Raw genomic sequence first — 144,179 nt, 5'->3', positions numbered from 1 at the left:
TCTTTAAAGATATGGAAAAACTAATCATTAACTTTATATGGAAATGGAAGAGGCCCTGGATAGGTAAAGTAGGAGGACTCACTATCTGACTTCAGAACCTACTATACAGCTACAGCAGTAAAAACAGCCTGGTACTGGTACAACAACAGACACATTGACCAATGGAAAAGAATTGAAAACCCGGATGTAAATCTATCCACCTACAGTCACCTGATCTTTGACAAGGGCCCGCAATCCATCAAATGGGGAAAAGACGGTCTTTTTAACAAATGGTGCTGGTAGAACTGGATGTCCATCTGCAAAAAATGAAACAGGACTCATACCTCACACCATACACAAAAACTAATTCAAAATGGTTCAAAGACATAAATATAAAATCAAAATTATAAAGTTCATACAAGAAAAAATAGGATCAATGCTAGAGGCCCCAATACACGGCATTACCAGTATAAAAGCAGTAACTAACAATACACAAACTCCAGAAGATAAGCTAGATAGTTTGGGATCTTCTAAAAATTAAACACTGATGCTCATCGAAAGACTTCACCAAAGCAGTAAAAAGAGAAGCTACAGACTGGGAAAAAGCTTTTGGCTATTGCAAGTCTGACAAAGGTCTTATCTCTAAAATCTACAGGGAAATCCAACACCTCTACAACAAAAAGACAAATAATCAAGTAAAAAAAATGGGCAAAGGATGTGAGTAGACACTTCTCCAAAGAAGACATTCAAGCGGCTAACAGACATATGAGGAAGTGCTTGTGATCAGAAATGCAAATCAAAACCACAATGAGATACCATTTCACCCCAGCATTACTGGCACAAATCAAAAAAACAGAAAATAAACAAATTTTGGAAAAACTGCACAGAGACTGGAACTCTTACGCACTACCGGTGGGAATGCAAAATGGTACAACCACTTTAGAAAACGATATGGCCCTTCCTTAGAAAGCTAGAAATAGAAATACCATATGATCCAGTAATCCCATTCCTAGGAATATATCATAGAGAACTGAGATCTGTCACATGAATAGACATATTCAACCCACGTTCATTGCAGCATTGTTCACAATAGCAAAAAGATGGAAACAACCTAGATGCCCATCAACAGATGAATGGATAAACAAACTATGGCACATACACACAAGGGAATACTACACAACGATAAAGAACAATGATCAATCTGTGACGCATCTCTCAACATGGATGAATCTGGAGGGCATTATGCTGAGTGAAATAAGTCAATAACAAAAGGACAAATATTGTATGAGATCACTACTAAAAAACTCATGAAAGGTTTACACACAAAAAAGAAACAATCTTTGATGGTTACGAGGGGTGGGGGGTTGGAAGGGAAAAACACTAAATAGACAATAGATGAGTGGCAACTTTGGTGAAGGGTAAGACAGTACAAATACTGGGGAAGCCACCACAACTTGTACAAGGCAAAGTCATGGAAGCTCCATAGACACATCCAAACTACCTAAGGGACCGAATTACTGGGCTAAGGGCTGTGGGGACCATGGTCTCAGGGAGCATCTAGCCATAAAGACAATTCCAATTCATAGTGACCCCATAGGACAGAGTAGAACTGCCCCACAGGGTTTCCAAGGAGCAGCTGGTGGATTTGAACCGATGATCTTTTGGTTAGCAACCAGATGCTTAACCACTGGCAGGTACCTGTAATTTTCAAAGAAAGAAAAAAAATAATAATAAAACCTTTAATATAATGATATAGCAGCTTAGCTAAAAATGTTAAGCAGAAATGGGAATAGAAGAGTAAACAAAGAAATTCATCAGTAAGAATAATGAAAGATATCTGATGAAGCAAGACTGAGTTCAGAGAGGACAGGTAGAACAGCCCAATAATGCATCTGTCTTTGGTTAAAAAAAAAAAAAAAAATTCAATAACTGAAATCAATTTTCCTTCTTTACTAATAAATGATTATATATGTAATAACTATAGTCAGTTGACTATAAATTTTAAAAATACATCGAACAAAACAGCTTAAGCTTGAGTAGCTTCAATGACTACACCCTGGACCAATTTCATTCTGAAATCCCATGACTCACACAATGATCATCTTTTTAGGAACACAGAAATCTGTATCTTGTCACCAAAGAAAAGGCTGTTTTCTTGAAATCTCTAAATCAAACAAGACCTAGAACTCAGTGAAGAAGTGGGGTTCTTTGTAGCTCTCCTCTTCCTATTTCCTGTTTGTGATCTGGAAAATAGTGGTGGATTAAAAAAAAAAGAAAGAAAAACAACAATATAAAATTATATAAAGTCAGGATGGCAAACATAAGCCTTCAGAAGACACATGGGTAACATAAATACATGAAGTCCTTAAGTATAAGACAATAGAATGTAGTTGCTGATAGCAGAACTTTTCTAAAAATGTCAGCTGTCTCTAAATCTGATATTGTTTTATTTCTAAACCTTCAATCAAAATTATCTGTTAAGGGCAAAGCTATAAAAACATAATTATAGTTTTAAAATTCAAACCCAGGACATTAAGTCCACTAAGAGATGAATCAAAAAATTTTTTAGAAATGAAGAATGATGACTGGCAGTTAGAAACCAGATAAATATTAAATTATTTTGAAATAATTGTGTTAAATATTATAAAATGTAAGTGCATTTTTAAAAATAACTGTTAAAAAGAGGCTTGCATATATAAAAATAAAGAATAATCAATGAGATCCAACATCCATGTTACACTATATAATCCGGAACTGAGTGAAGTATTTACACTAACTGTTTCAAATTCCGCCAGCATTTCGTTTCAATCGCTCACTCTTCCAAGTTTTAGTGGAGCTCTGCTAAGATCACTTTAATTATTTTCCAGGCAAGCTCACTGTTTTTTTTATATTTTATGACTCAGATCAGGCTTTAATTAAGTTCCATTTGCATGTATCTTGAATAAAAATCATTAACAATTCTGGCATTTGAATGTCATCCTTCTTCAGTTTCTACTGCATATATTCCTATGAAGTGTTTATTGCAAACATTTTTTAAATAGAAGAAAATTAAAAATCCATGTAAGGAATAAGACCCAAGAGAAGACTGTTGCTTTGAATGAAAGCAAGTACTTATGCAGAGAGGAAATCTGAAATGTGAAAAGGGAGCATGCAAGTGGAAAGCAAAATTACTAAGCTAAGAACTTCAAAGAAAATATTGAACAGAAGTCTGTATACTGCAAATAGTCAAATCAGAGAAACAATTGCAACCTTGAGAAGAGAGTTAAGAGGCCTAACGACACATCAAGAAGAATACAGCATAAGAAAGAAAGAAATATTGCAAATACAAATGAAAATGTTTATGAGGTAAAAAACAAAACAAGAGCTTATGCTTACTTTATGCTTATGCTCTGCCTAACATGGCCACATTGCTCTTAAAATCTAATATTTGGATTCTAGATGATGCACTATGAGTGTGCTTATGGAAGAAAAGAATGTACAATTGTATTTAGTCAACACATTTCATGACTGTTCCTTGGCCCTTCATCAAAGTGTGGCCAAATCAGTGAACATTTATAACTGAAGCTGATTTGAAATAATATATATTTTTAATATTTTGTTGAAGGTTTACACAGCAGATTAGGCTTCCATTTAACAATTTCTACATGTATTGTTCAGTGACATCGGCTACATTTTCCACATTGTGTCAACATTCTCATCATTTCCGTTCTGGTTGTTTCGTTTCCACTAATCTAGCTTCCCTGCCCCCCTTGACCTTCTCATCTTTGCTTTAGGTAAATGCTGACTGTTTGGTCTCATATAGATGATTTTTTTCTTTAAAGGAGCACAGCGATCACGGGTGATTTGTTTATTTTGTGAGCCAATCTGTTATTTAGCTGAAAGGCAACTTCCAGGAGTAGTTTCAGTTCAAAGTTTAAAGGGAACCTGGTGATACAGAGGTTTAGAGCATGGCTGGTAACCAAAAGATCAGCAGTTCGAATCTACCAGCCGTTCCCCAGAAAACCCTATGGGGCGGTTTTACTCCGTAATTTTTTTTTTTTTTTATAGGGCTGCTATGAGTCAGAATCAACCCAACTCCAGTGGGTTTGGTTTTAAGGGTGATAATCTCAGGGGTTCCTCTAGTCTTAACCAGTCCAGGAAGTCTGGCCTTTTCTTAAGAATTTGAGTTCTGTTTTACAATTTTCTCCCATCACATCCAGGACCATCGATTTTGCCCCTGATCAGTACAGTCAGTAGTGGTAGCCAGGCACCCTCTAGTTCTGGTCCCCAAACAGATGAAGCTGTGGTTCCTGTAGGCAATTAGCCCTATACACTAGTTTCTTCTTTGAGTCTTTGGTTTCCTTCCTTCTGTTTTGTTCCTGACGAATAGATATCAATAGTTGCATCTTGGATGGCTACTCGCACACTTTTAAGACCCCACAATACTGACCAAACTAGGATATGGAACATAAATTTTATAGACTATGTTGTGCCAATTGACCAAGTTGTCCCACGAGAGTATGGTCCTAAGCCTTCAAAGTCAGTAAATCATTCCTATGATGTTGTTCAGTTAAGCCTGGGAAGTATCTGTGACTGTGCCCGCTATGTGCTTTATCGCATATATGAGTATATGTGCGGCACGCACAAACATCTATACACATATGTCTACAGGTACACCTATACGTATATAAATATATGCACTCGTACCTTCCTATACACATTCATGCAGAAATAACAGTTTTATAATTCCTTGAATAAACCAACTTTTTCAAATTTACCTATTTAAAATAGGCTTCAATCCTACAAAACAAAAGACTCTCTGTCATCTTAATAGACAGACACATAAAAATATTATAAAAACAAATGTTAACAATGATTAGAAATATTAAATGTGTTTTTCTGTTTGTTAATATTGTTTTCTATTTTCTAAACAGATATGTATTATTAAATAACAGTTAAAAAAACATAGCTTTGTGTAAATCTCCAAATAAAACTCCCTTCTCTGTCTATGATAGGTCAAACCAAAAAAAAAAAACCAAACCCACTGCTATCAAGTCAATTCCAACTCAAAGCGACCCTAGAGGACAGAGTACAACTGCCCCATAGAGTTTCCAAGGAGCGCCTGGCAGATTTGAACTGCCAACCCTTTGATTAGCAGCCGTAGCACTTAACCACTATGCCACCAGGGTTTCCATGATAGGTCAATTCATTTATAAATTTAAGAACATTTTCTGGTTATTAAAATTATCTTTTTGTATTAACATAATCAGTCTGAAAATGATACCTAGAATCTCGGGAAAAAATAGTTTATAAGGCCCACAGATGGTGAAAATGAAGGAGAAAAAAATCCATAAATTATGCAATATTTTACATATTTTATGCATTTTCCAGGTCTAACAACTATGAGAAAAATTATCTTCTCAAATTTTGCCAATCTTGATTAACAACCACAGAATATTTAGTTATTTTATTTCGTATGTACCTGGAAAAGAGTTTGCTAACTCTTTAATTACAGCATCTGTAGTATTTAATGGAAGCCTTGGTGGCGTAGTGGTTAAGTGCTACAGCTGCTAACCAAGAGGTTGGCAGTTTGAATCCGCCAGGCGCTCCTTGAAAACTCTGTGGGGCAGTTCTACTCTGTCCTATAGGGTTGCTATAAGTCCGAATCGATTCGACAGCAATGGGTTATGGTATTTAATGTTTGAAATAATACAACGAGAAAACCACTAATAAATAGAATGGAAAAGAAAGTTAACACTCACTAAAATAAAAAAGATTTAATACAGAATATTGGAATTTCTGTAACTATAGAGAAAAAAAAAAAAGAGGGAAATAATATTTAGGGTAATCTATCAGTTTTCAGAGACTGTGTTAAGTGTTTTTACATATGCTAATATTTAAAACTCATAACAGCCATCTGTTACAGGTTATTATCTCCTTTTCACAAATGAGAAACTGAAGTTCAAATAGATTTGTTATCAAATAGACTATTTCACTCAACCAATAAGGGATGGAATCAGGTTTTTAACCTACCATCGTCTGCCTCCAAAGTGGCTCCTCCTTCAGTGGTTCACAAAGTGTGGCCTCTGGACTGGCAGCATTGAGATCATTTGGAAACTTTTTTGGCAATACAAACACTTCACCCAACTCCAGACCTTCTGAGCCGGAAGCTCTAGCGACGGGGCTCGGCAACCTGTGTTTTAAGGTAGCTGTTCAGGTGATTTGGATGCACACTCAAGTTTGAAAACCATTTCCTGGGTACTATATTGATTGGAAAAGAACTCAGCAGACATTTTCAGGGTCATTTAAAATGTGCAAATCTGTTTCCTTTGTTAGCTTAACTCTTTTTGCTTAAAATTCACAGATTCTGGAGAACTCTATAAAAAACTTTGAGAGTAATATGTAAAGAATAATAATGAAATGAACAAAAAACACTAGAAACCAATACAACAAACAACTCACCAAAGGAGACCATGCTGCTCAACCAGAACGTGTGTTTCCCTTTGAAACAGATTGAATGGAACAAACAAGAGAGGCCATGAAACAAACGGCAAAAAAAAATCCCTAGTGAATAATCTCTATGGAGCCCAGAAAGATAAGGAAAAGACAGAGTAATATTAGCTCCCATGGTTAAAAGCTCAGCTGCCAACCAAAAGGCCGGCACTTCCAATCCACCAGGGCTCCTTGGGAACCCCATGGGGCAGTTCTACTCTGTCCTACAGGGTCGCTGTAAGTCAGAATTGACTTGATGGCAACAGGTTTTTTAATATCCAATTTTATTAATACTCTTTACATCTGTTGAACTATTTTCCAATCATTGTAGTGCCCAGGAAATGATGTGAGTACAATAGTCTCAAACTTGAGTGTCCAGGCAAATCACCCAGAGAGCTGGTTTAAAGCACAGATTGCTGAGCGCCATTCTTAGAGTTTCAAATCAGGTCTGCTGTTGGGCCAAGAATTTTCATTTCCAAAAAGTCCCCAGGTGATCTTGACCCTACCAGTAAGTCTATACCTTGCTTTTGGGTTCATCTTGTTCTGTGGAAAAGAAAGGTCTTCAAATTTTTAAATATCTAAAATAACAGTTTTTACCCCTGTAAGCTGTTTTTTAAAAAAGTAAAACAAGTAACCAAGGAGTTGGAAAAAAATATATAAAGAATGTATACGGACCTAACATTACCCTGTCTTTTCCATATCTTCCTGGGCTCCACAGAGATTATTCATTAGAGATATTGTTTGGCTGTTTAATTATGTCCGCTCTTGTTTGTTGTATTCAATCTGTTCCAACGGGAGGCATCTGTTCTGGTTGATAAGCGTGTTCTCCTTTCTCTTGGTTGGTGAGTTGTTTATTGCTATATTGATTTGTTTTTAATGTCTGCTTATTCTTCTGTGTACAACTCCAGGCCTACAGTGATAACGTTAAATTCTATGTGAACCCTGTGATCCTGGAAAACAGCATAGTCAAAGAAATCTCCCCACCTTTTGGGTTCAGGAAAATGGCTCACTGCAAGTAACCACCTTTCCCATATGCCTTAGGTAAGACTCACAGAGCCCCCTCGTTTACCTATGACAAGACCAGATACAGACCCTCCAAATTCTCATTCCCTGCCTCATAAATGAGTAACTGAATTGCTTGTCACCATTGATAAATCAGAAACAAAATGCTTCTTAAATTTGGTTAAGCTTCTCACCATCTCGCAAGTCTCTAAATATTGGCCCACCCTCACCTTAAGCCAATCTACTTCTCCTCTTTAAGGGTGCCTCTTGGAGAATAGGCTGGCCTCAGCATAAAAATTCTGATTTACCATCTAATGACATCACTCTTTCTTTCCATTTCCCCACAACTGGGTGTTTTCTAGCCTTGTTTATTTTCAGTCTCTGTTAAACGACTAGAAACTGAAAATAAACAGGCTAGAAAACACCCAGTTGTGGGTGTTTCTTTGAGCAGGGTACTGCTGTTTGTTTCCTAAACCAAAAAACCATTGCTCTCGAGTCAATTCCAATTCATAGCGACCTTATAGGACAGGGTAGAACTACCCCACTGGGGTTCCAAGGCTGTGATCCTTACTGAAGCAGCCCTCCACATCTTTCTCCTGCAGAACGGCTGTTGAGTATGAACCACCAACCTTTTGGTTGCTTAACCATTGTGCCACCAGGGCTCCTTTTGTTTCCTACTTGGGTCAAAACGCGACAGCCAACAGATTTGGTTGCTATGCATTGCATAAGCTGCCCTCATTTACATCGGCAATCACTGAAACAGTTCAAAGTCCTGATTTGCGCCAGCTTCAAGTATTGAATTATTCTTCTTTCCCTCTCTTTTCAAACACTTCTCTTACCATACACAAAAATCACTGCAGGCCAAGGTCTGGTTCTGAGTTATCTACTCTGTTATTAAACCTTAAAATAACTTTAATGTTTATGTTTGTATAATTTATCTGCCTACTTCTAAAAATGTGCTTGGTTAATCTCCCCCATTTCCCCCCCCAATTGACTTTAAGAAACACCAGTGTTTTGAGTTGAATCAAGCCAATATATTAAGGTAAGAAAGAAAAACGTGTCTGTCTCCCCCTCCAGAAGCAGGTGTTCTACAATTATTTAAGTTTTATATTTCTGTTTGTAATGGAATAACTATATTTACTGAGACCTCAAATTTTATTTATTAAATTTATGCTCTAGTACTTTATGATTGATGTGGTTTTTGAAAATTTATGAAAGAGATTGCTTTTCAATTATATTTCAAAGTTCCTAATCATTTATACATAGAAGTATGTGTATATTTATTTCATGAATGACACTTTGCTAAACTGTATTATTTGTCAATAATCATACTGTTTTTCCTTCTTGACATTTTACATATATAGCACACAATTTAGCAAAATATCTAGTATCCTTAAGAGATGTGCTATCCAATATAAAAAAATTTCTCAGGAATTTGAGGTTCTTTGTCATCCTATAATTTATTTGAAAGAACTGCAGTTCTAGAACATAATGTTCCTCTTTGAACCAAAAAACCTGTTGCCATCAACTCGATTCCTGACTCATAGCAACCTTATAGGACAGATTAGAACTATCCAATAGGGTTTCCAAGGAGTGGCTAGTGGATTTGAACTGCCAGCCTTTTGGTTAGCAGCCAAGCTCTTAACCACTGTGCCACAGGAATTTTTCCTCTTCAAGAGTCAGATATAAATCAGAATTAGTGGAAGGGAAGTAGTTTTTACAGGCTGGGTTAAACCAAGTGTCTGTAAATTAAGGATCTAATTGTGCAAAATCATACGTCCAGGGAATCCCTTTAAAGATCCAGACAGCCACTTTAGTTGGGTACAAAAAAAAAAAAAAACAAATGCAGAGGAATATATCTCAAACCAATTTAGATGGGATTATTTCCTAAATTTCCTCCATTTACTTTTTATGGAATTGGTAAATAAACTAGAAATTATTTAATACTAGCATCCGACTCTCAACTCACATTTTAGTAAGCAGCAGAACCATTTTCTGTGGAAATGGGCTAATTCAGTGTCTTAAGCTAAGAATTCTTTTCCTTTTTCTCTGACCCTGTAGCCTTTGTAGTTGAAGTATCTGTCATTTGCTCTGCTGCTATGGAAACAACAGTGGAACTGTCTAATTAAAATAAAACTTTCCCTTTTATTATAATGTGGACAAAGCCCAGATTTTGAAATAATATATTGATGAGCTGGCTTCTTCACCTGTAAAATGGGGTAATAATAATAGAAAATGTACTGGAAAATATCAGTGTCCCATAAATTCTGTAATAATATACAAATGTTAACTATTTTTATTACTCATTTTATTTATTTTATGTAAAAATATTAACGCTACCACTTACTGAGTTATGTATTATTCATTTTCTCCTTATTTCCAGCATGAAATCACCAAACAATATTTAATAAATGTCCCAATAAGCCTGGAGCTATACTAACAGGCAATTTACAGTCTTCTTTTTTTTTTTCTGCCACCTATTTGTAAGGCTTAAATTTAATGAGAAATCATAATCCAGTACTTTGTTGGGGTTTTTAAAGACATGCAGGAATAAATTGGGAAATGTTTCCTAGGTCAGCATATTTGTAGACATGAAATTCAGCTTGTTTTTAAGGATTTTAAGCCATACCTGGATTTAAAAAATTAATTATGAGAACTTACTAATAAGTAATACAGAAACCACCACTGCCCCTACTATTCATTTATTCTGGGTTATAAAATGTTCTATCCTTTGAAGAAGTCATTTATCTTTAATTACTTTATCACATGACACTCATAGAAAGCAACATAGGAACACAACATTAAAGCCGACCCGGTGACTCAGTGGTTACGAAGTCAGCTGCTAAACAAATGGTCGGCAGTTTGAAGCCACCAGCCGCTCCTTGGAAACCCAGCGGGGCAGTTCTACTCTGGCCTATAGTGCTGCTATGAGTTGGAATCGACTTGGCAGCAAGTTTCCTTTTTTTAAAAAAGAAGGATAAGGAAAGGAAAGTTTGATCCATAAATTTAGAGGCTGTTTCTACATGATAGGAAGACATTCCAGCAATTAAGCCGATTCATTAAAAATCATACAATTAAATGTTGGTTCACTGAATTGCTGCATTGAATTCACTTTAGTTGCTTCACTGAACTGACACTTTTTCTGTATGGTTGACAGTAAAATGGTAAAACCCCAACCCAGTGCCGTCGAGTCGATTCCGACTCAGTTATTTAAAAAAAAGGTGTGCATTTAGTAAAAACCATGACACGGGATATTTGAATTCTATAACATTTATAAATCTGAGTATGTAAGATATATTGTCAGAAAAGATCTAGAGCATAAAATAAAACCTTCAAGTTAAATGCTAGTCTTTTATGATGGAACATAGGTGCACACACCCTTTGGTGATTCCGCATTATGAAGAACCAGACTAAACCAAACCAAACACATTGCCATCGAGTCAATTTCAACTCATGGCAGTATTAATTCTACGTGTAATCTTTGCATTAGGCAACTATGACTCGTGATATAATCAGAAAGCAAATTTATTTTGTTTTTCTCTGCCCTTCAAATTTATTTCTGAGTACTGCTAATGTTCTGCTTTTTGATCTAAGTGCTGGCTGCATGGGTGTGTTCAGACTGTGAAAATTCAACAAGCTGTACACTTACAGTATGGGAATTTTTCTTGTATGTACATCATACTTTAATAAAACATTTGTAAAAAATACCCAGGCCCATATATTAATCAAAACTGATTTAAAGTTAAATCTTCATCTACATTGTTGTTAGGTGCCACTGAGTCAATTCTGACTCGTAGTGACTCAATGTGATGGGATACGACTATGTCATAGGGTTTCCTGGGCTGTAACCTTTATGGGAGCAGATCGCCGGGTATTTTCTCCCAAGGAGCCTCTAGATGGGTTAGCACTGCTAACCTTTCAGTTATCAGCCAACCGCTTAACCAATGAGCCACCAATGTTCCTTTTCCATCATATGGGCCCTTTAATAACTGAGAAGCTGGGAAAAGTGAAGATCGTTCTTCTTCCCTTTCTAATTCTTCCATTCCTTCCTCTCATCTTGCTAACCCAAATTTCTGACCCCTCTAGGGTCAGGTGAGGGAAGGAGTATAGATCAGGGCACTTCAAAATTCTTACTCTGTTCATTGAAGTTGGTTATATACCAGGGCTGCAAACCAGTTCCTTCTGGTTCAAACCCCTGCTAAGAATTTGCATTTCTACTAAGTTCCCAGATGCTAATACTGCTGGTTAGGGAGCAGTTCTGAGAACTACTAGTATAGCAGTGGTTCTCAAAATTTATTACACATAATAATCACCTGGGGATCTTGTTAAAAATGTAGATTCTGATTCAGTATATCTGGGGTGGAAAGGCAAATTCTAAGCAGGGGTTCGAACTGGAACCAACCAGTTCGAAGGCCTGTTATGTACCTCCTAGGCAGAGCAGATGTTTAAAGCTTCTCCCTTAGATGCTTTCACAGATTCTCAAATGCCCCCACTGTGTATAATTTGACTGCACTTCCCACCAACTAGGCAATGCATTTCCTTTTTCTGACCAACCCACTCAACCCTTTTTGTTGTTGCTGTTGTAATTGTTTCTTTTAAGTGCACAGGTTCTCTATTTGGGTATCTACCCCTCCCACAGGTCATTGCAGGCAAGATTTTAAGTGGTTCTAGTCTGGCTCTCTCTCCTGTTTGGTCATATTCCATCCATATGGAATAAAGGCCCCACAGGGAGTAAACATTGATTCCAACACAGCTACCTCTACTTCTGCTTATCAGGCTACAGAGTTAACCTATTGATTATTACCCAGATATCCTGATGGGCGTCATTTACCAGTCCACTGACCCCTAACTACAGAAGATACATATTACACCTTTTGAATACATCTATCAAACACCTATCACAAGGCTTGGGATAAGAGCTGGGGATACCCCTCAATCTTAGCTTAAAGGGATTAAGACTGACAGCACAACTGTCTATAGGAAAATGCTCTGTTAGTCTCCCACAATCCAAAATTTAGAAAGTAGAGGTAGATAAGGGGTTTATAGGTCATTTAACTATTTTTTTAATAATTACATTCTTTTAGCTTGACCATCTCACAAATAATTTCCAATTTTATGATTATTACAATTTTTTGTATCTTAGCCAAATCTTCACCTAGTATCCCATTGAGTAAATTTGTAAATCGAATATTTGACTCGTGATATCAAATCTAGTTCTCCTCAATATCTTCCTGAAGAAATGTGATTTCTCCCACATATACACACATCATCAAGTCCGTAAATGATGAGGCAGAAAAAAGCCTAACATGTTCTGTTAAGATCGGTCTTGGATGTTATGCCATAGCTCTCTTCCATTAGCACAGAGAATTGACAATTAGCTACAGGGTTTTTTTCTTTGACAGGTGCACTATCAGAATATCAGGAAGAATTGTATGGAGGAAAGGAGCATTTTATGTCATAATTTAATGATAAGGAAGACTTGAAAGAGTCAGTGGCAGACAAAGAGGCAGCAGTAAGAGGGGCAAGGACAGAGAACAATCATACCGGTGCAGCTGAGTAGGGCATGCATAGAAGATATAAAGTCAACTGAAGTCAACTGAGTCCAGAAGGATGGGCTTATATCCAAAGAGTAGCAAAAAAAAATTGATTGGGTGTGTTGTGATGACTGGAAAAGGAGGGCCAAGGTAATGAAAATTTCAGGAGATAATATTAAGAGATACAGGAAGACAGAAGTCAGATACTAACTGTAAGGCCTCAAATTGGCTAGTGAGGCCTCAAGCACGGGTTGGAATTTTCAGAGGCAGAACTTCATCCAGTAGGAATGGTTTATAAATGGGGAAAAAATAAAATAAAAAAAAAACAGAATCCAGATAGTTAACTCCAGGAATATTAGAGTCATGTGCTATATCTCAAGAAAGATTTTACAGCATCTTATCTATAAGGTAGGTATTTGACTACAATTACCAAGAACTTGTTTTATTTACTTGCCTTGCAAACTAACAAATGCCTAGGGAGTAAAACCAGTGCATAAGTTCCAAGCTAGTCTACCAGCAAAAGGTGGCCTGTTTAATTAGCTTATTATTAGGCTGGAGATTCAAATTCCCATGATAACGTTCGTTATTTTCCCAGATCTTCATCATACTAGTTGACGTTCCTTTTATTGCAAGTGACAGAAATACACAGACCAACTGAGAAAAGTAAAGTAAACCAAACAAAGTAGGTTTTGCCTGGATTCAGGGCCTAAAATTTATTGCCAGGCCTTTCTACTTCTCTTCTCTCTGTGCTCTATTTCTTTTTATGAGTTATCCTCAGTCTTTCTGCAGTTGACCTCATCCCAAAAAATAAACGAAAAAATATAACTACCAACTCCCATGAAAACATCAATAGTAAAAGGAAAGACATTATTTCTAATACACAATTGTATGCTAATACTGGGCATTTTGTCAGCAAGCATATTGAGTAGATTAAGCCTATGGAGCCTATCAAGTATATTGAGCATATAGAGATACCCCTGCTATCAATTATTTTATCTGCCAGGATTCTCTCAGAAAACAGGTATCACATTCAAAAGTTTAATTAAAGAGAATATAATGAAGAAAATTTACAGATTTGTGGAGAGGACTAAGGGAATGAGTAAGGAATGTCAAATGTCCGGGGACTATCACTACCACTAAGCCTGAATGGGCAAGGGAAGGAAACAGTTACTCAGAGTCTGAAGAGAGTGGGTGCTGCCACAAAGGACTAAGCCTGTAGGTAGATGGATACAGCTGCCGATAAAACTGATGTATGGCAGAGAGGGAGAGCGGAAAATAAACGCACAACTTCTTATACCACCTCCTAATTTTCTGTCAATGCATGTCACTGGCCCAAAAAACAAACAGAAGCCAGAGTGAAGCCTGGCCACTGTCTCTTAAATAATTAGTTCTCTTAGGACACTGAGCAGAGTGGAAAGAAATGGAAAAAGAACAAAGATTGTCACATGGACAAATGTGACATTGTCATTAACTTAGGCCTCTCCTAAGTTAAAAGTTAATCAGTGACGTCTCCAACTGAAAGTTGAAAATGGTTGTGATGGTGTAGAGCAGAAATGTCATATCGCATAAGTCAATATCACACTGGGTCCCCAGGGAACCCTGATGAAGTTTCTATTTTATTAAGTATCAAAATACTTCATTTTCGATGCCTCTACCTCACTGAAACTCTCGAACGCAAAAGAAAAACAAAATGAGTATGAATAAAACTGTAATTACCTGTTTATTTGGCCACTGACTACACATTTAACAAGTTTTTCCTATGGAAAGGACATAATAAAAGGCTTTCAAAAATTACATTTTGCAACTGTTTGATGGGATATAGCTGGTATTCCTCTTAGCACGGTGTTAAAGATGAAGAAACTTGGGAAGGAGCTGGGAAGGCTGTTATCCCTAAATCAATCAACATTTTCAAAATTGCATAAGGGGAAAGTTCTATTTGTTTTCAGCATGACAAATCTATGCTGCTTCATTAATGGCTATAAAAGTCAGACGCTCGCTTTGCTCTAACAGGGAAACATATCCATCATGAGGCTTAATATGCTCATGTGTACTTTCCTGAAAGCTTTGCTAATGCCTGCTGGTTTACCTGTGATACATTTTACAGACACTGTTGAGTAAAATGACAACATATATATTTGGTTTCACACTTCAATCTGTCCAATTAGCAATGTATGCAGTACCAGCTGTGAGCCCAGGAGAGGATTTAATTTTAAGTACAGCAGTCTAGTTAACAAAAAAAAAAGCCAAGCTATGAATTTGCAGAGTGTTCATTTCTGAGAAATAGCTTTTCATTGCTTTTACTGAAAATTGCTCGAAGAACTAGCTCCTGAAATTATGTAAAGGAGTGCCTTGAGCCAAGCTGCAGTAGGGGGCACCTTAACAGGTTTAGAGCACTGATGCGAGAATTGCCAGGGTACGTGGAGCAAATTCCCTAATCTTACTGAAACTTAGTTCATGCACCTGAACAACACAAGCCCTTGTTGGCATAGTCTCAGTGATTATGAAATGAGATTAAAAAGCTTTGAAAACAGTAAAGTCATATACAAAACTAGAACTTGAAAAGAGGAAGAATAATACAGATTGGTTTTTATATAAAGGGGACCAGCCTGGTAGATTTTCTCTTTTTCACTTAATATTCAGGCAATAAATAAATACCAGCTGCTATTCTGGGCATACGATGGTACCTTAAAGAGTGATTTTAAATGGTATGTATTATTTTAGAGATTATCGAAGAGGTTTATGAAGTCTTCAAAATCTTTAAGAAGTGAAAAAAAAAAAATTAATCCTGAAGAATATTTACCAAGAATGGAAACTTCTCCTAAGAATTTTTATTATCCATGGTGGAGGCATAATAAGAAGAATCATTTAAGTATAAGTAAATTTTTTTTTAATTGTCTCTATAAGAAAAAAAATCACAGATATTAATACACGAATTATCCCCTTAAAAATTAAACTCATGTTCCAACTGGGGAAAAGGGAAAGTAAAACCACAAACAGAAACTATTTGAAAGAAAATAAATTTCAAAGTATCAAAACCTTTCCTGAATACAACCAAATACATCGAGGGACAGAGTAGCAGGGGTGGGGATCTGGGGACCATAGTTTCAGGGGACATTGAGGTCAACTGGCATAACAAAGTTTATTAAGAAAATGTTCTGCATCCCACTTTGGTGAGTGGTGTCTTGGGTCTTAAAAGCTAGGAAGTGGCCATCTAAGATGCATCAATTGGTCCCAGCCACCTGGAGCAAAGAAGAATGAAGAACACCAAAGACAAAGGAAAATAGGAGCCCAAGAGACAAAAAGGGCTGCATAAACTAGAGACTCCATTAGCCTGAGACCAGAAGAACTAGATGGTGCCCAGCTACCACCAACAGCTGCCTTGACAGGGAACACAACAGAGAGTCCCTGATGGAGCAGGAGAAAAGTGAGGTGATTAACTCATATTCTAGTAGAAAGGCCAGACTTAACGGTCTGACTGAGACTGGAGGGACCCCAGAAGACATGGCCCCCAGACTCTCTGTTAACCCAAAACTAAAATCATTCCCAAAGCCAACTCTTCAGACAAAGATTAGACTGAATTACAAGACACAAAATGATACTTGTGAAGAGTGTGCTTCTTAGCTCAAGTAGAGACTAAATGGACATCTCCTGTTCGGAGGTGAGATGAGAAGGCAGAAAGGAATGGGAGCTGGTTGAATGGACATGGGAAATATAGAGTGTAAAGTAGGAGTAGGAGTGTGCTGTCACATTGTAGGGAGAAGAACTAGGGTCACATTATAATGTATGTATACATTTTTGTATGAGAAATTAACTTGAACTATAAACTTTCACTTAAAGCACAATAAAATTTTTTTATAAAAGTTTCAAAATCTAATTAAAATAACATATATTCAACAAAATATAAATATTTGTTGAATCAGTTATGATAGGAAACATTTTTGTTAATGATTGAGAAAAAAAAAATTTTAAATGAATTAAGCCTGAAAATAAAGAGCAAACAAAACAACAAATGGAAAAAAAAAAGAGAGAGAAAGTGGCATAGCTTCCACTATCACAGCAACGGACCAGGGGTCCTCTTCCAAACTCACGTGGTTATTGGCAGAATTCATTCCCTAATGACTGTAAGATTCACAGCAAATTGCTTCTCCAAAGCCAGTATCAGAGAAGGAATCTTATGTTTCAAGCCTCTATCTCTAGACCCTCTTCTGAAGGGCTCATCTTATGAGGTCTGGCCCAACCATTATTATTTCCCTTTTGATTAACTTAAAACCAACTGATTAGGAATATTACGCACATCTGGGCATCACATTTTGCCATGTAACAAAACCCAATCATGGAAGTGACATATCATATTCACAGACCCTGCCCATACTCAAGAAGAGCGATTATACAGAATGTGGACACCAGAGGTGTCAGGAATACTAAGGTCATCTTAGAAGTCTGCGTGCCACAGCTGGGGAACGGCAATGTTAGGCGTGTGAAGGAAATGATGGGTGATGATCTTTCAGGACAGAAATGAATCATTTTGTTTGTTTGATTGATTGGTTATTTGGTAGCTATTGCTGTGTCTACTGGAGTAATTTGGCTTGGATTCTTTGAAGGTGCAAAAGGTTCTAACAGGATTCAGGTTTTCATTGATTGGTCATATGAACCCCCCCAATATTGGAAGCAATATTCTTATAACCCTTGTAATAGTAAGAACAGAGACTGAAAACCAAGCCAGTGAGTAGCAGGATTGGAACATTTTTAAAGCCTTGCCAAAGTTTGAACTCTTGTCATTCATAACTTAAAGTATCAGGAATTTGCTTCTTAGCAAACAATAATCCGATATTTGAGCTGAGACTGAAGGGCATTATTAGAATTATGAGAATAATTCAAAAGAATCAAAGGAGGCTCTACAATTTAGGTAGGACTTAAACTCAAAGAGGTTTATGCTCAAAGACAGCTGGTGGGAATGAGGAACTCTATATTCACGTAAAGGTCCAAATATGCGATTGACTCTTCAGGAACTATTGCACATGCACGTTAGAAACTCCTGTCCTGCTGTGGACAGCAATTACATAGCATGGCCAAAAGAGAGCAGGGTTAATGGAACTGACCTTAAAAATGACAAAGTTCCAATAGCACAGAAGGCTGAATGTAGTCTTACAGGAAAACTGTTAATCATGATGAATATTTTCCTGTGCTAAACAATTTCTTTCCAACTTCACTGTCCCCTTTACAACATTCGTAGCTTCCATTTCAACATTTCTAATTAACATTCAAATATAAATTTGCTTCAGAACCACTTTTTTTATTTTTATTTTTTAATTTTTGTTGTGCTTTAAGTGAAAGTTTATAAATTAAGTCAGTCTCTTACACAACAACTTATATACACCTTGCTACCTACTCCCAGTTGATCTCCCCCTAATGAGACAACCTGCTTCCTCCCTCCACTCTCTCTCTCTGTGTCCATTTCGCCAGCTTCTAACCCCCTCTGCCCTCTCATCTCCCCTCCAGACAGGAGATGCCAACATAGTCTCAAGTGTCCACCTGATCCAAGAAGCTCACTCCTCACCAGCATCCCTCTCCAACCCATTGTCCAGTCCAATTCCTATCAGAAGAGTTGGCTTTGGGAATGGTTCTAGTCCTGGGCCAACAGAGGGTCTGGGGGTCATGACCACCGGGGTCCTTTCAGTCTCAGTCAAACCAGTAAGTCTGGTCTTTTTATGAGAATTTGGGGTCTGCATCCCACTGCTCTCCTGGTCCCTCAGGGGTTCTCTCTTGTGTTCTCTGTCAGGGCAGTCATCGGTTGCAGTTGGGCACAGTCTAGTTCTTCTGGTCTCTCTGGTTTACGTGGCACTTTCTGTATCTTGGGCTCTTAACTACTTTGTGTCCTTGGTGTTCTTCAAACTCCTTTGGTCCAGGTGGGTTGAAACCAATTGATGCACCTTAGATGGCCGCTTGCTAGCCTTTAAGACCCCAGACGCCACTCTCCAAAGTGGGATGCAGAATTTTTTCTTGATAGAGTTTATTATGCCTATTGACTTATTTATTTATTTTTTTTTTATTGACTTAGATGTTCCCTGAAACCATGGTCCCCAAACCCTTGCCCCTGCTGTGTTGGCCTTCGAAGCATTCAGTTTATTTAGGAAAATTCTTTGCTTTTGGTTTAGTCCAGTTGTGCTGACCTCGCCTGTATTGCGTGTTGTCTTTCCCATCACCTAAAGTAGTTCTTATCTACTATCTAATTAGTGACTATCCCTCTCCCACTCACCCTACCTTCCTCCTCTCGTAACCATCAAAGAATGTTTTCTTCTCTGTTTAAACTATTTCTTGGGTTCTTAAAATAGTGGTCTTATAAAATATTTGTCCTTTTGCAACTGACTAACTTCACTCAGCATAATGCTTTCCAGATTCCTCCATCTTATGAAATGTTTCACAGATTCATCATTGTTCTTTATCGATGCGTAGTATTCCATTGTGTGACTATACCGTAATTTATTTATCCATTCATCTGTTGATGGGCACCTTGGTTGCTTCCATCTCTTGGCTATTGTGAACAGTGCTGCAATGAACATGGATGAGCGTATATCTGTTCTTGTAAAGGCTCTTATTTCTCTAGGATATATTCTAAGCAATGGGATTGCTAGATCGTATGGTAGTTCTATTTCTAGCTTTCTAAGGAAGTGCCAAATCAATTTCCAAAGTGGTTGTGTCATTTTACGTTCCCACCAGCAGTGTATAAGTGCTCCAGTCTCTCCACAACCTCTCCAACATTTATTATTTTGTGTTTTTTGGGGTTAATGCCAACCTTGTTGGAATGAGATGGAATCTCATTGTAGTTTTGATAGGCATTTATCTAATGGCGAAGGATTGTGAGCATTTCCTCATGTATCTATTAGCTGCTCGAATGTCTTCTTTAGTGAAGTGTCTGTTCATATCTTTTGCCGATTTTTTAATTGGGTTATTTGTCTTTTTGTGCTTGAGTTCTTGTAGTATCATGTAGATTTCAGAGATAAAGTGCTGATCACAAATGTCATAGCTAAAAACTTTTTCCCAGTCTGTAAGTAATCTTTTTACTCTTTTGGGGAAGTCTTTGGATGAGCATAGGTGTTTGATCTTTAAGAGCTCCCAGTTATCTAGTTTTTCTTCTACATTGTAAATAATGTTTTGTATACTGTTTATGCCATGTATTAGGGCTCCTAACGTTGTCCTTATTTTTTCTTCCATGATCTTTATTGTTTTACATTTTATATTTAGGTCTTTAATCCATTTGAGTTAGCTTTTGTGCATGGTGTGAGGTATGGGTCTTGTTTCATTTTTTTGCAGATGGATATCCAGTTATGCCAGCACCATTTGCTAAAAAGATTGTCTTTTCCCCCATCTAACTGCTTTGGGGCGTTTGGATCAATGTCTGGATTCTCAATTCTGTTCCATTGGTCTATGTATCTTTTGTTGATCCAGTAACAGGCTGTTTTGACTACCGTGGCGGTGTAATAAGTTCTAAAATCAGGTAGAATGAGGCCTCCCACTTTGTTGTTTTTCTGTAATGCTTTACTTATCCAGGGCCTCTGTCCCTTCGGTATGTAGTTGGTGATTTGTTTCTCCATCTCAATAAAAAATGTCATTGGAATTTGGATCTGAATTGCATTAAATCTATAGATCGCTTTTGGTAGAATAGATATTTTTACAATGTTAAGTCTTCCTATCCATGAGCAAGGTATGTTTTTCCGCTTATGTAAGTCTCTTGGTTTCTTGCAGTAGTTTCTTATAGTTTTCTTTGTATAGGTCTTTTACATCTCTGGTAAGATTATTCCTAAGTATTTCATCTTTTGGGGGGCTACCGTAAATGGTATTTATTTGGTGATTTCCTCTTTGATGTTCTTTTTGTTGGTGTAGAGGAACACAGCTGATTTTTGTATGTCTATCTTATGGGTTTTTTTAATCTTATACCCTGACACTCTGCTGAACTCTTCTATTAGTTTCAGTAGTTTTCTTGAGGATTCTTTAGGGTTTTGTGTGTATAAGATCATGTCATCTGCAAATAGAGATACTTTTACTTCTTCCTTACCAATCTGGATGCCTTTTATTTCTTTATCTAGCCTAATTGCTCTGGCTAGGAGCTCCAGCACAATGTTGAATAAGAGTGGAGATAAACGGCATCTTTGTCTGGTTCCTGATCTCAGTGGGAATGCTTTCAGACTCTCTCTGTTTAGGATGATGTTGGCTATTGGCTTTGTATAAATGCCCTTTATTATGTTGAGGAATTTTCCTTCTATTCCTATTTTGCTGAGGGTTTTTATCATGAATGAGTGATTTTGTCAAATGCCTTTTGTTCATCAACTGATAAAATCATGTGATTCTTGTCTTTATATATATATGGATTACATTAATTGTTTTTCTAATGTTGAACCATCCCTGCATACCTGGTGTGAATCCCACTTGGTCATGGTGAATTATTTTTTTGATATGTTGTTGAATTCTATTGGCTATAATTTTGTTGAGAATTTTTGCATCTAACTTCATGAGCGATATAGGTCTGTAATTTTCTTTTTTTGTGGTGTCTTTACCTGGTTTTGGTATCAGGGATATGGTGGCTTCATAGAATGAGTTTGGGAGTTTTCCATCCTTTTCTATGCTCCAAAATACCTTTAGTAGTAGTGGTGTTAACTCTTCTCTGAAAGTTTGGTAGAACTCTGCAGTGAAGCTGTCCAGGCCAGGGCTTTTTTTTTTTTGTTGGGACTTTTTTTGATTACCTTTTCAATCTGTTTTTTTGTTATGGGCCTACTTAGTTGTTCTACCTCCGTTTGTGTTAGTTTAGGTGGATGGTGTGTTTCTAGGAATTCATCCATTCCTTCTAGGTTTTCAAATCTGTTAGAGTACAATTTTTCATAGTAATCCAATATGATTCTTTTAATCTCAGTTGGGTCTGCTGTAGTATCACCTATCTCATTTCTTATTCAGGTTATTTCCTTCCTCTCCTGTTTTTCGTTTGTCAGTTTGGCCAATGGTTTATCAATTTTGTTGATTTTTTTCAAAGAACCAGCTTTTGGTCTTGTTACTTCTTTCAATCGTTTTTGTTTTCTATTTCATTTAGTTCTGCTCTAATTTTTATTATTTGTTTTCTTCTGGTGCCTGAGGGTTTCTTTTGTTGTTCTCTATTTGTTCAAGTTGGAGGGATAATTCTTTGATTTTGGCCCTTTTTTCTGTTTGGATGTGTGCATTTATTGTTATAAGTTGACCTCTGAGCACTGCTTTCTCTGTGTCCAAAGTTTCTAATAGGAAGTGTTTTCATTCTCATTGGATTCTATGAATTTCTTAATTCCATCCTTAATGTCTTCTATAATCCAGTCTTTTTTGAGCAGGATATTGCTCAGTTTCCAAGTGTTTGATTTCTTTTCCCTGGTTTTTCTGTTATTGATTTCTACTTTTATGGCCTTATGGTCAGAGAAGATGCTTTGTAATATTCCAATGTTTTGAATTCAGCTAAGGCCTCCTTTATGACCTAATATGAGGCCTAGTCTAAAGAATGTTCCATGTGCACTAGAAAAGAAAGTATACTTGGTTGCCGTTGGGTCGAATGTTCTGTATATGTCTATGAGGTCAAGTTGGTTGATTGTGGTATTTAGATCTTCTGTGTCTTTATTGAGCTTCTTTCTGGATGTCCTATCCTTCACCGAAACCAGTGTGTTGAAGTCTCCTAATATTGTTGTGGAGCTGTCTATCTCACTTTTCAATGCTGTTACAGTATGTTTTATGTATCTTGCAGCCCTGTCATTGGCTGCATAAATATTTAATATGGTTATATCTTCTTGGTGTATTGTCCCTTTAATCATTATAGCGTCCTTCCTTATCCTTTATGATGGATTTATCTTTAAAGTCTATTTTCTCAGAAATTAATATTGTCACTCCAGTTCTTTTTTGATGTTTTTTTGCTTGATATATGTATTTTTAGATCTTTTGAGTTTCGGTTTGTTTGTGTCTCTAAGGTGTGTTTCTTGTAGGCAGCATATAGACAGATCATGTGTTTTCATCCATTCTGTCACTCTCTGTCCTTTATTGGTGCATTTAGTCCATTTACATTCAGCGTAATTATGGATAGGTATGGATTTTTTTTTTTTATGGATTTGGTGGTATCATTTTGATGTCTTTTTTGTGTGTTGTTGACAGTTTCTTTTTCCCACTTAATTTTAAGTGCTGAGTAGATTATCTTTATATAGTGTCCTTTCCTCATATTTGTTTTTGTTGATTTTGTTTCTGCTGAGTCTCTATTTTTTTCTTGTGTTTTATTTTAATGTGTAGGATAGCTTGTCTCCTTTGTGGTTACCTTATTATTTACCACTATTTTTCTAAATTTAAACTTAACTTTTATTTCTTTGTATTGATTTGCCTTCCTCTCCACATGGAAGATCTATGACCACATTAATTAGTCCCTCTTTATTGTTTTAATGTTGTCTTCTTTTACATAATAACATTCCTGTTTCCCTGTTTTGAACATTTTTAATTTTGATTGATTTTTTTGATTTCCCTGCCTGGGTTGACTTCTGATTACTCTGCCCAGTGTTCTAGACTTGGGTTGATACCTGATATTATTGATTTTCTAACCAAAGAACTCTCTTTAGTATTTCTTGTAGTTTTGGTTTGGTTTTTACCAATTCCCTAAACTTCTGTTCATCTGGAAATGTCCTAATTTCACCTTCATATTTGAGAGACAGTTTTGCTGGATATGTGATTCTTGGCTGGCAATTTTTTCCCTCAAGTTTTTATATAAGTCATCCCATTGCCTTCTTGCCTGCATGGTTTCTGCTGAGTAGTCCAAGCTTATTCTTATTGACTCTCCTTTGTAGGTAGCTTTTCGTTTATCTCTAGCTGCTCTTAAAATTTGCTCTTTATCTTTGGTTTTGGCAAGTTTCATTATAATATGTGTTAGTGATTTTCTTTTTAAGATATACCTTATGTGGAGTTCAATGAGCATCTTGGATAGATATCTTCTTACTTTCACGATATCAGGGAAGTTCTCTGCCAACAAATCTTCAACAATTCTCTCTGAATTTTCTGTTATCTCTTTCTGTTCTGGTACTCCAATCACTCGTAGGTTATTTCTCTTGATAGAGTGTCACATGATTCTTAAGTTTTCTTCATTTTTTTTTTAATTCTTTTATCTGATTTTTCTTCAAAAATATTGGTGCCATCACATGTTTATTGCAGCACTGATTACAATAGCAAAAAGCTGGAAGCAACCAAGGTGTCCATCAATAGATGAATGGTTAAATAAATTATGATACATTCACACACAATGGAATACTACGCATCGATAAAGAACAGTGACTAATCTGTGAAACATTTCATAACATGAAGGAAACTGGAAGGCATTATGCTGAGTGAAATTAGTCAGATGCAAAAGGACAAATACTGTATAAGATCACTATTATAAGTTCTTGAGAAATAGTATAAACTGAGAAGAACACATTCTTTTGTGTTTACGAGAGAGGGGAGGGAGGGTGGGAGAGGGTTATTTATGGATTAGTTAGTAGATAAGAACTACTTTAGGTGAAGAGAAGGACAATACTCAATACATGGAAGGTCAGCTCAACTGGACTGGACCAAAAGCAAAGAAGTTTCCGGGATAAACTGAATGCTTCAAAGGTCAGCGGAGCAAGGGTGGGGGTTTGGGGACTATGGCTTAAGGGGACTTCTAAGTCAATTGGCAAAATAATTCTATTAGGAAAACATTCTGCATCCCTCTTTGAACTGCAGTGTCTGGGGTCTTAAATGCTAACAAGCGGCCATCTAAGATGCATCAATTGGTCTCACCCCACCTGGATCAAAGGAGAATGAAGATCACTAAGGTCACATGATAACTATGAGCCCAAGAGACAGAAAGGGCCCCATGAGCCAGAGACTTACATCATCCTGAGACCCGAAGAACTAGTTGGTGCCCGGCCACAACCGATGACTGCCCTGACAGGGAGCACAACAGAGAACCCCTGAGGGAGCAGGAGATCAGTGGGATGCAGACCCCAAATTCTCATAAAAAGACCAGACTTAATGGTGTGACTGAGACTAGAAGAATCCCGGTGGTCATGGTCCCCAAACCTGTTGGCCCAGGACAGGAACCATTCCCGAAGACAACTCATCAGACATGGAAGGGACTGGACAATGGGTTGGAGAGAGATGCTGATGAAGAGTGAGCTACTTGTATCAGGTGGACACTTGAGACTGTATTGGCATCTCCTGTCTGGAGGGGAGATGGAAGGGTAGAGAGGGTTAGAAACTGGCAAAATTGTCACGAAAGGAGAGACTGGAAGAAGGGAGCAGGCTGACTCATTAGGAGGAGAGTAAATGGGAGTATGGAGTAAGGTGTATATAAGCTTATATGTGTATATAAGGTGTATATAAGCTTATATGTGAAAGACTGACTTGATTTGTAGACTTTCACTTAAAGCACAATAAAAATTATTAAAAAAAAAATATTTGTGCCAACTGCTTTATCTTCAAGTTCAGAAATTCTGCCTTCCATTTGCTTAATTCTGCTCCTCTGACTTTCTATTGAGTTGTCTATTCTGTAATTTTATTATTAATCTTCTGAATTTCTGACTGCTGTCTGCCTATGGATTTTTCCAGCTTATTAAATTTTTCATTATGTTCCTGAATAATCTTTTTCATTTCTTCAACTGTTTTATTTGTGTGTTCCTTGGCTTGTTCTGCCTATTGCCTCATTTCCTTCCTGACGTCTTGAAGGGTTCTGTATATTATCTTTTGTATTCTGCCTCTGGTAATTCCAGGAACGCACTTTCATCTAGAAAATCCCTTGATTCTTTATTTTGAGAGCTTGTTGAGGTTATCATGTCTATTTCTTTACGTGACTTGGTATTGACTGTTGTCTCTGAGCCATCTATGAGTTATTGTATTAGTTTGTTTTATGTTTGCTTACTGTGTCTTGCTTTGTTTTGTTTTGATATGCCCAGATGGGTTGCTTGAGTGAGCTGGCTTGATTATTTTCACCTTTGGAGCTCTGACATCCTGTCCCCAGATGGCTAGAGCTGTTATCAGGTATTTCAGTCTAGGAGTCCATTCACATTTCTTGTGTGAATTCAGCTCAGGTGTCCAGGTAGCTGGCCATCAAGTGTGTGGTAAGAGCTCTGTCCTATAGTCTTAGAGGGGCAGGGGTGATTGGTATAGGTACCAGTATCTGGTTGCAGAAGGAGGTCACAATGCAGGGGGCTGTGGATTTTCCCCCAAGTGTCTCTGAGGCAAGCATGTCCCTGTTCCCTAGAGCATACAGGTGGGTGAGCTCTGCAGGCAGACCATGAACACCCGATGTTTTTGGTTGTAAGGACTGGCATGTACCAGTTATCCCTGGACCCCTGTCATGGGTGGCTGGGTGACCTGAGTGGAGCTACCAGTCCTTAGGTCCCTGATGTGGGTAGGTGAGTACCCTGTTTAATGGGCAAAGCAATGTCAAACACCAAACACCCACCTCTCCACCGCACAGTTGAAATAGTTGTAGTGTGCTAACAAGAGCTTATTCTCCTGAAATAGGCCCACACAGGTCCATGCAGAGGGGAAAGGTATTCGAAATCCATGGCCTATTTATGTCTGGACAGGAGCTGCTTCTGTCCTGAGCTCCCCTGGTTAGTGGAGCTGGCAAATTTTCTTTTTCCCCAGTTGCAAATTTATTCCTTCTCCAAGGCCAGGAGGATGGCTCTAGGCACTCAACAGAGCCTATCTCAGGCCCAGGGAAATCAGCCTCTGAAGCCAGGCGGAAGCCGGAGGCGGGGTGGGGGAGTATAACATACACAAGTACTTTCCTTTTGCTGAGTGTGCCGTTCTTCTGTGGTTCCGGAGGTGTGAATAGGCTGTGTAGCTGGCTGCTTCTCCTTGAGGAAATGGTGGCCAAATGCTAGTACCATCCCGCCACAGCCACTCCCTGGAATGGTGTCTGAGGGCTCCCAGAAATTCAGGTCCAGTAACTCCTCTCCACTTCTGAACTGTCTCTTCCTCCTCCTGTCCCTCAGTTTCTTTTCTAACCTTGCCTTTGATGTTCAAAGCTCCTAGCTTGTCATAAACATACTTGTCTCATTTGTTTTTTCAGGTCTTTGTCATAAGAGGGCTCACGGGAATTGTCTATTTCGCCATCTTGGCCCTGCCCCCAGAACCACTTTTTTTTAATGGTATGCTTACTCCTGTAAAATACTAAATTATGTATTTTATGCATATGTATTACATTACACAAAGCCACTCCCATACTTTAGGAATTTGCTGTAATGTCAAAACTTTGAAAATTCTCTGGCCTTCCCTTTTCTACAAGTCTTGATGGTCTAATTCCAGGATACTGTTCAAGCACAGAGTAAGGATGGGACATGACATAAGCCTCTCTAACCCCCAATTCATACATTTTTATTAGAGAGGAATAAGTCCTGTGTCAAATACAGTATTTTCACAAAGGCTGACCACAGAAATGTGGCTTAACAGACAAGGTGTGGGTCCCCATCAGCTCAGCAAATGGTTGTACCTAGTACAGAGCCAACGACAAAACCAAGAAATAACACAGAGTAATGGAAATCTAACTAAATAGCACTCTAATTAAAAAAAATAGTTATTGCAATTTCTGACACTGGGAATAATGACATCAACCATAGTCTTTGGTGTTCAGGGATTTGGCAGGATTCTACTCCCAGAGTAAGACTGCTCAGAGCAAAGCCAACTTCCAATTATAAAGAGATATGGGAAAACCAAATAATTTACCCTAATGAGGATTCAAAGTAGAGATCAAAGCAGAAATTATATTTTGAGAACTAAGAACACTAATCATTATAAAAATCATCCTCTATGTTAAGTATTTCCATTATTTCATTTAATACTTTCAAGTATCTTTTGAAATGGTCCCAATGATCCCCATTTCCTAGTATTTATTCCTTTGTGTAATCCCCTCCCTAATGTGTGAGCTGGATATGGTAACTCATTTCTAACAAATAGAAAATGCAAAAGAATGGGATGTGAATTCCCAAATTAGGCTATAAAAGACCATGACTTTCGTCTTGCTTGCACTGTCTCTGGCTCGTCTTATGTGCTTGCTGTAATGAAGCAAGCCACCATGAGCTGCCCTATGAAGAGGCCCATGTGGCCAGGAACTAAGAGGGTCCACCAGCCAGCAGCCATTAAAGAACTGAGGCCCTTAGTCCAACAACCCTTGAGAAAATAACTCCTGTCAAGAACAACCTTCTGGAGCTTGCGGATGGATCCTTACATAGTAGAGTCTTAAAATGAGACCATGGCCTTGACTCTGACCTTGATTACAGGCTTGTGAGAGACCCTGAAGCAGAGGACTCAGATAATTCATGCCCAGATTTTTAACCCACAGGACTGTGAGATAATTAATGTGTGTTGTTTTAAGAGCTAAAAAATAGTTGCAGCAAGAGATAATGAACACAGTATTAGCTGCACTCTACATTCTTATTTTAGCTTTTAGTTTACTTTTTTGTCTGTGGACTTGGGCTAATTTGCACAATTCATTGCAACCAACCCAGATTTCCACAGATAAAAGCTATTAATGTCCTTTAGGCCAGTTATCAATGTACTTCCTCTCAGCTCCGAATCTATTCTTTGTTTCCCTGCTTTGATACTGGAGCTGGGTCCTGTAAACATCCGTACTTTGCCCACTGGCATGATGTTAAACTTTGTGTGTAGAGGGCAGGTAGCTGAAGTGACACTACACGAGGAAGTGGCTTCTCTTTTTGGTTCCTATGCGCTCTTCTCTTCTTGGTACTGCAGTATCAGCAGTGTGTAGGGCACGCAATTATGCTCACCTCACAGTGAGTTTTAGTAGCACCCCTGAGGTCTGTCAGTGCACCACCTTGCCTCCTATGGGGTTCACTGCAATCCCAGCAGGCAGCTTCTCAGAAAGTTCTGTCAGCACTACAGGCAGCTTCCTGGGAAGTTCAGTGCAATCCCCACAAGTAAGTGGATTCCCAGCAAACTCCAAGAGCACTCCAGGTGAACCCCAACCAGTTCTGCAGGTGCCCTAGTGGGAAACTTGCCAGCCTATTTTAACAGCCCCATGAGAAGGCATCTTCCTGGCAAGTTTTGTCAGCATTCCAGTGAAGTTTCTCACTGCCAGTCTCACTCTGTAGCACTCACCTCAATGTATCTTTCAACTGTTCAATAGCGTTTCACTGCCCCTTATCCAATGAGATCTGGATCTCAGTCTTGGGGACAGTAAGGGGGTTGACCTCTTATAAATTTGTTCTTTCTCATGTATTCTGCATTAGCCCTAAAGTCATGTCTGCTCCCTGTATCTGTTATGCCTGTATTTTCATAATTATCTTTACCCCCTAGTAGTTAATCCTCTATTAATTGGTTAATATTTCTTTATACAAGATTTCCCACTCAAATTGGACTCCAACTAATAAAGTCTTCAATTTAAAAATATATACAAATACTTTTATCAACAACATGGTGTGTTTCACCCATGTTAAGAGAAAAAAAAAAAAGTCCAGAAAGAGAAGTTTTTAGAATATTTCCTGACAAATTTGCTGAAGGCTTGCAAACTTGTTATGCTAAAATTCTGCTTCAAGCATTTATGTAAATTTAAGGGAAAAAAAGGATTTGGAAAAATTCAATCTTGTAAAAAGAGGAAAATCAGGTAAAATTTTTATTTTCACTTTGAGAACAGTACACAAGAAGTACATAAGAAGAGGATGTGGGATGAGGGATATCATTGCTGATGTCAGATGGATCTTGGCTGAAAACAGAGAATACCAGAAAGATGTTTACCATGTTTTACTGACTATGCAAAGGCATTCGACTATATGGATCATGACAAATTATGGATAATATTGCAAAGGATGGAAATTTCAGAACACTTAATTGTGCTCATAAAGAACCTATACCTAGATCAATAGTTAGTCCTTCGAACAGAAAAAGGCAACACTTCATGGTTTGACGTCAAGAAAGATGTGTGTCATGGTTGTATCCTTTCACCATACTTATTAAATTTGTATACGGAGTAAATAATGGAAACCCTGGTAGCATAGTGGTTAAGCGCTACAGCTGCTAACCAAGAGGTCAGCAGTTCAAATCCGCCAGGCGCTCCTTGGAAACTCTATGGGGCAGTTCTCAGAGTAAATAACCTGAGACACTGGACTATATGAAGAAAAATGTGGCATCAAGATTGGAGGAAAACTGATTAACAACCTGGGATATGCAGATGACACAACCTTGCCTGCTGAAAGTAAGGAGGACTTGAGGCCTTTGCTGATGAAGACCAAAGACTACAGCCTTCAGTATGGATTACGCCTCAACATAAAGAAAACAAAAATCCTCACAACTGGACCAATAAACAACATCATGATAAATGGAGAAAAGATTGAAGTTGTCAAGAATTTCATTTTACTTGGATCCACAATCAACAGCCATGGAAGCAGCAGTCAAGAAATCAAATGACTCATTTCATTGGGCAAATCTTCTGCGAAAAATCTCCTTAAAGTGTTAAAAACCAAATATGTCACTTTGAGGAGTAAGGCACACCTGGCCCAAGCCGTGGTGTTTTCAGTTGCCTCATATGCATGCAAAAGCTGGACAATGAATAAGGAAGACCAAAGAAGAATTGATACCTTTGAATTGTGGTGTTGGTGAAGAATATTGAATATACCATGGACTCCCAGAAGAATGAACAAATCCGCCTTGGAAGAAGTACAGCCAAAGTGCTCGTTGGAATCAAGGATCTCACATACTTTCAATATGTTATCGGGAGGGACCAGTCAAGAGAAGAACATCATGCTTGGTAAAGTAGACGGTCTGCGAAAAAGGAAGACCCTCAATGAGATGGACTGGCACAGTGGCTGCAGCAATGGTCTCAAACATAGCAATAATTGTGAGGATGGCACAGGACTGGGCAGTGTTTAATTCTGTTGTACACAGGGTCACTACGAGTTGGAACTGACTCAATGATAACTAATGACAACAGATTATGACCACATGTTATAATTTTTATTTTATATGAATGGGTATTCAAAGATAATTCCATTGATCAAGTAATTTTTGGACCTCTTATTTGGACAACACTAAAAAAATTATTATTTTTCATTTCTCCTCTTTTTTACTACTAAATACTTTGTCACCCTGCTGGATAACATGTATTGTTGGCCAAGTTATATTCTAATTGTCTGAAGGTTAAATACACGTTCAATGGTGAACGTTAAAAAAAAAAAGTTGTAAACTCCAAGATACTTCCAAAAGGGGATTTTCTAAATAATTTTTAAGCATGACAGCATCACTGGAATAAATATAACCTCCAAGAAAGACTGCTTAAAAGATGACAGAACTCATCTTTTTATTACACATCTACCAAGAAAATATGTTTTATTGTCTTAGTGTTCTTTTTTTTTTTTTTTTGGCATTCCCCAAATGTTTAAAGAGCTGTCATATATATGTTTTTCATTTAACTCTCCCATCAGTCTTGTAAGGTGGGCAGGAAATTATTAATACCTATATTTTATTGAAGATTCTGTGACACTCGAAGCTATTGTGGCCAGATCAACACCAAAAGGACAGTAAACAGTGAAATAGTCTAGTACCCGGGTCTCTTGATTCCTAGTCTAGTATGCCTCTTATTCCTTATACTGTCTTCAAGCTGTTAGGATGCTTTATCATTTGCAAGTGTTTCCTGAGTTGTGAACTGACTAACATGACATAGTTGGAGACTTTGTAAATCTCTGTACTTTATAATAAGTGTTTTCATGCCTTTAGAGAAATATAATAAAGAAATATAGTATGCTTCATCTTCTCACACCTTTGTGTGTTTTTCCACTAAGCTTTATATTATCTTGATAATGAACTCACATGTTTTATTGCATGTACCAAAATCTCAGTAAACTTACTGTACTCTGGGGTTTCAAGTACCTTGCATAGTCTTCTGACTAATTAATTATTGAGCTAACTGCTTGTAGTCCAACGAAGACATAATATCTTTCCAAGTCTGAAAATAATTTTTTTACCTAAGGATAAATATAAAAGTTTAAATAGCAAATCCCTTGTTGCTTCATGATTTTTAAAGCACTTCAGACATTCAGAAGGCATTATACCTAAAAATGAGTTAGGACAATTGATTTATTAAGTTCTTTTTCATTTTTTATGTATGTAACATATTGAGTATCTTCAAATAAGAGACTCCAGGGAAACTCCTAGTTAGGATGTGCATGAAACTTTGAAATCTCTAAGGCCACTTTAGAAAGTTCCATGCCGTGCCAGATGGTTTTCCAGAGTTCTAAGATTATTATAAGATTCCCAGGAGCTTGTGAGGCAGATCAGAAGTCTTAGTAGAGTCTGGGTAATTCTGCCACTCAGTGTGTACTTTTGACTTTCAGAAACTTGAGTCAGTTCAAGTCAGCAAACATTTACTTGATACTTAGTATGTACCAGACACTTGGTAGGGCTGGAAACATAAAGATGAATAATGTAAGGTCCCTGCCTTTAAGTATCTCACTGTCTAACAAGATAAATGGGCAGGTAAACAAATGAACTAAGTCTGATAAGTATAACAAAAGAAATGTGTGCAATATAGATGCATAATAGAAAAAGAGACAACGGCAAAACTATGCAAGAAACAGCTTCTGCACCCATCCCAATTTTACTCTGTCAGTGAGTAAAAATGTGTACTCTGTTAAAAATAAAGGCAAAGAGATTTACTGAAGGTTCAAGACAGTTCAAACTGGGGACACATCTGATTTCAAAGAGTGAAACCAAACACTCCAAAATGGTAGAGTTACAGAGGCATTTTTATGAGGTAAAATACAACATTCTGATTTGAAGTTGCAAGATTAGGTAAGCAGAAGGTGGGACAAATTTGAAGCGGGGCGGGTAGGGGGTTGTTTACAGTGACTGGCTAGAAACATGAATGTTGGCTATTTGGATTGTTTAGTTTAAATATATGATTAAGGGGGTTTTACAGAGTGTTCATAAGATAATTATCTTAAAACGTTTCCTGAGGGCTGCTAAAGGAATTTCTGATAAGGGTCTTGTGTCAAGGCCCTCCCTTAGGAACATTTTTTCCATATCTTTGGTTTAAACACAGAGCCTTTGTTATGCACTTCAGCCCATCTAAGGGCTTGACAGTTGCAGGAAAAATCCTTTGTTAAGTATTTAAGTCTAAGGTGGTTGCAGGGGAAACAAGCAAAAGCTAAGATGGAGTCTGGGCTCAAACATGAGCTGATCATTCTGACATATGTCAGGCACCTCAATTTGGAACTCACACAACTCCTTTTCTTTACCTGGAGCAATCTGGGGATATGAATCACATGTACTCTACAGAGTGCTCCACTGATTTACAAAACACTAAATATACATACTAGTATCATATGGTTTCCTTGGGATGTAACATATTATCCTGGTGTTCAGATCTTGGAGATAATTGGTGGACCCCATCTGTCTTAGGCTCCCAGGGCTGACATAACAAAATTTCACAAAGTGGGTGGCTTTCAAGAACAGAATATATTTTTCTCACAGTTTTGGAGGCTAGAAGTCCAAATTCACAGTGTTGGCAGAGCTATGCTCTATTTCTCCATAGACTTTGGGGGAAAATCCTTCTTTATCTCTTTTCACTTCTGGTAGCTCCAGGCATCTCTTGGCATTTCTTAGCTTGGAAATGTATCTTCACATGGCATCGCCTCTCTGTGTGTAACTCTATTTCCATGTCTGTCTTATTCTTTATAAAACACCATTTAGAAGGGATTAGGATTAGGATTCACCCTACTCTAAAAACCAAAACTTAAACCCATTGTCATCAACTCAATTCTGACTCATAGCAACTCTATAGATCAGACCAGAACTGCCCCATAGAGTTTCCAAGGGGTGCCTGGTGGATTTGAACTGCTGACCTTTTGGTTAGCAGCCATAGCACTTAACCACTATGCTAACAGGGTTTCCCACCCTACTGTAGTATGGTCTTATTAACATAATGGATAAGATCTTCAAGGAAAGACTCTATTTCCCCAAACACGGTCACATTCACAGTTACAGGGGTTAAAACTTCAACATATCTCCTTTTGGGGGCACAGTGCAATCTATAACACCACCTATAAGATGCTGTTAAACATTTGACTTTAGAATTGGCCACCTGGACAATTTTTCATATTGTTAATAAAATTATTTAAAGTCAAACCATTAGAGTCTATCTGTATTAAAAAAAAAATCAAACTCATTGCCTTTGTGTCTATTCCAACTCATAGCAACCCTATACAACAGAGAAGAACTGCCCCATAGGGTTTTCAAGTCAATAGTTCAAATCCAGCCGGTGGATTTGAACTATTGACTATTTGGTTGGCAGCTATGGCTTGCCGTAGCTCTTAACCACTGTGCCACCAGGGCTCTGTATAGTTCTATCAACTGTTGCCTTTTAATGATAAAACAAAGTGTTAAATAAGACATAAGTAATTGATACAAAAATGAATCATGCAGGGTTTAGTTAGGAATACAGAAGCTATGCTAAGTATTTTGAGTAGAGAGAAATATTTAAAGCAGTGAATTAGAGGCCTGTACAACTTTTGAAAGGGCTTCAGAATCAGAGATCAGGAAAGCTACCACTGAAAATAACAACTGCTTGCTGCACAAAATCGGAGGATGCTTAGAAAAATCGCCGGAAATCTAGCGAACCTCCAGTTACGTTGCAAGTGCCACCTGAGAATAATGGCTTGCCCCTCCCCTTTTATCCTTCTGAGCCGTCTGAAAATGCTTTTCATTGAAAGAATCTCAATGACAACCATAAAGGAAATGGGATTACAATAGATTGGGTTTTACTTTTTTTTTTGCCTTGTACTAGATGTTGTGTAGGGATGATGTTGAATGGACAACAGACTCTATAATGCACCTGTCCAAATTACCCCAAACATATATTCATAAATTGGGTTACCCATTTGCTTTTTTGTCACATCTAATTGTTTCCATACTTATATTGCAATTTTAAGCAGAATATATATGGAAGGATGAGCAAGAATTACCATATAAATGACAAAGAGCTTAAGACCTGCCACTTTAGTTTGGCGTGGGGAAAAAAAATGATTGTATATAAAATAGTTAGGAGCACAAACTAAAATGGAATGAGGCCTAGGCTTCAGTTCCACCTTTACCATTTATTAACTATGTAATTTTGATCAAATTATTTAAACTTGTTAACTCTTGTTTCCTCATCCAAAAAAAAAGGGAGGGGGATGATATGCTTAGATTTGCTTGGCATATTGAAATTAATAACACATATAGAACACTTAATTGAGACTCATATATAGTAAGGCAGTGAACTAAGGCAGTGATTGTGGGAATTGAGAGGAAAAGATAAATCAACTACACTTTAGAGAAATTGGGGATGGAGGTGGCAGCAGTAGTACAGAAAGGGAGGAAAGGTAACACTCATGATTTTGTCTTAAGTTAGTTGTACAAAGCACCATTTGGAGAGCAGGAATACAGGGTAATGAGCAGGATGAAGGGAAGGGGGAAGCTCAGATTAGAACAAGGCTAGTCTGCAGTATCCATGAGACATCACGATGGAGATGCCTGGTAGAAACACAGACATTACAGCTCAAAAGGTAGCGATAGGCTGGAGATTAGAATTGGAAGTCATCCAATCATAGGATTGTCATGGAGTGGATAAGCACTTTCTTGAAAATATGTAGAATAATACAATTTTTTTTTTTTTAATACAATGAATGGGCCATAGTTGGGGAAAAAAAAGGAAGAGAGGCGAAGGGGAAAAGATAGAAGACAGAAGAGGGAGAGTGGCAAGGTGTGAGCCGTGGCTTTAAAGAATATTTGTTTAGGGGAGAATAATTTTTTTTTACCGTAAGCGTTCCTAGTTCCCATCTGAGACAAGAATAGAAACCAGAGTCCAAAGATTCTAAATGATTGACTTTACACAAATCTGAGATTTGTCACTTCCTCATTTTTTATTTGTTTGATGTTTCTGGCCCATTTCACCACTGTGATCATTCATAACGCCCTAAAATGAACACAACTCCACAACTGGGTCAGTAAGAAAGAAGCTACTGGGAGACAGCATTTCAATCTTAAGGCAGTTTTAGTGGAAACAGGAACCCAAAGGATAAAATAGGAAGGGGCAACTGAAGACAGACGAGCATGCTGAGTTTGTGTTCCAAAGGAGGAAGAACATTGACCTTGAGCTCAGTACTTTCCTAAGAGGCTGGCTTTAAGTCTAAGAGAATGCATTTTAAAAAATCCTGTAGATATTTTTCCAGTCATCACGGAAAGAAAAGAGCCAGGTGAATGGATCAACTTTAGCTTATGTAAACAGAAGCGGCATTTGGCTGAGACGTCTCTGGTTTCACATTTTTAGAAGCCTGATTGTGATGAAATAGGTACAGCAGGATGAGGAAACCAATCTTCCGCCTTCTGGTTTATCCATCCCTAGTGGAGGAGCAGAGGCTTCTGGGAACTGAGTTGAAGAGGTAAAGATTCAGGTAGCCCCACCTGGCAGTTGATTTCTGACATTTGTTACTGAAACCACCTTCCTTCCTATTTTATGAATATCTCTCCATCAGATAGGAAACCATATGACTCTTGGTCATGGAAACCAGCCTTTCAGTTAACCTGATAGCCTTTGCCCAAAATAAACTTGTATTGACTTCAGTTTAGAGATTAGAGGCTGTTGTGATATCTATGATCGCCCTTAAAAACAACACACAAAGTATCAGGTGGCTTATTTTCATAATATATATATATATATATTTTTTTTTACTCTTAGTCCAGAATGAGCCTTTTTTCACTCACAGTGCCAAAGTCGTTTTCCTGGTATTTCAGCATGACAGTCTTTTTGTCTTTTGAAGTAACCTCACTGAAATTGCTAACCTGAGTACAGAGCTATTTTTCATGAGTTCGTTCTTAGGCTGAGTGAACTTTTGTTTTATCTCCGTTTGAATACTTGATAAGTGAAAAATTCAGCTTTGACGAACATGCTACTCTCGATTATTTTTGGTAAAAAATATAAACTTTGTCTCTTCCTATTAGGAAAACAACTGCTTCCCAATCTTCCAGCTTTTTTTTTTCCCCCTCTTCCGTCCACAAATTTTCATTTTAACTGAATGCATTTGGAGAAAGCTTTTAACTCTTTCTTCTCCCTCGCCCTTGGCACTGGATTATATCTCTATCTCCCAACTTTATAGAGAGCAGTCTGATTCATTGGGAATGACTCTCAAGGGTTCAGTAACAAGCTGGATTCCCTTTTCCATAATCTAGTCCCTTGCTCTAACCATTTCCACAAATTATAAGTATTGCCCCTTCTCTGAAACTGAGCTTGGACTTCTCTTAACAGTCTGCTCTGGTTCCATCCTGACTGTCCAAGCCATTATTCTGCCTCATCTGGACCACCTTTCTTTCCACCAGTTGGTTTTATACCAAAGTTCTATGATGACTTCTGTTTATCTAAGACTCTCTCAGTACCGCCATAAGTATAATCAAGGTAGGAGCAGGCGAGTCTGGATTAAAGAGATTTGGGGAAGTTCCCAGTAAATCGATATTTTCCTTCATTTTCATTGGTGGACATATCAGAATGTCTAAATGTGTAGTAATTCTAGATCAGCAATAAGAATTAAAAGGCTTGCACACATCCCAGGAACAATGGTAACTAATATTGAATTTTGAGAACATGAGTGATTCTACTTAAAAATGGATTCTAAATTAAAAAAGAGGGAGCAATATGCTTGACACAGAAATACTATCCTTTCTGATAGTTAAAGGCCTATGTAGAAGAGGGCATGCATTTAAAACCTATAGGTGATAACCTGTTATCTGTTAATAAGAAGACATATTATAAATCCAGATACATAAGAAACCCAAAAGACCAAACCCATTGCCATTTAGTCAGTTTCAGCTCATGGTGACCCCATGTGTTTAACAGAGTAGAACTGCTCCGTAGGATTTTTTCGGGGGGAGTAATCTTTTATGGAAGCCCTGGTGGTGCAGTGGTTAAGAGCTACAGCTGCAAACCAAAAGGTCGCAGTTCAAATGCACCAGCTGCTCCTTGGAAACCCTGTGGGGCAGTTCTACTCCTATAGGGTTGCTATGAGTCAGAATCGACTCAAAGGCAATAATCTTTTATGGAAGCGGTTCACCAGGCCTTTCTTCTGCAGTGGCATTGAGTAGGTTCAGACTGTCAACCTTTAGATATAACTGTTTGTGCCACTTAAGGACCTTTTAGCTACATAAGAACTTCTTTATAATTTTAAGGTTATAAAAGGTGAACTTGTAAAATAATGATCTTCCTCTTCATCCCTAAAATGTTCAACCAGAAGCTACCAGTCAGGAATTTTGTAAATGGTATGTCTTTATTAGGTGAGTGGTTGGATTGGATGAACTTAAACAAAGAAACAAAAAACCTTTTAGGATTCCATTTCCTACGGTTCAAATAGAATCAATGCACTATAAGGAAAAAGAGTATTATATTTTGTGTCAGAAGAACAGTTGTCAATTCCTAGCTCCGTCATTAATTAAGAGTGTGGCCTTGAGCAATAATATTAACTCATTTAGCCTCATTTCTTTTATCTGTAAAATGGCCATAATAATCTCCACCCACAGGGAGATGAGAATAAAATTAGAAAGCATGTGAAGCACCTAGGACATAGGAGGTAGTCAAAAGATCTTCCCATTTATCCTATAGGTATGAACACTGGGACAGTTACTGCCCAAGCAGCACCCTAAACCAGGGGAAGAGAGAGTGGGAGCAATGTGGGAATCACAGATTTCCATACAAAATTGGCAGTGAATACCTCTCCACACTAGCATGTGGCTGTTCGGTTTCTGATCTTATCCATGCCAGGATAAAATTGTTAAAAATCATGACATGCAGATTCCATGTGTCAATCATTCAACTAGCCAACAGACAGTAGAATTGTATCAGGCATATAGTTCAGAAAGATTTGCTGAGTGCCTAATAGGAACCAGGCAGTGTATCCCACCCCTAATAAATCTAGGAAAAACAGCTATAATCCAGAGGTAGCACATAGAATAATGAATCAAGATTTTAAAGCATGCCTCAAAACTGTCTGTCTTTTTTAAAATTAAATTTTACCTTTGCTTTCAACAACATTGTGGTAAAGACCTTTGCAGCAAGAGAGCATCATGCCTAATTACATTAAAATTGTCTTTTCATAGGAAGTACATTAAAATATATTATACCACTACTGCTATCAAAAGGTGCCCTGGCGGTGCAGCGATGAAGACAATCAGCTGCTAACCAAAAAGGTCAGCAGTTCGAACCCACCAGCCGCTCCACAGGAGAAAGATGTGGCATTCTGCTTCCTTAAAGCTTACAGCCTTGGAAACCCCATGGGGCAGTTCTATTCTGTCCTACAGGGTTGCTATGAGTCAGAATCGACTTGACAGCAATGGGTAAGGTACATAGGTATGTCGTTGTTGTCATTAGCTGCCATCGAGCCAACACAGAATGAAACAATGCCTCTTCCTGCGCCATTCTCACAATTATTGCTATGTTTGAGCCCATTATTGCAGCCACTGTGTCAATCCATCTCACTGAGTGTCATTGTTATGTTTTGCTGACCCTCTACCTTGCCAAGCATGGTGTCTTTTTTCAAGAACTGGCCCCTCTTGATAACATGTCCAAAGTAAGTGAGATGAAGCCTCCCTATCCTTGCTTGTAAGACAGATTTCTGTACTTCTTCCAAGACATATTTGTTTGTTCAAGAGAGTATAATATAGATATGGAATGGTGAACAGTTGGTTTGGTTGGAAACCAGAGCATATGGGAGGCGTAGGGAAATGAAAAAAATTAAGGCTTGAAAGATAGATTTTAAAAACGCTGTGAAGGCTTTCCTTAAATGTTAGTAGCTACTATTTTGTCTTTCTCTTATGGAATTTGAACGTAAACTTCAGATGATGAAGCTAAGTCTCTATATTTTTTAAATGCAAAGGATCTGCTGTGTTTGAGACTGATGCTTGATGATAAATAAGATTGCTTTGACTTTTTACTTATTGATCTGTCTCTCATATTTAATTGTAAAACTGAAAATGTGTCTTAATGTTCCTGAGATCCTTAGGATTTGCTATGATATTGGAATAGAGTCAGTACTCAGATGACTGAATAATGAATCAATAATAACACAAAAGGATGACTCTTGCCCTCTGCCATAGTCATTTGGTTGGTTAGTTAGTTAGCCACTATGTTGTGTCAAAGGAGTCCTGTTGGCACAGTGGTTAAGTGCTTGGCTGCTAACTGAAAGGTCCATCCCACCAGCCGCTCCACAGGAAAATGACGTGGCAGCCTGCTTTCAGAAAGATTACAGCCTTGGAAACCCTATGGGGCAGTTCTATTCTGCCCTACAGGGTTGCTATGAGTCAGAATCAACTGAATGGCAACAGGTTATACTGTGCCAGGCACCAGGCATACAATAATGGAGTATCAATTTAATTGCCAACAAAGCCCTGTGAGATAAACATTGTTTTCCTACTTTGCATATGATCAAACTGAAGCTCAAAGGAATTTGGTGAATATTCCCTACATTTCGTTGATTATAATTTAAGGAGGAGAAATTCTGCCTGACTACAAAGTCACAAAACTATGCTGTTCAACTGTTTATCACTTACTGCAAGGATAATATAACTGTAATGATTATCAGTATTATAGACTGAAAAAGTTGGTAGGAGCAGAGGGAAGAATGGAGATAGGAGCTAATATAATGGATGACAAAAATCTACATTTAGAATTATCTTCACAGGCTGGGAAGTTGAGCTAAAACCAACAGAATGAGAGTTAAATGGGATATATATGTATATATGCTGACCAGCAGGTTCAACGAGTTCTGTACACAAGTTCATTATGAAAAACGAAAAACAAAAAAAGTCCACCCAATTAGAATGTGAGCTCTCTATTTATCTCAGAGTTCTCCAATGCCTACCAGAGCACTTAGCACATTAGATACTCATGAAATGTTTAGTGAATGCTAGAGAGACAGATGAAACTCAGCTTGAATGCTTTAGAACTCTTGGAAAGGTAATAAACAGCGTGTAGATGCCACTATCCTTCTGCAGTCACCGAGATTAACAGGTCCCCGTATCCACACTCAGCATTAGCATTCCAAATCAAATTTAGCAATTATGGTTTCCATACCTGATTGAAAATTTACTTTAAGCATTTAATTAAGTGGTAGTAAATTCAATTAGCTACTGTAATTTCACAATTCTTTTTGAGTATGACCTTCTTCTCAGAAGGAAGCTGTAGCAATCACTAGTTGAAGGAAATGACACTTGAGGCCCATCATTTGATACCCCTGTTAGCTATCAATTATTTGGTACCGCAGTCCTGTAATTTAATCTGCAAGACAACTTCAGGTCTTTATGTTTATCAGCCGAGTAAACTGCATGCATTTGAGTAAATACTTCCTGTAAAATCTCATTTTTACTTTGTAATCTTCTAATCCTCTGTTTTTCTCTTTGTTAGCATTTAAAAAAAAAAAAGTAATCCCTATGGGATAGGAACTATATGTTAATTAGTCAAGCATCAGAATGATTTAAAGTTCTTACTTTTTCTTTCTGGACCCTCTTCTCCCAGGACTATATCTATGAATTTTATATAAAGTCCCTTTCTCTATTCTAATACCCACAGAAAGAACAGCTGAAGAGCTTCAGGATTCATTACTTATGGAAAATGGGGCTGGGGTAGGTAGCAGTTTTTACTCCCTTCGTTGAGCCTTCAACTAACTTGCCTTAGTCCTAAACAAAAAATATGGTAGTGGTGTTAGGATGCCACAGGTAATGAAGCCATATCCTGGTATGGAGGCAGAAAAGGCCCTATAGAGCAGCCTGTTCTGCTGGACAAGTGAAATATTTTTTTTTCTCTGTGTTACTTGAATTCTTATTGGATGCTGCCTTGTGATTATGAAAATTAATGGAGACTACCCGAATAAGAACAAGCAAAAACTATTTATTCAGAGCTTCTTATGACAAGGAAGTCAGTTGCCATCACTTGCATTTGCCACAGACTCAAAAGCAGGTAGAATAGTAGGAAAGCTTTCTAGGGGGCAATACGAAAGGCTTCAGATAGGCCCTGATGGAGGCTGCTGGCATGGGAAAGTTGGAGGCAGGCTAACTAGAAGTGGGGCATCTTATGTGACTGGCTAGAGGAGTAAATTTGGCTTTCTCCAGTTGGTACTGACTGAAAGTGGGGGGTAAAAATTAGGAAAGCTGTCAGTTATTGGTCAAGTCCTAGCTGTTTTGGGAAGATTGCTACAGAGGTTATAGTTTCGCTTCCTGGACAGATTGCTGTAGATTATGGGTTAGAGCTCAATTTTTATATATAGTTTTGTCATTGTCCATTAGTATATTCAATCTCTCATGATGTTTGTGGAATATAGTTGTTTTCTGATGTAACTTTTAGTCTGAATAAAATAGTCTGCTGCAAAAAAACTGGAGGATATCTTCATTCCCGTGAAATGGGTAGGATTCCATTGAAATGGACACCGAGAGATGAGATAAAAAGCCACTGAAACAATCAGGGAGGCATATGATATCGAGTTCACAGAATACAGGCAATAATGGTATTTTCTAGAACCTTTGTATGATACTTATGTATTTATTTGTCTTTCCTTTGTAATTTATCTATAAAAGTCCCCAAGCTCCACACCCTCCTACTGCCCCTCAATCACACCCTCTCAAAAGACTGTGCATGTATAGTAACTAGGATGACCACAGCATAATTTACATTTTCAAAATTAGGATTAAATTTTTGCATAGGTAGCATAGGTGCCTATTGCCCAACTGTGTGGATTAAGATGTTAAAACCCCATACATATTATTCTCAGTAAAAATTTAAAGATGATTAAATCTACGTTACCAATTGAAACCCAAATCATCATAAGAATTCAAATGATCCAAAGATTAAATAACAAAAATTAGTGAATCAGCAGGTGGGTCTTGGTGGGTGATTATGCCAGTGGTAATTCAGACATTTATTTGAGGGACATAATCAGATTTTTAGGTAGAGACAGAGATATATTGTTGTTGTTAGCTGCAGGGAGTCCACTATGACTCATGGCAACCTTATTTGTAACAGAAAGAAATGCTATCTGGTCCTGCACCTTCTTCATGATCATGGGTATGTTTGAGTTCACTGTTGTGGTTATTGTGTAGTACCTTCCAACATAGGGGTCTCATCTTCCAACTCTATATTGAATAATATTCTGTTGCGATCCATAAGTTTTCATTGGCTAATGTTCAGAAGTAGGTTGCCGGGCCTTTCATCCTAGTCTGTCTTAGTCTGGAAGATCTGCTGAAACTTGTTCATCATGGATAACCCTGCTGATATTTGAAATACCAGTGGCATACCTTCTGGTATCATAGCTGCACGTAAGCCACAATAGTATGATAAACTGACAGATGAGTAGTGAAGATATAGCTATAGATACTGAACATATTATTAACTTGAAAAATGTTGGATATGTTTTAAAGTAAGTACCAGTTGTCCCTTATGAAAGAGGAAAAAAGCAAATAGGATGCCTGAGGAAATTAGTAGGGGTAGAGGAGTTTCGGCACTGATGAAGGACTCTGGCTTAGTTCTCTACTGCTGCTATAACAGAAATACCAAAAGTGGATAGCTTCAACAAAGAGAAATTTATTCTCTCACAGTCTAGTAGGCTACAAGTCCAAATTCAGGGAATCGGTTCCAAGGGAAGACTTTCTCTTCTCTGTCAGCTCTGGAGGAAGGTCCTTGTCATCAATCTTCCCCTGGAGTAGGAGCTTCTCAGCACAGGGACCCCAGGTCCAAAGGACATGCTCTGCTCCTGGCACTGCTTTCTTGGCAGTATAAAGTCCCCACTCTCTGCTTGCTTCCTTTTCAACTCTTGTAAGATAAAAGGTGGTTCAGGCCACACCTCAGGGAAACTCCCTTTACACTGCATCAGGGATGTTACAATCCCACCCTAATCCTCTTTAACATAATCTAATCTTGCCTCATTAACCATAGGCAGAGATTAGAATTCACAACATATAGGAAAATTACAATAATAAAATGGAGGGCAACCACACAATACTGGAAATCATGACCTAACCAAGTTGACACATATTTTTAGGGGAGACAGTTCAATCCATGACAGATTCCTTTTTGAGGGTTCCTCAGGCATAATGAAGGAGACCTGGTGGTACAGTGATTAAGTGCTCGATGCTAACCAAAAGGTTGGCAGTTTGAACCCACCAGCTACTCCGCAGGAGAAAAATGTGGCAGCCTGCTTCTGTAAAGATTTACCAGCTTGGAAACCCTATGGGGCACCTCTACTCTGTCCTATTGGGTCACTATGAGCTGGAAGATGAGTTGGATTTAACTCAATAGCAATTTTTTTTTTCCAGGCATAATGAGGCCCATCTTATGCGACCTTCTGGGTCTACCAGCCAATGACTGTGTGTTATTGAGGAAAACCAAGAAAGCTAAGTGAAACCTAACTGCTGAGCTTCCCTTTCATGCTGCCTCAGCATCATATGAGTACATCCTGAGTTAAGAAAACCAGTGATAACGGTGCATCTAATCAAGGGTGTAAAGCTACTATCTGCATCCTGTCAGTTATACCATTAAAGTAAGAGTTTTAGGTTTTAAGTGAGAAGAAAATTAAAAGAATTCAAGTGTAGTAGTAAAAGAAGCTAGGCTGAGTAGCAAACTGAGGCTGATATTTAGGTAAAACATCTATTAGCTATCTTTGGTCATGTGTAAACATAGACAACTCCTTATTTCAATCCTCAGACTCGTGGGTATCTGTGTTTCTCTCTAAGTAGCCAAGGAAAGGAATTGGTGACAGTACCTTGATAATCAGCTATAATCTACTGGTATTATAGTAAGGGAATTTGGTAGATTAAATCTAGCCACTGTTCTTCCTTCTTCCCGTTACCCAGTATCTCCTCTAATTTCTGTGATAGTAGAAAACTCTTTGTCATAGCCTCACAGGATTCATACAAACACTGACAGTGATCTTGTTGAAACCAAGAACATGGATTGCACCTTTATCCCAAGAAGTCAGATCAATCACCTCCCTTTGCCTGGTGTGACCCAGCACCATGAATAAAGTCAAGAGATGCTCCCACTCCTCTCCTGCCTCTTAATCAAGAGAAAAGAATGTCACAAAGTAATCTAGTCATTCTTTTGTAAAGACGATATTCCTGCAACTGTTGTTACTACATCTAGAGTTATATTGTGATATTAAACTTGTTAGAATAACTATAACTTTAAATTAAAAACAAATATTAATATTTATAGGTATTGTGTTCTCGAAGGATTCCTATGTTGACACAAAGACACAAAGAATGAGGACAGTATGGGTTTCTGTTTTGGCATGTGTAATCATGAAAAAGAATTGACAGCCCTGAATTGTGGTGTTGGTGAAGAATATTGAATATACCACAGACTGCCAGAAGAACAAACAAATCTGTCTTGGAAGAAGTACAGCCAGTAAGCTCCTTAGAAGCAAGAATGGCGAGACTTTGCCTTACGTATTTTGAACATGTTATCAGGAAGGACCAGTCCCTAGAGAACCACAACATGCTTGGTTAAGTAAAAGGCTAGTGAAAAAGAGGGGGACTTTTAACAAGATGGATTGACACTGGCTGCAACAATAAGCTCAAACATAGCAATGATTATGAGTACAGTGCAGGATTAGGCAGGGTTTTGTCTTGTTATACATAAGGTCACTATGAGTCTGAACCAACTCAACAGCACCTAACAACAACACAATCACTAGAACTTGTTTTCTCTAGGGGCATGCTAGTGAAATTTCAGAAATGACAACTCAGTGTTCTCAAAGTCTGAATATTTTTTATGAATTGTAGAAAGAGACATCTTCCAGTGGCAAGAACATGACAATAATTTTCTCTCTTGTTCTCTCTCTCCCTCTCTTTCTATCTCTTTCTGCCTAAAACACTTGCTAAAATAAACAGATTGAATAACTAAAAGAGTGAAATGAAAATCAAAACAAACGTATGGCCATCTTAAATAGAACTAGATGAAAAAGTAATCCCCACAAACCCAAAATATGGGTGAACATGGCCAGTATTTCTCAAGCATCCTGAGCAGCTGCACAGTAGTAATAGAGAAGAGAACAGGAAGAGGGAAGGGGTCCTGTGAAATTCCCAGCACTCATCACGAAAGGAGATGGCATAGTAAATGAGAATATGAGAAAAAGTCCTCTTAAACTACAAGTTTGGAACAGGCACAAAAGGATGAGGAGAATCACTAATGAGATTATGGGGAATTCAAACATTGCTAAAGCAGTTTAGCTGTCAAAGATCCTAAAATTATCGAAAAAATATTCCCTTTCAAAAGACAAAATTCACCTTGAAACAAATGAAACCCAACAGATAATTAAGGTACATCTGGAAAATGTAGTCATAAAAAAGATGAAAAGAGTAACCCAAAAGTTAAAACGACCTAAAAGAATTTACAAGTAAGATCTAAGTCTAAAAAATAGCCAACGTTGGAATTTGCACAGCTTCTAAAGCAGTGCTCTCTGCTGTCCTTAAAACACTGCATTTTGCTGTACTTTCTGAGACACATCTCCTTTTTCCTGCCCCCATCCTTCACAACTGGCTCTTTCCCTTGGCTCTATTTGGATTCTGCTTTCAACAGTTTTTCTCAAGGACAGACAACTAACATAAAACAATTAGCAGCCTTCATATATAAAACAGGAACATGTTAAAAGATATAATGGACCTACAGTGGATCCTTGGATCCTGATGTTAAGAAAAACAAATATTTTTTAGACAAGAAGAGAACTTGGAATATGTATTAGTATTAGGTATTATGCGTTATTAAACATCTTTGTTAATGATTTTGAAATGATAATACACTACAGTTTTGAAAACTTTCCTTTTTTTGTAAATTCAGATTAAAGAATTTAAGGATAAAGTGCTTTAAAATATCTCATCAAAAAGTAAAAAGGGGGAGGAACACATAAAACCTGTATACAAAATGCTGATAGCTTTTAAAGCTGGGTGATGTTCATTGTGCTCTTTTGTATGTTTGGAAATTTTTGTATTTAAAAGGTAAAAAAAATAATAATTTTTTAAGGAATTGCACATGAATGTGTAACAGCATCATCTACTAAAATGTTTATGAATTTGCTGAGAGAATTTATTTTTATGAAATATTTGTAGGTAGCAAAGGCCCTGTTTCTGACACTTCTAAGAATTTCTCCACAAACACTTTCTCGTGTATTAAATAGTTTTCTTTTTCTTTTAACTTAAATAGAAATTTGCATCATTTCAACAGCTAGTTGTTATGGAAAATTTATGAAAAGCTTCTTTAGATAGAAAAATATCCAGTGCCAAGATGTGAAGGAGAAAGTTCTTCTGCATTATAAAACATAAAAACTGAGAGCTTACAGGAGGAAAGTAGAAGGAGGGCAAGAGGAAGTGAGCAAGAGTGGGAAACTTTGTCATACGTGTGATTACATTGCTGAAGGAAGTCTTTGCCGGTATTCACCAAATTCTTCAGCCAAGTCTATGAGGCTCACTAAATTCTAGGTAGCATAGGACATCTTGTGAAAGCCAGAGAAGGGACTGAATTCTGGATCAAGGTTTATGTAGAAACGTAAAAGAGCAAGCAAGCAAGGAGTCCCCCAACCGCCCTCTGAATTACAGATATACACAACGTTTTGTGTGATGTTTAGAAGACATAAGAAAACCCATTCTTTACCTACTACCCTTGAACATTCAGTGCCTTTCCTGGGCAGACATCAACATTTGCCACCACTCTAATTTATGTCCATTCTCCTAACATTTTCTAGGCCTAATTTAGTGTGTCAAATGAGGGAAGATGCCATTATGGCAACCTCATTCCTTCCCTCTTCAGACCCCGAGGCATTTCTGTTGTGCTGTGTTCTGCTGGCTGATCTTAAAAAGTATCTGTTTAAAATAGGGGAATCTACAGAAACAGAAAATAGATTAGTGGTTGCCTAGGGCTCGGGGACTGGAGGAAATGTGTAGTGATTGCTATTGGGTACAAAGTCTTTTTGGGCGATACAAATGTTCTAATCCTGATTGTGGTGATGGCCGCACAGCTGTGTGAACACTAAAACCATTAAATTGTACACTTTAAATACGTAAATTGTATGGTATGTGAATTGTATCTCAATAAAACTATCATATTAAAAAAAAAAAAGTATCTGTTTATATCAAAGGCACCTAATACAGAGGAAGGAGAATTCCAGGATACCTTCTTTCTCTTGCTTCAGGGGAAGAATAATTAACTCCCATATTGGTGACCAATATAATATCCTTTCCTTCCCCTTTATGACTTTTATTGTTCAGAAAGATACCACTGAACCCCAGTTTTCCAGTGTCCCTATTTTAATACATCTCTGTATTAAAATACAGATGTACACAAATACATCTCTGTATTAAAATCCCATGGTTAGTAGAAAAATAGTTTGCACGGCAGAAAAAAAATATGTATATATCCCATATACAAGTCGGAATCGACTAGACTGCAGTGGGTAGTGGGTTTCATATATATATGGAAAATTAAACATAGAGGCCCAGTAAAAATTATTCATACCATCAATATTATGAAATAAATTCTCAATTGTGAACAAGTCTTCTTAAATATGCATATAACCTCTCAGAATGTAACTGAAAATACGGAATTTAAACCAATAAACTCGTAGTCACAGTATCGCAAATTAACAAAATTTAAATCGTGTTCATTTTAATCTCAGGAAAATCCTCAAACCCCCAACTCTAATACTATCCTTACATGGAAAACAAATAAAAAGCCAAGTACAAGAACTGGGGTTAAAAATGAAAGAAAAGAGAAATGTTACTTTCTAAAATAGACATATGGGAAAGTGGACAACTAAAACCCTAGCAGTGGAAATATACAAACAAAAACTCAAGCCAACTATTGTAGGAGCAAACAACCTCCACTTGCCATGTAATTCTGAAGACTTTATTGAATTGCAGCCCACTGACCTTCATGACACTGACACCAAGCCATCTAGGAAGAGGTAAAGAAATTATTAAATTCATTTTTAGTAAACTTTCTTCTAAGTACCAAAATTAAAGATTTGAAGGAGGTAGTATAAAGGAATAAAAGTTTATTTTCTGGGAGTTCAGTTATATGAAATTCCTAACTTTCCAAAGAATTCATTTAAATGAAGATTCTCCAAAGATATAAAAAGACTGATGGATATAAAACTCATACCCTTCCTCTCCACACATGCACTTTGAATCTTGACTCTAGCAACATATAGCTGTGTGACACTGAGAAAATCATGTAATCTCTCCAAGCCTGTTTTCTTATATGTCTATCAGGAAGAGTACAATGCTTGTCCTTCTCCCTCCACAAGATTTTGCAATAAGCTACACAAGTTGAAAATAAATTTTGTTCTAATATTATTTTAACATTTATCATTTTTTCTCCATCTTATTATTTTCAACAAGATTTAGATGATTATCTTAGAAAAACTCCCTTACTCCCCCCAATTTTTTTAATATGCTTAAATCTGCCTTCACAAAATAAAAACAACATATATTATTTAAAAAGAACAGTATTATTTTACAGCACGTAGAGGTATATGGAAGCCAAGATGGCAAACTATAAATAAAATCAATAAAACAGCCAAAATAAAATCCTTACCTTTAAAACGTTTTCCCTTAGGTAAAGCCAAATTGTTTTAAAATTCTATCCTGACTTGGCAAAATCTCCACTTCCACACTTAACACTGGCCACCAGGTGTTCTATCAGCATGGATGGGCAAAGTTAGTAATTCTGCGGTATAGGATAATTGGCTATAAATGTAAGGCAATATTTTATGTCCTTCATATTGGCAGGTTGTTTTTACAACTTTGTAAGCGAAAAGATGTGGGCCTCTACAGATAAATGTTGCTTGGGGCTGAACAGTTTCACTCATTCATCAGATTTTTGATGCTAGCAAACAACGGGGGAAAATTTGGAGGAGAATTATCAATTCACAGCAACCATGGATGAGTGGGTAGGGATTAGGGAGCATTCATCTCAGCCTGCTGTTATCTTCCCCTTGTCAGAACAGGACTCTGTAATGCTTGACTGTCTTTCAGTACTAAATATGATGGTAAAACCTGGTGATGACTACTTCAATGGGATATAAATTTATCTAACATTTGTATAGCACAATCTGATTTTAAAAGCATTTCCACATTTATTCCACAATTTCAGCCTCTCAACAATTTTGTGAGACAGGTAATAATATATATATATATTTTTTTTACACAAATGTAGAAACTAAGTGTCATAGACTGAATAGTGTGTCCCTCCCCCAGGATATGTGTCAACTTGGCTAGGCCATGATTCCCTGTATTGTGTGGTTGTCCTCCATTTTGTGATCTGATGTAATCAAAATCCTAACCTTTATATGCTAATGAGGATCAATGTGGTGGTGTATCTTGAGTCACAGCCTTACAAGAGGGTATGACTCAAGTCACACACTTTCTTAAGTCACACCCTTACTCAAGTCACACCCTTACTGGAGTCACACTTTTATCTCATAAGAGATAAAAGAAAAGGGAAGCAAACAGAGAGAAGAGGGACCTCTCTCCCACGAAGAAAGAAGAGCCAGGAGAGGAGGACGTCATTTGGGCCTAGGTCCCTATACTGAGAATCTCCTAGACCCAAGGAAAGACTGATGGCAAGACACATGGAGATCTCCAAGGAATGCCAGGCCCATAGATGTTGAAAGGAGACAAGGACTTTCCCCAAAGCCAACAGAGACAGAAAACCTTCCCCTAGATCTAAGGCCCTGAATTTGACTTTTAGCCTTCTAAACTGTGAGAGAATAAATTTGTTTGTTAAGGTCATCCATTGTAGTATTTCTGCTATAGCAGCAAAAGATAACTAAGAAACAAAGGCTCAGCAATTTCAAGTGACTTGGCGAAGTAAACAATGTCTAGTAATGGGAACTGAAGATCAGCATACTCTTTAAATTTGAATTAATATTAAGGTTATGAATTTGCTGGCTTTTTGACCTTGAAAAGTAACTGAATATCTCAGGGAAGCTTTTTCCTTGCTTCTCAATTGGGAAAACATTATGCTCCACAGAGTGCTGTTGTTAATATAGATAATATTTAATGTACTCTCATGATTTCTACATGTGATATATATACTTATCACGTGAGATTCCTTCCTGTATATTCAAACTCCTTGTTCATCACAATTACCTCTCAGCATCTAAGCAGATTTTGTTCTCAGAATAATTTACATAGCCAACTAAACACCATGTGATAAAGTTAGAAGCAAGCTAGATTAAGTGATAGATGGCAGATTTTAGCACTTGCTTTAATATTATTTTGTTGTTTGTTTTCAGGTAAGGCATTAACTTTTTCTTGTCTATAAAGGAAGAAGATAGCCTAACAATTTCCTAATTTTTTTTCACCTCTAAACCTACCAAAGCAATTAAGGGGAGGTAAATAAATAATGTTGTTTTTGCTCTTCATACACTCTTGCAAGACTTATGAATTAAATTTTAAAATACTAAGTATAGAACAGGTAGTCACAGTGAAAGCAAGATAAGTAAACACTAAAATTAAGCACAGCTCAAAGAGAACCTCAGAACTCCAGTTTAAAAAGGTGCCTATTTATCTGTCCCTAAAGTATCTTCTCTCATCTTTCCATTGGGTTTTATCTAGAAAAAAATAAGAATTTAAACTTGGGAAAGTATAATTTTAAAACAGAATCTGGAAGAAGATTCCACTACCCATGAGGCAGGTGTAATTGAGTAGTTAAAACCATTTCTAGTTTTAAGACATGTCAACACTCGTTTCACGTCTTAAAACAGATTTCCAGGAAAAAAAAGGTTAGAAGCAGCTTTGCTTCTCACCCATTTTCTGCCTTCTGATTCAACTACAAAGGTTCTATTCTAATAAAAAAAATATGGATAACCATTGCTCTGCTACAAAGGTAATAATTTGAGGTTGGGGGCTGACAAACATTTCCCTGACCAACTTTCTAAAGACATTCAGAAATCAAAATACATTCCCAGCTCCAGAACAGTACAAGTGATAGTGTTTAGAATCTCCCTGGAGTTGAATTCCAGCAAACTATGGCAGTAATGGAAGTAGAATAAACTGATATCTTTCTTTATATTAGATCATAAATGGAGAAAACAAGCTAGTAGGTAGATAGGATAATACTTCTCAGCAAACAAGAGTCACTTAAGGTGAACAGCTACTAGAAAGTGGGAATTAGGCTGTATGTTAGTTAATGTTACATATCAGTTTGGATGGCTATGGTTCTCATTTGTTTGGAAGACATTGGACGGATTGCTTGTCCATAATACAATGTAATCACCTCCATTATGTGATTTGATATGATTAGCCAATCAGTTGAAAGGCAGTTTCCTTGGGGATCTGGCCTGCTCCTGGTATATAAATGGATATGCAGGCAATGCTCGCTCTCTCTCAACCGTGCACTCTTCACCTATTCATACTGTTATATTTCTTCCTTGTTTTGTCACATACTTGTGTGTTTGTGTGTGTGTGTGTGTGTGTGTATCAAGAGTACAGAGTGACACAACACAAAGGATCTAACAAATTTTATAAACATGCACTGAAACTTTATGGAAGAAAACTATATAATTTTACTTAAAGACATAAAATATAAAATAAATAAGGAGAATTGCATTACTAGATAGGAATGCTCAATATCATAAAGATTTCCCTCAATTTAATTCAGATTATAATGAAATTAGAATAAAAATCCTATCTTCTCCTCTTTTTTTTTTTTAGAAGGGAACAGTGAAGGGGTATTGACTAATTAATTAAAAAGGTTCCATGATGAAAAATAGATAAAGATAATAAAGATGAATTAGAAGAAGAAGAATGAAACTGGACTTGAATTAACTAAAATAATAGTATAAAGTTACAGTAAGTCAAAGAGTGTGCTACCAATGCAAGAACATTTAATATTAAAATATTAGTAATACAATGTTTAGCAAGTAATTATTTAATAATACACCATTTACCAATTAAATACAAAAACATGTCTAGATTGTCACTATTCTGCTAATCCTATGGCAGGAGTCTTTGTTAATAACATCCTATTTTTAAATCTTATTCCAAGAGTTTTAAAAAACAGAAAAATAAATAAAATCAACAAATATATCTGTTGTATTGCTTGTCTATACAGTAAGAGGAAAGGAATCCAAATATTATGCATTAATCTCTTGGCCTTTATGAGTACTAGAGCCAAATTACCTAGGTTCAGATTCCAGATCTACCCTTTTTTAGTAGTATGATTTTGTACAAATTACTAAATCTTAATCTCCCTGGGCCCCAATTTTCTTAACTGTTAAATGAGGATAATAATAGTGCCTTACTCTACCAGTCAATACTGATAAAATAATGTTGTATAGCAAACTACCACAGGATCTCAATGATGTACAATATAGTAAACATTTAATTCACAATTCTGTGGTCAACTGGGGGTTGGCTGATTAGAGTAAACTCAACTGGTGGGAGCTCTTTTGAGGTATCTTTGCTCCACATATCATCCTCATAGGACCAGCAGGCTAGACTGGACATGTGATTCTCTTGGCATGATGGAAGCACGAAAGAGCAAGCCCAATCATGCAAGAACTTCTCAAACTTTGGTCATATTACACCTAACATTCGATCGGTCAAAGGTAGTCACAGAACCAACCCACAGGTCTAGGGGCAGAGATACAAACTTCACCTATGAAGACAGAGTACAAGGACTGGATATTTCTCAACAATGATCTGGGCTATAGGGCTATAGAGAAAATAAATTAATTACTGTATTAAAACACTCCATAGCTGGCACAGAGAAAGTACTCAATACTTAACTATTATTGTTGCTAGCATTATTTTATCTTCATGCTAAACTCAGCTGCTATAATGAAAACAAATAAACTAGCCCCAACAGTTATTTTCCTCAGAAATTACAAGGTGTCTAAATATTAAATCATTGGTCTGAAAGAGGCAGAAGAGGAGAGTTACTTAGTGTATTTATTTTTTCCAAAATGAATTAAACTTGATGTTAGTCATATTCGACAACAGAAGACAAACAAGAAAAACGAAAATGGAAGGTGTGGAAATTAGAGCATAGTTGCGATTACTCCTTTTTTTAAAAAATTTTATTGTGCTTTAGGTGAAAGTTTACAAATCAAGAGTCTCTCATACAAAAATTTATATACACCTTGCTCTTTATGCCTAATTGCTCTCCACCTGAGACAGCACACTCCTTCCCTCCACTCTCTCTTTTCGTGTCCATTCTGTCATCTTCTGACTTCCCCTGCTCTCCCATCTTCCCTCCAGACAGGAGTTGCTGACATAGTCTCATGTGTCTACTTGATCTAAGAAGCTCATTCTTCACCAGTATCATTTTCTATCCCATTGTTTAGTCCAATCTTTGTCTGCAGAAATGGCTTTGGGAATGGTTCCTGTCTTGGGCTAACAGAAGATCTGGGGACCATGACCTCCGGGGTCCTTCTAGGCTCAGTCAGACCATTAAGTCTGGTCTTTTTATGAGAATTTGGGGTCTGCATCCCACTGCTCTCCTGCTCCATCAGGGGTTCTCTGCTCTGTTCCCTGTCAGGGCAGTCATCAGTTACAGACGGGCACCATCTAGTTCCTCCAGTCTCAGGCTGATGTAGTCTGTGGTTATTGTGGCCCTTTCTGTCTCTTGGGCTCTTAATTACGTTGTGTCTTTGGTGTTCTTCATTCTCCTTTGCTCCAGGTGGGATGAGACACATTGATGCATCTTAGATGGCCACTTGCTAGCATTTAAGACCCCAGGCACCACTCTCCAAAGTGGGACACAGAATGTTTTCTTGATGGATTTTATTACGCCAATTGACTTAGATGTCCACTGAAACCATGGTCCCCAAAGCCCTGCTGCAGCTATGCTGGCCTTTGAAGCTTTCAGTTTATTCAGGAAACTTCTTTGCTTTTGGCTTAGTCCAGTTGTGCTGACCTCTCCTGTATTGTGTGTTGTCTTTCCCTTCACCTAAAATAGTTCTTATCTACTACCTAATTAGTGAAAACCCTTCTCCCTCCCTTCCTCCCCTGTCTGGTACCCATCAATGAATATTTTCTTCTATGTTTAAACTGTTTCTCAAGTTCTTATAATAGTGGTCTTATTCAATATTTGTCCTTTTCCAACTAATTTCAACTCAGCATAATGCCTTCCAGGTGCCCCCATGGTATGAAATGATTCAAGGTTTCATCATTGTTCTTTATCGATGTGTAGTATTCCATTGCCTGAATATACCATAGTTTATTTATTCATTCATCCGATGATGGGCACCTAGGTTGCTTCCATCTTTTTGTTATTGTAAACAGTGCTGCAATGAACATGGGTGTGCATATATCTGTTTGTGTGAAGGCTCTTATTTCTCTAAGATATATTCCAAGGAGGGGGATTGCTGGATCCTATGGTAGTTCGCTATGAGTCGGAATCGACTCGACGGTACTGGGTTATGGTAGTTCTATTTCTAGCTTTTTAAGAAGTGCCAAATAGATTTCCAAAGTGGTTGTACCATTTTACATTCCCACCAGCAGTGTTTAAGTGTTCTAGTCTCTCCACAACCTCTCCAAAATTTGTTATTTTGTGTTTTTTGGATTAAGGCCAGCCTTGTTGGAGTGAGATAGAATCTCACTGTAGTTTTGATTTGCATTTCTCTAATGGCTAATGATCATGAGCATTTCCTCTTGTATCTGTTTGCCCCGTGAATGTCTTCTTTAGTGAAGGGCCTGTTCATATCTTTTGCCCATTTCTTAATTGGGTTGTTTGTATTTTTGTAGTGGAGTTTTTGCAGTATCATGCAGGTTTGAGATCAAGCACTGATCAGAAATGTCATAGCTAAAAACTTTTTCCCTGTCTGTAGGTAATCTTTTTACTCTTTTGTTGAAATCTTTGGATGAGCATAGATATTTGATTTTTAAGAGCTCCCAGTTATCTAGTTTCTCTTCTGCATTGCTGGTAATGTTTTGTATACTGCTTATGCCATGTATTAGGGTTCCTAAGGTTGTCCCTATTCTTTCCACCATAGTCTTTACCATTTTAGATTTTATATTTAGGTCTTTGATCAATTTTGAGTTCATTTTTGTGCATGGTGTAAGGTATGGGTCTTGTTTCATTTTTTTGCAGATAGATATCCAGTTATGCCAGCACCGTTTCTTAAAAAAGGCTGTCTTTTCCCCTTTTAACCGACTTTGGGCCGTTGTCAAATATCAGCTGCTCATATGTGGACGTATGTAAGTCTGGAATCTCAATTCTGTTCCATTGGTCTATGTATCAGTTGTTGTACCAGTACCAGGCTGTTTTGACTACTGTGGCAGTATAATCGGTTCTAAAATCATGTAGAGTGAGGCCTCTCACTTTGTTCTTCTTTTTCAGTAATGCTTCAATTATTCGGGGCCTCTTTTGCTTCCAAATGAAGTTGGTGATTTGTTTCTCCATCTCATTAAAAAATGTCATTGGAATTTGTATCGGAATTGCATTAAAGGTATCGATCGCTTTCGGTAGAATAGACATTTTTATAATGTTAAGTCTTCCTATCTATGAGCAAGTATGTTTTTCCACTTAAGTAGCTGTCTTTTGGTTTCTTGCAGTACTGTCTTACAGTTTTCTTTGTATAGGTCTTTTACATCTCTGGTAAAATTTATTCCTAAGTATTTTATCTTCTTGGGGGCTACTGTAAATAGTATTGACTTGGTGATTTCCTCTTTGATGTTCTTTTTGTTGGTGTAGAGGAATCCAAGTGATTTTTGTATGTTTATCTTGTATCCCGATAGTCTGCTGAACTCTTCCCTTAGTTTCTGTAGTTTTCTTGAGGATTCCTTAGGATTTTCTGTGTAGAAGACTAAGTCATCTGCAAATAGAGATGCTTTTACTTCTTCCTTCCAGTCTGGATGCCCTTTATTTCTTTATCTTGTCTAACTGCTCTGGCTAGGACCTCCAGCACATTGTTGAATAAGAGCAGTGATAAAGGGCATCATTGTCTGGTTCCGGATCTCAAGGGAATGCCTTCAGACCCTCTCCATTTAGGATGATGTTGGCTATTGGCTTTGTATAAATGCCCTTTATTATGTCATTGAATCTTCCTTCTATTCTTATTTTGATGAGAGTTTTCGTCATGAATGGGTGTTGAACTTTGTCAAATGCCTTTTCCACATCAAAGGTTCTTGTCTTTTGTATTATTTACATGATGCATTACATTAATTGTTTTTCTAATCTTGAAACATCCCCGTATACCTGGTATGAATCCCACTTGGACATGGTGAATTCTTTTTTTGATATGTTGTTGAATTCGGTTGGTTACAATTTTGTTGAGGATTTTTGCATCTAAGTTCATGAAGGATATAGGTCTGTAATTTTTTTTTTTTTTTTTTTTTGTGGTGTCTTTAGGTAGTTTTGGTATCAGGGATATGCTGGCTTCATAGAATGAGTTTGGGAGTATTCTCTCCTTTTCTATGCTCTGAAATACCTTTAGTAGTAGCGGTGTTAATTCTTCTCTGTAAGTTTGGTAGAACTCTGCAGTGAAGCCGTCTGGGCCAGGGCTATTTTTTGTTGGGAGTTTTTTGATTACCTTTTCAATCTCGTCTTTTGTTATGGGTCAATTTAGCTGTTCTAACTCTGTTTGTGTTAGTTTAGGCAGGCAGCGTGTTTCTAGGAATTTATCCATTTCTTCTTGGTTTTCAAATCTGTTAGAGTTCCATTTTTTTCATAGTAATCTGATGGGATTCTTTAATTTCAGTTGGGTCTGTTGTAATATCATCCATCTCATTTCTTATTCAGGTTATTTGCTTCCTCCCCTTTTTCCTTTTGTCAGTTTGGCCAATGGTTTATCAATTTTGTTAATTTTTTTCAAAGAACGAGCTTTTGGTCTTGTTACTTCTTTCAATTGTTTTTCGGTTTTCTATTTCATTTAATTCTGCTCAAATTTTTATCATTTGTTTTCTTCGGGTGCCTGGGGGCTTCTTTTGTTGCTCTCTCTCTGTTCAAGTTGTGGGGGTAATTCTTTGATTTTGGCCCTTTCTTCTTTTTGGATGTGTGCATTGATTGATATAAATTGGCCTCTGAGCACCACTTTTGCTGTGTCCCAAAGGTTCTGATAGGAAGTGTTTTCATTCTCATTGGAGTCTATGAATTTCTTTATTCCATCCTTAATGTATTCTATAACCCAGTCTTTTTTGAGTCGGGTATTGTTCAGTTTCCAAGTGTTCCATTTCTTTTCCCTGCTTTCTGTTATTGATTTCTACTTTTATAGCCTTACGGTCAGAGAAGATGCTTTGTAATATTTCAATGTTTTGGATTCTGCTAAGGCTTGCTTTATGGCCTAATATGTGGTTTATTCTAGGGAATGTTCCGTGTGCACTAGAAAAGTATGCTTGGCTGCTGTTGGATGGAGTGTTCTCTATTTGTCTGTAAGGTCAAGTTGGTTGATTGTGGCATTTAGATCTTCCTTGTCTTTACTGAGCTTCTTTCTGGATGTTCTGTCCTTCACCAAAAGTGGTGTGTTCAAGTCTCCTAATATTATTGTGGTGCTGTCTATCTCACTTTTCAATGCTGATAGAATTTGTTTTATGTGTCTTGCAGCCCTGTCATTGGGTGCATAAATATTTAATATGGTAATATCCTCCTGGTAAATTGTCCCTTTATCATTATATAGTGTCCTTCCTTATCCTTTTTGGTGAATTTAACTTTAAAGCCTATTTTGTCAGAAATTAATATTGCCACTCCTGCTCTTTTTTGATTGTTGTTTGCTTCACGTATTTTTTTTCCATCCTTTGAGTTTTAGTTTGTTTGTGTCTCTAAGTCTAAGGTGTGTCCCTTATAGGCAACATATAGACTGATTGTGTTTTTTTATCCTTCTGCCACTGTCTGTCTCTTTATTGGTGCATTTAGTCCTTTCACATTCAAGTGCTATCATTTTGATGTTTTTTTATGTGTTGCTGACAGTTTCTTTTTCCCACTTAATTTTTTGTGCTGAATAGTTTATATATTGTCTTTCCCTCATATTCGTTGTTGTTTATTTTGTTTCTGCTGAGTCTCTATTTTTTTCTTGTATTTTATTTTGATGTGTACGATAGTCTCCTTTGTGGTTACCTTTATATTTACCCCTATTTTTCTAAGTTTAAACCTAACTTTTATTTCTTTGTTTTGCCTTGTCGTCCTCTCCATATGGAAGATCTATGACTAAATTTCTTAGTCCCTCGTTATTGTTTTAGTGTTGTCTTCTTTTATGTAATAACAATGCTGTTTCCCTGTTTTGAGTGTTTTTTTATCTTGATTTATTTTTGTGATTTCCCTGTCTGGGTTGACATCTGATTGCTCTGTCCAGTGTCCTAGTCTTGGGCTGATATCTGATATTACTGATTTTCTAACCAAAGAACTCCCTTTAGTATTTCTTTTAGTTTTGTTTTGGTTTTTATGCAATTCCCTAAACCTCTGTTTATATGGAAATGTCCTAATTTTGCCTTCATATTCGAGAGGCAGTTTTGGTGGATATATGATTCTTGGTTGGCAATTTTTTTCCTTCAATGCTTTATATAAGTCACCCCATTGCCTTCTTGCCTGCATAGTTTCTGCGGAGTAGTCTGAGCTTACTCTTATTGACTCTCCTTTGTAGGTGACTTTTCATTTATTCCTAAAAAAATACTAGCTGCTCTTAAATTTCTTTCCTTATCTTTGGTTTTGGTGAGTTTGATTATAATGTCTTGGTGACTTTCTTTTAAAATCTACCTTATGTGGAGTTTGATGAGCACCTTGGGTAGGTATCCTTTCATCTTTCATGATACCAGGGAAGTTTTCTGCCAACAAATCAAAAATTCTCTCTGTATTTTCTGTTTTCGCTCCTTGTTCTGGTACTCCAATCACTCATATGTTATTTCTCTTGATAGAGTCCCACATGACTCTTAAGCTTTCTTCATTTTTTTAAATTCTTTTATCTGATTTTTCTTCAAATATTTTGGTGCCAAGTGCTTTATCTTCAAGCTCACCAATTCTGCCTTCCACTTGCTTAGTTCTCCTCTGACTTTACTGAGTTGTCTAATTGTGTAATTTTATTGTTAATCTTCTGAATTTCTGATTGTTGTCTCTCTATGGATTCTTGCAGCTTATTAAACTTTTCATTATGTTCTTGGATAATCCTTTTAATTTCTTCAACTGCTTTATCTGTGTGTTCCTTGGCTTGTTCTGCATATTGCCTGATCTCCTTTCTGATGTCTTGATGGTTCCATATGTTAATCTTTTGTATTCTGCATCCGATAATTCCAGGAAGTCACTTTCGTCTAGAAGATCCCTTGATTCTTTGTTCTGAAAGCTTTTTGAAGCAATCATGGTCTATTTCTTTACGTGATTTAATATTGATTGTTGTTTCCGAGCCATCTATAAATTATTATATTAGTTTATTTTGTTTGCTTACTGTATCCTAGCTTCTTTGTTATTTTTGATATGCCCAAATGGGTTGCTTGAGTGAGCTAGCTTGATTATATTTGCCTTTGAAGCTCTGATGTCCTGTCGCCAGATGGTAGAGCTGTTATCAGGTATATCAGTCTAGGAGTCCATTTGCTTTTTTTTATGGATTCAGCTCAGGTTTCCAGGTAGCTGGTCAAGAACTGTGTGGTACAGGCTCTGTCCTACAGTCTTAGAGGGGCAGGAGTGATTGGTGTATGTACTGATATCTGATTGCAGCAGGGGGTCATGCTCTGAACCAGGCAGGGGGCTGAGAATCATTCCCCAAGTATCTGAGGAAAGTGCCACCCCCTTCCCAAGAGAGTACAGGTGGGTGTGATCTGCAGGCAGACCATGGGCACTCAATGTTTTTGGTTGTAAGGCCTGGAAGGTACCAGTTATCCTTGGACCCCTGTCATGGGCAGCTCAGTGACCTGAGTGAAGCCACCAGTCCTTAGGCCCCTGAGGTGGGTAGGTGAGGACCCTGTTTAATAGGCAAAGCAATGTCAAATATCAAACACCCACCTCTGCACTGCACAGCTGAAACAGTTGCAGTCTGCCAACAAGAGCATATTCTCCCAAAATAGGCCCACACAGGTCCATACAGGGGGGAAAGATATTCGAAGTCCATGGACCATTTATGCCTGGACAGGAGCTGCTTCTGTCCTGAGCTCCCGGGTTAGTGGAGCTGGCAAATTATCTTTTCCCTCAGTTGTGAATTTACTCCTTCTCCAAGGCCAGGAGAATGGTTCCCGGCACTTAACAGGGCCTATTTCAGGCCCAGAGAAATCAACAGCTTCTGAAGCCGGCTTGGGGGCCGGGGGCATGGTAAAATATATGCAACTACTCAGCTTTTGCTGACAGTGCCGTTCTTCTCTGGTTCCAGAGGTATGAATAGGGTGTGTGGCTGGCTGCTTCTCCATGAGGGAACTGTGGCCAAATGCTACTATTAGCCCACCGTAGCCGCTTCTGGGAATGGTCCCTGAGGGATCCTGGTGATTCACGTCTGGCAACTCCTCTCTGATTCTGAACCATCTCTCCCTCCCCCCGCCACTCAGTCCATTCCCAACTTTGCCTTTGATGTTCAGGGCTCCTAACTTCTCATAAATATAATCTTTTTACTCTGTTTTTCAGGTCTTTGTTGTAAGAGGGATCACTGGAAACATCTGGCTATTCCACCATCTTGGCCCTGCCTTCTGCAATTACTCCTTTCAATAGTTGGGATCTACTGAGCTTTTAATTCCCTGTTTTGATTGCAACAGCTTTATATACGCATTGTTTTAGAACTTGACCTGCTTTTATATGTGACGACTTTGGCACGTAAAATCTCTAAATAGTTGGCAAGGGGCAGGCATCGTTTTTTATAATTTACACATGAAGTAATTAAGATTCAGACAGCTTTTACCTTGACAAAGTTCTTAGGCTAATTAGCAGTAGAGCTGTTATTACAACCTGAATGTTGAGGTTCCTAAACCAGTGTGCTTTCCATTAAATGCAGAACATCCTGGAGTGGACTTAATTGTGAAATAAACTGCATCCAAAAGCCTTGCTGATTAACAAAGTCACTACACAATTTTCATCATTCCTCCTCACTAATCTGTTCAAGATACATAATTGCAAGTGTTTAACAGTATTGACTGGAGGCAGGCAACGTGGGACTAAGATTAAAGCAAAGGTATTTCATTTTCTGGGTAATCTAGTCCAAAAAAAAAAAAAGGTCCAAAAGAGAAGGTTAAAAAATATGCTTCTCCTGAATTGTTTTGATAGATAATTAATACAGCCTAGTTATTCATTTTTCCAGTCTTACAGTTATTCATTTATTGGAAACCCAGCTGAGGATTTCAGTTGGTCTCACATAATTAAATAATTTCAAAGTATTCAAAAAAAAGAGCATTACATAATTGATCTTTCCTTGGTTCTTTAACTAATGGTGGGCTCATTTAATAGTCAAATCCATTAAGTTAATTACATATTGGATCCACTTGCTACTCAATTAGAGTATACATAAACAGGCAATTTGATAATTTAGCCTCATATTATAAATATTAATAAAGTAAAATATTTAACTTAATTTATAAATAGGAGATTAATTTGAAATATCTTATGAATGAAGGCATTCACAAAGCAAAACATATGACTTCTAAGAAGCTAAACAATAACATTAAAATTATACCTCTCTACACAGAATCTTTACCTCAAGTCTTCAGGTGGCAATAAAAATTTTAATTTTTATCATCTTTTTTGATTGTTGGAATTTATTTTTTTTCCCCATTTACAAGCTTCAATATTTTCTATTTCTTCCCCTCACACGTCATATTCTCTAGAGCCCACATATATTTGGTCAATAAATCCTGTCAAGTCTACCTCAGAAAACCTTGCTAAGGCTTGCCCTCCATTCCATCCCCACTAGTGATGCTATATGTGTGCCACCATCAATTGTTCTCTAGAAAATTGCAAAAGCGTATAATATACTATGTTCTCTACTTCAAATATTTCTCTATTTTATAGCCTACCTTCCATGCTGCCCATGATTTAATTTTCTTCCTAATCAAATTGGATGATTTCACTCTCCTCTAAGCCCCCTGCCATTGAGTCTATTCCAACTCACAGCAACCTTATAGGGTTTCCAAGGCTGTGAATCTCTAGGGAAGCAGACTGGCACATCTTTCTCCCATGGAGTTGTTGGTGGTTTCAAACTGCTGATCTTTCAGTTAGTAGACAAACACGTTAACCACTGCACCACGAAGGCTCCTTAAGGTCTCTTAATTGCTTACAAAAGCTACTTTAAAACCAAACCAACTTCTAACCTCGCTTCCCATTTTTCCCTAGAATTCTATCCTCCACCCATGTAACCATTCATGCCTTATTTAAATTGTTCATGGAATTCTCTTTTTCTACCCTAGAGTACTTCCTCGTCTGAGTTCCAACCCTAAAGCTAACCCTTTTGTGAACTCTTTTTCAAATCCTTAAAGCAAAGTTAGCTTACTCCCTCTCTGCTCATTTTGTAAATACATCTATTTTCCATTCTATGTTATACTGTGGTTTTAAGAGAGTATCCACCTCTAAAATGTTGAATTTTTCTAGTTCTTAATTCATCAGCTTCTGACATGTAACCCAGCACACCCAAAAAAAAACCTATTGCCACTGAGTCTGTTCCGACCCATAGCGACCCAGCATGCAGTACTGTTTAATGAATAAATAATGAGTAGATAAAAGCCCATCACCTGAAAAAGAATGCCACCAAATCATGCCAGTGCTCTCAAATTTGAGCCTATCTGGAACTGCTTCACTTAAAGCTCACTGCTTTTAAATAACATAATAGTGTTGCCATAAACCAAACCGAACAAAATGAAACCCATTGCCTTCAAGCCAATTCAGACTCACAGTGACCCTATAGGACAGAGTAGAACTGTCCTATAGGATTTCCAAGGAGCAGCTGGCAGATTCAAACTGCTGGCCTTTCAGTTAGCAGCCAAACATTTAACCACTGTGCCACCAGGGCCACATTGTATCCTATATTCAAACTTCCATGATTTCCCATTAACCAGAACAGTACTGTGGATAAAGAATTTGATTTGGAGTTAGAGACCATGGATTTCTGCACCACTTTGACGTTTTCTTACTATGTGACCTTGTGAAAGTTATTTAACTTCTCTGAGCTTCAGTTGCCTCCTCAGAGAAAAAGAGGATGATCAAGGCAGTTCTAACTCACAGACTTTTATAACAGATTGTTGTAACCCCAGGGTAGGTGTGAGTCACTAATGAAGACTTATAGTTCTCAGCTCCTTGCTAAGATCTTTAATTTCCTTCCTAACCTGCATGAGCTGATTACATAAAACATGTTTGACATCCAGGCTCTTAAAGCAGAAATTGTGTAGTGGGAATTGGGATGCAGATATCAAAATAAGAAATATAGTTTATGCTATTGCTAACATCATCCCCTGCCTTAGGCCTGGGGATTCTCACCAGCCAGGCTCCACAGGCCTGAGAGTTTCTTTTAATGCAGAAATGAATGAATGAGATGGGTTGGGGGAAAGTTTATTCTTTCCTCCAAGGGAGCCCATAACTGTTTATGCAGGAAGAGAAACAAGGATGAAGGTCAGAGCTCAATAGCCCAGTGACTGTCTCTGTGATAACCAGAAATCTACAAATGGACCCTCATCGCGTACACATACTTCTACCATCAAAATAGCCTCATACACTTGCTTGACCCAGGAGCTCTAATTCGTTGAAGGATTATTGCCTTTTTTAGATTCACTTCTTTCTAACAGGGATGGAGCATGCTTATTATTGGATAATTTACAAATTCTCTAACCAAATACCTCTTGAATCTCCTTGTACATCTGGTTAGGTTAACAAAGCTCCCTGCATTGGTTGGTTTGTTCCCCTCCCTCCCATCTGTCAGTCTGTTCCCCTTCCTCCCTCCCTTCCTTCCTCCCCTTTTTCCTTCATCCCTTTCTTCCTCCCTTCCTTCTTTCTTTCCTTTTTTTTTTTGCCCCTTCTTAAAAACAAAATCACACACACACAAGGCAACTTGGCCTTAACACTTCTATTCAACACGTAACATTTGCTACAAGTTAATAATGATTGATCAACATTTCTCTTAGCAGCCGGCTCAAATCCTGACTCTGCCCTTTTATATATAACTTATTATATAACAGGAAACCCTGGTGGCATAGTGGTTAAGAGCTACAGCTGCTAACCAAAAGGTCGGCAGTTTGAATCCATCAGGCCCTCCTTGGAAACCCTGTGGGGCAGTTCTACTCTGTCCTACAGGGTTGCTATGAGTCAGAATCGACTTGACGGCAATGGTTGTTATATAACATGTGGTCACTAATTTAACCACTCTAAAACCATAGTTCCTTACATGTAAATGGGGATAATTTATAATCATCCCTTCTTTATTAAGTAGTTGTGATAATTAAATGATTGAAAAAAAAGGTCTATAAAGCCTTTAGCAGTGTCTGGCACAAAATAAGCACTAAAGTAATGACAGTTACTATGAATAATATTGTCCTCAGTATGTGACTACATATGGTGATGTGCTGAAGCTAGCTCACATCAGCTTACGAGAGTCAATTGTTAAATATTCAGAAATTTTACTAGTCAGTTGTTAAACTGTTGGTAGAAACTGGCCAAGGTGATTTATATATACATAAACTCTACAAATCGGGGTTGCTTTTTGTTTGTTTGTTTTTTCCTTTGCATTTTTGGTTACTTTTATTTTGGAGAGCTAGATTACCAATTTACAACTGCTTATATATACCATATGAATCTGATAAATAATAATAATGTTTAACATTATCAATACAGAACACCATGTAAAAACCCCAAATTACAGCTGGGTGGTAAACATATCCCAATATTGATCCTTCCATTATAGTTTTAGTGATAAAATAATCTAAATTATGAAAAGAACACTGTAAGTTTTATAAGGTCTTTTCCTATTCTTCTATTAGTAACAATTTATCCAAAAGGAACTATTGTTTAAATTCTCTTTTTTCATTAATGTTCCAAAGCAATGTTGCATTGTGACTTTCATAAGTTTATATTGATTCATGTATCCATGTTTTATTCTGATGAGGAAGAGACTTAACTATTAACAGGCAGGTGAAATCCCAGGCCCTCTAACGAGCCACAGATCACATTATTTTCCCCTCTCCATTCTGCTTTTCCATGGTTAGAGGTGTGGCAGAAGCTCTATCAGCTAATCAGTTCATCAACTGAGGCTTTTTCACTCCCTCATTCACTTTATATGAATCTTATAATCCAGCCTCACAGGTCTTCTTTCTTTACCCAAACACATCATAATGTTAACGTTCTTGGATAATTTGTATATGGTGATCTCTCTATCTGAAATACTTTCTTCTACCTTTTCAAAAATTAAATACTCATGTTAATTTTTTTTTAAAAAAACTTCCAAACTGTATACAAACAGAAAGAAAAGTGTAAACCCAAAGAATTTGATCTCTCAAATTAACACACACACACGTACATATATATGTTATATGATATATATGTCTCTGTGTTAATATAACATATATGGTGTGTGTGTGTTAATTTGTAAACAGATCTATATCTCTCCCCTTTACCTTAAGCCTTCCTTGTCCCCCTCAGGCAAATACCTTCTTCTAAACTCCTGCAATATCTTGGACCCATCAATATTGAATATATTATTACATGTATTTCAATTATTTACGAATCTTCCTGTCATTCTTTGGAGATACTGTGAATGTTTTGAAACAAATGAATAGTATTATAAATGTGTAAGATCACTTATATCCTCCTTAACACCTTGCTGCCATCTTACTTATCTATCCTTTACTGTATTACGTAAGGATTCTAAAGGTAATTGTCTTTCAAAGCATGTGTGTTGAATGAATGGGTCATACTTCTTTCTAGGAACTGTTGTTCATATTTTACTCACTCAGAAAGTTACAATTTTAAAGGACACAAAATAAAACCATGCTTGATATTATCTTAAATTTTATTCAAAAAGTACTATCTAAATTTTACATGTGAAAGTATAAAAAAATTGAAATAATATAACAGAAAACATTTTCATAAGAAGTATGGGACTAGAATTAAAATGCACATTAATGACAGCCATCAAAGAATGATTCTACACACAGTTGTATTGAATCCTGTAATTTTTATAATCTCATAATGCAGATTAAATACCTGTGCAGATATATGTATATATATATATATATAGCCTTAGAGGCACCAGTGGTTAAGCATTTGGCTGCTATATAAAAGATCAACAGCTTGAATCCACCAGCTGCTGCTTGGAAACCCTATGGGGCAGCTCTACTCTGTCCTATAGGGTCACTATGAGTCAGAATCAACTCAAGAGCAACAGTTATATATGTACATAAAACATATATATTTATATACATACATAGTATACATATATAGTATATAGACATATTTATACATATGCATATAAATATACATACAAATAAATGGCCTCAACAGCGTTATTAAATGTAATGTAAATGTCAAAATTAATCTTGAGTACAAGATATATAACATAAAACATGAATATAAAATTCATATTAGATCAAAAAGGACATTAAAGTATGTGTGAGGGGAAGGAAGAAAATCACTATGGGAAAAGCCAAAGGTAATACGAAGTACTTGTTTTAAAAATGCTTGATAGAAAAAATACCATCTCATTCTTGACACTGACATTTAGAGAAACATAAAATAAAGAACCCATAGTGATGTTTGCTCTAAGAATAAAAAGGCAGATTCAAAATACAAAATATAAAAAAACAAAAACTACTGAGAATATAATAAACTTAGCTTATGATAAAGGTGACGTTTTATATCAAATGGAAGAAAATGATGGATGTTTTAATAAACGCTTTAGGGACAAATGGCTAGCCATTTGGAGAGAAAAGTAACATTAGATTCATACTGCACATCATACATAATAGTAAGTGTCAGGTAAACTAAAGCTTTAAATGTAAAAAATGAAACCATTCTGGAAGAAAATGTTTTAGAAAATGAATCTAATCATCTCTAAACATGACACCAGAAATAGGAAGAAAAAAAAAAAAAAGACAAATACAACCCAACCACACTAGATAAAATTTTAAATATTTTATCCCAAAATACACACCGTTAACAAAATGTAAGCACAAACTATAAACCTATTTGCAACCCTCATAACAAAAGATTTTTTAAGTCTCAGCATTTTAAAGTTCTTGCAATTCAATAAATATGCACAAACTATGAAATGGGGAAACACTTGAGTTAAAAAAAAAAATCACAAAAGAAGGGATACAAAAGCCCAATAAACCCAGTAAAAATGTTTTAATCTAACAAGTAATCAAAAAATTTAAATAGTACAAAAACGAAATGCTTTCCTTTGAAACTAATTAGTCTCAAGTGTTGATGATGGTGTAGAGTAGCAGACACTCATATTCACTGCCAGTACTAATTTTAGTTACTAAAAATGGAAACTTTAGAACATGATTTTAAGAAGGGTTCTATTTAATGTCTAACTCCTAGTTTTCAGGGCTATATATATATATATATATACACACATATATAAATATATATATACCCACTCCAATATTCCCCTGCAACTTTCATAACATTTATTCCCCAGGAAGCAGGGCCAAGATGGCAGAGTAATCAGATGCTTCTGGTGGTCCATCTTACAAGCAAGACTGAAAAAAACAAGTGAATTGATTATATATATGACAAGCTAGGAACCCTGAACATCAAAGGCAAAGTTAAGAAATTGGACTGAGTGACAGGGGAGGGAGAGATGGTGCAGAATCAGTGAGGAGTTGCTGGACCTGACTTGGTGGGAACCGGCATCCCTCAGCCCTGATGCCCTGGCACAATTGTAAAGGGGCTGGCAGTAGTGTTTGGGACACAGTTACTTCAGCGAAAGAAGGCGAGCGAAGTGGTGCAGCCCTGATCCCCTGGCCCGACCATGGTGGGGCCAAACCAGTGTACAGAATCTACGCATGCCTCCAGAATCAGTGAAAAAACAGCACTCTGGCACAAGATAAGTGATTTCGTCTAATCTACTACACAGCTCTAATAGCTCCTCCGTTTGAAAGAAATCTCTCCCATATATCTGATCCCTACTCCCTCTGCTCCAGCTGGATTCAGTGACTTTTGATTTCCCTGGGCCTGAGATAGGTCATGCTGTGCTCCCTGAGCCATTCTCCCAGCCTTGGAGAAGGAACAAATTAACAAAAGGGGAAAAAAAATCTGCTGACTTCCCTAATCTGGAAATTTAGAGCAGAAGCAGCTCCTGTCCAGGCAAAAGCGGTCCACAGACTTTGAATGTCTTTCATCTCTGCATGGAACCAAGTGGCCCCATTTCAGCAGCTAGGATCTTGCAGTTATATTGCAAGGGTGAATGTGCTTGAGGTCTGAATATAACTGTTTCTGCTGTGTGGTGGAGAGGTGGGTATTTGACATTTGATACTGCTCTGCCTATTAAACAGAGTTCTAACCTACCCACATCAGGTGACTGAGGATGGGTGGCTCCACCCACACCACCTAGCCACCTGCAACATGGGTCCAAGGATAAGTGGTGCCTCCCAGTCCTTACAGTTAAAAGCATTGGGTGCCCCTGGTACGGCTGCAGAGTTCACCCAACAGTACGCTCTAGAGAACAGGGATGTGACTTCCAAACAGACATTTGGGGGAAGGTTGTCAGCTCCCTGTCTTCCTCAGAGTGTGACCCCCTGCAGCAACCAGAAACTGGTGCATACACCAAACACCACTGCTCCTCTAAGATTGTAGGTGAGAGCCTACACCACACACTAGGTGACTGACTACCTGGACACCTGAGCTGAATCTATATAAGAATAGTGAATGGGCTTTTAAACCCATATACGTGATAACAGCTCTAAAGATCTGGTGACAGGCCATTAGTGCTTCAAAAGCTCCAATAATCAACTTAGCTCACTCTAGTAGCCTATTTGGGTATATCAAAACAAAACAAAGCGAGAAGCTAGGATGCAGTGAGCAAACAAAATGAATTAATACAATAACTTACAGATGGCTCAGAGAAAACAGCCAATATCAAATCCCATAAAAATCAAATCAAGTCACATAAAAAAGCAGACTATAATTGCTTCAACAAACTCCCAAAACAATCAAGGAATATTCTGAATGAAGACATATTCCTGGAATTACCAGATGTAGAATACAAAAGATTAATATACAGAACTCTTCAAGACATCAGGAAGGAGAACAGGCAAAAACCCAGAATAAGCCAAGAAGCACACAGATGAAGCAGCCAAGGAAATTAAGAAGGTTATTCAAGAACATAATGAAAAATTAATAGGTTGCAAGAATCCATAAAGAGACAGCAAACAGAAATTCAGGAGATTAACAATAAAATTTCAAAATTAGACAACTCCATAGAAAGTCAGCAGAACAGAATTGAGAAAATCAAAGTCAGAATTAGCGAGATTGAAGATAAAACACTTGGCAACAATATACATGAAGAAAAATCAGATAAAAGAATTTTTTTTTAATGAAGAATCCTATGGAACTCTATCAAGAGAAATAACTTACGAGTGATTGGAGTACCAGAAAGGGGGTGGGATGTCAGAAAATACAGAGAGAATTGTTGAAGTTTTTTTTTTTAATTGACAAATTTTCTTTACTTGTTTTGTATCCACAAGATTGTGAAAAAGCAAACAGCATTAATGGCCATTTTGGTAAAAACACACAGTGTTCAAACCTAAGAAGGATCACATCCTTTGAACAGGTATCAAACCCATGGGCCATGACAGCAGCTACTGCCTCACAGAGCAGCATATGACACGTGTTCACCTTCAGCACTTTCCTAGTCTGCTGATCTTTCTCCACACAATAGCAGCTATCACAGAACTCTGTGAATGTAATTGTCAACACATGGATACAATCGCAGAGCACATGGAGAAGTAAGTCATCTAAAATCTTTTGCAGAATCTCAGGGAACCGTAAAATGCACTCGCCTAGTTTCTATTCCTTCTCATGGTACAAGATGATCTTGGTCTCTTGAGCAGCTTTCTGGAGTATCTCTTCATCAGTATTGGCCAGATGTGCAATAGACCTGATTCTAGTGAAAACATACAAGTAAGCAGCTGTATTTCCTCTGTCATCTAGCATTTTGTCAAAGGAAAAGATGTAGTCATTCAGTCAGTTATGGGAAAGATCAGCATATTTGATACACCCATAAGCAACAGACGTCTGAGCAGCCTTCAGTTTCTCTGGGGTTAAGACCTTGTCTCTATCTTTTTCCTTTAATTTGTCCATGGATTGTTTTAGTCCTTCTTCCAAAAGGTCCATGAGGTGCACTGTTTCACCTGAACATGTTTTAAACTTCTTCTTGTCTTCCTCCAGCACCACACCAAATCCAGCGTGGAACACATGAATCACTTTAGGGTCATACTAACCAATCATTTGAGCAGCAGCAAATATTGTCTGGAAGTGAACATCCCTGAATATTGTGAAAGATGAGAAGATATCTATCCAAGATGCTCATCGAACCCCATACAAGGTAGATCCCAAAAAATGTCACCAACATATTATGATCAAACGTGCTGAAACCAAAGATAAAGAGAAAATTTTATGAGTGGTTGGGAATAAATGAAAAATCACCTACAAAGGAAAGATAATAAGAATAAGCTTGGACTACTTGGCAGAAACCATGCAGACAAGAAGGCAACAGGATGACATATATAAAGCTTTGAAGGAAAAAAGTTGCCAGCCAAGAATCATATATCCAGCAAAACTGTCTCTCAAATACAAAGGCAAAATAAGGACATTTCTAGATAAACAGAAGTTTAGGGAATTTGCAAAAACAAAACCAAAACTACAAGGAATAAGAGAATTCCCTGGTTAGAAAATCAATAATATCAGATATCAACCTGACACTAGGAAACAGGACAGAGCAACCAGATATCAACCCTGATAGGGAAATCACAAAAATAAATCAAGATAAAAAAACGCTCAAAACAGGGAAAGAGCAATATCATTATGTAAAAGATGACAACATTAAATCAATAAACAGGGACTAAATAAAGCAGTCATAAATCTTTCATATGCAGAGGAAGTCAAGGCAATATAGGGAGATAAAAGTTTTGTTTAAACTTAGAAAAACAGGGGTAAATAATAAAGTAACCACAAAAGAGACTAACAATCCTACACATCAAAATAAAATACAAGAAAAACATAAAGACTCAGCAAAAACAAAATCACAATATATAATGACTAAAGGGACAATATACCAGGAGGATATTACCGTATTAAATATTTATGCGCCCAACGACAGGATTCAAGATACACAAAACAAACTCTAACAGCATTGAAAAGTAAGATAGACCGCTCCACAATAATAGTAGGAGATTTCAACACACCACTTTCAGTGAAGGACAGAACACCCAGAACGAAGCTCAATAAAGACACAGAAGGTCTAAATGCCACAATCGACCAACTTGACCTCATAGACATATACAGATCACTCCACCCAACAGCAGACAAGTATACTTTCTTTTCTAGTGCACATGGAACATTCTCTAGAATAGGCCATATATTAGGTCATAAAGCAAGCCTTAGCAGAATACAAAACATCGGAATATTACAAAGCATCTTCTCTGGCCATAAAACTAGAAATCAATAACAGAAAAAAACAGGGAAAAGAAATCAAACAAATGCAAACTGAACACTTTGCTCAAAAATGATTGGATTACAGAAGAAATTAAGGATGGAAGAAAGAAATTCACAGAATCCAATGAGAATGAAAACACTTCCTATCAGAATCTTTGGGACAAGGCTGAAGCAGAGCTCTCAGGTCAATTTATAGCAATAAATGCACACATCCAAAAAGAAGAAAGGGCCAAAATCAAAGAATTATCCCTACAACTTGAACAAATAGAAATAGAGCAAAAAAGAAACCCTCCAGAACTGGAAGAAAACAAATAATAAAAATTAGAGCAGAATTAAATGAAATAGAGAACAGAAAAACAATTAATAGAGTTAACAAGCCCAAAAGCTGGTTCTCTGAAAAGATCAACAAAATTTGATAAACCATCAGCCAGACTGACAAAAGAAAAACAGGAGATGAAGCAAATAGCCTGAATAAGAAATGAGGTAGGCGATATCACAACAGACCCAACTGAAATTAAGGGAATCATAATAGAACTCTATGAAAAATTGTACTCTAACAAATTCGAAAACCTAGAGGAAATGGACAAATTTCTAGAAACACACTACCTACCTAACTAATACAGAGACAGAACAACTAAATAAACCCATAACAAAAGAAGAAATTGAAAAGGTAATTAAGAAACACTCAACAAAAAAAAAGCTCTGGCCCTGACAGCTTCACAGAAGAACTCTTCCAAACTTTCAGAGAAGAGATAACACCGCTACTACTAAAGGTATTTCAGAACATAGAAAAGGATAGAATACTCCCAAACTCATTCTATGAAACCAGCATAACCCTGATACCAAAACCAAGTAATGACAACACAAAAAGAGAAAATTAGAGACCAATATCCCTCATGAACTTAGACGCAAAAATCCTCAACAAATTCTAGCCAATAGAATTCAGCAACATATCAAAAAAATAATTCACCTCGATCAAGTGGGATTCATACCAGGTATGCAGGGATGGTTCAACATTAGAAAAACAATCAATGTAATCCATCACATAAATAAAACAAAAGACAAGAACCATATGATCTTATCAGTTGATGCAGAAAGGGCATTTGATGAAGTCTAGCGCCCATTCATGATAAAAATTCTCAGCAAAATAGGAATAGAAGGAAGATTCCTCAACATAATAAAGGACACTTATACAAAGCCAACAGTGAAAAAAAAAAAAATCATCCTAAATGGAGAGAAACTGAAAGCATTCCCCTTGAGAATGAGAACAAGACAAGGATGCACTTTATCACCACTCTTCTTCAACATTGTGCTGGAGGTCCCAGCCAGAGTTATTAGGCTGGATAAAGAAATAAAGGGCATCCAAATTGGCAAAGAAGAAGTAAAAGTATCCCTATTTGCCGATGACATGATCTTATATACAGAAAACCCCAAGGAATTCTCAAGAAAACTACTGAAACTCATAGAAGAGTTAGCAGAGTATCAGGATACAAGATAAACACACATAAATCAGCTGGGTTCCTCTACAACAAAAAAGAGAACATTGAAAAGAAATCACCAAATCAATACCATTTATAATAACCAACAAGAAGATAAAATACCTAGGAATAAATCTAACTAGAGATGTAAAAGAGCTGTACAAAGAAAACTGTAAGACACTACTGCAAGAAACCAAAAGAGACCTACATAAGCGGAAAAACATACCTTGCTAGTGGATAGGAAGACTCAACATTGTAAAAATGTCTATTCTACCCAAAGTGATCTATAGATACAATGCAATCCCGATCCAAATACCAGTGACATTTTTTAATGAGATGGAGAAACAAATCACCAATTTCATATGGAAGGGAAAGAGGCCCCAGATAAGTAAAGCATTACTGAAAAAGAAGAACAAAGTGGGAGGGCTCACACTTCCTGATTTTAGAACCTATCATACCACCACATTAGTCAAAATAGCCTGGTACTGGTACAACAGATACATAGACCAATGGAACAGAATTAAGAATCCAAACATAAATCCATCCACATATGAGCAGCTAATATTTGACAAAGGCCCAAATGCAGTTGAATGGGGAAAATACAGTCTCTTTAACAAATGGTGCTGGCATAACTGGATATTCATCTGCAAAAAAATGAAACAAGACCCATACCTCACACCATGCACAAAAACTAACTAAAAATGGATCAAAGACTTAAATATAGAATCTAAAACAATAAAGGTCATGGAAGAAAAATAGGGACAATGCTAAGGAGCCCTAATAAATGACATAAATGTATATAAAACATTACTAACATTGTACAAACACCAGAAGTGAAACTAGATAACTGGGAGCTCCTAAAAATCAAACATCTATGCTCATCTGAAGACTTCACCAAAGAGTAAAAGGATTACGTACACACTGGGGAAAAGTTTTTAGCTATGCCATTTCTGATCAGCATCTGATCTCTAAAATCTACATGATACTGCAAAAACTCAACAACAAAAAGACAAATAACATTAAAAAATGGGCAAAGGATATGAACAGGAACCTCACCAAAGAGGACATTCAGGCAGCTAACCGATACAAGAGGAAATGCTCACGATCATTTGCCATTAGAGAAATGCAAATCAAAACTACAATGAGATTCCATCTCACTCCAGCAAGGCTGGCATTAATCCAAAAACACAAAATAATAAATGTTGGAGAGGCTGTGGAGAGACTGGAACACTTATACACTGCTGGTGGGAATGTAAAATGGTACAACCACGTTGGAAATGGATTTGGCTCCTCCTTTTTTTTAGCTAGAAATAGAACTACCACACGATCCAGCAATTCCACTCCTTGGAATATATCCTAGAGAAATAAGAGCCTTCACACAGATATATGCACACCCATGTTCATTGCAGCACTGTTTACAGTAGCAAAAAGATGGAAGTAACCAAGGTACCCATCAGTGTATGAATGGATAAATAAATTATGTTATAGTCACACAGTGGAATACAATGCAACGATTAAGAACAACGATGAATCTCTGAAACACAACATGGAATAATCTGGAAGGCATTATGCTGAGTGAAATTAATTGGAAAAGGACAAATATTGTATGCGACCACAATTATAAGAACTGTAGATAAAGTTTAACCACAGAAGAAAATATTCTTTGATGGTTATCAGGGTGTGAGGGAGGGAGAGGGATATTCACTAACTAGACAGTAGATAAGAATTGTTTTAGGTGAAGGGAAGGGCAACACACAACACAGGGGGAAGTCAGCACAACTGGACTAAACCAAAAGCAAAGAAGTTTCCTGAGGACAACCAAATGCTTCGAAGGCCAGAGTAGCAGGGATGGGGGTCTGGGGACCATGGTTTCAGGGGACATCTAGGTCAATTGGCATAACAAAATGTATTAAGAAAACATTCTGCATCCCACTTTGGTGAGAGGCGTCTGGGGTCTTAAAAGCGAGTGAGCAGTCTCAACCTACCTGGAGCAAAGGAAAATGAAGAACACCAAAGACATATGGTAAAGAGGAGTCCAAGACACAGAAAGGGTCAGAGACTTCATCAGCCTGAGACTGGAAGAATTAGATGGTGCCCGGCTACCACCAATCCCTGACTGACATGGAACACAACAGAAAATTCCTGATGGAGCAGGAGAACAGTGGGATGCAGATCTCAAATTCTCATCAAAAGTCCAGGCTTACTGGTCTGAGACTGGAGGGACCCTGATGGTCACGGTCCCCAGAACCTTTGTTAGCCCAAGATTGGAAACATTCCTGAAGCCAACTCTCCAGACAGGGATTGGACTTGACTGTAAGATAGGCAATGATACTGGTGAGGAGTGAGCTTCTTGGCTCAAGCAGACGCATGAGACTACGTGGCCAACTTCTGTCTGGTGGTGAGATGAGAAGGAAGAGGGGGACAGGAGCTAGTTGAATGGACAGGGGGAATACAAGGTAAAGAGGAGGAATGTGCTCTCATTAGAAGAGCAGCTAGGAGTACATAGCAAGGTATGTATAACTTTTTGTATGAAAGAGTAACTTGATTTGTAAACCGTCATTTAAAGCACGGTAAATTAATTAATTAATTAAAAAAAAATGTATTACTCCAAGGAGACTTGTGATCATAGTGCTATGGGGAAATGAGGAAATTAGAAACTACCCTTCACTGGACACGAGTTTGGCAGTACCAACAGAAATCAGCAAATCCTAGCGTCTGCAAGTTAAACCTGCAAAAAGTAAAGTGAGTTAGAGGGATGAGGTTTAATGTAAATATGAGTCAAACATCCTTCTACCAAAATATAACAAAGGATGGGCCTTTAAAGAAAAACAAACCTTTTCCTTCTGTCAGTGTTATACCCAAGCTTTAGAAACATAATTACAGAATAAAAATATTAAAAATGAGATGACAAGAACTACCTCAAGCATAATCCTCCATCTCTCCACTGTCCAAAATGGTAGCCACTAGCCACATGTGGCTATTTAAATTTAAATTTGCATTAATTCAAATTAAATAATAATTAAACATTTGGTTTCTCCAGTATTCTTGCCAATTCCAAGTGCTCATGTGGCTAGTGGCTCCTATACTGAGCAACACAGAGAACATTTTTATCATTGCAGAAAATTCTATTGGACAGGGCTACTCTACAAAAAGCCTTTTGTGGTCTTGGCCAGGTAGACTTAACTATGCTAACAAGACTAAAAAACACTGGTGGTACAATGGTTAAGTGGTCGGCTGTTACTAATCAAAAGGAGGGCAGTTTGAACCAACAGCTGCCACCAGCTGCTCCTCGGGAGAAAGACCTGGCAATCTGCTTCCGTAAAGATTGAAATAAAAAACAAACTCGTTGCCATCAAGTCGATTCCAACTCATAGTGACCCTATAGATTACGGCCTAGGAAACTCTATGAGGCAGTTCTACTCAGTCATATATGGTTACTATGAGTCGGAATCGACTCGATGGCACACAACACAGGGCTGCACCATATGTTGAATACCTCGCTGTCATCTATAGGAATGCCTGTTTAAATGCCTGTCTTCTCCATTCGATTACAAAGTCTTTGAGGGTGAGGGGCATGTCTGATTTATCATTGTGAATCTATTACAGGAGTTACCTCTTGGAAGACGTTTAATAAAAGTTGTTGATATAAATGCTTGGAAGAACAATAGATTATGAAACACCCTTTCAAGAGGAAAATAAAACAAGGAAATTAGTAAATCCTTTGTGGGTTTATCAACCTTTTAATCTCCTGTTTTTGCCAAACTAGAGAATATCAACTGTTTTTTAAACACCTCTACAGGGGTAATATAATCTGTTTAAAATGAAAATTGACTCTAAGAGCATTCCTGCATTTCTCTTTCTCTTTCATACCTCATTCTAATTCAAAGCAGGAAAAGGACATTTCCTCTGCCTTAGTACTTCTAATTTCTACATAATGATGGAAGTTACAATCTTTGTGTCCCATTCAAAATAAGGGTAAAAAAGGCATTAGGTGCATGATTACATATCAATTATTCTTTATGATCTATATAATCAAATGCCATCTGGCAATTTGGAAACAAATCAACCACAGTAGCAAAAGTTGGATGAGAGTCAAATAAACTCTTACCCAACCACCACTGCAATCAGGCCCTCTGGGGCTCTCTGCATAACCTGTGGAATGCCAGCTGGTTTAAAAAAGGAAGTGAGGCTGACCTCAGATCACTGACACTGACCCAAGCAGCTGGAGGGCCAGTTTAACCCTTAGTAAAGAAAAAAAAAAGGAAAAAAAAGGAGCAGATAATTTGAGAAGAGTTAAATACAAGTAACAACTGAATTCATTATGGTAACTGGTGATCTTAATTAAGCCAATTCTCAAAATTTTGCAAAGAAATATCCCATTGGTAAAAAAGAATAAAAATATGCCACCATGGCAACCTGAAGACATGTCTGAAACCAGCTGGCCATATCTCATTTTTTTTTTTAATCATGCAAACTTTCCCTCAAGTTCATAATTATACATGTTGTTTTATTATCAAAGTAATGTTTTAAATTATTTACCAACAGGGAAAAATTACTTACCTGTCTCAGGTCATGTAACAAGAACATTGCATATTGTCTTTTCAGTTTTAGGAAACTGTGCTAAATTGAAGGGCGCTGACACCGTGTATCAGATTTAACAACCAAACGATTTATCTATTCAATTTTGGTATCATCATATATTTTGAGAACTCAGACACATGTAAAGTATGTGGATATATAGCAGCATTTTAAACACTGCTTTACAAGCCATAGCAGAATAATCACTAAAGAAAGATGCTCAAAGTGCTGTCACAAAGATGCAGTATGTTAAAATACTTTTAAGTTACTGTTAGTGGAAATATGGTGCTTCCCTTAACTTCTTTAAAGGTCAGATTGTGATGTCATATAATCACCTTGAAAGGGTCTTAGATCTAGTGTTGTCTGTTTTTTGTTTTGTTCTGTAACAATATCTGACCCACAGGCAGGAAGCTAGAGAAGGAGTTCTGGTGGCAGAACAGTCAAGTGTTTGGCTGCTAACTGACAGGATGGCAGTTTGAACCCAGCAGCTCTATGGGAGACAGACCTGGTGACCTACTCCGATAAAGAAAACCTTATGAGAAAGTTCTACTTACTCACTGGGGTCTCTATGAGTCAAAAATCGACTCGATGGCACCTAACAACGTACATACACACACACACGCACGCACACGCCATGCATGCAGCAAAACATTGGTTTATCTACAAAAGAGCGCAGATCAGGTTTGCTCCTGTTTGCTCTACTCCATCACTAAAAGAAAGAAGTAAATAGAAAATTGGGTCCTGTTTTCAATGGAAAAACTCTGACCCAAGAATAAAGATGATTTATGAGGATGTCTTTATTACCATTAATTCTATAAATTTTAACCCTGGTTAATGAATTGAATTCCAAATAATTAATAGTTAAGAACAAATCTCATCTTCTTTCCAATCTAAAATTTCATTTTCAGTTTGTAGAACAGTATCTGGCACATAATAAGTCTCAATAAATATTTTAAATGTATGATCATAGAAATTCTGATATGTGCAACAAAAATATGTACAGTTTACTCTTTAAACAATTTACTGTGCTTAGTCTCAAACAATATCTGCTAAATAGACTAACTTTGGGAAGAATACTTGGCTTTTTACTCTCAGGTGTGATACCTTTTGTTCGACTTCGACAGAAAATAAAAATTCCAATTCCATCCTTTGAGACTCTGATTTTCACCTTCCTCCAATTGAGATAATTTACACAGATATAGAACAAGCTTTCAAAATCATTTCCCATCACATTACACTGTGGCCTAAGGAGATGTCTGTTCACTATTTAACTATCCCATTTAACACACTCTGAAAGAAAGAGCAAGTTCTTTTAAGTGTGCAATGATCCTGATTTGAGGTACCACCTGTACAGTTTGGCCTACCGAGAGTACAGGTCAACTATGAACACATTTCATATTTTATTTTTCCTAAAGTGATCCTGTGCCCATTAAAAAAGGAAGGAAAAAAGAAAAAGAAAAAAAAAAAACCTCATTCCATTTATTTATTTATCATCAAGCACTTTAAAAATTAACATGTCCAATTATAAATACAGAGGGCTGGACAAATAAATGGTGAGAATATTAAGTGCATGCTTTTATCCAGAGTCTCATAAAGAATCACTTTAACACGAATTACTCAATAAGTTGTCCTTTTGAACTAAATTAAAAAATTTCTTTGCTGGCCTTTTTTATTCCCCCTTTAGATGCCTCATTTTTTAATAAAGGCATATTTTACCCTACACAGTCAAAGGATTTGCCAAATTTCCACCTATAATACAATTTTACTCCACAAAATAAATCTGAAAATGACCTTGAAGGACACTAAAAGAATAATTTATTTGTCTCTACTTTTCTTATGCTACCTCTTGACCAGACTTCTACATTTGAGAATTTATAAAATTTCCACAGATTTTCACTGAATTTTATGACAGTTCTTAAGTGTTGTTATCAGAATCATATTCTTGCATTACTATTTAGGAATGCCTAGAAAAAGAGATACTTGAAGTTACAGTCATTTCATCTCCATTAAAACACACACACATTTTTAAATAAGCTTCAATTTACCCCTTTTGGTTTGTGTATTGACTACTTCTGCTGTTATCAATTCACAAGTTATAGTTCGGTTAACTGCTTTCATCCTCATCGCTACCTAGGCAACCATGGAGAGGCGTAAGAAAAATGCCCATCTACCACAAATCTAGATGATTTCAGGCTGCTCTGGTTTTCTTCATTATGTTGTGTTTTCTCAATTGGGGGGGAGGAGACAGAATTTCTTTATGTAACTTATATTAGGAGTCCTGCTGGCGCAGTGGTTAAGAGACTGGCTGCCAACCAAAAGGTCAGCAGTTCAAATACACCAGTCGCTCCTTGGAAACTCTATGAGACAGTTCTACTCTGTCCTACAGGGTTGCTAGGATTCAGAATTGGCTCAATGGCAATGGGTTTGGCTTGGTTTTTTTTTTTATTAATTTATGTTATAATCTAATTTAACTTTCTTACCTGTAAGTGAACAAAGTGTTGTTTTGTTTTGTTTTTTTTTCAATATTCCCCTTCTGAGTAACAACACTGATTTGCCAGTGATATTTGATGTATGAAAGTTTAATGATAACCTCTATTTGACACAAGATCCAGTGGAGATTAAAAAGTAAGGCCTTTACTGCTGGTGGGAATGCAAAATGATACAACCATTTTGGAAAATGATACGGCTCTTCCTTAGAAAGCTAGAAATAGAAATACCATATGATTCAGCAATCCCACTCCTAGGAATATACCCTACAGAAATAAGTCGTCACACAAATAGACATATGCACACCTATGGTCACTGCAACATTGTTCACCATAGCAAAAAGATGGAAATAACCTAGATGCCCCTCAACAGATGAATGGATGAACAAACTGTGGTACATACACACTATGGAGTTTTACACTATGATAAAGAACAAAGATGAATCTGTGAAGCATCTCATAACCTGGATGAACCTGGAGTGCACTATGCTGAGTGAAAGAAGTCAGTCACAAAAGCACAAATATTGTATGAAACCGTTACTGTAAAATCTCCTGAAAAGGTTTACAAACAAAAAGAAAAATCTTTGATGGTTATGAGGGGAGGAGTAAAAAGGAGTAGGAATGGAAAAACACTTAATAGACAATAGATAAGTGGTAACTTGGTGAAGGGTAAGACAGTACACAATACTGGGGAAGCCAGCACAACCTGTACAAGGCAAGGTTACAGTAGCTCCATAGACACAGCCAAACTCCCTGAGGGATCAAACTGCTGGGCTGAGGGCCATGATAGGGAACATGGTCTCAGGGAACAGCTAACTCAACTGATAAAGAAAACATAGCTCATAGTTTATAAAGACATAGTTCATAAAGAAACATAGCTCATAAAGAAAAGGTTCTACATTCTAATTTGGTATTAGTGTCTGGGGTCTTAAAAGCCTGTGAGTGGCCATCTAGGATACTCCACTGGTCTCACCTATTCGGGAGAAAGGGAGAATGAAAAACTAAAGGTAAAAGGGAAAGATTACTCCAGAGGACTAATGGACCACATCTACCACGGTCTCCACCAGACTGAGACCAGTACAACTAAACTAAATAGCTACCACCACTGACTGCTCTGACAGGGATCACAACAGAGGGTCCCAGAGAAAAATGTAGCTGGAGAAAAATGTAGAACAAAATGCTAAAAATTCTAGCTCAAAAAGAAAGACCAGACTTGCTGGCCTGACAGACTGGGAAAACCCTGAGAGTATGGTCCCTGGACACTCTTTCAGCTCAGTAATGAGGTTACCCCTGAGGTTCACCCTTTAGTCAAAGGCTGAACAGGCCCATGGAACAAAACAAGACTAAAAGAACGCATCAGCCCTGGGGCAGGGACCGGAACGCAGGAGGGAACAAGAAAGCTGGTAATAGGGAACCCAGGGTTGAGAATGGTAAGTGTTGACATCTCATGGGATTGTTAACCAATGTCATAGAACAATGTGCATACTAACTGTTTGATGAGAAACTTGTTTGTCCCATAAACCTTCGTCTACAGTACAATAAAAAAAAAAGTAAGGCTTTTTGCTTGAAGAACAATGGTTCTCCTCACCCCTGGAGTGGTATATGGAAACAAGGGGGTCCAACTGTCCCTGGGAAATACTGTACCCGCCCTAACCACTCATGCAAAAACCTAAGTTATTCCAGTGGGTTCTAGTAGCTCAAACAGTAGTAACTGGAAGTGTGGGGTATGTCCTATTCTATCAGGCTGTCCCAGAAAAGTGACCAGAGCTCTTTCTTTGATGGGTTTAAATGAGTGAAGACCTGGCTCTGAGTGAGAAGGTCTTTATCATCCAGGCTACAAATCCACAATAACTCAGCAGTTCTTTCACATGGTACCTCTAAAGACCACTCAGGATGTTATTATTCAAACATAGGGTTTGTGCTTAAATTGAAATACCACACTGTAACTATTTTGGTTGTTTATTGCTACATAACAAGCCTCCTCAAACTTTAGTTGTTCCAGACAGCAACCATTTTATTAGCCCATGATTAGACAATCTGGGAAGGGCTTAGCTGGGCAGTTCTTCTGTTGCTCTAACCAGTAGTTACTCATATGGCTACTTCACTAGTAGGTCAGTTGAAGGTGAGCCTAAGGTAATGGGACAGCTGGGTTTTCCCTCTCTCCATGTACTCCCTGGGCCTTTCTTGTGTCAACTGGTTTCTCTAGGAAGGTAGGAAGACTTCACATATAAGGGCCAGATACTCCAAGAGTACAAAAATGGAAGCTTCTAGGCATCTTTAAGGTTAAGACTGACACTGGAAAGCATAATTTCTGAGGAATTTTTTTTTTTTTTTTTAATTAAAGCAGGTTAAACTTCCAACCAAGATTCAAGGGGAGTTGATGACTCAAGGGGATGAATACCAGGAAGTGTGGCTTCTTACAGACTAACTAACAGCTTACCATAGAAACAAAATTCCATCAGGTATAAACCCAAAGGTAAAGCTTCACTGTTTTTGTTGTATGTCATCCAGTCGATTCTGACTCATGGAGACCCTATAGGACAAAATAGAACTGCCCCATAAAGTTTCCAAGGCTGTGATCTTTTTTTCTTTTTTTTTTAAATTGTACTTTAGATGAAGGTTTACAGAACAAATTGGTTTCTCATTAAACAATTAATATACATATTGTTTTGTGACATCAGTTGCCAACTCCATGACATGTCAACACTCTCCCCTTCTTGCTTCTTGACCTTGGGTTCCCCATTACCAGCTTTCCTGTCACCTCCTGACTGCTGTGCTCATTTAGTCTCATTTTGTTTTATGGGCCTGCATAATTTTTGGCTGAAGGGTAAACCTCAGTAGTGACTTCAGAACTGAGTTAAAAGGGTGTCCGGGGGCCATACTCTAGGCGTTCCAAGGCTGTAATCTTTACAGAAGCAGACTGCCACATCTTCCTCCCGCAAAACTTCATCACAATGCTTCACTACAACATAGTAATAGCTAACAATAGTTATTGAATAGTTATCTCAGCCCCCCTTCTCAGCCCCCAGTAACTCTTTTTCCTAGGGGACACCTACCAAAGAAAATACCAGTTGAAAATATAATTGTAAAGGTATTAAATTTTAGTAATAATAAGAAGAAGAAGAATCAACAACAACAACACACAAACTCACACAAAGAAAGGGGGGGTGGCTGTGCTGTGCAGAACTCTTCAGAAAGTGATTGCATGTTTATTATTATTATTATTTTAATTTTAAACTGTTACGGCAGATTGTTGAACTAATCTCTGGAAACCAGTTTTACTTGCATGTAAGTGGAATTGAAAAAAAAAAAAAAGACTAGCTCGTAAGTAGACAAACTCATTTTTCAAAAAACCAACTGTGCTGGCTGCCACCAGGGACTAGAACAATTAAGAGTTGCAAGTCTCCTGCCTTGGCTGACTAGCACTCACTGAGTTAGCTAGTGACATTAGCATGTTCTTGTTGAGGTACCATACCACATTTACTCTGACATAACTATAATGATAATAATGATATGAGTTATCTAATAATGACAATGAGCAAATTTTCCAATTACTCACTGTACACGAATTATTTCTTCCTCCTATGGAGGAGTTCATAACCCTTCATGAGACTGGCCTACATCATCATAATTTGACTCAAATTAGAAAAACATTTTTAAAACTTCCCAAAAAGTGCTTAGAAAATTGATCCCAAGAAAATTATACAATCTAACCTAATGATTTCACATGCTCCATAGTTCACCAACTAGTGGGGTAGTTTCCCTCAGTTTGAGACTTGAACTAATTCAGAGGCTTTTTCTCTCATACCTAGAAGAAACTGGAAAAGCATAACGTTTCCTACTAATAAATTATGTCATTTCTGCCTTACTGTTATTGGGTTCTTATTTTTTTTAATCTGCTTTTCTCATACCCAGTGGTTGTCTATGTTTAAATAGCTTTTGCAGATTATTTTGAGTTGGATATAAATTAAGACCTTAATTAAAGCTATTTTAACCCCTTAACTAAGAAAATAGTTACAAAATCAAAATATATCTAAAAGCTAACTTAGATTTACTTCTCTTTTAAGGACAATAGGTTTGAAATTTCAGAGTCAGAATTTCCGCTTATTTAACTTTGATAGAGTCCTTTGTTTAAGTATGTAATAATTGACCTCTAATCTGACCAGCAGTCATGCAATGGACCACGTGGGATAGAAAAGCAAGCCAAATGTCATTTCTCTCCTCAGCTCTCCCAGAATTTACAAGTCTAGTAGAAAGTCCTAGAAAAGAGTTTTCTCTAGCGTATAGGTGGGAGTTCAAGTCGATTCTGATTCATAGCAACCCTATAGGACAGAGTAGAATTGGGCCATAGGGTTTCCAAGGCTGTAAATCTTTTCAGAAACAGACTGCCACATCTTTCTCCTGCAGCGTGGCTGGTAGGTTCAAACCACCAGCCTTTTGGTTAGCAGCTCTTAAACACTGAGGCAGGACTCCATTGTAAAATAGCTCCTTGGAAACTCTGTGGGGCAGTTCTACTCTGTCCTATAGAGTCGCTATGAGTCGGAATCGACTCGATGGCTGGGGTGGGTTGGGATATCCCTTTAACCTTTGTGATAATCATTAAGCCTATTCCCCAAAAGTTTCTGATTCTCTCCATTTCCATCATGGAAAAGAATTGTACTTCTTGGCTCCTTTGGATGTGGAGTAAGACATATGAACTTCTGACCAAAGTGTTATGAGAGAAACTGATATATTTACTTCCAGGGAAGAGGATTTAATTGCCTTTTAAAGACCTCTAGAACTCACTTTCCCCTTTTCACTGTACACACTGATGGTTCATGTGGCGGCTGCTCAGTCAGTCTGGGTTCATGAGTAACTATATAAAGCCGAGCCTTCTTGGTTATGTGTGAGGGATACATAACATGAGAAACAAATAATTCTTTACATTTTAATCTCTGATGACTCTGGAGATGTAACCACTGTTGTTCTGACTGATATACCTGATTGATTTTTTTTCTTAGCTCTTATATACATGTTCTATCACATATTTATTATCTTTATTGTCTGATTCCCCAATAGAATGCAATCTCAATGGACAAATAATTTGCCTGTCTTATAACCTATTTATTCCTAATGCTTAAAAGAGAGATCATAACAGTATGTACCCCCACGTGTCGGTCAGTCTGTCGTACTGTGGTGGCTTGCATGTTGCCGTGATGCTGGAAGCTATGTCACTGGTATTCAAATACCAGCAGGGACACCCATGCTGGATAGGTTTCACCTGAGCTTCCAGAATAAGACAGACTAGAAAGAAGGACCTGACGATCTACTTCTGGAAAAAAAAAAAAAAAAAAAAAATCCAGTAAAAGCCTTGTGAACAGCAATAGAACACTGTCTGATATAGTTCCAAAAGATGAGCCAATCAGGTTGGAAGGCATTCAAAATATGACTGGGGAAGAGAATACCAGAAAGACATTTACATGTGTTTTATTGACAATGCAAAGGCATTCAACTGTGTGGATCATAACAAAGTGGAGTCCACCCTAATGATGTGGATGGAGTCAAGGTTTAGTAACCTTCATTTGCTGATGTAGCACAACTCACAATAAGAAAAAACAGCTGCAAACAAGCATTAGTAATCATAATGTGGAATGCACGAAGTATGAATCTCAGAAAATTGGAAGAGATCCATATTTGTACCCATTTGAAAGAAATTGATCCAACTGAATGTGGAAATTATCAAACAATATCACTAATATCACACACAAGTAAAATTTTGCTGAAGATTATTCAAAAGTGGTTGCAGCAGTACATCAACAGGAAACTGCATGAAATTCAAGTCAGATTCAGAAGAGGATGTGGAACAAGGGATACAATTGCTGATGTCAGGTGGATCATGGCTGAAAGCAGAAAATACCAGAGAGACATTTACGTGTGTTTTATTGACAATGCAAAGGCATTCAACTGTGTGCATCATAACAAATTATGGATAACACTGCAAAGAATGGGAATTCCAGAGCACTTAATTGTGTTCATGAGGAACCTGTACTTAGATCAAGGGGCAGTCTTTCCAAAAGAACAAGAGGATACTACGTGGTTTAAAGTCATGAAAGATGTGTGTCAGGGTTGTATCATTTCACTATACTTATTCAAACTGCAAATTGGACTGTATGAAGAAGAACAGGAATCAAGATTAGTGGAAGACTCATTAACAACCTGTGATATGCAGATGACACAACCTTGCTTGCTGAAAGTAAAGAGAACTTGAAGAACTTACTGATGAAGATCAAAGACCACAGCCTTCAGTATGGATTACACTTCAACATAAAGAAAACAAAAATCCTCACAACTGGACCAATAAGCAACATTATCATAAATGGAGAAAAGATTGAAGTTTTCAAGGATTTCATTTTACCTGGATCCACAATCAATGTCCACAGAAGCAGCAATCAAGAAATCAAACGACACATTGCTTTGGGAAAATCTACTGCAAAAGATCTTGTTAAGTACTAGAAAGCAAAGACGTCACCCTGAAGACTATGGTGCGTCTGACCCAAGCCATGGTGTTTTCAATCACCTCATAGGCATTCGAAAGCTGGAAAATTAGTAAGGAAAACCGAAGAAAATTGATGCCTTTGAATTATAGTATTGACAAAGAATATCGAACGTACCGTGGACTGCCAGAAGGAGGAAAAAATCTGTCTTGGAAGTACAGCCAGAATGCTCCCTAGAAACGAGGAAGCAAGGATAGCAAGACTTCATCTCACATACTTTGGACATGTTATCAGGAGGAATCAGTCCCTAGAGAAGAACATCATGCTTGGTAGAGTAAAAGGTCAGTGAAAAAGAGGAAGACCCTCAACGAGATGGGTTGACACAGTGACTGTAACAATGGGCTCAAATATAACAATGAATGTGAGGATGGCAAAGGAGTGGGTTGTGTTTCACCCTGTTGTATATAGGGTCACTATGAGTGGGAACCGACTCAATGTCACCTAACAACAACAACAATAGTAAGTAATCAATTAACATTTGGTAGATGGATGGATGAATGAATGGATGAAAGAATGAGTAGATATACAGTACTGGATTATATTCTGCTTTTTAGTATCTTTAACATTATATTCTTTTTTATTTTATTTTTATCTTTTAACTACATTGTTTTAACAATTAGATCTTAATTGCTTAAAAGTGATAAACTGTGTTACATCATGGAAAAGCATGGATTTAGGGAACTGTTTTAGATTTAAATCCTGTTTCTACTACATATAAGCTATGTGACTTTGGGTAAGGTATTTATCCACTCTAAACCATGTTACTCATCAGTAAGATGAGACTCAAAGAATTGTCAAGTTTTTAAGAATTGGATAATCTAAAGTAAGTATTTAATAACCTTGATTCTCTTTCCTCCTTTATGCACCATTGTTTTTCTCTTCTCAAAATGCCTAAAACAACAAAATGACTAAAAAATATGTATCTCTTGGTTGTAATTACCAGTAATAAGAAATAAGATTCTTTCAAGAGGTTTAATTTCCTTTGGGTTATAGTTTAAATTATATTCAACATTATAATTTCATAAATTGTAATTCCTCATTACATAGCCTCCTCACTGGAAACAATATCAGTAAAAATGAATTCTTTTGGAAATTACATTCTAATTGAAAAGTCTGCCCTACAAACACATCACACACTATTTTATCCCTCTGAACTTAGGATTTCAGGCATAGATTCCTAAGTAGTTAGTGGTGTGTTTGGTCACTTCACAAAGAGACAGAATAGCAAGGGCAAATGGATAATTTCTGGAGTGATATGTTTTTCTTTCTGTGTTAAAGAGTCTTTTAGCCATAAAAATATGGAGGGAGGTAACAAGGATTTAAAAAAAAAAGATTGTTGACCTTAAAAAGTTAGAATACACATCTTTCAGTGCGATTTCTCATTCTTATATGTTTAACACAAAAGACGGAGATGATAAGGACTTCAAATCCTGAATCTTCACCCAGCAACGTACCATCAATTCAGTTTCCAAAAGGATATACACAGAGTGAAGACTCCAGAAAAATTCACAAATGTTACTACTACCATTTTATTTTATTACTACAAGTTTTATTAATATTGCCTCAAAATCTATATGTGGACTGTAGACCGTAATGAGTTAGGGTGAACTGTAATGGAGTAACAAGGGTGATTTTTAACCCTTTTTTGTAATGCCTAGACTAAAAGCTTAATAAACAGCCCCTTGAAACATTTTCAGAGACTCTTATTCTTATTCCTACAGTTCTTACCTATCTGATAATAAGAAATACCATAAAAGAATTTCAGGGAAAACACTACCAAAAGAGAGGCCCAATGTCTTTAAAATCTAGAGTAGACATACATTAAGTATACATTCTCAATATAAATATAGTGTATTAGTTTTCTATTGAGACCTTAGTAAATTACTAAAAACTTAAAAGCTTAAACCCCCACGTCTGTCAATTTGTCATAGAGTGGGGGTTTGCACGTTGCTGTGATGCTGGAAGCCATGCCACCTGTATTCAAGTATCAGCAAGGTCACCCATGGCAGAAAGGTTTTAGCTGAGCTTTCAGACTAAGACAGACTAGGAAAAATGACCTGGCAGTCTACTTCTGAAAAGAATTAGCCAGTGAAAACCTTATAAATAGCAGTGGAACACTGATATAATGACAGAAGATGAGCCCCTCAGATTGGAAGGAATCAAAATACGACTGGGAAAGAGCTGCCTCCTCAAAGTTGAGTCAACCTTAATGACTTGGATGGAGTCAGGCTTTTGGGGCTTTCATTTGCTGATGTGGCATGACTCAAAATGAGAAGAAAGAGCTGCAACATCCATTAATAATCAGAATGTGGAATGTGTGAAGTATGAATCTAGGAAAATTGGAAATTGTCAAAAATGAAATGGAATGTATAAACATCGATATCCTAGGCATTAGTGAGCTGAAATGGACTGGTGTTGGTCATTTTGAATCAGACAATCGTATGAACTACTATGCCAGGAAAGACAAATTGAAGAGGAACAGCATTGCATCTATCATCAAAAAGAACATTTCAAGATTTATCCTGAAGTACAATATTGTCAGTGATAGGATAATATCCATACACCTACAAGGAATATGACTATTATTCAAATGTATGCACCAACCACTAAGGCCAAAGATGAAGAAATTGAAGATTTCTACCAACTTCTGCAGTCTGAAATTGAACAAACACGCAATCAGGGTGCATTAGTAATTACTAGTGATTGGAATGTGAAAGTTGGAAACGAAGAAGATGGATTGGTAGCTGGAAAATACGGCCTTGGTGACAGAAACGATGCTGGAGATCCCGTGACAGATTTTGCAAGACCAATGACCTCATCATTGCAAATACCTTTTTTCAACAACATAAATGGCAACTATACACATGGACCTCACCAGATGAAATATACAGGAATCAAATCGACTACATTTGTGGGAAGAGATGATGAAAAAGCTAAATATCATCAGTCAAAATAAGGCCAGGGGGCAACTGAGGAAAAGACCATCAATTGCTCATATGCAATTTCAAATTTAAGCTGAAGAAAATTAGAACAAATCTAAGAGTGCTCAAGTATGACCTTGAGTATATCCCACTTGAATTTAGAGACCATGTCAAGAATTGATTTGAGACTTTGAACACTATTGACTGAAGATCTGATAAGGCGTGGAATGACATCAAGGACATCGTACATGAAGAAAACAAAAGGTCATTAAAAAGACAAGGAAGTAAGAAAAGACCAAAATGGATGTCAGAAGAGGCTCTGAGATGTTGAGTAGCTAAAGCAAACAGAAGAAATGATGAACTAAAAGAGCTGAACGGAAGATTTCAAAGAGTGACTGGACAAGACAAATTAAAGCATCATAATGACATGTGCAAAGACCTGGAGTTAGAAAATCAAAAGGGAAGAACAAGCTCAGGATTTCTCAAACTGAAAGATCTGAAGAAAAAATTCAAACCTTGAGTTGCAATACTGAAGGATTCCATGGGGAAAATATTAAAAAACACCAGAAGCATCAAAAGAAGGATGGAAGGAATACACAGAGTCACTATACTAAAAAGAATTGGTCGACATTCAACCATTTCAAGAGGTAGCATATGATCAGGAACTGATGGTACTGAAAGAAGAGCTCCAACCTGCACTGAAGGCGTTGGTGAAAAACAAGGCTCCAGGAATTGACAGAATGCCAACTAAGGTGTTTCAACAAACAGATGAAGTGCTGGAATTGCTCACTCACCTATGCCAAGAAATTTGGAAGACAGCTACCCAGCCAACCAACTGGAAGAGATCAATATTTATGTCTATTCCAAAGACAGGTGATCCAACCAAATGCAGTAATTATCTAAAAGTATCATTAATGTCATACACAAGTAAAATTTTGCTGAAGATCATTCAAAAGCAGCTGCAGCAGTATATTGATAGGGACTGCCAGGAATTCAAACTGGATTCAGAAAAGGACTGGAACCAGGGATATCATTGCTGATGTCAGATGGATCCTGGTTGAAAGCGGAGAATACTAGAAAGATGATTACCTGTGTTTTACTGACTATACAAAGGCATTTGACTATGTGGATCATAATAAATTATGGATAACATTGTGAAGAATGGCAATTCCAGAACACTTAATTGTGCTCCTGAGGAACCTGTACATAGATCAAGAGGAAGCCATTCAAACAGAGCAAGGACATACTTTGTGGTTTAAAGTCAGGAAATGTGAGTGTCAGGTTTGTATCATTTCACCATACTTACTCAGTCTGTATGCTGAGCAAATAACCTAGAAGCTAGACTATAGGATTGGTGGAAGACTTATTAACAACCTGTGTTATATAGATGACACAACCTTGCTTGCTCAAAGTATAAAGGACTTGAAGCACTAACTGACGAAGATCAAAGACCATGGCCTTCAGAATGGATTACACCTCAACATAAAGAAACAAAAATCCTCACGACCAGACCAGTAAAAAAAAAAAAGAAAATACTAAAGTTTTCAAGGATTTCATTTTACTTGGTTCCACAATCAACACCTATGGAAGCAGCAGTCAAGAAATGAAATGATGCACTGCACTGGGTAAATCTGCTGTAAAAGACCTCTTTAATGTGTTTATAAAAGCAAAGATGTCACTTTGAGGATTAAGGTGTGCCTGACCCAAGCCATAGTGTTTTCAATTGCCTCATACGTGTGCAAAAGCTGGACAATGAATAAGAAAGACTGAAGAATTGACACCTTTGAATTACGGTATTGACAAAGAATATTGAATATCCCAAGAACTGCTAGAAGAACAAACTTGTCTTGTAAGAAGTACAGCCAGAATGCTCTTTAGAAGCAAGGATGACCACACTTCTCACATACTTTGGACATGTTATCAGGAGGGATCAGTCCTTGGAGAAGAACATCATGCTTAGTAAAATAGAGGGTCAGGGAAAAAGAGGAAGACCCTCAAGGAGTTGGATTGACACAGTGGCTGCAACAATGGGCTCAAACATAACAATGATCGTGAGGATGGTGCAGAACTGGGCCATGTTTCCTTCTGTTGTACACAAGGTTGCTATGAGTGGGAAGTGGCTCAACGACACCTAACGACAACAGTGGCTTACAACACAAATTTATTTTCTTACGGTTCTGTATGTTAGAAGTCTGAGAGGCCTCTGCTAGTTCGTCTAGTCTGGGTCTCACTCAAGGCCAAAATCAGAGTTTAATTTTTCTATTGTAGTTTTAGTCCCCTTGCTTAGCTTCCAACTATTGAACCATTTTCATTTACTGTTTCTCTTTGATTTTAATGGATTTTTATACTGTTGGCCTTTATTTCAGATTGTTCATTCATTTTTTTTCTGTTTATTAAGTGAGGGCATATATGTAAAGCATTTACCACAGTCCCTGATACATAATATATTGGGGGCTGTCACAACTGTTCTTGTTTTTAATGTTGTCTTCTTTAGGAAATACTGAATGATTCACTGAATTTGGTTTCTACATTAAATAATTTGCAGAAGTACATTCTTTGGATTATTGATGATGTTCCACTGGCTACCATCACTGTCTACTCAGATGTTGACTGACCTTCACTTAGAAGATAAGCTTCTTCACACAATTTGCATTTCAATTTCCAGTTTTTAATAAATAGCTACATCTGCTAACCAAAATGTCAGCCATTCAAATCCTCCAGGCGCTCCTTGGATATTCTATGGAGTTCTACTCTGTCCTATAGGGTCGCCATAAGTCAAAATTGGCTTGACAGCAATGTTTTTTGTTTTTTTTTTTTTTTAGTAAGCCTAAAGTCCCAACAAATATCTTCAATTCAGGAATATATTTTAGGGAATTCACTTCTCAGATGACACTGCCAACTCCCACCAAAGATTTTTATTTCCTTTTTTTTGTTTTTTTAAGTTATCATTTCCCAAGGCTTAGAAAAATACAGAAGGAAAAGAAGTAGGGTTGTATCACCTCCAAAACAATACTCATCAAATGGAGGGATGGCTTCAGTTGCCTGAGGAGTACAGGTCTTAAATCTCTGAAGTGAGGGAGAGGCAGTAAGAGGACAAAAAATGTCTTTCAATATATTGTACCTCAATCAAGACTGCTTTGTTTTATGAGCACAAGTAGGACACTAGGCAACTATATTATTTTTCTCAATCCTGATTTTCTGACATAACATCCTAGAAATTCCTCCCAGATTCTGACAAAATATGTCTTGTTAGTCATGGATTTCTGAAATGTTTTCTGAATTATTATAACTTTTCATATTTTATCCTGTGTCTTCATTAGTTTTTCCCCATATAAAATTTAGCAAGAGAAAATACATCACACATACGCACACACAAGTGCATACATCAGCAACCACTAATACAATGACACACAATTTGGTTGTGTAAGTTTTCTACTTCAAAGCTTATTTTGGCTGTATACTCAAGTCATTAAATTTTCAAACTACTTAATTACAAAAATATTCTGACAGAAATCTGGAAAAGGCCATTTGTTAGGCAAAATAATGTGGCTTTTATCCAAACTTCCCTCTGGGACATGAGGACACTTGAGATTTGTCACCCATATGCTGTGCAGGAAACCTGTTTGCAGGGGTGGAATAGGAATGGCTCACATTGTACTACAGAGAGTTAAGACCCAAGTTAATCTAAAAGACAGGTTTTAAAGCCAAAATCAGATTGATTAAATACGGATAGACCATTCAGATAAAGCTTACATCCAGAGAGGGGTGTCAGAGAGGTTAAATCCAGGCATTAGGCACAAAGGAAGGAACTGGAAATACTGATCTAATCAAAAAGGTCCAGAAGGGATAGTTCAAGAGGAATCATGGAGACCTTGATGCAGTCCTTTTTGGGTTGTGTGAGTATGTATGGAGATGTAGCCCCTGAGAGCTACACACCAGCCCAGGAGGGGATCCATGTTTTAAGGTTATCCTTTAGTTAAATATAGTTAGTGTGTCTGATCTGTAAACTGTAGGTATTTTGGCATTCAGTGATACTTTTTAAATACTTACATAGCTAGAATAGTGATTATGATATAGAACAGGAGGTTGGATATCTTACTTGTTAAATGTTAGTTATCTTTATTCACTTGAGTCTCCTGTCTGACCTTGTCCAATTCAACATTTCTTATATAACTCTTTATGGTTTCTTGTGCTTGTGAATTAAGTTATTTCAACACGAGTGGAGTAAATAAAATGTATGTTAATGTTTGTATACGAGATTAAATATCCTTCTATCCTGAAACATCAGGCTTTAGAAAGGATCAGGCTGATTTTTGAAGGTCAGGACTCTGCTTTTATCCTTTAAAGTAACTACAATATCTAGAACACAACAAGCTCTTCATATTTTTTTTTGCACGTGAACCACTGAAATAAGTTAAGCTATTATTTATGAAGTATATAAAACTTCTAAGATGGTTATACAAATGTAAACTCTTTTAATCTCACTATGAAAAATACTACTATTACAATTTTATGAGTCAGAAAACTGAATGCCAAGATGACACTTTTGCTAATATGAATTATGAGTATTTATAAACAAACACAAAAGTATAGAAAATTAATCTCCGTTTAACCATCACCCAGATTCCACACTTGTAAATATATTTTCACTTACTCTAGTGTCCCTTTGGTTCTTATGTTAATATTAAAACATTATTTCATAACCCCTACATCCTTCAGCATGAATCTCTAGAAAATATGGCCATTTTCTTATATAATTAAAGTGTTTCTGTTCTAAGAGGAAAATTAAAAATAATTCCCTGATATCGTCATCTATATACTTGGTAGTTACTAAAATTTCCCTGATAATCCTTGTGTTAATTATCTACTGCTGCTGTAACAGAAATACAAGTGGATGGCTTTAACAAGGAGAAATTTATTCCCTCACGGTCTAGTAGGTTACAAGTCCAAATTCAGGGTGTCAGTTCTAGGGGAAGGCTTTCTCTCTCTGTCAGCTCTGAAGGAAGTTTCCTTGTCATCAATCTTCCACTGGTTGAGAAGCTCTTCAGGCAAAGAGACCCCAGGTCCAAAGGACACGCTCTGCTCCTGGTGCTGCTTTCTTGGTGGTATGAGGTCCCCAACTCTCTGCTTGCTTCCCTTTCCTTTTATCTCTTGAGAGATAAAAGGTGGTGCAGGCCACACCCCAGGAAAACTCCCTTCACCTTGGTTCAGGGAGGTGACCTGAGTGAGGGTGATGTTACTATCCCATCCTAATCCTTTTAACATAAAATTAAAATCACAAAATGGAGGACAACCACACAATACTGGGAATCATGGCCTAACCAAGTTGATACACACATTTTTGGGAGGGCACAATTCAATCCATGACAATCCTTGTATAGCTGTTTTGCTTGGATCAGGCTAGATTATAGATTTTAAATGACAGAGCCAGGATTTGAACACAGGTGTATCTGGGTTCAGTGTTCTTAGTAATATAACACAAAGAACTTCAAATCAATTTATCAATTAACTGGAAAAAAATTTAATTATGGGCCTATGCAGAGAGAATTTTGAATGATTTGGCATCTCACCTCTCATATATAGCACTTTACCAGAGGAGAAATAACCTGGTAATATCCTGTCAATGTTCTGTACTGCCAATTCTGTAATTTGTGTAATTACACTGCCTTCCGTACTAGAAGAAGAACTCACATCTTGTACTGCCTTTAAAAATGTCATTGTAGAAATAATGAAACAAAAGAAGATGCTCCAGTGTCATCAAAAACCAACTCAAGGTAAGAGTGAACATTAGAAAATTTAAGAAAGGAGAAAAATACCAGAAGAGAAAATTCATAAAATTTTTAAAAATAAAAATAATTTAAATAAAGACTCATAAGATTACATGTATTTAACTAACAACTAAATAATGTATTCAGCTTTGATCTACTTGAGAAGGTAATAAAAGTATAGGTTTTGAAGGCAGACACACTGGGTTTGAGTGTAACTTTGGGCAAGTTTGACCTCTCTAAGCCTTTTAGTCCTTTGTTTGTTTTTAGTGTTTTACTTTCAATAATAGAGAATATAATACTATCTAGCTGATAAAGATTGAATTCCATCTCTCAAAAAGATATGTTGAAGTCCTAGCCCCTGGTACCCGTGAATGTGACCTTGTTTGAAAATAGAGTCTTCGTTGCCAATTAAATTAACATGCCACCACTCATCTGTCAGATTCTCGTACTGTGGGGCTTGTATGTTGCTGTGATACTGGAAGCTATCCCACCATATTGAAATATCGGCAGGGTCATCCTTGGTAGGCAGATTTCAGTGGAGCTTCCAGACAAAGACAGACTAGAAAGAAGAACCTGGCAGTGTACTTTTGAAAAAAAAGTGGCCAGTGAAAACCTTATGAATAGTGGAACACTGTCTGTTATTGTGCCAGAAGATGAGCTCCTCAGGCTGAAAGGCACTCAAAATATGACTTGGTAAGAGCTGTCTCCTCAAGGTATAGTCCATCTTAATATTTTGGATGGAGTCAAGCTTTCAGGACCTTCATTTGCTGATGACTCAAAATGAGAAGAAACAGCTGCAAACATCTATTAATAATCGAAACATGGAATGTACAAAGTATGAATCTAGAAAAATTGGAATTCATAAAAAATGAAATGAAACACATAGAGATCAATATCCTAGGCATTAGTGAGCTGAAATGGGCTAGTATTAGCCATTGTGAATGGGACAATCATATGGTCTACTCTGCTGGGAACAAAAAATTGGAGAGGAATGGCATTCATTCATCATCAAAAAAGAACATTTCAATATCTATCCTGAAGTACAATGCTGACAGTGATAGGATAATATCCATATGCCTATAAGGAAGATCAGTTAACATGACTATTATTTAATTTCAGCACCAACCACTAATACCAAAGATGAAGAAATTCGAGATTTTTATCAACTTCTGCTGTCTGAAATTGTTCAAACGTGCAGTCAAGGTACGCTGATAATTACTGGTGATTGGAACATGAAAGTTGGAAACAAAGAAGAAGGATCTGTAGTTGGAAAATATAGCTTTCATGATAGAAATGACACTAGAGATTTCATGACAGAATTTTGCAAGACCAATGACATTCATTGCAATTACATTTTCTCAACAACATAAATGGCGGCTAAACATGTGGACCTCGCCAGATGTAATACCCAGGAATCAAATCGACTGGATCTGTGGGAAAAGACTATGGAAAAGTGCAATGTCATCAGTCAGAACAAGGCTGGGGGCCAAAGATGGAACAGGCCATCAATTGCTCATATGCAAGTTCAAGTTGAAGCTGAAGAAAATTAAAACAAGTCCATGAGAGTCAAAATATGACCATAAGTATATCCCACATTAATTTAAAGAACATCTCAAGAATAAATTTCACACATTGAACACTGATGACCAAAGACCAGACATGCTGTGGAACGACGTCAAGGTCATCATGCATGAAGAAGGCAAAATGTCATTTAAAAGTCAGGAAAGAAAGAAAAGACCAAAATGGATGTCAAAAGAGACTCTGACACTTATTCTTGAACAAAGAACAGCTAAAATGGATGGAAGAAATGAAGTAATAGAGCTGGACAGAAGATTTCCAAGGGCATCTCAAGAAGATACAGTATTATAATTAAATGTGCAAAGACCTAGAGTTAGCATATGATCAAGAACGATGGTACTAAAGGAAGAAGTTCAAGCTGCACTAAAGGTATTGGCAAAAAAAACAAAGCTCCAAGAATTGATGGAATACAAATTGAAATATTTCAACAAAAGGATGCAGCACTGCAGGCGCTCACTCATCTATACCAAGAAATTTGGAAGACAGCTACCTGGCCAACCGACTGGAAGAGATCCATATATGTGCCTATTTCAAAGTAAAAGTGATCCAACAGAATGTGGAAATTATCAGATATCATTAATACCACATGCAAGTAAAATTTTTCTGAAGATAATGCAAAAGCAGCTGCAGCAGTACATCAACAGGGAACTTCCAGAAATTCAAGCCAGATTCAGAAAAGTATGTGAAATGAAGGATATCATTGCTGATGTCAGGTGGATCTTGGTTGAAAGCAGAGAATACCAGAAAGATGTTTACCTGTGTTTTATTGACTATTCAAAGGCATTCAACTGCATGGAGCATAACAAATCATGGATAAAATTGTGAAGAATGGAGTTTCCAGAACATTTAATTGTGCCCATGCAGAACCTGTACATAGACTAAAAGGCAGTTGTTTGAACAGAATAAGGGGATACTATGTGGTTTAAAACCAGGAAAGCTGTGTGTCAGGATTGTATCATTTCACCATACTTATTTAATCTGTATGCTGAGCAAACAGTCCCAGAAACTGGACTACATGAAGAAGAATGCAGTATCAGGAAGACTCACTGACAACCTGCAACATGCAGATGATACAACCTTGCTTGCTGAAACTAAAGAGGACTTGAAGCACTCGTTGATGAAGATCAAAGACTACAGTCTTCAGTACAGATTACACTTCAACATAAAGAAAATAAAAATCCTCACAACTGGACCAATCACTAAGCACCATCATGCTATAACAGAGAAAATATTGAAGCTGTCAATGATTTCATTTGACTTGGATTCACAATCAATGCCCATGGAAGCAGCAGTCAAGAAATCAAATGATGCATTATATTGGGCACATCAACTGCAAAAGACCTATTTAAAGTGTTAAAAAGCAAAGATATTACTTTGAGGACTGAGGTGCACCTGACCCAAGCAATGGTATTTTCAGTTGCCTCATATGCATGCAAAAGCTAGACAATGAATAAGAAAGAGTGAAAAACTGATGCCTCTGAATTACGGTGTTGGCGAACGGTATTTAATATACCGTGGACTGCCAGAAGAACAAACAAATCTGTCTTGGAAGAAGTACAGCCAAAATGCTCTTTAGAAGCTAGGCTGGTGAAACCTTGTCTCATGTACTTTGGACACGTTATAAGAAGGGAGCAGTCCCTGTAGAAGGACATCATGCTTGGTAAAGTACAGGGTTAGTAAAAGAGGAAAATCCTCAGTGAGATGGATTGACATAGTGGCTGCAATAATGGGTTCAAGCACAGCAACGAGTGTGAGGTGGCACAGGATGGGACAGTGTTTGGATCTTGTGTACCTAGGATAGTTATGAGTCGGGACCTACTAGATAGCACCTAACAACAGCAACATTGTAGGTTGGGTCCTAATCCATACGGGTGAAGAGAAGAAACAAAGACACAGGAAAAATGGTCATGTGAAATGAGGGTGGACACAGAGATGGAATTATGCCGCAACTGCGAACCAGGAATGCCTGAGGCTAGCAGAAGCTGAGATAGACAAGAAAGGATCTTGCCCTAGAGCCATTACAGAGAGAGGGAGCAGGGCCCTCCTGACAACCTGAATTTGGACTTTGAGCCTCCAGAACTGTGAGACAATAAATTTCTGTCGTTTTAAGACACCCGTTTGTGTAGTGCCTTGTTATAGCAACTCTAGGAAACTAATACACTAACTCATATATTTTAGTGAGAGTTGAGTGATTAAAACACCTGTAAAGTGATGAATAGAGCTCCTGGCACAAATTCCATGCTCGATAAAGTCTAGCTATTATTCTTATAATATTAGTATTTCTTTTCCCTGTGTATTTACATATATATGAGAGTTCATGTTACTTAGCAACTTGCTTTAAGCCATTGAAGGTTACTATTAACTATCTAGTTCATATATTTTAATGGGGTATATTTTATGCCATATTGTGGAAAAGATTTTATTTAATCATTCCAATTTTGGTGGGCATTTATGTTTTTCCAAATTTACTCTTTGGCTTCCCAAGAAAGGTAAAACAATCAATCTTGGGAATATACATTGTTATATATATTTGAAAATACTTCTATTGGGATATATAGTACTTCTATAGATAGATTCATAGAAGTGGTATTTCTGAGTCAGAGTATGTGCACCGTTGTTGATATATACTGCCAAACTGCTCTCTAATTAACTGTACCTGTTTTCCTTCCAACTAGCTGTGTTCACATATGCATGATTATCCCACTCTTGCCAACACAGGGTATTATAAATCTTTTTTGTCAAATTTTCACATTAATTTGCATTTCTCTAATTAAAATGAGGCTGATCACTTTATATTTGCACTATTCTTTTGGATTTATTTTATATCTTTTGAAAATTTTAATGGGTTCAGTTTCCTAAATTGAAATGTAGAGACTGATATATATATATGTACGTGCCCGTGTTTGTATGAGTGCACATGTATGTGTATCTCATAAAGCATAGGAAAAATTCAGGAAGGAAACATACCGAACTGTTAAACATACTTCTGAAGAGGGTTGTAGAATTCAGGCACAATAAAATATAAAGGCAGAAGTCTGTGTTGTTTGATTTTTCTGAATAAGCTTGCATTTTTTATATAAATATTGATACCAAGATATTAAAAGAATAAATTTCACCAGGATATCTCTAGAATTAGGATTTTTAAAATTATTATTCCACATTATTACTCCATTTAGCATTCAAAGGACTCTTTCATACAGAGAATTTCTTCAGTTCTGGAAATTTTATTCTTTTGTTTATTATTACCTACTTCTCCTGCCCCTCCCTCCTTGCCTTCTCTATTCTTTCTTTCTGGCTATTAGATGGCTATTAGAATGCCTGCGCCTATTTTTGTCCCTTAATTTTTTCTTCTTTTTGTCTTTTTAACTGTGTTCAGAGTTGGCTCAATCTTCCAGCCCACTAATTTAATTTTCAGCAAATTGTCCACTCTACTCGTCATCCCATCTATTAAGGTGCAGGTTTCTTTCAGTAAATCTGGTTTTAATTTCAAAAAAGAGAGCCAATTGCTTATTTTTTCCTCAGCAATCTGTTCTTTTCTTATCCATCAATTTCTTCTCTGATGATATTAATTATACTTATCTCAGTTTCCTTCTGTTTACCCTTGGGGTTAGTTCTGTTTATTGTCATTGATTTCCTCAAATATTTGGGAATTCTTGATCATCTGTTCATGTTTATGGATGAGAGCCGAAGTTCATCAGTCTTACTGGTTAGAGTGTATCTTCTCAGCCTGAGCGAGAATTCCTGTGTACCCCAGTTTTGATTACAGTGTCCTGGTTGTGGTATTTCTGCATAATGCTAGAAAGTAGATTATCCTCAGGTTATGCAAGTATCTTGTTTTCCAGGTACATGAGCTCTCAATCCCGATCAAGTTGCAAAAAGCTATCTCAAGGGTACATTTTTGGGCTGGGATTGTTTCTGACAATCAGCTTCATCTACTATTTTATATCAGAAATGGCTGCCTCAGAATTGCTGCCTATTAAAGAGAATACATTTTCTAGAATTATTGAAAATGCACACACAGAGATGTTTCCTAGGAATTATACATAAATAGACAGAACATTCCCCCAATCCTTAGAGTTGATGATAGATAGATAAATAAACCTGTTGCTGTCTAGTCAATTCCAACTCATAGATAGGTTTTGAACAAGTGAGGGCGTTAAACACAGGTATCCACTCCTCAATCCCTTTGAGTATTTGCCATTTTCATAAACTATTAATTATCATAATTGACTAAATATGCTAAAAACCCCTTTTATAAATAAAATGTGTTCAATGACTACTCCTTCCTTTTACTCAGTGTAAAAGGAAATGTTCTTTCCTTCCACTGTTTCTTTCCTCAATTTCTTTGCCCACCTTTATCATCCTTTCTGATCCTTAATTTTTCCCTTCTTTCCTTTCTTGTCTACTCATCTCCCACAAAGAAAAAGAGAATTTTTTTTTTTTTTTTTGTATTTACACAAAAAGAGTGGAATGGAACTGACCCATGTTCTCTATTTCAAATTCTATGCCATTGTTTTGAGTAGAAATTTAAGGAGGTTGTCTGGCCTCCTTAGGCTTTATTTTCCTAAATGGAGCTACAGTTGAATTAGCTTTCAGTCATGGATGATAGAACTGATAAGATTTTGTAATCCACTTGGAACATAGTATCAAACTATAACTTTAGATATATATCTACAGTTTCATTTTTGTAACAGTTAGAAATCTTTCATGTGAAATGTCTACCTTCAGACCTTAGCAGTGTGTCTTCATTTCAAATGCTTAACCTAAACTGTGATTACAGAGACGTTGTACTATGTTTCTTTCCTCGTTCCTTCTCTCCAGATTTGCTTTAGTAGCAGAGTTTGAGCACCTCTGGACTGTATCAGAAGTGCCTGAGCAGACAGCCAAAGAAATGTCTCCTATTTGTTCTAAAGAGAACTTTGAAAACCAGGAGTTGAAAAAACTTCCAAAGCCTCATTAGTTTTTAATCCTTAAAATTACTGTTTTCCCTAGCATACTGAAACATGCACATCTGCTAGTCTGAATATTTTAATGAGCTAATGTCTGCCATATGCTAATAGCAATCTGTACTCGTGTCTGTAATATTATCCGCTTAGCAGGCATTACCTTGGGCAGTCACAATTACAAACATGCAGTTTGCTGTTTGGATTTCATTTGTCACTGTTGCCACTAAAAACGTGAAATGGAGAGTGCCTTCCCTCTCCCCTCACCTCGAAACCAAACCAAAAACCAATCCGCTGCCGTCGAGTCGATTCCGACTCATAGTGACCCCATAGGAGAGAGTAGAACTGCCCGATAGGTTTCCAAAGAGCGCATGGTGGATTTGAACTGCCGACCTCTTGGTTAGCAGCCGTATCACTTAACCCCTATGCCACCAGGACTTCACTTCTAGCAACCAGTAAAGCTTATTAAAATGGCCTTAACTTTTCTACTCTCCTATATTTCCTGGCTTTCTTTGCCAATATAATTCCTATGAATGCCTGTCACAATATTTGACATTTTTCCTTAAGATTTATCAAATTCATTCTTTATTCTCTACTTTCACTAGTGCTACTGGGTACCTTATTCCAGGCAACGATCAACTGTCACCTGGATCACTACAACAGCCTCCTAACTCTTCTCCCTCCAGCCTTGCCTCCTTCATTATACCCCTTACATTGCTGTCAGAACATCCTTTCTTATGCAGCAACCTGGTTGTTGGTACTTCCTGATTCAACTCTTCAATGTTTTTCCGTTGTCCTCAGGATAACTTCTGAATTAATCAGCATGGCTTCTATGACCCTTGTCATTGTGGCATTTTCTTCTCCAACTTCATCTCCCATCATTCCCCATTTACCCTGCCTGATGCTAGATGTACAAAACCACAAATAGTCACCCTCTCAAAGTGTTCTAATGTCTGACTCTTTGTATTATGCTGCTGTTCCTGCCAAGAACTCTCCTGTAATCATCAGTTGATACCTTTGCTATATGAATCCAAAATTCCCTGCATACACCACATTTTTTTGTAATTGTTTACATTCTTCCATAATTTAAGGTGAACTGCTTGTAAGCCAGGATTAGACAATATTCACCATTGTATCTCAATATTTAGTACAGTTTTGGCTTACAGAAGGTGCTCAGTAAGTATGCCTGTGGGATACTATTTAGAGTTAAGGATATTCCTGGACTTCTACCATCCATGAATACTACCTGAAGAGCTCCTACAGATATTACATGTAAATGAATTTGTTTTTATTGTATGAAGGGATTCTATCACTAAAGTATCTTTATGGTCTCATAAGACCTTATGTTTAGGTCTGTTTTAAATGTACCACTTGTGATGGTAATAATGCAATACTTTATAAATTAAACTGAATGAATGTGCTAATCTAAAAAGAAAATGAATATTTTAGGAAATACAGGAATAATAGCATTGAATTTATACTAGATGCCAAGCAATATGCTCAGTACTGGAACTACAAACATAAATAAAACATGGTAATCATTCATTAAAGAGTGCCTACAATGTCCCAGACCCTGTTCTAGATGCTGGAACTATGTTTTAGATGTAGAATCAACAGGGCTTGCAGATGATTTCAGTGAGGAGTGAGGTAAGAGATAAATCAAATCAAATTTGTAAATTCTGGTCTTAAACAAGGGGGTGCCTGGTAATCCCATTACTCAGATGGGCGAGATTGGGGGAGGATAAAGTTTTGTGAAAAATCATGATTTCCACTTACAACAGGTTAATTTGAGATGCTCTTTATTACACATTCATGCAGACTTATAAGTTAGGCAATTAAATATGCTACTCTGGAATTCCAGGGAGAGCCCTTAGACAAACATAAACTACAGAGGTGTTATAGACTACAGAAGTACTGAAAGTCATGGGACAATAAGAGACATCTAGGAAGAAAATGTAGATGGACAAGTGGATAGGTCCATAAATATAGCCCTAAAAATGCAGACATTTAAAAGCCAAGCAGAATCAGAAGAGTTGTCCAAGAAGAGTGAGAGGGAAGTATTATTGATATAGGATGAAAATAAGGAGAGCTTAATGCTACATGAAAACAAAAATGAAGGTATTTCAAAAATGAGAGTGGGTTCATCTCTGAGAAATTAAGCAAGAATAAATAGTAGATGGTTAGGGATGGAAGCATGGAGATCTTTACTTACAAAATAGATCGTTAAGAGTACTATCAGTGAAATAGTGATACTGATGATGACAATGATATATGACATTTAATGAAAACTCACTATGAGCCAAACTCTCCTCTAAGTTTCTTAATTTAGTACATTGACTCATTTAATATTCACAACAACCCTGTAAGCTAGGTTCTATTATTTTCCCCGTGTTAATGATATATTGAAATTGGAGTTGATTGAGGAAAAGACTATGAAATGATGAGGTGTCTATATGCAATTCTTTAAATAAGCTTTGCTAGAAAGGAAACCCTGGTGGTGTGGTGGTTAAGTGCTACGGCTGCTAACCAAGAGGTCAGCAGTTCAAATCTGCCAGGTGCTCCTTGGAAACTATCAGGCAGCTCTACTCTGTCCTGTAGGGCCGCTGTGAGTTGGAATTGACTTGATGGCAGTGGGTTTGGTTTTGGGTTTTTAGAAAGGAAAGCAGAGAAATGCAATGTTATCCAGAAGGAGAAATGGGATCAAGGTAATAGGCTTAATATAGTAGATGAGCTGGTAGCATAGGATGTGTTGATCAGGAAGTGAGATGAAGAAAATAGAAATTTTTCAGGCAATATTATTATTTTTGATGAATAATAATAGTCAAGGAATTGTATAATAACCTATGTAGCTGCAGGAAGACACATAAACAATTATTTACAGCAGACTGGTAAATACTCTTTTCTAGGCATGATCACTGTGTAATGGGAGTGAAACAGGGGGTGATACTAAACTCCAAGCTTTACATGTCACTAGTTACAAGGCCTTGCTTGACATATAAATGGATAAGGTTCTTTTTAAAATAGTGAGTGTGAGGGTAAAGATCAACTATGTTTTATAAATGAAATCCATTACATGTAGATATTCTGTTAAGAGAAAATTTTTAACCAGTATCTTACCTATACATATGGAATTTTTGTCTTTGAAAATGAAATATCTCTATGTGTCTAACAACACATATCAAGCACCTTACCATTTCTAAAAAAATACCTCCATGGTAGAATATGGAGTTTTCTTGTCTTTTATTGGACTTTATTGTGTGATGGCACTGGGTTTCTGGGTTTATTATGTAATATTTCAATGTTTTTAAGTAAAACACATACAACAATTTGAAGAAGACTGACTGGTTCTAGATACATAAACTCATTAAATTTTTCAGGATATTTTAGAGATAAGAAAGATGTAGGGAGTTTAAGATCACTTGGTTAGTTTGCAGTAAAGTAAAAATTCCTCCAGTTGTTCACGGACTAGTATGTATGTTAATCCTTTCCCAACTATGAGTTCTACTAAAAATTAAAAACATATGTAGATTTATTTATGTATACATTTTCCTTAGCAGTGAAACTTCTAAAAAGAGTAAATGTGAGCTACTGACTAAATGGGCCATGTTGTTCAGCAGACAGTCTCATGAAATGGAATGGACCTCTGAGTCACTTTCATTTTCACCTTTCTTCTCTGCCCATAGCTTGGTAGCAATTAGTCGCATCCCCTCTCTCATGAAAATACGTTGTTGTTGCACTTCAGTCCCTCCTCATACTTTGGAAGCTTCAGGAGACATTTAAAAGAGAAAGATCAGTCTGGCTTTTAGAATGTTAGAATACTGCATTAATGCCTGATGCACATTGATATCACATCACGAAGCAATGAACCTCTCAACCCTAATGTTTATAAGCTTGTTTTTTTTTTTTCAAAAACTTATGGCCCAAGTCACCCTATCCATCCCCATAACAACTTCTCTCAGAAAATAATCAATTGCAACCCACTGAGTGACGTAGTGAATCCGCAGATGTACAGTCCTTAAAGTACACTATAGAAAGGAACCTGCTGATGCTGTGATTGTGTTGTCACACAGGTGCACATCTTTCTGCAAGGCTCACCTCAAAACACCACCTGGCAGCCAGCTTTACCTTCTTTATGGGGTATGTTGGACATGCAGCACTGAGCTCTAAGTAGGTTCAGTAGCATCACTCAACTACTTCTAACACTTTGAGGTGCAAGCAGCCTGAATACACCAAGCAATTTACAGGGATGTGAGGCCTTCTCTAGAAACCAATTTATTAATTATATGGTTCTTCAGAACTTTGCTTGGATTCTGATGTGATGTGATGTGATAAGCAGCAACGTAAAAGAAGAAACCTAAAGATAAGGCATATATTAAAGATACAGCTTCCAGAGTGAACAAAAACTATTCCATTGGCAGCAAAGGTGATATATTGTCACCAAAAATGTCAGTGAGGAGATGCCAGAGACAGATATTAATACCTATATCATATGCTTTGGTCAATATGTGTAAAGTATATAGGTTTTTTAAGTGTTGTCAGTTCATCCCCTACAGATCTTTTTGTGGTCTTTACGATGTTCTCAATTAAAGAACCCTTCAATATACTGGATTTCTGGACTCCAGACCAGTCTTGATTTGGTGCCCAAAACAAGCACAACTACAGATGAGCAGCAACATCCCAGAATGCTGACTTCTTATAAGGGTCACACGTGTGTCCATGGTAGAAATTAATACATATAAACAAAACCTATAAAATAAATTTCATCTGTATTCTCTTTATATGGTGATATTAGTTAAGTCCTTCCCATCTATACTTGTGATAGAATGCACCATTCATTAAGTGCAAATATCATATACTGATGCTATTTATTTCTCAAATATATACAATCTTACATATCATTTAAATTTTCACAAAATGATATAAATAAATAATAACCTCTAGGCAGGCAGGCAAGCAAGAGGCTGAAGAAAGCACAGAAATTGTTAAGAGGGAAAATATATAGTATTTTTTAAATTTTCTCTTTCATATAAAAGATATGTATTTCTATTTTAAGAGATATATAAAAGAGAACCTCTGACTAGGTTGTTTGAGATTTAAAGAATAACAGTTTTCATAAGTTATTTGGAATTGAGATTATGTCATACTATAAATGATAGCAACAAAATGGCATGCTATATATGACTCCATGATAGAGACACTGAGAAAACAGAAAAAGTTGGAAAATAATTTGGATAAAGTAATAGACTAAAAAATGCCACTTCTTATACATATTATCAACAACTAGGAAAATAAATGTAGAGTTCATTAAAACTTCTGAAGGTGGCATTCTTCCAAAATTTCTAGGAGGAAAGTGATGAATTGAAATTGTTAGCAAGTACCATGGCCTGCACAAAAATGTGAAGGTAACAGAGGGAGCAGTATCGACATGTCTTGATGCTACATAAAAGAATGCCTAATGTTTGTAAAGCTAATGAAGAATATGTGTTATTTTCCTGAAGAGGTCTTCAGCACTGAAGAGACTGATCTGTTATAAGGTTCTCATTGATTGGATGTTCATTGAAAAAGATGGAAAATGGGTATAAGGCAACAAAGTTCAAGCTAATTCTTTTTTGATCAATGTTTCAGTGAACTTCGAGAAAAATCCTTTAGTTCTCTAGAATCCTAAACAGTTTTCTCCTGTGAAAAGAAAAATTAATTTCCTGTCAATAAAAAAAAAAAAATACTTTTCTATATTTGGGAATGTAATTAATAGGTTCATTAAGTTGAACACGATTTAACAGAAAAATTGCATCAAATACTTTGCTAAATCTTTACAATGCTCCTGTGCAGTTAGTTACTCTATGCTTATGTTTGAGATATTTCTTCCTTCAAGCGAGACTTTTATTCCTTCAATTTATTAGTAAGCACGTGGTCAAAGCATTCAAGAGCTAACAAAAAGAATGTATGCTTAACCATATAAACCCGTTGCCGTTGAGTCGATTCCAACTCATAGCGACCCTGTATGACCTTAATAACTAATCTTCAACTTATACTAAAAGATTTGTTTTTGCTTTAAGAAAAATAAAATGATTAATGAGTAAACTAATGGATATACTCTTATTTAAGCATATTAAAAACATGGAGTGAGGCCACATTTACTGTTTAAGCTTTCTCTTCAATGAGCAATAGATTAAAACATTGCAATGACTGCAAAACTTTCAGGATCTACATTAAGTCGACTGAAATTCCCTACCTACTAGATACTTGCTCTCAGGAATTTATCAGAGAAATACTTCAAAGCATGGCTGACATCATTGAATGATGATATAGCATAAACAGAAGTTATGGGAATAAACTTAAGGCTGACTCTAAAACACTTGAGCAATTCCTTACTCTATGCTTGAGACCTCCCTGATGAAGCAATAGAAATCCATCATTTCCTCAGCAGGAAACTTGACCTTCAAAAAGGGTTGAATGATTTGCTGCAACTTTATAAAGAGAGGCAAAGAGACCTTCATTACTAGTCTTTTCAGCTTACATGTCTTCTTTTTTTTTTTTAACCAAAGTGATCTTGAAAGATCCTTCAAGGGAATGGGGATCTGAATCTGATTAGAATGGCATCCAGTTAGCCATCCTCAACTCAGACTTTCCAAAATTTCCACAAAAAAACACCCATAACAGTACGGAAGGCGATGAAATCTCATCAAAACAATGAGAAACAATACTCACAATTCTTTTACTAGCTCCTTTTTAGGAAATTCCACTAAACACATGACCTACAGAGTTGAATAAGGAATCACAACCCTTAGAAAACTGATGACTTAATGCTTAAAACAAACCTACCACCCAAAAAGAAGGTAGGGATACCCACTCTTCTTCCACCACATGAATTTTGATTCAAAGAGTCAGGACAGTCTTTTCTGTACCCAAAATTACAATCACGGAAGTACATATTAAAACACAAATTCTTGAGATAAATCCAAGGGTTTTTAAATAAAAATATCTGGGTGTGATACCTAGACATAAGTATTTTCAATAAGCAACCTGGCTTATTCTTTGACAGATTTAAGTTTGAAAACCACTACTCTAGATCATGAGACTTGTATACAGATAGTATAAACTTTGACCATAATAATATGATAGGTGTAATATTTTTGTTGGATTTTTCCCATCTCCCACCATCATTTAGCCCCTTACCTTCTGTTTATGTACAGATTTCTTGAAGACTTTCTCTATTAATGATGATATAGATATTCCAATAGAAATCTTACTTTCTAATGGTTCTACATAAAGCCCCATCAATCTGGTTTCTAATCCTGGCATTCTAGTCTCCACAAACAATTAACATCAGCTTAGGTTACAGAGAATAGATAAAAATTAAAAGAGCATCAAAAAACATACATCTTGACAGAAGGTAAAATAGACATAAATTTTTGAGAAATCCGACATCAAGCCAAGGAGTAACAATTTCTTAGTATGAAAGCTAGGAAGTAAGTGAGGTGGTAGTCTCTTTCAGACTGACCAAATAAGGAGGCTTAAAACTATGATCTCTTAGGGTAAAGACACATGAGAAAAGCTAATGCCTTAAGATCTTCATTTTTAGGTCACATTTGTACACTTTCTACTACATTTTTTTTTTTTTCATGGAAAACACACATCAGAATACCCATCAAACATGAATTCTTGGTATAACTAAATACTAGCTAAACTGAAGATCATGTTTGCATAGCCCACCTATAATTTATCCAAGCAGTCCCAGTTAAAGCATCTCAAGCCAGTTCCTAAAAAATAATGGCAACTGTAAGGCATTCTGGATAAAAATGTTCACTGAGACAACTTTCAGGGATGAATCACCCTACAAAGAAGGCTTGTCATAAACTATCTCTGAGGGAAGTCAGTCAGTCAATGACATGGAGTAGTCTGAATGCCATCGTTCAGGTTACCTAGGAAGAATACTCATTGTTTTGTGGACAAAAAATGCAGTCAGGATTATTCATTGATTATTCATCTACTCTAGAGAATAGATTCTCACCCTGATTGGGCCTACAATGGAGCACCATGAGAGATGGAGGAAAAATAAATTAATAAATATAAACCCTTCTAAGGGGAGAAAAAAAACATATTTGGCCATATCATTGAAAAAGTAAATCAGTTTAATTTTACTTATTATTATGGGAATAGTTCCAACAAGTGTCTCCAATACAGTGTCTTGGGCCAATCCAACTTATCATTTGAGAATCAGAACTGGAAATTTTAAAACTGGTTCACATCCATGGGAAAAAGATTTGTATTCATGAAAGACATGTAACTTAGATGAATTATATGTTTCCCCAGACTGGTTCAAGCATTGTCTGAATATAAAACAAGCTCAAAATTGGTACCTCTTAAATGTGAGTTGGGTTCACTTTACTATGGAAAGACATCATAAATCTATGTGTCTGTGAGATTAGTAACTGGGAGTGCATAATAAGTACCTGAATGAATAAAAAATATAATCTGTGGGGAGTAGGTAGAAAAGGCAGAAATACTTGTGAGGAATTAGGACAATGAATGTGTTTAAAACAGCACAACCTTTTCACACCCCTTCAACTACAGCTATAATCCATAATGTAGCAGAAAAAAAAAAAGAGGGTTGTGTTATGATTTCAAGGCAAAATTTATCACTATAAATCTCTGAATGTTCTTAAGGATATTTTGATGGATTTTTGAGCCCCTGGGTCTGAGTGAAATGCAATACTGTGGATATAAATTTAAGATATATGTGTATAAGTATTTGCTTAAAGATTAACCTAGTTGGAGAAAGAAAAAATTAAAAAATAAACAAAAACTTTCATGGAGGAGGTACAATTGACATTTCCCTTGAAGAATCAGTAAGATTTCAACTTGTAGACTTTACAAACTTCAGAAAAATGGAAACAATGCAAGCAAAGGCATGGATAAGGATAAAATGTAGCACAGAAGCAGTTCATAAACATTCTGGAATTCAAGTTGTTATGAACTACTAATGGTTATAATCTACCAGGTATCTGTCAGTTTGTCATACTGTGGTGGCTTGGGTTTTGCCATGATACTGGAAGATTTGCCACTGGTATTTGAAATACCAGTAGGGTCAAGTTGGTGCACAGCTTTCAGCGGAGCTTCCAGATCAGTACAGACTAAGAAGAAAGACCTGGCAATCTACTTCTGAAAAAATTAGCCAGTGAAACCTTATGAATAGTAGTGGAACACTGATAAAGTGCAGGAAGATGAGCCCCTCAGGTTGGAAGGCACTCAAAATACAACAGAGGAAGAGCTACCTCCTCAAAGCAGAGCAGACCTTAATGATGTGGATGGAGTCAAGCTTTCAGCACCTTCATTTGCTGATGTGGCATGACTCAAAAAGGGAAGAAACGCGTACAAATATCCATTAATGATAGAAACGTGGAATGTACAAAGTATGAATCTAGGAAAATTGGAAATCATAAAAAATGAATGGAATGCATAAATACTGAAATCCTAGGCATTAATAAGCTGAACAGGACTGGTACTGGCCATTCTGAATCAGACAATCATAGGGTCTAGGATGCTGGAAACGACAAATTGAAGAGGAATGTTGTCCCATTCATCTTCAAAAAGAACATTTCAAGATCTATTCTGAAGTATAGCACTGTGAGGGATAGGATAATACCCATACACCTATAAATAAGATGAATTAATAGGGTTATTATTCAAATTTACACACCAACCACCAAGACCAAAGATAAAGAAATTGAAGATTTTTACCAACTTCTGCAGTCTGGAAGTGATCAAACATGCAATTAAGATGCACTAGTAATTACTGATGATTCGAATGCGAAAGTTGGAAACAAAGAAGAAAGATTGATAGTTGGAAAATATGGCCTTGGTGATAGAAATGACGCTGAAGGTCATATGATAGAATTTTGTAAGACGAATGATTTCTTCATTACAAATACCTTTTTTAAACAATGTAAATGGTGACCATACACACGAACCTCACCAGATGGAATACACAGGAATCAAATTGACAACATCCGTGAAAAGAGACACAGGAAAAGCTTGATATCCTTAGAAGGAACAAGGCCAGGGAGCAACTGTGGAACAGATCATCAAATGCTCATATGCAAGTTTAAGCTGAAGTTGAAGAAAAATTATAACATGTCCACAAGAGCCAATGTATGACCTTGAGTATATCCTACCTGATAAAGTCCATCTCAAGAACAGATTTCACGCACTGAACACTTATGACCGAAGACCAGACAAGTTGTGGAATGACATCAAGGACACCATATATGAAAAAAGCAAGAAGTCATTAAAAAGACAGGAAAGAAAGAAAATACCAAAATGGTTGTCAGAAAGACCATGAAAGTTGCTCTTGAATATAAAGTAGCTAAAGAGAAAGGAAGAAATGATGAAGTAAAAGAGTTAAATAGAAGATTTCAAAGGGGAGCTTGAGAAGACAAAGTAAAGTATTATCAGGACATGGAGTTAGAGAACCAAAAAGGAAGAAGATGCTTGGTATTTCTCACGCGGAAAGAACTGGAGAAAAATTTCAAGCCTCAAATTGCAATATTAAAGGATTCTATCAGGAAAACACTAAATGACTCAGAAAGCATCCAAAGAAGATGAAAAGCATACACAGAGTCATTGTACCAAAAAGAATTGGTCAATGTTCAACCATTCGAGGGGGTACCATATTATCAAGAATCAATGGTACCGAAGAAAGGTCCGAACTGCACTGAAGACACTGGAGAAAAGCAACGATCGAGAAATTGACGAAATATCAATTGAGATGTTTCAACAAATGGATGCAGTGCTGGAAATGCTCACTGCTCTATGCCAAGACATTTGGGAGACAGCTACCTGACCATCCAACTGGAAGATATCCATATTTGCACTCATGCCAAAGAAAGGCAATCCAACAAAATGTGGAAATTACCATACAACAAGTAAAATTTTGCTGAAGATCATTGAAAAGCAGCTGTAGCACTACGTTGACAGGGAACTGCCAAAAATTCAAGCCAGATTCCAAAGAGGGTGTGCAACCAGGGATATCACTGTTGATGTCAGATGGATCCTGGCTGAGAGCAGAGAATACCAGAAAGATGTTTACCTGTGTTTTATTGATTATGCAAAGACGTTCAACTATGTGGATCATAACAATTTATGGACAACATTGTGAAGAATGGGAATTCCAGAACACTTAACTGTGCTCATGAGGAACCTGTACTTAGACCAAAAGGCAATCATTCAAACAGAACAAGAGGATACTGAGTGGCTAAAACTCAAGAAAATGTTTGTCAAGGTTGTATTCTTTCACCATATTTATTCAATCTGTATGCTGAGCAAATAAACTGAGAAGCTAGACTAAATGAAGAAGAACAGGGCACCAGGAGTGGAGGAAGACTCACTAACAACTTGTGATATGCAGATGACACAACCTTGCTTGATGAAAGCAAAGAGGACTTCAAGCACTTACTGATGAAAATCAAAGACCACAGCCTTCAGTATGGATTACACCTCAACACAGAGAAAACAAAAATCCTCACAACTGGACCAATTAGCAACATCATCATAAACAGCAAAAAGATTGAAAAGAATTTCAATATAGTAAAGGATTTCATTTTACTTGGATCCACAATCAGCACCCATGGAAGCAGCAGTCAAGAAATCAAAGGATGCACTGCATTGGGCAAATCTGCTGCAAAAGATCTCTTTAAAGTGTTAAAAAGCAAAAATATCACTTTAAAGACTAAGGTGTGCCTGAACACAAGCCATGGTGTTCTCAACGCCCTCATATGCGTACAAAAGCTGAGCAATGAATAAGGAAGATCTCAGAATTGATGCCTTTGAATTATGGTGTTGTTGAAGAATACGGAATATACCATGGACTGCCAGAAGAATGAACAAATCTGTCTTGGAAGATGTATAGCCAGAATTCTCATTAGAAGCAAAAATGGCAAGACTTCATCTCACATACTTTGGCCATGTTATCAGAGGTCACCAGTCCTTGGAGAAGGACACAATGCTTGGTAAGGTAGAGGGTCAGTGAAAAAAAAGAAGACTTTCTAAAAGATGGATTGAGACAGTGGCTGCAACAATGGGCTCAAGCACGACAATGATTGTGAGGATGGTGCAGGACTGAGCAGTGTTTCCTTCTGTTGTACATAGGGTCACTATCAGTTGGAAACGACTCAATGGCACCTTAGAAAAACAATAATTATAATACAATAATTACTTTACTATTGAAATAGTTTGATTTCAGAAAACAAGTGCTTGTTTTTATCTACTTGATAAAAATTTAATGTAATTCAATCATTGAATATAACCCCAATAAATCTAATAAATATGAGCCTGCACTCTGGTTAAGATTCTTAAGTTTCTTCTACCTCAAAAAATGTTTTTGACCCCCTCAGGTATCCCAAGTTTTACAATTTTATTTATTTCTCTCTATCATGGGGAAATATCTACAAAAATTTGTATACATATCACGTCTATACTTTATTACTTCCAACTTTCTTCTCAGTCTATACGATCAGGCTTCTATTTCCCACTACTATACTGAAATTTCTCTCATTGGTAGGTTGGTAACTGAATGAACACAAAGCTCAATCTTTTTTTTTTTTTCTTTTTTTTTGTGGAGGTGGGAGGCTTGCCTCTTAAACAAACTTAGGCACTGTTGGCCACTCTGTCATTCTTGAAATAATATTTCATAATAATGCATGCTTCAGAATTCTTCTTACGTTTCTGATTGTTGCATCACATTCGTTGCTTTTATTTCCTTTGTTTTCAAATGCCAGTGCTCCTTTATTTTCTCCTCCCATCTAAGAACTCTCCCCAGATGATTTTCTTCCACTCGGTGGCTTCTATAATCATCTGTGCACTTTTGACACCCCTGGATGGATCTCTCCTCCCAGATTTACAAATGTGTATGTGTGTATATATATTTTCTACCTGCTGTATACTGTAATTATATACTTGAATGCCACATGGCCACTCATATCTAAAATGTTTAATACTATACATATCATCTTCATCAACTCAAAAAGAACTCTTCCTTCTATATTCTTTATCTCAGTGAATTATAGCCTCTATTGCTGTACCCTTTCGTCATACTTATTCAATCTGTATGCTGAGCAAATAATCTGAGAAGCTGGAAAATATGAAGAAGAATGCAACATCAGGATTGGAGGAAGACTCATTAAAAATCTGCAGTATGCAGATGACAACCCTGCTTGCTGAAAGTGAAGAGAACTTAAAGCACTTACTGATGAAGATCAAAGACCATGGCCTTCAGTATGGATTACACCTCAACATAAAGAAAACAAAAATCCTCACAACTGGACCAATAAGCAACATCATGATAAATGGAGAAAATGTTGAAGTTGTCAAGGATTTCATTTTACTTGGATCCGCAATCAATGCCCATGGAAGCAGCAGTCAAGAAATCAAACGACGGATTGCATTGAGCAAATCTGCTGCAAAAGACCTCTTGAAAGTATTGAAAAGCAAAGATGTCACTTTGAAGACTAAGATGAGCCTGATCCAAGCCATGATATCTTCAATCACCTCATGCACATATGATAGCTGGACAAAGAATAAGAAGACCAAAGAAGAATTGATGCTTTGAGTTATGGTGTTGGCAAAGAATACTGAATATAGCATGGACTTCTAGAAGAACAAACAAGTCTGTCTTAGAAGAAGTACAGCCAGAATGCGCCTTAAAAGAGAAGATGGTGAGAATTCAATACGTACATTGGACACGTTATCAGAAGGGACCAGTCCCTTGAGAAGGACATCATGCTTGGTAAGGTACAGGATCAGCAAAAAAGAGGAAGACTCTCAATGAGATTGATTGACAGTGGCTGCAACAGTGGACTCAAACATAGCAATGATTGTGAGGATGGTGCAGGACCAGAAAAGTCCTTAAGGTGTGCAGTGACTGTGTTCTGCTCAGAATAAATCAAAACCAGTATCAATTAAAGGACTGTGATGAAATTTCAGAATACAATAGACTTAAGGGATAGAGACCCTAGAAAATATGTTAAAAAAAAAAAAACACGCATACACACACAGGACAACACAAATTGGAAAACTTCAAATTGCAAAGTGGAAGATTTTTAATTGCATTTGTTTGCTTCAAGTAAATCTAACGAATTTTCAAACCTAATCTGTAAGACAGTAAAGATTAATTGCAAGATCTAAGAATAAGTAGGCTGAAGTAAATGGATGTGAACAGGAACAAACACCATCAAAAGTCCTCTTTAAGAAATCTCATCTGAAAGTTAACCTTGCTCTTTAATTTTATTTCCTTTGGATTTAACAAACCATCATTACTGCAAGCTGTTTCCCAGAAAATAAAAGCAGTCACTCAAAACTCAAAATCCATTAAAGAAGATTAAAATTGTACAGAATCTACCACATATCAAAAACCTTCTGCTTTCACCATGAGTCCTACCCTGATTTCTTGTTTTTTTGTTTTTTTTTTTTGTCTCCAAGTCTTCATCAGTGAAGTTCTGACATAGACAGCCCAATATAAATTATTGCATCAGGAATTTAGCATACATGGGGATTAGGAAACTGCTGAGCAATTAAAGAGTTTACACTAATTCTATCTGACACAATGTAGCCATGCACATTTTTACCTACATTTTCAGTGTAGGTGCTATAACATTCCTTCAGAGGTTGCACTGACATATTCAGCTATGACTCACCCTCCTTCAAAAATTCACCTCCATTTCATGTATGTGTTTGGGGGGTGGTATACCCACACATAAGGAACTGAATACAAATACACAATTCTGGAGACTTAATTTTTTTTTATAAAATTTTTTTCGTTAGAAAACTTTCATATTACTAGACCTTTTATATTTGATGGTGCCATATCATGAGTACAATACCTTACTGCACATATTAAATTCCAGATATTATACATATAATTTGGCTAAAACATTGTGTATTCCAAGGAAGAGTCTCAACTGTTATCTTGTTCGTAAAACTAGTGTGCCATCCATTGATCTTTAGTCTCTCAGTGCCATCCGTAGATTGTTAGCCTTTCAAAGGTCTATGAATATTATACAGGAACCTACTGTTTATGCTAATTTAGGGTCATTGCTTCTGCTAGCTTCAGTTATTTTTCATAACTCACACTAATTAACAACCAGATATAGTTGTTTCCTAGGTGTCTTATTTGTAGTTTAATATTTTTCATACATTATAGTAACAATTAAATATACTGACCTTAGAACCAGGTGAATTTGACCTGGTGTAGCATAATTTTTAAAAGTGTGACAATAGGACATTAGAGGACAGTTTGAAGCTCTGGGGAATGAAGGCAAGACGACTTGAATCTCTGCATTTAAATAAAGGTCTCATGGCATCTGCACCCTGATTAAATTAAATCAGATGCCTGTAAAACATGCTTGCATGCTTGGCATTATCAATTTACTTTCTATCTGGCACACTGTGAAATGTGTCATATTGAAAACTGGCGTAATTCTAATTGATGTTGACCCTTGTCAACTGTGGATTAGCAGTTATGCTTCAGTGATTGCATCACTAGTGGGAAATGCCTAATTGCTCTAATTTTATTTTAAAATGGGTTGCGGTTAAACTCAGCTAAAAATGGCAACACATCCTGCCAAATGTGCCCTTATTTACTTACCTATTTACAAATGCAGGCTAGGAAGCAATATGGAAAGGGTAAAGAGAACTGGATTCAGACTCAGAATTCAGAACCTACTATTGGATTTGCTTTGAACTTGCATGGCCTAGAATGAGACATTTTACATTGCAAGGCCTCAGTTACAACATCTTTAAAATGAGGGTTGGCTAAAACTATTTTTAAAGTACTTGAACACGGTTTAGTTCTGCTAGAAGCTCTTCATTTGCTCAAAGATCTGTCATTTTGATCATATTTTTATGCAAATTTGTATGTGCTTGTAGCGATGGTTTTAATACAAATAGATACTCTGGGAATAGGATTCAAATAGTTTATCAAATAGTTTGTTTTTTAATTTGACTGTTTGAATTTAATATCCTAAAATTATTGCCGATCAAATGGCAGCCAGTCAGTTTTCTCACACCTGATCCAAATAAACATCTGCCAAGGAACCTTTATTCAGAAGCAGGTGTGGGGGTTTTGTTATGGTTCTTCTTGTGGTTTTTATAACATTATTTGTTCCCAAGGCAATAGATGTACATTTATTTTTAGGATGACATTGACACAAAAAAAAAAAAAAGATCTCCTTAAATAAATTAACATTCCAGCCTCACTTTGGCATTTGGTTGGAACAACAAGTTTATATGTCACTGTGAACTGACCCAAACAATGTGGCTAAAATTCATGAAAAATGCAAGGTATATTGTTATGTGTGCTCTCTACTAAACTGGAGTAGTGTTGAGTTGCTATCCATTGTACTGCATGTGCTAAATACTAAAGGCAGAAGGGATACAGAGGAAAACCACAGGTGAAGGGAGAAAAGGAAACAGTGTTTTAAAATTTATAAAGAGAAGGTTACTAGTGCTTTTTCAAAAAACTATTTTCAATGGAGATTCTACAGGATAAACCTAAATCCTTTCACCTAGTTTATAAGACCATTCATGTTCTCATCCTTGCCCAAGCCTTTGACCTTGTCATCTGCTGTTTCCTCTTTTCTCATTTGATCTCGGCCACATCGATCTATTTTATTCATGGTTTTCTGAGCATGCCTTGCTCTCATGTCTCGGGGCCTCCTTGCTGTCTCCTCTGCCTGGTGTGTTCTCTCTTTCCCACTCACCTGACAAACCCCTTCTCACGATCTCACCTCCAATGCCACTTCATTCAGCTACTATATAACCGAAACAATATTTACCTAGCACCTCCAGGTAAGACAGTCTGGTGGAGATGCCAGTAATGGCCCTGAAAGCTTCTAATTAAATAAGTCAATTAATTACAAATAGCATAAGAGTTCTAGGGAGGGAACATTCAGGGTAGATAAAGAGAAAGCATATTGGGTGCGGTAGTGTGTTACCCAGATACACCCTCAGGACTGAGACGTTCATTCACCTGCTGGGAGCTTTAACAACCCAGATCTTACAGCTGAGGCCCTTTTGGGGAATTTCCCTTGGCTGAAGGGAGCTGCCTTGTCCAAGTGTACACCCCCTTCCCTTCAATTTGTGGTAGGAGGGTACAAATGCCTCATCCCCTAGCACCAATCCCAGGCCTCTGGTGCTTCCTATAGGACTATCTGAGGCCTCTGAGGGAACTGCATGACAGTGCAACTTCTTCTGCCCAATCCTGCTTCACTCCTTTTCAGATATTAGTCCTGAGAGCTTCCCACAATAAACCTCCTACAAGTAAATTGCCATGTCAGAGTGTGCTTACCTTGAGAATCTGACCTAAGAAAGAAGGGAAGGGTTATAAGAGAAAATTAACATCCAGGAGAAGGTCCAAAGGATTAGCTGGAGTCAACCAGGTGAAAGAAGTGGGAGAAAACTCTACATAGAAAGAATAGCATGTGCAAAATCTCAGAGGAGACAGGGAAAACCTTTTTTATTGCTCTTGTTGTTAGTTCGTTTGCTTGTTTGACACTGCAGCTATGAATAAATTATAGAGTATGAGGTAAGAAGCAATGAGAGAGATGACTAGACATTGTAAAAAGATTAAATAATGAAAAACAACCACATAAGCCAGTTGTAGACTCAGAGAGGGATTTTTATTGCAAACTGCATAGCACACAGATTCATAAACACTTTTTTGATATGTCCTCCTCTGTAATGGTTTTAAAATAAGTCCTCAAACTCAATGACATTCCTCCCGTCATTAGGAGAAACTAATTCTCCTCCTTTTGAACGTGGACCAAAAGTAGCAGCTCCCTTCTAGTGAACAGAATGTGGCAAAAATGATGCTAAGTGACTTCTAAAGCTAGGGTGGATAGCTTCTGAGGGCAGTACAGCATAGCAGTTGAAAGGGTAGCTTACACCTCGTGCTCCTCTTGGATTGTTTGCTTATCATGCTGTGAGGACTCAAGATCCCACTTCTTTTAAGGAATCCAATAAGAGTAAAAATGTAAAACTGTTTTCCAAATGATGTGTGCCCTAGGAGGGGTACAACACATGAGCAGCATAGAAAATGAAATGTCTGGTGAAGATGAGCTCAGAAGCAAAATAATACAAACCAAAAGGGGAAATAATCCATTTAAGGGAGACTCCCAGACACAACAAACAGAAGAAATAGTGACCCTAACCCAAGGAGAAGGGAAATCTGAGACTAAGAAATAAATATTTCAAAGTTTAGGTAGATTTTTTTTAAAAACTGAATCAATATAAGAGAAATGAGCAGGCAGATGTGAAAAAGGAGATAATGGAGCACCTAAAATGCAATGATTTACCCTGAAATAAAAAGCTCCGTTAAAAAAAGCCATTGCCCTCGAGTCTATTCAGACTCTTAGCGACCCTACAGGATAGAGTAGAACTGCCTCATAGGGTTTCCAAGGAGCAGCTGGTGGATTTGAACTGCTGACCTTTTCATTAGCTGTCAATCTCCTTACCACTGTGCAACCAGGGCTCAAAAAAAGCTCAATAGAAGACTTAAATACCAAATTAGACACAGAAATCGTGAACTGGAAAAAAGATATCTGAGGATATTTCACAGATGAGCTCAGAAAGAGTAAAAGATGGAAAATATGAGAGATAGGTTAATAGAGGTAACAACAGGATGACAAAATCCAAAATCATCTAAAAAAGAATTTCAGAAAAATACAAATAAGACAATAGGGAATAGGTAATCTTCAAAGAGATGTTTCCAGAATTAATAAGGGACAGTAAAATGCACAATCACATTGCATCCCAAGCAAGATATGTGATGGGAAATGAAAAAAAAAAAAATCTGCTTATAAATACATTGCAGTGAAATTGTAGAATACCAAAGGGAAAGAAAAAGCAGCCAAAGAAAAAAGAAAATTTATTTACAGAATAACTTAATTCTTTTGTGCTGATCAGTTTCTCACCAGCAACACTAGAAACAGTTGAAAATCGAATAAAATCTTCAAAGGGCTTAGAGAAAATTCTTGTCCACCCAAATACAAGGGAGAAATAAAGACATTTTCAGAGTAAGAGACATAAAGAATGTTTAATGCTCAGTAACACTCATCGAAAAAAAAACTACCAAAATGTTTCATAAACAGGATAGAATGTAAAATAAGGAGTAAGATTTAAGAGGCAATGATGAGCAAAAAAACTGGTAAAAGTGTCAGGATGTCTACATACAAAATAACTGTATAAAAAAATGAAATAACAATAATACCAGTAATAAATATATGGGCATTAACAAACCCCGTAAAAAAAAAAGTTGCCGTCAAGTTGATTCCAACTCATAGTCACCCTGTAGGATAGAGTAGAACCACCCCAAGTTTCCAAGGCTTTAATCTTTACAGAAGCAGACTGCTCCATCTTTTCTCCCGCAGGGTGACTAGTAGGTTCAGACTGCCACCGACCTTTCGGTTAGTAACTGAGCACCTTAACCACTGTGCCAGTAGGGCTCCTGTGTTAACAAACATCATAAAACATGATAAAAACAATATGGTACATGAAAAGGGTTAATTAAAATTGAATGATGATAAATAAGCTTGACATAACTAAAATATTCATTACATGCTACCAATGATTAATAAAACAGATATGTAAGTGGTTACTTTTATTTGACTCTGTCATTAAATTTACAATTTTTTGCTGTGTTGCACACTTATAAATTAAAGAACAAAATAGAAATACCCTGGAAGAGAAGCCTGACACTGCTAAGCTAGAACTTAAACTGAGGTAATAACTTCTGTACAACAGAGAAGTTTTTCAGGCTATACACATCAGATAGTTGCTATCATAGTTCCAAATTCCGGGATAATCGATACAAGCACAATTATCACCCTACCATACAGCATGGAAGAAAACCCTACAGCATATGTACTAGACATGTATTTGAAACAACAATGAATAAGCAGGGACATATTTTAGATTCTAGTTTTGAAACAACTTAGCAGCGGTGCAAAAGGTTAATGCCCTTAGCTGCTAATGGAAAGGCTGGGGGGGTTCAAGTCTACACAGTAGCACTTAGGAAGAAAGGCCTGGCAATCTACTTCTGAAAAATCAGCATTGAAAATCCAGTGGAGCACCATTTACTATGAAACCCATGGAGTAGCCATGAGGTGGAAGTGACTCAACAGTAACCGGTTTAACAGTAGGCTATTAGAAACAACAGTAGCTCAAGTTATCAAAATGCATTAAATGTTTCATGCCTGACATTTGAACAAGGGGTGCTAGAGACACTGAGACTAATCTGGTTTAATACATCAGTTTTCATCTAAAGAAGAGGCTATTCTGGTGTAGATGATGGAATATTTGAGGACAATAGCTTTGGCCTTTAGTTGGGATAATGAATAAAATGTTAAAAATATAATAAGAATCTCAAGCAAAATGGGAAAGTGAAAGTGAATTGAAATAATCACCATACTACATTGGTAAGTTGTCCATATTAACGAATATTTTATATATTTTTAGAAAATAATGCACATATATTACGTATAATTTGTGTTTATACTTCATTTGTTATGCTTCTCCTTCAGCTCCTAAAATATATTATCAGGAAATAGTAAGAATGCCTTCTCAAACTTATCTATAAAATACTTTTCTCTGTGAAAATATTAAGGATGGCAAAAATGAAGATTACCAGGGCCCAATCTGATGAATTAATTAATTCATTGTTACTTATTGAAATTATATTGAGATAATCACTTCACATTTACAAGAGTGAATATTTTGGGGTTGTTCTTAACGGGCTCATTAAAAATACGAAGAAATCTAACCATGGCATCAGTTAAAGTGAAATAAATATACTGAAGAAAGGATGGAAGAGCTAAACTCAATGTATGTTGTTGTTGTTACGTGCTGTCTAGTCGGTTCTGACTCATAGCAACCCTATGCACAACAGAATGAAACACTGCCCGTTCCTGCGCCATCCTTACAATCGTTGTTATGCTTGACCTCATTGTTGCAGTCACTGTGTCAATCCACCTCATTGAGGGTCTTCCTCTTTTCCGCTGACCCTGTACTTTGCCAAGCATGATGTCCTTCTCCAGAGACTGATCTCTCCTGACAACAGGTCCAAGGTATGTAAGATGCAGTCTCACCATCTTTGCTTTTAAGGAGCATTCTGGGTGTACTTCTTCTAAGACAGATTTGTTCCTTCTTTTGGCAGTCCATGGTATATTCAACATTCTTCACCAACACCACAATTCAAAGGCATCAATTCTTCTTCGGTCTTCCTTATTCATTGTCCAGCTTTCATATTCATATGACGCGATTGAAAATACCGTGGCTTAGGTCAGGCGCACCTTAGTCGTCAAGGTGACATATTTGCTCTTCAACACTTTAAAGAGATCCTTTGCAGCAGATTTACCCAATGCAATGCTTCTTTTGATTTCTTGACTGCTGCTTCCATGGCTGTTGATTGTGGATCCAAGTAAAATGAAATCCTTGACAACTTCAATCTTTTCTCCATTTATAATGATGTTGCTCATTGGTCCAGGTGTGAGGATTCTTGTTTTCTTTATATTGAGGTGCAATCCATACTGAAGGCTGTGGTCTTTGATCTTCATTAGTAAATGCTTCAAGTACTCTTCACTTTCAGCAAGGAAGGTTGTGTCATCTGCATAACGCAGGTTGTTAATAAGTCTTCCTCCAATCCTGATGCCCTGTTCTTCTTCATATAGTCCAGCTTCTTGGATTATTTGCTCAGCATACAGATTGAATAGGTATGGTGAAAGAATACAACCCTGATGCACACGTTTCCTGACTTTAAACCAATCAGTATTCCGTTGTTCTGTCCAAACAACTGCCTCTTGATCTATGTAAAGGTTACTTGTGAGCACAATTAAGTGTTCTGGAATTCCCATGCTTCGCAATATTATCCATAATTTGTTATGATCCACACAGTCGAATGCCTTTGCATAGTCAATAAAACATAGGTAAACACCCTTCTGGTATTCTCTGCTTTCAGCCAGGATCCATCTAACATCAGCGATGACATCCCTGGTTCCACGTCCTCTTCTGAAACCAGCCTGAATTTCTGGCAGTTCCCTGGCGATACACTGCTGCAGCTGTTTTTGAACGAAAACTCAATGTATAGTCCATCTCTAAATAAATCTGTGGTGACCCATGAACCTCTCTTAATTTCAAAGATGCTTTGTAAGGTGTTATAGAAATAACCATATAAGGAATAACCATATAAGGAATAGAGCTAAATAATGTTTGTATCCTTTGTTTACCATCTCCTTTCCTTTTGCAATTCTCTGTTTTACCTTTTCTTTTTTTTAATTAAAAAAAAATCTTCTGGCCTTTTTCATTATTTCAAAGAGCACTAAAAATGAGTGAAATAAATGCCATTTGTTACTGAAAATGTACAGTGATTCCATAAGGGTGCTCCTCACATTTTCATACTTTGGCTCCGTCTGGTTTGGCAGATTGAAAACTCTTACAAGTCAGAGATTTTGCAATTGTATTGGCACATAATACTTATAGGACTTCAACATTATATTACTACCTACATCTAATGCATATCATATAGGGAATTATTTGTATAGTCTCAATTGATATGACACACCAGATTTTTAAAATTCAATCTACATTTTAGCACGAGTATTAAAGTTTCACTGTATCCCAATCACCTTTGCTACCGGTTTGCCAAACAATGAGTATGAAATGTTAAACCACCTTGTGCAAGTCACAAACCAAACCCATTGTCCTCAAATTAATTCTGACTCATAGTGGCCCTACAGGACAGAACAGAACTGCCTCATAGGGTTTCCAAGGCTGTAAATCTTTACAGAAGCAGACTGTTACATCTTTTTCCTGCAGAGCAGCTGGTAGCAGCCAAGAGCTCCTGCTTTGTTAATTATTTTACAAAGCAGAAAATAAAGCTATTTGGCTCCACTTGATATTTAAGGACAGTAGCTTTGGTATTTCGGTAGGATAATGGATAAAATGTTAAAAAAAAAAAAAATGAGACACTCAACCAAATAGGAAAGTAGAAACGTTGTTATAGGTCTTAAGGTTCATCTGGGAAAGATCTGTGGACAATTTATCTTCTGAGCCATCTCAAATATTATCTTCAAACTGCCTCCTGGGCTCCTCAAAGAATTTCTACCTATGTGGGGCTAAAAAGTGCTTCACGCCATCAAACTTGCATTATCTACTTTCTCCACCATTTCTTACCATCACCCATGATATTTGTTGAAGTTTTGAGCCCCCAGTTACAAATACTATTGACTTTTTACAGTAAAAGTATGATGGTTATTGCCTTTTTGCAAATCAGAAAATTAAGGCTCTGAAATATAAAATTGAGGTCACAGTGTTGGCAAATGAGTAACATGAGGTAAAAAGTTTAAAAGTCAGGCGTTTGGGTTCTAGACCTGGCTGTTCCATTGTGGGGCTCAGGACAAATCATTCATTCCCTATGAGCTTTCCTCAGTAATGTGTGAAATGAAGCTTCTAAACTCTCAGAAATATTTCTATGGTTTCTTCAAGACCTAAACTATCAAGAAGACCCTTAAAAAGTAACATGAATAGTGAAAAATTCAGTCATCTGAAAATGGAGTTTCTCAGACAGAAGGGGAAAGGGACATTTAGAGATTGGGGAGCCCATTATTTTCACACCCTATTATTTTGACAAGTTGACTCAGTCTCATACAATTTTATACATTTTAATGAAGGTTACTCATTCAAAGTATTACTAAGCATGAATTTTAAAATGATTACATAAAACTTTTCTTTTTAGACTTTGCAGATCTAGGGCACCTTTCTGTAAGATCATTAGTTACAATTTAGGCATCAGGAAATGTGGTCTCCATAGCTACCCATATTTAATGCCAGGCCTATCTGAAGGTAAAAATAAAAAGGTATATAAGCTCCTATACAGTTTTATGTGGAGTTTGATCAAACTTTGCCTCTAAACTTGTCAGTATATTACATGAAGATTTGTTCAGCTGAGAAAATTCACAGTATCTCAAAAACAAAGCCAGATGATTAACAGAATACTCAGCAGAGACCACAGTCTCTGAATACTGCCACATTCTTCCAACATGGGAATCTATACATAGCTTACACACTTCTATTCAGAGAACAAAAGAATATTGAAAAGAATAGGTACAGAATAGCATCCTAATTACCATACTGCATTAGACACGTGGTTCTTATTCTGCACTCAAATCACTCCAATTTCAATGAAATACAGTGTTCTCATGCAGTGTGATCCATGCAGAAGTAAAAATTGTAGAGAAGAAAGCAACAATAAATATATGCATGCACACACATAGATATATGCACTATATATAATGTTTATATTAAAGCAGAGCTTCTGTTAGGGTGATAAAAAAAATTAGAAACAGTAGTAATGGTTGCACAACATGATGAATGTAATTAATGTCACTTAATTGTATATGTAAAAATGTTAAAATGACAAATGTTTTGGTATATCTATGCTTATCACAATAAATATAAAACAAAATAAAAATTTCATTACAACACTTATATACATGTGTAGACATATATGTATATGTGTGTGTGTTTCTTGAAATTATTTGACTGTTTTACTTTTTTTATCACATAGAAAAAACAGTTGCTTATTTCCGCTTCCAAGAGCACCAGAAGTCCAACACAGAAACTGGTAAACATTGGTCATTGGAACTCTATAATGATGGATAAGCTGCCTAATATCTCTGCACCTCAGTTTCTTTGCAGGTAGTATGGAGGTAGCAATAGTAGCTTCCTCACAGGTAGACTTGTTTTTAGAATCAAATGCATTAATGTATGTAAAACACTGCTGGCATATAAACCTTTTGCTGCTGAGTCGATTCCAACTCACAGTGACTCTATAGGATAGAGTACAATTGCCCCATAGGGTTTTTACAAGGAGCAGCTGGTGGATTTGAACTGCCGACCTTTTGGTTAGCAGCCAAACTCTTAACCACTGCACCACCAGAGCTCCACTGGCATAAAGTAAACTTTAAATAAATATTAAGTGTAATTCTCATGATGTTATCATCAGTAGCATCATCACCATGAATGCCATTTATTCTAAAGGTAAGAAATTATCTATTGGATGTTTTTCCTGAGGCTGTATGTACTCATATAACATGGTACAATGACCTTGTTAACAATAATTATAATCATCTGTGGCCAGGTGCAGCACAATGGCTTGCTTTTGTGTGGCCTTTCTTGCCATGGTCTTGTAACTCCCACCCAAGTGATTGGGCAGGACCATGCATATAAGATTATTGTGGCCCACCAAAGGGATTGGTCAGTTTTGTCATCCTTTCCAAGTGATTGGGCAGGACCATGCATATAAGATTATTGTGGCCCACCAAAGGGATTGGTCAGTTTTGTCATCCTTCTGGGCTTAAAATGAATACTCCAGGGGTGGAGGGGAGGATCTCACCACCATCAAGGAAGAATTGCTGAGAGTGGAGCATGTCCTTTGGACCCAGGATCCCTGCGCTAAGAAGCTCCTGGAACCGGGAGACCGAGATAGAGAGAGAGCTGTAACACTGAATATGACAAGGAGTAGCAGCAGAGAAACGGTGGCAGGAGAGACCAGCAAGAAACTGTGCACTAGGCTTCCAGCCCACGGAGCAAGAAAACTAAGTGCCTTTGGACAGGAGGCTTGCTGGCAGAGCAGGGTGCCTATAGTCACCTGGTGTAGCTAGGTTTGCCAACCCACAGAGCTAGAGTTGAGCACCTTCAGGCTGAGGCTCCCTGGTACAGTGAGGTATCTCTGGGCACCTATTGGAGGAACTAAAAAAGCTTTGTAACATTTGCCCAAGCAGGGCAGAGTTGAGAAGAGGCTGTCGTGACAGAAGAACTGTATCATGAGGATTCTTGAAACTGAATTGTGACCTGTTACTTCCCTAATAAACCCCGTAAAACCAAAACCAAACCCATTGCTGTTTAGTCAATTCTGACTCACAGTGACCCTATAGGACACAGTAGAACTGCCCCAGAGGGTTTCCAAGGAGCGCTTGGTGATTTGAACTGCTGGCCTTTTGGTTAGCAGCCGTAGTTCTTAATCGTTCTGCCACCCCCTCACCGGGGTTTCCAATAAACCCCATAATCACAAGTATTGTCTGTGAGTTCTCTGTGGCCACTGCAATGAATTATCAAACCCAGCAGAGAAGTAGACAGTGCTGTGGGAGGGATGGTTGGTGTCAGAATTGGTAAAGATGGCGGAGAGAGGAGGCCTCCGCCTTATAGGAGTCAGCCTTGAGCTACTGATCTTGATTCTCCTTCCCCTTTGTGAAGCTACAGGAGGTCAGATGCCACCCCCTCCCCGCCCCGTACCGTTTTTATACCAGGTTTACATCTAGAGAACAGAAGGAAAATAGTTTTATAATTTATACTACTCTGTGATAAAAGTCCTGTGAGAAAAAGCCACTGAAACAGATGGCCCAAACTTGTTTTCTGTGGAAATCTACAAGGATTGTTCTAGGAGAGTTAAGGAAGATCAGTTATTCATTCAAAAGCCTAAGAAATACATATGCAGTACAAATTACTACAGTGATCTGGAAAATATGCCGTTTTTGTTTTCCTGCCTTGGGATAGACAATTTGATGTGACACTAAGACAGGCTGATTTCACTGCAAAGAATGATACTCACACACCTTGAATGTCACTGAACTGGTGCACTGGGAAACCAAGGTTAAGGTATGGACAAGGATAAGACACAGTGAAAATCTTCTAGAACATCAGAGAAAGAAAGAAGAGTCTGAAAATGACATTTTCCTAATATTTAAACTTCATTTCACTCTTTAGATAAACTGAAGTCACTATATAAATTATTTTGCTATAGTTTTGGATATGTTTGTCTAATGGCTCTATTAGGATTTTCCCACTCACTAGCATATTGGACAACCATCTATGGTTTACTTTTGAAGGGTTTTTTCTATGGTTCTTCTATCAAGTTTGCATTATTACTATAAAACCACTAGATAGTTTTCAGTATTTGTTTATGCTCTGGAAGGGATAATAATACCAAAACCATTGCAGCTGAGTCAATTCTGACTCATAGTGACCCTATAGGACAGAGAAGAACTACCCCATATGGTTTCCAAGATTGTAAATCTTTACGGAAGGGATAATACAGTATAAAAAAGATCTGATTCTGAAAAGTTTAAACGAATTTGTTACTTAACTGCACGTTCAGCACTTTCGTCAATTCTTCCTTAGTATACTTTTTCCGTATCAATCAACTACATTTCTTTGAATTCATTTAGAATACAGTTTTTAATAAAACCTACTCTTTAAGATACTAACATCCTGTTTTTAGAGTGAAATTGATGCAACCTTTCGTGTGAGCTGTGCCTGCTGGTTTAGGTTAGGTTATGCCACGGTAACAAATGAGTTGGAATCTCAGAAACTGGCAAAAGCGATGTTTATTCTTCATGTACCCTACCTATTTTTATGGGTTGGCTACAGTTCTGCTCTGTATCACCTTCATTTTAGTGCCCAAGCTGATGAAACTACCGCTATCTTGAAGGAGAAAAGAACTAATGAACCTCAGCTGGCTCTTAAAGTTTATGTCACATATTTACAATGCATTAGCCACAGCAAATCACATAACCAAGCCTGCTGTGGGGCTAGGAGAGGCAACATATAATCTCAAACAGAGCATGGCAGGTCACATGGTCAATCCTGACATCAACGGGACAGTGATGTATAATCCTCCCATTCAACGGGGAAGCAAGTAATAAGATGAATAATATAGTTCATCTGTAAGGGAAATCTTCAATGTGTATCAAAAAGTGTTTTTAAATATTTCTATAGTTTGAATCATCTAGAAAATTATCTCCAGTGAATATTCACAAATGCAAACAGGAACTTTTTGAAAGTAATGTTAATATCAGTGTATTTATAACAGAATGAATTTTTTTTGTTTTTTATTCAAGGTATGAAAGCAGTAGTTTTAAACTGTTTTTCCTACTTAATTGTTTACAGGTACTCACTAATTTCTATAATTAGTAAGTTTTGTAAATATAGTTTTATGGAATATAAACTATTCAAGATAAAGATGTCAAATAATTATAGGTGTTAACATTCTATTCTTTCCATCTCCCCTCCCACCTTATCCTCATTAATCATGACGAAAATGAGCAAGGAAACATAAAAGGGAAAACTTTCATTGATACTGAAAGCTAGGGAAAGTTGCTACTCAAACTCCAGCAAATGTGAAGAATGTTCTACACAATATGGACTGAACTATTTCAGGGAATAATCTAGAGGACAGCTTTCTACTCACCTTCTACAAAAGTAGCATGGCCTCGTTGGAAATAAGTAAAGCAGAATCCTGTACCCCAAGGATAATTCCACAATTTTGGAGATGAAAGGATAGAATATGGGAATGTAAAGATTATTTTACTTGAAGACAATTTTGCTGGTTTAGAACATAAAACTTAAAAGTACATGAGCTGATCAATACAAGGACTGAGTCCGTATCACCAAACACAAATCTTATTATGATGGTTGTGATAGTTTCTCCTAAGCAACAAGAAAATCTCTATTAATAGCATAAGAAAAGATGGTAGAAGTAATTTTAGGACTTATTCTGCTGTTCTAAAAGGACCGAAGCCTAGATGGCTACATCAAGCAGAATGGCAGAAGTTTAAGAGACGATAGGATTTTTCCAGAAGTAGCATAAGGGAAAATAGAAAAAAAAGAAAAAAGTGAACTGTGACAGGCAAACGCCTTCTACCTTTCTCATTAAAGAATGTTTATAAATTAATAAATAAAAGATCAACACATCAACAGAAATATGCTGCAATTATGTTTAGATCTAGTTTGCAATTTCATAGAGCTAAATTTACTTCCACAAGAATTTTCTTTCACAAGGATAGGTAGCTCATTTCTGGCATCTATCCAGGAAACTGGCAGCATAGTGGTTAAGTGCTAAGGCTGCTAATCAAAAGGTCAGCAGTTCAAATTCGCCAGGTGCTCCTTGGAAACTCTATGGTGCAGTTCTACCCTGTCCTATAGGGTCGCTATGAGTTGGAATCGACTCGACAGCAGTTGGTTTGGTTTTCGGTTTGGATCCAGGTGGGTGGAAAGATATCTTGGGCCCCATTTGGTGAGTCTGGCTGTCTTATTCAAGTTAGGAGTACAACTCCAGCTTCAGACATATATGATGTGGTTCTTGGTTTAGGGCCCTGCCCCTCATTTGTTTCAAGATACCAGGCCCAAATACCTCTATCTGTTCCCAGCTCCCTATGGATTACTTACCTTCAGTCCTCATTTACCACTCTGGGTTTTCTGTTCGTTTCAGTTACATGATGATTTTTCCTTTCTTGATTTCAAACATGACTATACACATGTGATGTATGTGTATATTACGTTAAATGCAAAATAATTATGACTTTGATGTAAGATGGGAACATTTTTATGTGTCCTTAATCATCCATATTGACCCAAAGGTATCCAATATGCTTTATAGTACATTTGTTGCTGTTAGGTGCCACTGATTCAGTTCCAACTCATAGCAGTCTTACGTACAACAGAACAAAACACTGCCCGGTCCTGTACCATCCTCACAATCATTGCTATGTCTAAGCCCGTTGTTGCAGCCACTGTGCCAATTCAGTTTATTGAGGGTCTTCCTCTTTTTCACTGACTACCTACTTTATGAAGCATGGTGTCATTCTCCAGGGACTGAGCCTTCCTTATACCATGTCCAAAATCCACGAGACAAAGTCTCACCATCCTCGCTTCGAAGGAGCATTCTGGCTGTACTTCCTCCAAAAGAGATTTGTTCATTCTTCTGGCAGTCCATGGTACAATCAATATTCTTTTCCAACACCACACTTCAAATGCATCAATTCTTTGATCTTCCTTATTCATTAAAAATTACTACATGTTATATTGTATTACATAGAGATGCCTTTACAGAGCAATAGTTGTATTTTTTTTTCTTGTGCTTTATTCTCTATTATATGCAGGACTCTGAATAGTTTCAATTTACTGCTTCTACTCCCAGCTTCTGTTTCCATTCTTAGTCTGCGGATTTTTAAGTTGGCTCCATTTGTAAGGCTCTTTTCCATTTCCCCCCGCCCCAAGTTAGTGTAATTTTTTTCCCCCTAATAGCTCTTTCTATCTAGATAGGCCTGAGTGCTAGATAAAGATTCTAGGGCCTCATGAAAAATCTTTATCTCCAAGAAATTTACATTTTAACAAACTGTGTCTTAAATTGCAATGTAGAATATATTTGGGAGAAGACTAAAAAATGAATTATATGTAATCTAGTTCTGCAAAGAAATACAGTGTATCTAAGATGACTGAAAGATAATATTAAGTGCTATGATGTGCTATGTGCAATCTAGTGTAATATTTTCCCTAGTAGTATCTGATATAAGAAAACTGTTCTGATTTTCTAAATATATCCATCAATATATTTGTTGACTCAGTAATAACCAGAGTGCAATAACTATTTGTTTAAACATATCTTTCCTAGTATGCAAAGACAGAATATGTAAATAAGAAATTTATTATGTAAAATTCCTTCATCTTATAAACAATTATTACCTTAAAGCACGACAATGTATGGAACATATGAGGGTTAGAAGTCAGAAAAAGTAATAGCTCTCCTATGTGATTAAAAGGGGTATGTTTGAAAAGCACAAAATATAAAGTAGGTCTTTAATAAATCTAGCAATCAAAATTTAAAATGTCAAATTCCATTCCTTTGTAGAAAGAAGGCTTGGTTATGTGATTTGCCATAGCTAATGCATTGTAAATACATGACATAAACTTTAAAAGCCAGCTTGAGGTTCATTCGTTCTTTTCTCCTTCTGTCAAGTTAAGAAAAATATTGCCCCCAAATTATCAGCCAGAGGAAAGTGAATGAAAAAACAGGATCAGGTGAGATGAGCTGCTATTTCACTTGTTACATATGTGCATTATAGACATCAGTGAGCTGAAATTGCCAACGATAAAAGGAAATTGCTGTATCAGGTCAGGCTCACATACGATACTGACAAATAATTTAGAAATGTTTGAGATAACAAAAACATTTTTTTTTTCTGCCAAATCCAATGAGTGATTTTTCCAGATATCCTAACAGCCCCAAACCACTGACTATTGTATCTGTGATATCGTTTCTCCACGGTCAAACTGCCTTCTTGATAGAACAGTGTCTGTAGCTAAAATTCATTGACAGGAGGAATGCCCAACTGCTACACAGTTCTTTGTGAAGAGATTGGTAGCCCTATAAACACAATAAGCTTAGATATGACCAGGTATGCCCATTGGTGTCGAGTTGATTCTGACTCATAGTGACCCCATAGAACAGAGTGGAACTGCCCCGTGGGGTTTCCAAGGAATGGCTGGTGGATTCAATGGCTGACCTTTTGGTTAACAGCCAGACTCTTAACCACTGCAACACCTGGGTGCCATGACCAGGTTTAGCAACCTACTACTCAGGGTCAAGTGCTATAAGAGCATCAACCCCACCATTTTTCCTCTAAAGCAGTCTTTCCTAAAAAAAATTAAATAAAGCACATATTACATTTGTTTGTGGCATAGATGGGGACACTTAAATCATGTGTTTGATCAGATCTTGGAATCTGATAGTCACTTGTCAGGGTCAACGATAATATGTAATGAAAACCACAGAGTTGGTTAGAAAACTGTAAATCGAAGTTAAATAACTGTACGTTGCAGTATACTATGCTATGTGGCTGTTTATATAACTTTCTTCCTAATTCTTTCACTGACCTATAATAAAATAGCATTGGAGCAAGACAAATAAGGAAACATTGTGTGAGTTAAAAAAAAGAAAAAGAAAAAACTAAACTAAATGAACACTGCAATTCAATTAGATAAATAAAAAAAGTTGGGACTAAAACAATGCATTGCCTAAAAATAAGCAGCTTTTAAAACATACAAATATACTGGGACAAAGATGGTAGGGTAAGACGCTACCTGCTAACGTCCTCCCAGAAAAACATCAAAAAACAAGCAGAAACTGACAGAACTAACCTTGTTGGAACTCCAGTGAACAGCTGAGGGTTTATAGCAGGGAAAGGAAGATACTGTGACTTCTCTATACTGGCTTGTGGTTGGCTTGAAGCCAAATCATAATTGGCTTGAAGCAGCAGCTGCATTTTCACCTTGGGATCTTGGTTCCTGGTTCTGAAAGCAGGTAGGCACCCTTTATTTGCAAAGTATGGTGTTTTCTCAAATCCACCTATGGCTACCTACAGAGCTGAAGCAAAGTGCTCATTTCTGTTTCATCCATCTTGGAGGTCACTCAGGTCAGGCATGGCCGGAGATGAAGCAGGCAGTCATGAAAGGGTTATTAACCATCCCATAATAGTTTTTCAGAAAAGTCTATTCCGCATACTCTTGCTACATTTTTGTTACAACTTTTACAGCACTTCACCATAATTGGTCAAATCCCCAGGTTTCTGCTCTTCTCCTGGCAGGAGGCTAAGGCACAGGTGCACTGACTCCGAATCTACCTGCTCTATGACCTTCTTGGCTGGCACTAGCAAGCCATCACCACTTTTTTAGGCCTGTACCCAATATTTTTAGAGCCCTGCACAAAAACTCATTCACTAAAATTACGTGCACTGAGCACACATCACAAGACTGAAGATCCTCCTCTCGCTGTTCATGCATATGTATATCACTCTATATAAAAGGAGCAAAACTGCCCTGGTTCAGGGAGCTGGCAGCCTTAGGTCAGGAGACCCTGCCTGGTCCTGGTTTGTAAACTGTGAATAAACCTTTTTATTCTTCCAACCCTGCATCTGGCTGACTTGAATTTGATAGTCTGCTTGACAAGAACCTATTAGTTGATGGCTTCAGAGACACTCTAAGGTGAACGGAAAAGCCCAGAACTATAAACTCCTGGAACAAAAGAGGAGCAAAGAACAAAAGAGGAGCAAAACAGATGGAGCTGCTAATGTCTAAAGCCCAGAAAGCAAGTTTCTGTAGGAATTGGGGCATTCAAAGGCACCCAAGTGTGTAACGTGAACAGCATAACATGCCCAGGCTAAGACACATGCCCAGAAAGGCCTGAGGAAAATCTAAGCTTTCACCTCGGGCTCATCTCTTTTTCCCAACAGTTTTTCTTCCTTTTGTTTATTTTCTTTTATTTTAACTCCTAGTATTCAAGAAAATCTCTGCAAGAACACTAGCCGAATACAACCTAAAGTAACAGAGACTATAGCAAGTATACATGTCAAGAAACCCAGTTTGTAGAAAAAGTTTGGAAAAAGTCACTAAATGAACAGAATACCGTAACCTACAACAATTAAAAAAAAAAAAGAGGTGAAAAAGAAAACACAGAGGTAAAGCCCCAGGACTTTGTTCTTGGGAGTAGGTTCCTAGATATGACATCAAAAGCACAAGCAATAAAAGACAAAATTGATGAATTGTACATCATCAAAATTAAAAACTTCTGTGCATCAAAGGACATTATCAAGAAACTGAAACAACATACAGAACAGGAGAAAATATTTGCAAATCATACATCCGATAAGGATTTAATATTCAGAACATATAAAGAACTCTTACAACTCAACAAAAAAAGAAAGCAACCCAATTTAAAAAATGGGCAAAGGATTAAATACATATTTCTCCAAAGAAGATAAACAAATAGCCAATAAGCACATGAAAAGATGCTCTACATTATTAATCATTAGGAAAATGTAAATCACACATTTGAGATACTGCCTCATATCCTCTAGGATGGCTATTATAAAAACACAGAAAACAAAAAGTGTTGACAAGGATGTGGAGAAATTGGAACCTTCCTCCATTGCTGATGGGAATGCAAAACGGTACACCTGCTGTACAAAACAGCTTGTCAGTTCCTCAAAAAGTTAAACATGAAACTACCCAGCTGTTCCATTCCAGGTACATACCCAAAAGAATCGAAAGCAGGGAAGCAAACAAAATTATACTCCAATGTCCACTGCAGCACTGTTCACAGTAGACGCAAGGTAGAAAACAATCGACATGTCTAACAAATGAATGGATAAGCAAAATCTGGTGTGTGTGTATATATATATATATAAATGGAATATCTTTCAGCCATAAAGAGAAATGAAGTCCTGATAAGTGCTACAACATGAATGAATCTTAAAAACATGGTAACTGAAACAAGTCACTCATAAAAGGACAAACATTGTATGCTTCCACTTATATTTCTGTTAATGAATTTGTGTTAATGGTGGTGGAATAATTTGGAGATAGTGGTGACAGCTGTACAACATGATGAATATGATCAATGTCACTGAATCATATGATCTGTCTTACATGAAATATCTAGAATAGGCAAATGAATTGAAACAAAATTAGACTAGTGGTTACCAGAGGAATGGGGAGTTACTAACAAAGAAAAGAAAACCAATGGAAAAAAAAAAAACATATAAATAATGATAGTATAAGAATTTTGTTTTTACAGTCATTTGGTTTAGATCCTCTGTTTTCCATGGTAGCCCCAAAACAAGCACTCATGCAATTGATGAGAAAATAGTTATGAATCCAGAGATTAAACACCTAATTTAAATCCTACTTGTCAAAAGAACAGAATTATAGAATTTGTGGTCTAGATGGAATCCTTAGAGAGTACTCTCTTTAAATGACTTAATTTGGTGGGCTATGCACATATGTATAAAAAAGAGTAAAATTAAAATGACCAAAATTAGGTAGTGTTATCACAATGCTTTGATTGTGAAATTCAAAGTTATTTAGCATATTTTAAGCACTTTCATGTGGCTTTACCCAAAACCAAAAAAAGAAAAAATGTAGATAAATATCTATTGAAAATGTGTGGTTTTATTAATAGCCAAATTTGATTTAAATAGCAATCCCTAGTAGTCTATTTATTATTTAAATATAAATAATATAGCTGCTTGCAAATCAAATCAATAAAAAAAGTTTGTTCTTGTCAAATAATTCTACAGAGACACAAAATTAAATTTCTCATTCTTGCACATATGGCAAAACACAAATTGTAAGAATTTACCTGTTAATTACAAGTTCAAATTCATATACATCTTTTAAAATTTTCAGGCAGCAATAGATTTCTTTCTCTCTTTGAGTAGCCATTGAATCTTCAGAGATACAGAGCTTATTGCTTCCTAACCATAAAAAGAAAATCTCAAAGAGCAACTTTTAAATATTTTTGATCCCAAGGTATCATATCAAGCATTCTGTAAATACTGTAGTTCATAGTCTAAGTTTTACAAATTCTTGTTGCCAAGGAAAAAATTATTTTATGAAAATTTTATTAAACTGAGATTTCTACATTGAAGAAGTGATTAAAATTCTTAGAGTCATTAGGAAACTCAAGTTTTACACATTATTACCTTTTTTATATCTTTAGTGTCTTTTTATGGCAGACACAAAATAAAATTGAGCATTTGCTATTATGAAAAGATTAAAACGCATACAGTCTGATAATAGAACTCCTGATTACATAGTAATAATTTGCATAAACTGTAAACTGGCTGTTTGGAAAGCGTATCTTAGATCCAATATAGTAATAATAACTCAGCTTTAAAGTTTGCATCAGGGAATTACTAATTCAAATGTTTTCAGCAGGCAAGCAGGTGATATAAATGCACCAGACATTAGAGATGACAATTGAGTGGGATAGTTAACCATGGCAAAACACAGAGTGTATGCCTGAACTAAAGGTATTAAAATTCCTTTAAAAGTTTTTATTTAATAGTGTGCTAATCCAAAAATCTTTTGATATTATCACTGGCCTAAGTTGACCTCCAAAATTTATGAAATAATTTTATATAAATTGTCTCACTTGACCCTCACAATCTTCTAGCATATTAGACATTTTATCCCCATTTATCTAATCATAAATAAGAAATTTAAGGTCTAACATTGATTAACTCTCCAAGAACTCTACCTAAAATTGTACACGTAGACCACGTCACAGACAATCTACATACAGTCCTGAGAGATGCTAGACCTACTGACAGCTTTCATGGAACCTACTCTATTACTGTTGAGCCCATATCATAATCTTCCCTTGGAAGGGAAGCTGATTTAGTCAGAGAAAGAAAAAAAGTATGGTAAATGGAATTTTGCTCTCAAAATTTCTGTTACTAAAGTACCTACTGACCAAAAGGGTGGAGATATGGAGTTAAGTTGAGAATGGAGATGGCATACAAAGATTAAGAGCTTGATTATACAATTCCTTTCAACTCCATGAAATGCTGTTGAATCCCGCTCAGGTAAATATCTTGCTATGGAAAGAAAGATCACAAGAAAGGTGACCTTACACTAACTCTGACAGAGAACTAAGGAAAGAGAATCCCAGTTTCACAGGATCCAGCACCTGGGTCAGATGCAATTGAAAGAACCACATGCCCCAGTTCCACCAACCACCTGGCACTTTTCAAGAAATCAGCTACATTAAAAAGAGTGGGGTATATTCTTCCGCTAGAGGGTAACATGTAGAATGTGTAGCTTTTAATTAGACATTTTAATAAGATAGAATTTATTAGAATGTGCACTCGTCTTATTTCAAGTCAGCATGCATATACTAAAGACATTCATTAGCTATTTTAATAATTAAGGCATCAGACCATTATCCATATGGGAGGAAAAAACAGTAACACAAACACATTATTCAAAAGTAGATTATAAAAATAATTTTAATCATATGACCACTCAGGATCCCAAAACATCTGATTCAAACAGCAATATCCTTCTATGAAATCAAGAACAAGAGATTCCCTATCCCACTGTGTTTTTCACTGGCAATATATTGATTTGGCCTACAGTCTTGTAAGCTTCCACAGAGCAAAAATTAACATAAGCATTAAAAGTTGATGCAGTGAGTACAAACCTTACTGAGTAGACATAGGCTCAAAGAAAAATGATTTCCTCATAGTATGCTTTTTACATTCACTATGCTAATTTATTTCCTTCTCTCATCTATGATATATTTTATGCAAGAAAAGTAAAATCAATGAATTTAAGTATTTCAAATGTTTGGTCAGTAATTTTTGTGCTTATAATGAATCAAGCTGACTTCATTTTTCACTTCAGTTATATGCTAAAAGATGTGGTTTGATGGTTAGTAAACAAAAGATATAGGTTTGAGATAAAATAATATTCATGAACATAAAATTCATTTAATTTGTTTTTCATAGAAACTTCATATAAACAATATATTCAATGAAATATATTTGTATTTCATATAAATATTATTTCTAATATAAAATTAATACAATCATTGAGGAAAAGCTAGAAGATATTTCTAGATAAATTACTTTACTTACATAACGTCATTTTCAATAAGCACTGTTAAGAAAGAATATTAACATGTAAATAAATTTTCACATTGTTGAGAAATAAACATGGAAAATATTTAGTGAAAATGTTAATTTACTTCTCTTATTCTCAGTCAAAGGTTAAATATATAGATGTATAAACAATTTAATCAAAGACAGTTTAATAAAAGCAAAAAAGTTTCATGAATGTGTTATGCCCTATTAGTTCTAAAGTTCACTAAACGGTGAAGTTTAAAATATATGTCACAAGGAACAAAAGGAGACCAAATGGACATACCAGTCCAGGAGCAAGGACAAAAAGGCAGGAAGGGACAGGAAAGCTGGTAATGGGAAACCTAAGGTCAAGAATGGGAGAGTGATGACATGTTGTGGGATTAGCAACCAATGTTACAAAAAAAAATTGTGTATTAATTGTTTAATGAGAAGCTTGCTTGCTCTGTAAACCTTAAAGTAAAATAAAAAATAAAAATAAATGCAAAAAAATAAAATATATGTCACAAGAAAATTCAGCATTCATAAATATTCAAATAGCTACCAATTTTTAAGCCCAAAAAAGTTTAAAACTAAAAATATTCTTTCAATTGTTTTTCTTAAGAGATTAAAAAGCGATAATTACAAGGTATTATTTTCTAAATTAGTTCTCTATAAAACTCAGGAGTTCCTGTTGATATACTATCAAAAACCAAAGCAAATCCATTGTCGTCCAGTGATTTCGACTCATAACAACCTTATAAGACAGAGTAGAACTGACCCCATAGAGTTTCCAAGGAGCAGCTGGTGGATTTGAAATGCTGGTCTTTTGGTTAGCAGCCATTGCTCACCATAGCTCTTAACCACTGTGACACCAGGGCTCCAAATATAACTTCATAAAGAGTGAAACTGTGAGAGCCATAACTTGACTGGTCTGCCTTGTTTTTCCAGGCCTCGCAAGTTTTCTACCTGTGACAGGGTGCAGCCTTACCACTTCTCTGTCACAGTTATATTTCATTCCCAAGAACAAATACATGGATAAATTTGTTTTCCACTAAAACAAACCATAGGAAAGTGATAAGTCTGTACCCTGTCACAGGTGGAAAACTGGAAAGAATCTGGAAACATAAGGCAGTGCTGTAGAGTCCAGCTCTCACAGATTTCACCGTGGATGAAATCCAGCTTTTTACATTCTTTTCTGGCTGTTTGTTAGGCAGTCAATTCCTTCTCTCTCCTAATTTTAGGCTAGCTTTGAATCTTGAAAAATGAAAGATTTTCAAAACAAAATTTTTTTTGGTTTTCATTTACAAAATTAAATAATTTTTAAAAAATCAGAGTGCTAAAGTATATAAAATTCTACCACCCTATACCTCAATCCCACACTCCAAGGGTAAATGGTCTTCACAGTACAATGTATACTCTTCCAGTAATTTTCCCATATTATGTTTATGGAGAAATGTCTACACTGTGTGTGTGTGTCTGTGATTAAAAAAAGAGCCATAGTATGTGCATTAGTGTGTATATTGGGCTTTACATTCCACCATATAGCTTGGATAACCTTCTCATGTTTAGTATAACAAATCAACCTCATTGTTTTTAATGTTTCCATTGTGTTCCACAATATGGAATTGTATAGTATGAAAAGAATCTCTTGGAATTGTACAGGTTGAAAAAGATTTAATCAGCATGGTGAAGTCCCCAAGGAGATAAGAAGAAACAGAACTACAACATATAAAGAACAGGCAGCATCAAAGAAGGAATTATGGATGGGTTTGCATACAGGTACTTTTGTAGATTTGATGGCAGGAATTTTGTCAGTTTTTGTCCTGTGACTTCTCTTTACTCTCTAAAATGGAAGATATGTTTTGGTATAGATAGTGATAAAATCATCTGATATTTGGAAGGTGGAAGGAAGGTAGCCACCATTGCACTCTTAAGGTTGGTATCTGGAATGAAACTCTGTTGCAGTCTGTGTACATGGTAGCTCATCTGCTGGTTCACCTTGATTGGAAGCATACAGCCCGCAACTCCACCTCCTACTGGATCTTCGATCTCCTCCTTTAGTTAACTCTGTGATGAAGTTTATCACCTCCAGCAGGTCACCTATGTCATCATTGCTGGAAGTGATGAGAGACAGACATGGACTCCAGATTATGCTCAGGAGTTACAGTTTGCCGTTCCTTTCTCCCACTTCCCCTTCCTAGCCAGATTTTCTTCCAGTTGCTGACACTAGAGAAATACGGTGACTTCAGGCCCATACTAGACACGAAGGCAACGATCTTCCAGAGAATTCTACCCCAGGCCCCACAATTATGTAATGGTCTCATCACTTTAATAAGTCCCTTATTCCATATCATTTATTGTGGTTCTTCTTGAATTGAACCCTGTCTATACAGCTGGTATGCTTAGATATTTCAGGAGTGTTTTAGTTATGACTCTTAGTAGTAAGTGAAGGAAAACCTATTCAAAGTGATTTAAGTGGGGAGGCGTGGAGAAGGGAAAAATGCATCACTAATTTGGAACTACAAATGATGTGACTTAAATCGTATCTGGCTAAATAGGCACAAAAGATGCCATCAGAGCTGTCTCTTTCCCATTTCTTATATAAGCTTTCCTCTTCGGATATGTCATGTTTTCATACTGCTTTTCGATATGTGACAACCTTTGGAATCTCTAGGTTTGTATTGTACCAGCCTAGCAACTATAGCAGAAGCACAGGTGTCTTTTATCCAACAGTTCCTGCAAGATTATTAACATTAACTTTCATTGGGCCAGCTTGAGTCATGTGTTCTCTCCTAAACCAATCGCTGTCAGGACTATGGAATGCATTGATGGCCAAGACTAGGTCGTGTGCCCATCCATGATACTCTGAAGCAGGTCAGGTCAAAAACAACAGTATACAGTGAAGGTGGAGAAAACCATTTTCTAATGGAAAATAAACAGTATCCCCTACAAGAAAATGACATATCAGCATGAAGAATGTCAGCGATAACTTAGTAAGAATGCAGAGAAGGGTTTACGGGCAACATTAAGGGCCCAGCTACAACTGACATCTTGAAAGTATAGTTAAACCGAAAAACCAACTCATAGTAACACTATAGGACAGAGTAGAACTGACCCATAGAGTTTTCAAGGAGCACCTGGTGGATTTGAACTGCCGACCTTTTGGTTAGCAGACATAGCTCTTAACCTCTACACCACCAGGGTTTCCAAATGTATAGAGCACGGCATGAACTTTGTAGTTTCCAGGACCTTAGCAGCCTGGGTATTAATACAGAGAAGGAAGATGTGTTCTATGGGAGAATCACTTATTTTTTTTTTTCCTGCTTCTATAGACCACCCATACTCCTTGGCTCATGGCCTCTTTCCTCTGTGTTCAAAGCCAGCAATGTAGCATCTCTGTGATCCTTCTTCCATATCACATCTCCCTCTCTAAACACAGCCTTGAAAGATTCCTTACTGTTAAGGACACACATGGTAAGACTGGGCCTACACAAGTAATCCAAACCAGGTTCCCCATATCATGCAAGTCACATACCCTTAATCATATCTACAATGTCCCTTCTGCCATGTAAGGTAATATATTCACAAGCTCTGTTGATGAGACTATGGATATCTTTGGGTGACACCTACCATTTCATTTTGTATTGAGTGGCTTTCTGATAAAGGACGTGTATTATAGAGGTTTCTTTTCCACCCCGAGATATAAGAGTCATTCTCTTTTAATAGGCGTCTTTATTTATTTTATTTATGTTGGCTCTTGTATCTGTCATCTTATTTCAGATTTTCTCCTTCTTCACCCAAGTGTATACACAAGACGATATTTGAAAATAAGCAAGAATATATCTTCAAGTGTTTTGTGGTTCTCATTATTGTGATAGTTGTGCCCAAGTTTCTGGTTTTTCTTTTTAATTTCAGAAAAATAATTGGATGATAAATATCCTGAGTCCTAATGTATTGTAGACTATATTTCTGTTAACTTCACATATGTACAGATGAGACTGGTTGGGAATTCTTGTATCAGAATTTTTCTTCCCAAAACTTGGTACAAATTATTACATTTTTTGG

The 144,179-nt window shown here is 37.0% G+C and overlaps 1 pseudogene; it reads right to left on the bottom strand.

Annotated features, from left to right (window-relative positions):
- Window positions 1-70,497: 70,497 nt before the first annotated feature.
- Window positions 70,498-134,975, bottom strand: LOC104845674 (arginine--tRNA ligase, cytoplasmic-like; annotated as a pseudogene).
- Window positions 134,976-144,179: the final 9,204 nt, after the last annotated feature.

Source organism: Loxodonta africana, chromosome 9 (genome assembly GCF_030014295.1).
Source record: "Loxodonta africana isolate mLoxAfr1 chromosome 9, mLoxAfr1.hap2, whole genome shotgun sequence".
Lineage (NCBI taxonomy): Eukaryota > Metazoa > Chordata > Mammalia > Proboscidea > Elephantidae > Loxodonta > Loxodonta africana.
This window is presented reverse-complemented; position numbering and strand designations above follow the sequence as displayed.